Below are 120,608 nucleotides of genomic sequence, written 5' to 3' on the forward strand. Positions count from 1 at the left end.
AAAATGAATCGAACCTCAGCCTTTTCCAAGGGCAACTCGGAAGCGCAAGTGCATCGACCACTAAGCAATTGAAAAATGAAGAGTGGCATAGTATCATGCTATATGTGTTGACCAACCTTGTCGAGGTGCAACCGTTCATTGGGTAAGTTCTGAACGAACTTGTTTCATTTCACCGTATGTCCTTGTTTCTTCGTCCAACCCCCATGTTTCTTGTTAGTACAAGGATTTTCTTCATCAATCCTAGCATGGATCAAGGCAACCTACCCCGCAAGAAAATGATACCCTTCTTTCATGGGGTGCGGGACCAGGGAGCCCTGATTTCATTTGTTGGTTCAAACAGAAAGCCCAAACTGATGCGTCTATAAGTGACGAGCTAAGACAGGTTGCAAACGGCTGTGCCGTTAGGGTCAAGTCATTTACCGGTTATGACGTGAATGGATACATTTTCACACAGCAAGCTACGAGCAGAGTCGGTCCAATCAAAAAACCACAAACAATAGAATTGTTACGTCCGGCACTGATGGACTCGACTATTATGGAAGAATTGAAGAAATCTACAAACTATCATTCTATGGTTCCAAACCTCTTACTCCTATCATATTCAAATGCCACTGGTTTCATCCTGGAGTAACGAGATGGACCCCTAAGCTTGGGCTAGTCGAGATTCGACAGGATTCCGTCTATCCAGGAAAAGATGTCAACATTGTGGCTCAACAGGCTGTCCAGGTTTATTATATGTCATACGCGTGCAAAGATGCCGAGCATCTTAAGGGTTGGTCTATTGTGCACAAGGTATCGCCACACGGTAAATTACCTATCCCAAACGATGAAGATTACAACTTCAACTCAAACACATATGATGGAGAGTTCTATCAAGAAGAGGGACTACAAGGAAGGTTTGACATAGACTTAACCAAAGAGATAGGAATGGAAGTAGACAATGAAAGGGATGATGGCGAGGACGCTGGAGATGAGGTGCAAAATCTGAAGGACATACAAATGCTTGAGCGATTACGTTTAGGCAATGACAATGAAGACAACATTCCTCCTTCGGATAGTGTTGATGAGTTGGACAATGTTGATAGTGATGACGAGACCTATGATCCAGCTAATCTCAATCATGAAGATTATTTCTAATATATGTAATACTATGTTTTTTGTAATTATGTTTTGTTCATTTTTGCAAATATTTCTAATACATGTATTACTATGTTTTTTGTAATTATGTTTTGTTCATTTTTTCACCTATTTCTAATTACATCTTGTTTTTCTTTTTTGTTGCAGGTGATTGAACAAAGATGGCGGGCGACCGTCATAGGTCCGTGAACTCGATATACCAAAGACCACGCCGGCTGTAGGAGGAGGCAGAGGGGGTGATGGAGGGATCGGATAGGAGGAGGAGGAGGACTGCCAGACGCAGGAGGGGGCTGTCTCCTCCCACGCCGCTTGAGGAGGAGCCGGAGGATGAGGTGGCGCCCATGGATGAGTCGGACGATGAGCTGGTTCGGTAGATGGACGAGGAGGAGGGGCCGCACGAGGATGACAAGTTGGAGGCGGCAGGCACGGGTTCCGCTTCCTCCGACTCCTCTTCGAGTGTCTACTTGCAAGGCCCCGCAAGCCTTCCATATGTTCCGCTTCCTCACCAACGCCTAGTGATTTGCCTCGAAGGGCAAAAGTAAGTAACTTTATATGTTATCACCACTACTTCATATGATATGATAAAAAAACTAATAATTTTTCTTAATCACTTGTACAGGAACTGGGTGGTTGTGTCGGGTGGTAACACACGGCTAGTCAACGGCATCCTGGGTCTTCTGTGCAGGCAACACTTCCTCGGCATTGTCACGTATGCATCGAAGATGGAGCCAGCCTACTCGTTTGACCACTACACCGTCGCCACCGATGTGGAGTACCCCAACAAGGCGGCGTGGGTGAAGGCAGAGCTTTGGGTAAGTCTCCCTCGCACAACATTGCTCAATGCGTCGCATTCATTAGACTTTTCTTGAAATAATGAATGGATACATCGCTTTTGTATGCAGACTTATTACAGACTAGTAATTTGCGCGCGCCCATGCACGCGTGATAACATCTTTGCGATTTTGTTTGAGAAATGAAATAATGCTAAGATAACAAATTATTTTATCTGGCAACCCAAACAGTATATAAAAAGATCACCACAAAAATATAGCACGGAACGCAATCACAAACCAAGGAAAAATGACCAAAAAATAGAAGCCAGTCGCTGAATCGTAGGAAGATTCATTGTTTTCCCACCATACATAATGTCAGCCGCAAGTGTATTTCTTACAAGACCATCTGAACCGCAGTGTCCATAGTTTTCCCCAGCCGCAAGTCTATTAAACGGGATAATCTAGCCAACACTGCAGTATTGGGGGGAAATCATATAAGCAGAGGTGAACACGGGAGCAGTTAAATAAGACATCAATGCAGTCATTAGCCCATTATGCACAAACATAGGAGCAGCTAAATAACACTGAAAAATGTTGTAGGAAAGATTTCATCTTATCACTTTAAGGCCACAGGTTAATTTTGGTTGCATGATGCACCAGACATCTCTCGGACCCATTTTCATTTGTATTATTTGAATGGAAGCTAAAAATAAATGTTTTGTACAAAGCAGAAGGTGCAACAGGCAACCAGACATACTGGCCAATCTAATGCTACTCTCCGAGAAATACTGAACAGAATAGTTGCTAAAGTAAAAAAGCATGGAATGCAATAGAGGATAATTTGAGAACAACGATCACCTCGTGGAGACTGTCCTCCATCAACTTCAAGGTCCATAACACCTCCTTCTCTAGGATCTGCAACCACCAAAAGCGAACTTTTTAGCCTTCATGTATACAGCTAAAGGACTATAAAAATTTGTCAACAAATTCGAAACAGAACTGCATTTGTAGCATGTGTTGAAGGACATCCGTACAAACTTTAAAATTACTAACCAAGGCTTAACAGATACCTGGATTCCTCGGTTGAACTACTTTACAACTGTAGCTCCATTTTGAAACAACGAAAGAACTTAGCAAACTTATATTAAGAAAAATTGGTTTCGAGCACGCAGCAACAATTTAAATGTAACTGAAAACAGTGGAACAAACTATACTGACATTTCATCAAACAGTTCAACGAATCTAAACTGTTTGATGACAAATTGTCTAGGAAATAGCATATGCTACCTTTGGGTCAGGAACACATTCTTGCTAAGGCAAGATAGCTTATAGGGGAGAGGCACAGGTGGCACCTTGAGCTGCAAATGGTGGTCGACTGCAAGTCACCACTTTCGATGCCGGGTCGCATAGGCACTGGAGTGATTGGTATTGGTATTACATAGTTCCTCCATGCATAAAGATTAGAAATCAATAAAAGATTTTTTTTATCTATCAAAGGAGAGCAATCAATTAATCTTACAGCCTTTCTGTGTTATATAAAGCGAAGCTTGGAACAAACAAACTGAAAATTGCCTACATCTGTACAACTCGGATTTCGTGTGAGGAACGCAACAGTCAATGTAACATTTGATGGGACAAAACTGGTGGCAAGGCAAACCACAGTTTCCATCCATTTGAACAATCCAAGAGAAAAGAAATCGCAATGTATCTTTATTTTAGTAAGGAAAACATATGTTATATGACATAGAATAACTGGCAGGTAGGCAACATTTCTAAAATAATGTCTAGATATGCTTCTGCAAGAGAATTAAAGTTTGAATTTGAATTCACCTTTTCACAGCAAGAAACTAAAGCTAATCCTTGTTCAGCAAGAAAATAAAGTTCATCCTACAGATTCACACTTCTAAACCAACAAAAGGGAATAAAGTTCCTCCCTTTAGCTCATTAGGCTGCAAAATTGAAACAAAAAGAAAGAGGTGATATTAGCAGTCACCTAATCTCTTCAAATTTAGAGGAACAGTGTTAGCTGGAAGTCTCATCGCCTGTTTTTTCTGTATTGCTTCATTGCTGTCATTCACCTATGGTTATAAATATTATTTAGAAATGGAAAGTAATTTCATAAATTGACAAACCAGCAAGCCAACTCCTACAGAGCGACCAACAAAAAGCTAGTAAGAAATCCACTATGGTCATGCACATAGGCTTTTCTTCCATAGGTGCCCAGTCAATGCAAAAAAAAATGGATGCAACAAGCATGAGATTAGGCTGGTGAGAAATCAAGCGTGGTCCAAATTAATAATTGCTCCCAAAAGCATCATTAGCATAAACCATACCAGTCCATGAAGCTTGGCACACAGCCTGTAGCCAAATTGCAGGCGAAGCCTTTCTGCCTATGCATCAGGGCAAAGAAGCTTTAGCCGTATACATGAAAAAAGGAAAATCAAAATACCTTGATATGGCAACAGCACTGCTACGCAGGCAGCGTCCATCAATTCGTCTGCCTAGCTTATTCCTTGCCATGGCCGACAAGCGTGCCTCCACAGCTAGCTACTCACCAACTGGGGCCAGATCGCGTACAACCCCACAGCTCGAATCTTGGATTAGCAAACCTCATAGCCTGGGTGTGCCCACCGCTGCACGGGGGGCGCCCTAGCCCTAGTCGACCATGGAAGACCGCCGGAGGCCGACCGCCGCCTCGGTGCTCCGCCGGGCCAGGGGGTGCCTCGTCGGGTCTTGGCTGCACAATACAGATCTGGCATCCTCCTTACCCCCAACAGCTACAGACGCCCCACAGAGAAGCATGCCACTAGTGAGCTGCAGCAGATAGGCGGGAAACGAATGGAAAAGTAAGGATGGAGAGAGGCCGAGCGGCTCACCTGGCGCAGCCAGTAGAACGGCAAGGAAGACGGAACGGAGGGGCCGCTCGAGCCGAGGCTGTCCGCGCTGGTGCGCCACCACGCTAGGGTCCCAACAAGGCAACATCGCCCTCACGCTGGAGGCCTCCCACATTGGAGAATAGATCCGCTCGGGCCAGTGCGGCACCACGCCGGAGGCCTCCCGCGTTGGTCGCCACCCGCTACAGGGCACCGATGCGCTAGGGTTCTCTCGCTGGAACTATCTGGGCCGGGGCACCGCCATGCTAGGGAGGCCACGGTGCCGGAGCCGTGCGAGTGTGCCGCTGCACCGCAAGCCATGGCGCCAGAGCCGCCGACGCCGCGCCAGCTCCACACAGGGCCCGGAGGCCACGATGCCGGAGCCACCGCGCCTGGGCCCTTCTATGCCACCACGCTGGTTGCATGGAAGCCGCACACGTGGAGGCCACTGCGCTGGGGCCACCAGCGCCACCGCTCGAGCCCTGGCTCGAGAGTCGGGCCTCCCCAGCCCTAGCCGCCACTAAGAGAGGAGCGAGAGGGAGGAGAAGTGGATTTGGAATGTGGAGCTAGGGTTTCAGCCGGTATATATTTGGCATGGGAAGAGCAGCAGCACCGTTGGATTGAGGATCTGACGCTCAAGAAAATTTTGAACGACGTGGCCACCTTGAGGCCGTGCCGTGGCCACAACAAATTTACTCTTTAAATGCAAGGAGGGATTTGAGGCCAGGGCGGAGCAGGTGACTACCAAAGCCTGTAAAAAACTTGTCTCCAACATGCATCACAAGGTGCGCATCTAGGCCATCGTAACCTACTACGGGTTGAAGCTTCGAGGGAGGAAAACCAAGAAAGACGCAAGAGAGATGCAGCTAACTCAGGAGTAGTACCTTGAGATAAATGAAGAACATCAATATTGATTTGTTTTGAGATTAAGTTGGTTTAATTTGATCTTCTTATATGTCCAATACTTGATGACGTGTAGATGATTCCCTAGTGGTGCCAAGCGTATCCCGAGTGCTGGGCGATGATGGTGGACAGGTGGTTCATGGAGGAGTACCTCAAGATGCATAGGGATGCCCGGGACCATCGTTTGCAGATGCAAGGTCCAGCACACCATCAAGGCAGCCGTAGCCTCACCGGATACAAACAAGCATGGGTACACGAATTCATTTATCTATTGTGACGCTCAGTTCTGCCTGATTTCTAATCATAGTGTTGTCTTTCTCCCAATCGACATCACATAGTGGCCAGGCTTGCTCAAACTTCTAGGCATGGTGTATGGCCCACAAGGGCAAGGCGACGTTCGATGTCTCCTTCAACCTGGAGGACCCGCTCGAGGCATACACGAACCCGAGCGTCCACTCCCGCATCAGTGAGTACATTGAGGTGGCGAGGTCGCTCCATGGGTCAGACCATGATCCGAGCACACAGGACTTCGATGGAGAGACCGTCATGAGGGCGGGGCAAGGCAAGAAGCATGGGCGGTTCTGGCTTGGCGACGGCGTCATCGACATGGCCTCTACTCCCTCTCTCTCTCTTAGATCTGAGCACGGAGCACGAGTGAGAGCCCGGCCATTCGCATACGGCCAACCGCTGCACAACACCGGGTCGACGCACTCAAGGTTATTCCTATTTTACTCGTCATATATTGATCTTTACACACCTTAATTAGCTTTGCATTACTGAAACATTGGAGTGAAATATTGCAGGCCCGGCTAGAACAAGAAATGAGGCAACGTCAGGAGCTGGAGGCCGGGCAGCAGAGGATGGCGGCCCAGCTAGAGGCTGAGCGAGCCAAGCGGCAGGCCCAGGCGTAGAGGTTGACGGACATTACGGAGTTCCTACAAGGACTTGGGCAACGTGTGGGCTTCTCTCTGCCACCTAGGCTGTTGGTTCCACCTCCGCCTCCGCGTCCTGCAGCTATAGCTACTCCTGTGAGTATGAAAGTTTTTTACTTTCTCTTGTGCTTTGCTTGTATGGCATCTACCTTCCTAGATTAGCTATCCAAATAATCTTGTCTCACATGCAATCTTTTCTCATTTGTGGAGTCTCCATCTGATGATGGTTCGAATAATCCACCTCATGCACCTCCGAATGATGGAGCTGGGCCTTCACCACAGTCGCCTTGGCCGAGATGAGTGCATGTTGTATTTTTTCATTTGTTGTTCACTTTGTGATATACTTATGATGCACTTGTGGACTTTGATGGACTTGTGTATTTATTTGGATGGACTTGAGCACTTATTATTAACAATGTGATGGATGTGATATGTGCGGATGGATGAGATATATATGTGATGGATGAGATATATATGTGATGAATGAGATATATATGTGATGGATGAGATATATATGTGATATATGTTTGTATGAATTTATTTGTCATGATGGAATGTAAAAAAATGAAAAATTACAGTTTTGGGTCACTTTGCCGAGTGTTGCACTTGGTAAAGGACCCCTTTGCCGAGTGCAATAGTCACCGCACTCGGCAAAGCTAGAAAAATTGGTGTCTAGACAACCATTTTTTCAGCTTTGCCGAGTGATGTGACCATGGCACTCGGCAAAGAAATTTAAAAAAAAATTCAAACTTTGCTGAGTGCCGTACAGAGGGCACTCGGCAAAGAATTTTTTTTAAAAAAAATTCAAACTTTGCCGAGTGCCGGACAGAGGACACTCGGCAAAGAAATTTTAAAAAAAATTCAAACTTTACCGAGTGTCGGACAGAGGGCACTCGGCAAAGAATTTTTTTTAAAAAAAATTCAAACTTTGCCGAGTGCCGGACAGAGGACACTCGGCAAAGAAATTTTAAAAAAAAATCCAAACTTTGTCGAGTGCCGGATAGAGGGCACTCGGCAAATAAATTAAAAAAATAAAAAATCTTTGCCGAGTGCCTGAAGGTTGGCACTCGGCAAAGAAATTAAAAAAAATAAAAAATCTTTGCCGAGTGCCTGCCGGGTTGGCACTCGGCAAAGAATTTTTTTTAAAAAAAATCTTTGCCGAGTGCCTGTCGGGTTGGCACTCGGCAAAGTGACCATCAATGGGACCGGCGCCGTGACGGTTGCTTTTCTTTGCCGAGTGCCCGATAAAAGACACTCGGCAAAGAGGGCTTTACTGATCATTTTTTTGCTGTGTGTTCTTTGCCGAGTGCAATCTGGCATTTGCCGAGTGCCTCAGGCACTCGGCAAAGAACCTGAATCCAGTAGTGGTGAACACTCAAATGAAAAAGAAAACTAAGTGTATTAACTGAAGTGTAGCGACTCATGGCTACTCCCCAAATTCAAGTCATTTGAGGATTCAAAATTTGTCTCATAAGACTGTCTCCAATAACGTTACCCAGACGCAAAATGAGTCCTACATAGTGTTTTTGCGTATCAGGAAACGCGGTCCAACGGAGCACGCAAAGAGATGACCCATTTTGCATACCGCCCGAAACGAGAGGCAAATAAGCGTCTTCCAGGGGGAAGACGCAAATCTCTGACGCCCGGTGGATCCCGGCAAGGCGCGGCCGGCTCGGCGAGGCGAGCCCGCGGCGGGGAGCCGCTAGCGCTTCCAGACGGGTCCACGGCGGGGCGCAGCCGGCGGGGCAAGGCAGGGAGCGGGGCAAGGCGGGTCCGCGGCGGGGAGCCGCCGGCGCGACCGCGCCGAGGAGACGTCGACGCTCCGAGCAGGTGGCCGCGCGGCCCAGATTCGGGTGGCGCGCTTGAGCTCCATGTTGAGGAGGCTAGGGCGCGCGTAGAGGGAGGAGGATGGGGCGCGACGGTGCCGGCCGGGGGGAGCGGCGCGGAGGCAGAGGAGGCGCGGAAGTGGAGGGACGGGGAGGAGCGGCGCCTCACCTGGGGGAGAGAAGAAGAGAAGAGAGGGATCGAGCGGAGAGAAAGGAGAGCGGAGAGAAAGGAGAGGGAGCAGGAGAGGATTATTATTTTTTTTGCATCAAATGTTGGAGAACATATGTAATTGGTGCGGGACCGTGCGTGAGTTAAATCTGAAAAAGGGTATCTAATTTGGGTATGCACGGTTGCAGATAGCCTAATAGTGGACGTTATAGCCCAGCATATGTGTCTAATCCGAACACGTCGTACTGTCAAACGTCAATTCGCTAGGCCTGAAGATGCATAAAAAATGCAAAAGAATCTACCTATGTCGTCCACGAGTGCAGAGAGTTGACAGTACGACGTGGTGAAAGTTTGTTTTGCATTTTTTACCTATGTCGTCCACGAGTTAAAAAATGCATAACAATGTTTCCTGGCCGGAGCGCAGCTCCCAACTTCCATCTGCAGTACGTTTGCCGTCAGGTGCAGTGATTCCTTTATAGGGGTATTTGAGTATTTTTGCTTTCACATTGGTCTTCTGGACGGGCTCTTAGGGCGCGTTTAGTTGGTGAAAATTTTTGGTTTTGACTAGTGTAGTATTTTCGTTTGTATTTAGTAATTAATGTTTAATTATGGACTAATTAGGTTTGAAAGTTTCGTCTCGCGATTTCTTATCTAACTGTGTAATTAGTTTTGTTTTTTTGTCTATATTTAGTACTCCATGTATGTGCCGCAAGATTCGATATGATATTTTAAGATGAAAATTTTTAGAAACTAAACAAGGCCTTAATCTAGAGACGAAGGGAGTACATAGTGAAGGTGCGCACTACCAATTTGGTAGCAGTACTAAGTTATTTGTTAGGGTGTGCTCGAAAGGTGTTGAGAAATTAAAACTAAATTGTACTATGAATTTGTGAAAAACTTAGAATGTTGACGTGGTAAGCTATTTGCATCCATCCGATTCGATCGACCTGACGGTACTTCCCCCTTTCATAGTTAAGGTTGCACAGTCTCCCGGGTGGACGGAGCTAAAACCTGGTGTGAAGCAAAGTGGGGCCGGCGAGGAAAAGGCGTGGGCGCCATAGAGGCCCACAGCAGAAAGAAGAGGGAGAGCGCAAAGCGTGAGGTGAAACGGAAACGGGCACGCGGCCCGAAGGTTCGCTGTCGCGCTCGCGCACAGGTGCACTAGTGCTGATCGCAGTGTGCAGTGCAGCGCCAGCTTCATGCCCGTTCGCCAGGTCTCACGGCAGGGCCTACCTAACCGTGACGTGAGCTATTCATCCTGTTCGTTGATGCTGAAATTTAATTTATGCTGATATTTATGTTATAATATTATTAATGAAAAATACGATTTTATAACTAAAAAGTAATTCTGAATACGATCAAACGGTCCAGCTGGAAAATGGTGTGGCGTCTATCTATCTCTGCTTTCCTTTATTATTATTTATTTGTCACCGTTGATTTATTACTGTAGCAAACTTGATGATCCGAATTTGTTTAGATATTTCAAGAATATATATGATTACCAAAGTATGTTTAGCCACAAATCATGCTGGTATGATTTTTTTTAAGTACCTAAGAATTATTAGCACGATAAGAATTGCTATAGCCTATAGTAAAAACCCTGGTGCCATGTAAACCAAAACAGAGAGAAGAACCTGCTTCAGTATTTTGCAACGAGCTCATAAAGATTTATGTGTGTAATAACGTATTATCTGATCATACAAAGTGACATTTCCGAACATTTTATTGATTGATTGTCATTGGATTTCAGTTCCAAATCACAATACATACAAATGCACTCGCCTCCCCTTTGAATGTGTGTGTACACTCTACGTCTGGTCAGCTCTAGCAGGGTTTGTACTCGAGCACACAAATCCTCCCTCCGACACTTATTCCTAGGGGCTCTAGGCCAAGCCCCCCCAAAGGACAATTTCCGTCATTTCTTCCCCACACACTCAGCCTTCTCCCTGCTTGCGCTGCCGCTTCCCCCACGCGCGACTCCCCCTGCCCGTGCGCGACTTCCCAACAGTGACCGCGACTACCCTAGGGCGCACGCACGAAGCAAGAGGGTCTGGGGCGGGGCTTCACTGACGCGGCTTGTGCTGCCCACACTTTTAGGGCAGGGCTTCACCCACACGGCTCATACCGCCCACGCACAATGGGTTCCCAGCGGCACACCTCGCTACGGCCGCAATTCACACGCCCCTCCTCAGAATTCAAGTCTGGCCTGTGTAGGTTATGCACATGAAGGATAAACCGGAGGAAATAGAATAGTGAGGAGGTTGTGCACATGAAGGATAAATTGGAGGAAAAAGAATTTAGTGAGGAGGTTGTGCACACGAAGGATAAAATTGGATGAAATAGAATGGTGAGGAGGTTGTGCACATAAAAGATAAATTGGAGGAAATAGCATAGAAGAAAAAAGCGTAAAGAGAGGAATTAAACTCAAAACATGTAAGTTAAGAAACTCATCCTTTTCCACTACCACCATGTAGTTGGTTTGTGTCAACTATGAAATTTTGACTCTATTAATCATACTATACCGGTTCGATCGGGTGGACTAAGCAGAGGGCTTTTTTTGTGTCTTAATCGAGGGCTTGGCTGGTCCGCTCCTAACGACTACGTGCACCCATTGGCCTTCTCTCTCACGGTCTTTGTACCCGATCTCCGAAAAAACTGACGCCTTACTTATCTCCGAAAAAACCAAAACGTAAACTTCTTGTGATGTAATTTTACATTGAAAGGAATAACATTTTAACTGAGCCTTCGTGTTTGTTCAGTGTTACTACCTTGCATTTGCACATATATACGAACTATGTATGATCGGATCCATCACGCAAGTTCACTAATAACACATGCATGCATATGGTAGGTGAAGCCCGAGGCCGCAGTGAAGATGATCAACGAGTGGGTGAAGAAGGGCACGGACAACCTCATCGACTCCATCGTCTCCACCAGCGACATCAACGCCGACGCCGACCTCGTGCTCGCCAACGTCGTCTACTTCAAGGGAGATTGGATGGAGCCGTTTTCTGCCCCTGAGCATGTACCGGGGCAGGCCCGGGCTAGAGCATCGGCGCAAGTTCCACCTGTAAGCGGGAGAAAGAACAATGAGGACGACTCAATTGTATTGATCAGAGGTTTACGCCTTTATACAAGTACATCACGGTCAGATAACTAACGAAGCTAGCTACATTCAAGGAGAGCCTTAGGACGTGTGAACGTGCACTGAACGTGCACGGAAACTTCTCGCTAACACCCCCGGAAGTGTGAGCGTCGTTGCTGGCGACGCACAAACTGTCTCTAAACTCCTTGAAGCTTGTCGTCGGTAGTCCTTTGGTCATGACGTTGGTGAGCTGCTGTGTCGTGGGTACTTGAAGAACTTGGCATTGTCCAACAGCGACTTTCTCTCGTACAAAGTGCACATCGAGCTCAATGTGTTTTGTGCGTTTGTGGTGCACTGGATTAGAGCTCATGTAGCAAGCAGAGACATTGTCGCAGAAGACAATCGTGGCCTTGGACAATGGGCAGTCAAGCTTGCTCAGGAGCTGCCGGAGCCAGGTGCACTCAGCCACAGCATTGGCAACGCCGCGGTATTCAACTTCTACGCTTGAATGGGAGACCGTGGTCTGTCGTTTCGATGACCATGAGAGGAGGGAGTCCCCCATGAACACACAGAAGCCTAAAGTTGAGCGCCGGGTGTCCGGGCATCCAGCCTAGTCTGCATCAGAATAGGCGACGAGGTCTGAGTTGTTGGAGCGCCGGAGATGAAGGCCGAGCGCTGAGGTGCTGCGGACGTAGCGGAGAATTTGCTTGACGAGGCCTTGATGCACCGTTGTGGGTGCGTGCATGTGAAGACATGCTTGCTGGACGGCGTACTGCAAGTCGGGGCGAGTCATCGTCAGGTATTGAAGAGCGCTGACGAGGCTCCAGTAGTCCGAGGCGTCCGAGGTGGACAGAGGAGAGCCAGCATCACTTGATAGCTTTCCCACGATGTCGACGGGTGTGTCGTAGGGGCGACAGTCGGTCATGCCGGCGCGTTCCAACAAGTCGAGGGCGTACTGCTGCTGTTGGAGGAGCAATTTGTCATCGTTGCGCTGAACTTGAATGCCAAGGAAGTAGTGGACTGGTCCCATGTCTTTGAGTGTGAACTCGGCGTTGATGGTGTTGACGACCCAACGCAGGAGGTCGCTGGAGGAGGCTGTCAGCACGATGTCGTCCACATAGAGTAGTAGGTACACGGACTCCTTGCCCCGCCGCAGAACAAAGAGGGAGCTGTCGGAGCGGGTGGGATGAAATCCCATCGAGCCAAGGAAACTCGCCAGGCGCAGGTACCATGCCCTGGGTGCCTGCTTCAAGCCGTAGAGGCTCTTGGAGAGGCAGCACACCAGGTTCGGGTTGTCGGTGAAGCCTGCAGGTTGTCGAGCGTAGACCTGTTCGTTGAGCACACCGTGAAGGAAGGCGTTGTTGACGTCGAGTTGGTGGATTGGCCAGTGGCGCTAAGCGGCGAGAGTGAGCACCGTGTGCACTATTGCTGGTTTGACGACCGGGCAGTATGTCTCGCCGCAGTCGACACCCGCTTGCTGTGTGAAGCCACGGACGACCCAACGAGCCTTGCACCGATCGAAGCTCCCATATTCCTTGAATTTGTGATGGAAGATCCACTTGCCGCTGACTACGTGGGCGTCGTGGGGACGAGGAACAAGCTCCCACGTGTCATTGGCGATCAAGGCATCGAATTCTGACTGCATCGCCTTGCTCCAGCTGGGATATTTGAGGGCCTGATTCACCGTGCGCGGGATGGGCGAGATGGCCGCCGTGGTTGCTATCCTGGCATAGCGGGGGTTGGGCTTGAACGTCCTCGCCCATGCCCTGGTCACCATGGGGTGGGGTGCTAGGGTGGCGATCGGGGCTGGTGATAAAGTAGAAGCCACGGTCGATGACGGGGTCCTGTGCACCGGGGTTGTCGATGATGAGGATGGACCTAGCGATGGTGATCGTGGCGAGGCAGGCGGAGAGCCGGTGCCACCTTGGTCTCGCGGCGTGGGGGCGCTCGGCAATCGCAGGGGTGATGGTGGAGGCGGCGCCGGTGGTGCCTCATCGGTTGCGCTGAGATCCGGACGCCATGGATCATAGGCGCAGGTTGTTGGAGAGGTGGTCGATGGCCCCGATCAAAAGGGGAAGATAGCTTCGTCGAAGTAGATGTGTCACGATGTGATCACTTTCCACGTCATCAAGTTGTAGCACCGGTAGACATGATGATCCTACGAGTATCCAATAAACACACAAGGCGTAGACCGTGGTGAAAGTTTGTTAGAGCTGGTGGATTCGGTGTTTGAGTAACATAGGCAACCAAATACCCGTAGGGACATGTAGTCTGGATCAGTGTGGTAGAGTAGGGAAAAGGCGTAGATAGCGATGGGGGTTTGCAGGGTTTGCGATTCAGAAGGTATGTCGAGGTGTGCAGAGCTTCGACCTAGAAAATCGGTGGAAGAGCGGCATGAAGAAGCAGTGCACGTACGCCCTCGTTCAAGGTGCGCAAGGCACGTTCGGCTTTGCCGTTCTGTTGAGAAGTGTAGGGGCACGAGAGCCTGAGCAGGATGCCATGCTCAGAGTAAAACTGTCGAAGGACAGAGTTATCAAACTCGCGTCCATTTTCTGTTTGGAAGGCGCGTACTGGACTGGCGAACTGCGTGCGAGCATAAGCATGAAAATACATGATATGTTTGGCGACATCAGATTTGTGACGCAGTGGGAAGGTCCAGACAAAGTGCGTAAAATCATCTAAGAGCACAAGATAGTACTGAAATCTGGTAAAGCTTGAGACAGGTGATGTCCAAACGTCACAATGAATCAATTCAAATGGAACAGTAGTTTTGTGTTGAGATGAATGAAATGGGAGACAGACATGTTTGCCTATATGGCAATCATGGCAAGTATGTGATGGCTCCTTATTACAATTGAATTCAAAAGACGGAAGAAGAAGACAGAAGGATTCATTCCTGGGGTGTCCAAGCCGCTGGTGCCACAGGTCTACAGAGATGGTGGTGAGGTAGTGGGTGGATGCAGTGGCCGTCGGTTGCAGTGGATAGAGATCGCCCTTGCTATCACTGCAGAGAATCACCTCCCGGGTGTGCCGATCCTTAATAGAGAAACCACAATCGTCAAATTCAACTGTGATAGGATTGTCACATGTAAGAGCGTGAACTGAAACAAGGTTTTTGATTAACGAGGGAGAGACAAGAACATTGTTTAGGGAGAGAGGATTGGAGGTGGTGGGTATAGAGGAAGAACCAGTGTGTGTAATGGGGAGAGAGGTGCCATTGCCGACAATGATTCTGGTGGAGGAAGAGTTTGGAGATAGAGAAGAGATGTTACCAGAGCCTCAGGACATGTGCGAAGAGGCGCCGGTGTCAAGGAACCAGTCGCCAGTGGACTGAGGCTGGTGCAGTGAGATGTTGAGTGTGGCGAGCAGCTGTGGATCCAGCTGGGAGGAAGCACCGGCGACGTGAGCCTAGGGTGCCGGGGTTGAGGGTCGGGCGCCGAGAACGCCGGCCGTCGTAGCGCATGGTGGCACCTGGAATGGCCACGCCTGAACCATGCCCGTCCACGGGTTCATCGTCGGCTAGAAGCCAGGGGGTGGCGCCTGGTTCGATGGCGCACCTTTCTTCTTCTTTTTGTTGGTGGAGGAGGAAGGCGTGGAAGGGCGACCGCCATTGTAGGGTGCTGAGGGAGTGGACGTCATGGCCGGTAGTTTGCCGGTAGCGCCCTGAGATGTGGGCGCGCCGGGTACGGTGTGGGCGACAAAGGCAGCTGCGGCCTGAAGATGTGCAGCCGATGGCGCCGCGGATGGAGCAGCAGACGAGGATGATCCGGTGTTCGTGGCCTTGGCGACCATTGCCGCCATAGCCTACATCTTTTCGGACTCGGCAATGCGGTGTTCTTTGAGCTGCAGCATGGATCATGTCTTGAGGCAGGCGGCGGCGAAGGGTGATGTGTGGAATCGCATGATGGAGACGAGGGTTGAGGCCACGGACGATGTTGTAGATGAGGTCTTTGTCGTTCACTGGAGCACCGAGGCTGGCGAGGCGGTCTACCATGACCTTCATGCGGGAGCAATAGTCGAGGACGGTGAGGTCGCCTTGGTAGAAGTTGCGGAACTCAGCGTCGAGATAGATGGCGCGGGTGTCCTTGTTGTCGTGGAAGAGGTTGTGGAGCCGCGCCAGATGGAGTAGGCGGTGTCGGTGTCCTCCGAGACCATGGAGAGGAGCTCGGGGGAGATACGATTGTAGAACCAAGAAACGATGGCGCAGTCGTTCTGCACCCAATCATTGTCGCCCTTAGCCGCAGTGTCGTCGACGTGATCACGGAGCCCGTACTAACCAAAGATGGCGGAGGAGCGAGCCCAGGCGACGTAGTTCGCGTCATTGAAATCGAGGACGATCGGCACACGGTTCCGGATGTTGATGCCATGGACGACCGACGGGGCAGCGGGCTTGGTCTGGACGTGGAGCGTGTGTGGGAGCAGCGACTCGGCGTCGGAGTTGTCGTCGGAGCCCGACGAGGAAGTGGAAAAAGAGCTCATGGCGGCGGCGAGAGGAAAGCAGAGAGTTAGGCAGCGAAAATTGTGAATCGTGGAACGGTTGATACCATGTAAGCGGGAGAAAGAACAATGAGGACGACTCAATTGTATTGATCAGAGGCTTACGCCTTTATACAAATACATCACGGTCAGATAACTGACGAAGCTAGCTACATTTAAGGAGAGCCTTAGGACGTGTGAACGTGCACTGAACGTGCATGGAAACTTCTCGCTAACACCACCTTCTCGACAGAGGACACGTCGAGGCGGAGTTCATGGGCGGCTTGAGGTGGCTGGACGTCGCCTGCATGGATAGGTTCAAGGTCGTAAAGCTCCCTTACAAGCCCGGCGCCACGTACTGAGAAGGCAGGGGCAGCCCGCTCGTGGTGGCCAGCTCAAGCGCCGCCGAGGGCAGGTAGCCGCAGAGTCCAAGGCCACGCCCCCGACGGAGGCCAATGAGAGCACGCAATACTCCATGTCCTTCCTCCCGGACACGCGCGACGGCCTCTCGACCATGGTGGACATGGTCACCTCGTCGCTAGCATACCTGTACGGCATATCGGCCGAGATGAAGGAGAGGCCTGTCAGCATCATGCTGCCCGGGGCTTGTTTGGTTGCAGCCCTGAATCATTTGCCTGAAGAAACATGCTGCATGTATGTTGCCTGCAAATCCATTCGATTTTGCCTGGCCAGGCAACCGCATGGGTGACTGTTTGGTTGAAGCTACTGTCTGAAAAAGAGAGAGTTGTGGGCCTTGGAGAGCTTTCACGGTGATTAAAGTCTAGGCCACTGCAAGCAGCAGCCAGGCAGTCGATTTTGGTTGCCTAGGGAAGAAGCATCTGCCTGGTCCAAGCTGCTGCCCAGGGCTTCAACCGAATACCTTCCGGGTAGATTACAGGCAACATATTTTCTAGGCAAAAGTGACTCAGGGCTGCATCCAAACAAACCCCAAGTTCGCGATCACCTTCCGCTGGGTGACCTCAAGGGCAACCTCAGTCGGCTGGGCCTCTCGCTGCCGTTCTCGCCGGTGGCTGCCGACCTGCGTGGCATATGCAAGGGGGTGATGGAGACGAAGTAGTCGCCGGTGCTGCACGGCGGCCGACGTTCCTGTCCAAGGTTGCGCACACGGCGGTGGTCAAGGTGGGAACCTCAACCGCCGCAGTCTGTGCGGCCCTGCGTGGCGGCGGCGGGCCACCGCCTGACCTCGTTAAGTTCAACGCCGACCATCCCTTCACCTTCTTCATCATGGAGGAGCGGTCTGGGGTGATCGTGTTCGCGGGGCATGTCGATAAACTCAGTCCAACCGACACTACTTTTCTGCAACGACACACACCGGACCTATTCGTATCGTTGAAATTTGGTTTATGCTAATGCATGTTGATTTGTTGTTTAAATAAAACACTATTCGTTTGAATTGTATATACTTAGTCACTCGTCTGGGCTTGAAATTGGTGAGAGCCCGAGCGGCCTCTCATATATGCATGCCATCTGTCCGGGAGCTCAACACACATCGGAATTAACGCCGCTCTCGTGCTGTGGAGGCGAGACGATGCCGTGTTCTCGACAGTCACCTTACGTGTCTGGCGCCAGCCTTCCGAGATTGGAGTCCTGCGAGTCCGAATCACTGCATGTGGAGGTCACGAGTCACGACGCGATAGCTCGGACTCGCTAGCGGCTGCCCGGCACCCAGACCTGTGGAGGCCGGCAAGAAGCTAGCGGAGACGCTATTGCAAAGCAAATTGGCACATATAACGATCTCGCCACGCAAACTGGCACATATATCACTTTGAATAATTTCCAACAAATTTCGGTCAATCTGTTTGATGCTTGGAATTGAATTTATTTTAATAATCATAATTTTTATATATTAATTAAGATAATATAGTTGTAAATGGATTATATTTGTATATTATTGTTGGCTCCATCAGAGATACTTACGTGTTGTTTTTTCTACCATAGGGGAGTGAGTTGAAGATAGTGTTATAAGTTGCAAAGTAGAAACACAGGATAATAATCTATAGAATCAATTTCTATCTCCCACCCTATGAATTTGAGATAGACTTATATGTGAATTTTGAAAAGTGGTGGAATATAAAAAAATTCCAAACTAAATAACCTAATTTATTAAGTAGATTTCAATTCCTCCGGTTAAAAGATGCAAACAGCCTCTAAAATGTTTTTAGCGTTAGGATCCGACTTTTGACGTAGAGTCCACACACAGATCTTACCGCGCTAATTATTTGAACCAAGTAGGTTTGAGCATTTCTTGAGATAGACGGAAAAAATCCCAAGGTTTTTATTAGGGTACAAAATCGTGCCGGCAAACATCCTACAGGCCGTGTTGGACCGAGCGGACCCAGGCTTGGCAGACCTCACTATGTTTTAGTGTGAAAATAATTTACTAATAATTGAATAAATCAGGTGAAGTTCAGACCGATATTTACTTTTAGAACTGAAGGACGCTAATTTTTGGCTTGTATTTCACTGTCCGGTCCCCTGTGTCACTGGCAGTCGCAGGCCGAGTCAACTGTCGATGCGGGACAGTTATAACCTTAGAACACATATTCAAGACTCTAAACATCTTCAAACTAAAAACTTTTCAACTACAAAGTTGTAGATTCTATTGAGAGTCTGTAACTTTTGTATAGACCATGTCAACATCCGAGATCGTTTGATAATTTTAAATTTTAAATTTCAAAATCTATGCACTTACAACAATATTTTGGGACCCTAAACGGTTTCAATTCAAAAACCTTTAAACTATAAATTTATAAATCTCATCAAGAGCTATAATTTTGATATAAAACTTATCTTCATTCAAGTTCATCTGAAAAAATTATGAATGATTTTTTGTTGCAGTCATTAACCAAGGCGGACATCTTAAGACACTTGATTCCATAAATCGATTTACGGAGGCAGACACTTAGAACGATCGCCTCCAAAATGATCAATTAACCACTACTATAGATTGACTTATCACTATCACCACTTTCACTACCGTAGCAATAGAAACGACTATGTTTTACTTTCACCACCGGTTGGACCAATAGTGAGGCCTGCTGAGGACGGAAACCGGCAGTTAACTTCTACCACCGACTGGTTAACAATAGATGTGGCAGTAGTATTTTCTCAGTCGTATAAAAAGCCGAGCCAACTAGGATACATGTTATGCCCGCCGGCCCTACACGACTGTTTGGTCTTTCAACGGTAAAGTCAGCGTGAGTTATTTCCCAACTACCCACAACACAGTTGCATCACCATTACTTGCACTTCTCCATCTTCAAGGTTGGCCTATTTAACCAGGGTCTGGATGCACCTCTTGGGCTCAATCCACACACTCTTGAATGCACACTCTCATGAGCTGTTGTATCTTTCATCATCGCGAAGAAGTGCTTTGTCTTCATCCTAGCCGTGAGAGGTGCAAGATGGAGATAAAGCACCTCATAGAGATGCTAGTGTTTGGAGAAGTCCTTCAAGATTAGATGCTTTAGATTCCATAATCTTGTTGCCTTTTAGGATTGAGATGCAGATTTGCATCCCTCGATCCTCAAATGTTGCAAGATTTTAGAATATAAAGCACCTCACTGAGATGCTGGTGCAAGTTTGTGAGGTGCTCCTTCTCCATCCTTTGCGAGGTGCTGCTGTTGAATAGGAGCTTGACCTTGATGATTGCATATCTTCTTGCAGATCTTGTTAACAGAAGATGTGCAATCATTTGGTTCTCTCCTATTCAAGGGCTCTATACTCGATTGAGGGTGCTTCAAGTTTGTGAGGTACTCGTTCTTCAAGATTGGGTGCTTTATATTCCATCTTGTACCTCTCACGGTCAAGAAGCAGATCACATTCCTTGACTGTGAGGGTTGCAAGATGGAAGGTAGAGAACCTCACTGAGCGTGAAGTTTTGCGATGTGCTGCATCATTCTTTAGATTCCATAATCTTTATACCTCAGAGGATCTGTTGCTTTGTATGTGCAAACCGCCATATGATATGGATTTGTTATCACGTAGACCTCAATGGAAAATATGTGAAGAAGTACTATCAAAGTATTTAATTTGGGTCGATGCTTGATAGCCGAGTCTCATCGGCTAAAAATAGCTGACACCTAGAGTTTCGCCTTTAGAACAAAAAATAACAATAAAAGACATAGGATCAAAAGTGTCATTCAAACAGTAGATTATTTACTTATAACTTATAAGACCCTAGATATGATCTATGGTCCTAAGAAAATATTATTTACAACATCTTGTGCATGGATGGTCACTGTGATAGCCTCGGCAGCATCAGTGAAGTCTCTAATCAGGTCCTCTTGATCTTCTAGCCGATTAGTGTCCGAAAAACCAGGTTCTAGGTGATGGAGCTCGTGCCCTAAACTCAGTTGTGCTGTAGCAAGAGCGGCACCGGCACCATAGCGGATGCCATGAGTTGCCACTTCTCTGGCATGAACTAGGATATCCTGTAGGTGATCTTCAAGAGAAACACCCCTGATGTTGATTGCTGCAGCTGCGCCAAGCGCTGCACGCTGGAGGGTCTCATGGCGATTCTCTAGATCGATCTCCTAGTGATGAGCCTCATCGATCTCGCGATGAGAAGCAACCAATTGGTCCTCAAGATCTAATGAAAATGAAGGGTTACCGGATAAAGTCGTGAATATAAAAGCAAAGACTCTTCGAAGATATTTTACCTTCTGCCCTAGCATGAGCTTCATTACCCCTCATTTGAGAAACATTGATATCTTCTTTAGATGCAAAGAGGGCTGTTTTAACGACATCAAGACATTGCTCGAGCCGACCTACCTCAAGCGTGGCTTTAGAATATAGGTTTTCGGCCTCCCTCCTTTCACGAATAAGATTCTAGATATCCTGACCCAACTCGGAGGATGAAGATGAAGATAAAGATGAAGATACCATAGACCTAGCAAGATGTACAATCCATTGTTGTCCAACCTCTGTCGGTGTTGGCGATGTACCACAGCATGAGAGGTAGCCCTGCATATTCAAAGGATTAATGCAAGGCAGCCATAGAGATAAGAAATCATTCCCTCTCACCCTTGGCGACGAAGAGGGACACTAAGGCATGGAGGTGGATCCGCAGCTTGTGGAGTTTCCTCCCTTGTACACTTGTCATGAGCCATTGTTCTGAAGAAGACTGGAAGAAGAAAATGAAGAAGAAAAAATATGTGTCACAGCACTACAAATGAACACAAGCAATAGTCCTTCTACTCTGTCTTGCCTCCAAATTTTTATAGCCCTAGGGGACAATGGGTTCATAAAAAATTTGGGGGCATGTGTTCACATCAAAATTTATTCCAAAATTTAGGGACATGTGTTCACACCGAAATCTAGAAAGATGCACAGGAAGCCCAAAACTCAAGGAAGCGTGCGTGAGTGTTGAATGTCGTCCCAACTCCCAACACCATCCCCACCACTTGTTACACCAGGAACCGTCATATACATCGTCTTCCCTAATGCGTGCTCCATAGATCATGCATCTTAACTGCACTAAGTCGAGGTGCATCTTCAAGGTTGGCGTATTTAAGCGTGTGAGTGTTGAATGTCCCAACTTCGATTCCAATACCGTTCCCACCATTTATTACGCCGGTAACTGTAACAACCCAAAAATCCACACACCAAAAATCACAACTACAAATTTTTTTGTGTTAGCCTTATGTGATGTTGAGTGACACATGTAGAAGCCCAACCCTAGTTTTGGATTGGATGTGACCCAACTAGGTTAAAATCAAAAGCATAGTTTGGTTTTATGCCACATGTGTAATTAAACTCCTAAATAAATAAATCATGTATGCATCCTTAATCCCACCTGTGATTTGGATTCTCTTGCCTTATGTGATGTATAACTAACTTACTTAATAGTTATGACAAACCCTAACCAAATTGGCCACAAATAAAAGAGAAAGGAAGGAAAAGAGGGAGGCAGTAGCTCAGCCCAGCCTGCCTTGACCGGCCCAGCCAGCCGAGCCTCGCCTACCCTTTCATGCGCGTAGCCCACAAAGCCAGCCCAGCATCGCCGCCCGCACTCGCACAACCGCTGACAAGCCGAGCCCACTCGTCGGCCGTCACGCGCAGCACGCAGCCACATCGTGCCAAGTGCCTAACGACCCGACCCCACTTGTCAGCACAGTAGCGTCTTCTTCCCCTCGCCCACGCATTCTCCCCGCATGATCGGGGGCCAACCAGCATGGCAGGCGTGGGCCCGAGGTCACACAAATCGCATGACCTTGTTCCCCCTTGCGCCGTGCTTACGCTATCGCACGCGGGCCGTCGGATGAGCCGCACGCATCACCACCGCCCGATCGCCATCCGCCATTGGAGCCCTTGGAGCTCGGCTATAAAAGCCAACGTCCATGAGCCCTAACCCTCAGCCCGTTCGACCGCCGCCGCTGGTGGCATAGCACCACACAGCATCAAGCCAAGAGAGAGGGAGGAGGGAGAAGCAAGGAGGAGAAGGAAGCCGCTGCGGGGAGGACCTCGCCGGAGCTAGGAGCGTCGCCCCGATCAGCTACAACGACATAGCTGCTCGGCACGGCACTGCATCGCCTCATCACGGCCTCGCCTCGCCACCGCACCGCCATCCTACTGCCACGAACCCTACGGTGAGCCATCTTGTTGAGACCACCTCCCTAGCCAAATGGAACATGCACCGCCATGATCAAAACCTTGCTGAAGCTTCAAGCTCCGGCCTAGCCCAACTGGTTAGCTAGGGAGACTGCCATGGCCACGCTTGATGAGACCCAGGTTGCGCCGTGCGTGCTTCCATCAGCCAAAAGGAGGACCCCAGCCATGATGTTGTACATCAGAGCAGGAGCGCACATGCACGGACACACTCACCATGGCCGAGAGCACAACCATGGTGAAACCACCACATCTTCTATGTCGTGGTAAAGGCAACGTTGACACCTGATTGGTTCTGCCATGACGAGAGACACACCACGCTCACCTTAGCCGAAGAAGAAGCCCACCGGAGCCCTACGTTGCCGCACTGCACCTCGTCGGAGCGCCACCACTTCTGTTTTGCCCCCACCACCGTGGCTGGAGCCACTGGGAGCACCAGGAGCTCCTTCAACATGCCCACCATGGCCGTAGAAGCACCGTGGATCTCACAAGCTCCTCCAACTGGGCTCTCGCTACCACTGCTATAACAACCCAAAAATCCACACACCAAAAATACCAACTACAAATTTTTTCTCAAAACCTCCATGTGATGATGAGTGTCATGTAAAGTAACCCAACCAGGAGTTGCATTAGAAGTAACCCAACCTAAGTCAATACATAAGCATAGCATGTCATATGTTGATTATGATTATTAATTTCTATTAAATAGATGTTGCATACATGATTAACTTAAATTGTGATTTGGATTCTCATTGCTTTATGTTATGACTAACAATTCTATAAAGTTTATTACTAAACAAAATTCCCTAAACTCCAATGAACAAGTTACCTCAGTTTTAAATTCAAAATCTAAACCAAATTTGAATTTAAACAATGGAAAGGAAATGAAAAACAAAAAAGAAAAGATGAAAGGGAGAAGAAGGCCTCGCAGCCTAGCCGCTCGGCCCAGCCAGCCCCAGCGCGCGCGCGGCCCAGCTTGCGGCCCAGCAATGCCCGCGTGTCTCCCTGCCTCCGCTTGCAGCCGCTGCCGCTGGACCCCGCGTGTCAGCCGCACGACGCCCACGCCCGCGCGTCTCCCTGCCTTTGCTCGCTGCCGCTGCCGCTGGACCCCGCAAGTCAGCCCTACTATTCCTCTTCTCCATGCCGCGCACGACCACCGTGTGACAGAGCCCCGATAGCAATGGCAGGGCGGGCCACGGGGTCACGCCCGAGCCATGGCCTTGCCCCCCCTTGGCGCAGCGCCCACGCCAGCACCATGCCAACCACCCACGCCCCACAAGCCGCACGATGCGCTCGGCGCGATCCTTAGCCGTCCGCCGTGGAGCTCGAAGCTCCGGCTATAAGAGCCCCAGCCCTAGAGCCCTAGCGATCGTCCATCGCCCGCCGCCATTTGGTGGCCATACGCTGCGCACCGAAACCAAGAGAGAGGAGGGAGAAGGGGAAGGAAGGAGAGGAAGAAAGCACCGAAGCCGTCGCGGAGGAGGAGGTCATCGAAGCCAAAGACGGCGCCGGCGCTTCGTCACTGACGTGGCTCAGCACGGCACTACACGGCCACACAGGAGCTGCACGGCCTCGCATCGACACGGCATCGCCATCCAGTCTTCCACGCCACCCACGGTGAGCTTTCTCCCCTCTTCCGGTCTCTCTTTGCCGCCGGACCTCACCATCGGCCATGGCGCTCCACGCCTGGAGCGCGTAGGCCAGTGCCTTGCCTCACCCACTTGGAACACATGCACCCACGCGCACACCGAGACCACTGTGACACCCCACCGGAGCCCGTAGCGCACCAGCGTGCGCATCGCCGTTGACACCGTGTTGCCATGGCCGCTGGAGCCCAAAACGGCCACCTAGGAGTCCGAAGCCCCGCTTGAGCCCTGGACGCCTTCGTCGTGCACCCATGGGACAACCGTAGAAGCCCCATCTGCCCAGCACTAGCCACCGGAGAGCCGGCGTGCGTGACCTCGCCACCGGCGAGCCCTGCCGAGCCGTCGCTTGCCATGGCCAGCACCTTAGGGAGCTCTGGTCGCCACCTTGACCCCGCAGACGTAGTCGCCGTGGCCTGGGGAAACTTTTCCCCACACCAATTAGACACCAGCCTCGCCATAGAGGCTCATCAGTGAAGATCGCCATCGGCAGGAACACCGCCGTGGGAAAAATAGGGGAACACCCCCCCTCGTCGGCCACCTGTAAATGCACCCGGAGTACCTGGACCACGCCTGGGAGGCGACGGGTGGACTTGGTCCACCATAGACCAATCTGTGGTCCATGGACCAGCACCACTTAGTCCACCAAAGACTGTAGCCATGGACCACGGCCCAGTAAGAGCCCAAGGCCGTGACGTGGCCACGTCACAGCGTGCCACGTGTTCGGCCTGGCCCGACCTAGACCGGCCCAACCCGAAGCCCAACCGGCCCAGTTCGGACCCAGCCCGTATTAACCGTTGACTGGTCAACACTGACCGTTGACCTAGCCCCACCTGTCAGTGACACAGACACCCTGGACCCACATGTCAGATGCTGACGTCCTGATGACGTCACGTGGGACCCACATGTAAGAAGCCAGCACAGCCGAGGTGACGTCATGCTGACGTCATGCTGACATCAGCTGCTGATGTCAGCAGACCAGGCCCACATGTCAGTGACCGTGACGGTTGACCGCTGACCATTGACTTGTCGTTGACTGACGTTGACCTTGACCGGACCCACCTGTCAGTGACCCAAAAGCTTTTGGCCCCACCTGTCGGTGTGGACGACGTTGATGACGTCATGCTGATATCATGCTGACGTCAGCTGGGACCCACCCATCAGCTCAGAACCGTGATGCTGATGTCATGCTGACGTCAGCAAGCCACGTGGACCAACCACAGCATGACACGTGTCAGCCCAGGATTAATTCAGCCTTTATCCAATTTTAGAAATGATTTAAACTTCGGAAATTCATAACTAATTCATACGACCTCGGAAAAATATGAAACTAGGACCAAAATTCATCTAAAATCAAGCTCTAAGCAATGAACCCATGTTTGAGTGCATTTGGCTCTTTTGAATTTCCCTTGCTTCTTTGTGCTATTTCTATAGACGTCGCTAACGCGACTATAATGCGAACAATGTAGACTCGGAGGAGAACTTGACGGACGAGGACCGTGAGTACCATGAGGAGAACGAGGATGACTACACTGAAGGTGCCACATCCCACCCAATCTCATAGCACCTACTATGCATGGCTAATATAGAACTGCTATCGCTTTACTTTACTGCTACAATTATATTATGCTAGGACTTGCATGGTAGTATGCTTGCTTGAAAGCCTTTACCTCGACGCAACCTTACCCCTGCATACCCTGCTATTAGGCTAGACACACACTTACTGCTATATATTTCATTACTTATACTTCTACTACGCTTCTACTACATGCGTGGTTTAAACTGGTGTTACCTGGACTATGGGGAGAGTGCTACGTGTGTGACTTGGGTGTGTGGAGGGTGAGGGTTGTGTCGACCAAGTTGGAGTATACGACGAGCCTGGGGCAAGTCTTGCTATGGGATGCTACCTGGGCACCCCTGGAAATGGATACCTATGGTGGGTAAATGGTATATGAGGAGGACCTGGGTGTGAACCTATGACGGGTGGAGCCCAGGATGGAGGTGCTGTGGTGGCACGATGAATGGAAACCCTGATGGAGACATTCTGGCTTGGTCATCCCTAAGGACTTACTAGTACTCAGATTCACCGAGAAGCCTTACATACCACTCGCCCTATATGGTGCGGGACGGCTGGACTACTTGGTAGGATATTGCCACTACTGCTAGGTTGATAGCAGACAGTGTAAGGAGGTACGGGGTGCGGAGGATTTCCCCCACACCCTTCCGAGACTTCATGGAGACCTTGTGGATCTGGCTCATGACTCACAGTTTTAGCCACCCCAGATTTGACTTGGGGTGAACCAGGGCTGAATGGTAGAGTGGCATTATCCTAGGCTAGCAAGCAGCTGGAATCAGCCTAGTTGACGACGGTCAGCGAGGAAGGCGGATCTTGTGGTTATGTAAAACCTCTGCAGAGTGTATGGTTGATCGATCGATACATGTGCCGACTTGTCGGTTATGGACCTTTCCTGGGTTTCGCTTAAACTAGATAGTGAGATGAGTCCTTCTCTTCTTCCCCTGTAAGAGAGTGTTGGTCGTAGCCAGGGGCTACGGGCCTTGAGACAGTGCCGAGAGGGAGTTGGCCTGTCGACTGAGTGATGGTAGGGTATGGTGATGGTATGGAGATGGTGGTATGTCGATCCCAGGATCGAAACCTGGCTCGAAAAAGGGAATGGAGTGGAATGTGTGTGGGAATGGTGTTAAAAACTTGACAAACTATTACTATTTACTTGATATGCTATTGCATAGGAAACCCCAGCTTTATAGGTTCCTTTGACTATGTCCCACTTGCATCCAATTTCCACAAAGCAATGCTCATAGGGATGGGAGTGGCCAGTACAAATTGTACTGATAAATTTTGGCACACAGGTTCTGCTGAGGAGTATAGCTCCGAGGAGTTTGACGGATGAGGGGTTTGTGCCTATGCTCGAGTTTGGCGATCTTATCTTCAAGCTATTCTGAATGAATGCTACTTTTGATTCCGCCAATGCGGCGATGTAATAAATTATGTAATTCCGCACTATTTGTACTATGATATTATCATTGTATGGATGTGATATTCGACTAGAATTTGGGTAATATGATCTACAACGATCTTATTACACTTCGACGCTGTGGATTTCCCTTCACGGAAATTAGGGTCGTTTCAGTTGGTATCAGAGCCATACTCGACCTTAGGACGAAACCCTTAGAAATGAACGATAGAATAGGACGTAAACAGCCCTTCTTTCGGTTATATACCGACCCTGCATTTACTTTTATGCAAGGCTTATCTATTATTGACCTGCTAACACTTGTCCCCTTGAAACATGCAGATGGCAATGAACGTCGACTGGCCGCCACTAGGACCGCTACCTCTGGACCACGCCAAGCTTACCTTTGACCTACGTGAGCTCAGGGGTTTTGCACAGACCCTCTGTCGAGTTCTCATCATGTTAGGTGTCCCTGACGAGCTTGTCAAGGTCACCTGCACCGGGAAGCCAGCTAAGGAAGGAGGAATCGAAGGACCGATTGTCACCTCAGTGGAGTTCCCAGCTAGCACTACCTTACCTTCTGTCCCAGCTTTCACTGAGTTGACTATAGAGGACACAGTCGAGGAGGGACTGCGAGCTATCTCACACAAGGCACTTCGTAGAGTGATGAGGGACCACTATGAGCACCTGAAGACGATGGAGTTCCGTCTACTTCCCTAGGCCCTCGACCTCAGCCTTACCCCTAGTGAGCAGAGTTTCGCAGCAGGCAGAGTTATCCTTGCCAAGGAGGATAGATGCCTTCATGTCTTAGCTATTCACCTACTGAAGCAGGATAGGTATGTGACCCAGTTGGAGCAGAGGAGACGTCAGGACTAGGCCCTCTAGTGGGAGTACCAGGAGTGAGCTAGTCTACTGGAGATAGTTGCCAAGCTGTAGGACGAGCTCAACCGTCGTGAGGAGGACCACAGAGCTAAGGTCGCTGACTTACAGGACAAAGTAGTCAACCTAGGCAACAGGAACTACTACCTCGACAGCAAGGTTTTGGAGTTGTAGAGTGAGTTGGACGATAAGAAGGCTGAGTTCAACCGTAAAGGAGACAGAGAGAGATCCAAGGGGATTGATATGCTGAAGATCCAATCTCAGAACAAGACCCTGACTCAGGAGCTAGAGGAGTTTAGGAAGAAGGCCATTCGCAACCAGGGTCACCTGATCGAGGCACTCAGGCAGACCGAGTACCTATAGGACAAGTGTGAGAGGACCTGGTAGGCTTGGCAGAAGTCTGACAGGAAGCGCCTCAAGGAGATGAAGGGTATGTGGGATCAGCTACCCAAGGAGGTTCGCAGCAAGACGAAGCCTAGGATAGAGGAGTTTGAGTTAGCCCTGACTTGCCTCAACCTAGACGCCTGCCCTACCCTACCGAGAGCCAAGCCTACTAAGGAGCTCGCTGAGGCCTTGAAGTACGTGTCCCGACTTCACAAGTCTGATGAGGAGATCGAGATCGAGAACAGTCGTATCCCAGCTGCGGTGTATGAGTTAGAGTAGATGACCCTGCGTGGTCATGAGTCATGTCAGTAGCTTCCGTAAGTTGTACCCCATGATGTACCCCTTATGAGATGTATTATGAGACACTATGAGTAGAACGATTCTCGCACGTCTTCAAGTGTAGCTACTGGAGATGATGCTATGTAATAAAACCCATGTAATGAATGTTGGATCTTATTGCTTCTTTGTAATGAGTGTTGGATAGTGTAAATGTTTTTCTTTAAATTGTCAAAATCATGTAATCATATTGAACTATAAGCACTTATGGCACAAGCACTAAACTCTCTATGATCTATGTTGCAGATGCCGAACCGCCGTTCTAATCGCCTAATGAATCGAGGACGTGCGCCCACCCCTGAACCAGTTGAACCCAATGGGGGACGTGGTGGCAACATCCGTGGTCATGGCCATGGCCGTGGACATGGAGGGATACCTTTCCACCTGGAGAATACTCCGTCGCCTGAGGAGAACATTCCTTTACCACCACCACCGAACCTGGCAGAAGTGATGGCACAACAGACCTAGCTTCTTGCAGCTCTTGTTGAAGGAGCAAACCATTGCCAGGGGGGTCAGCAGAATGACTTCCAAAGGAAGCTAGAGGGATTTCTGAAGCTAAGGCCACCTACCTATGATGGCACCAACCCTAACCCGCTTGTACCCGATGACTGGCTCAAGGAAATGGAGAAGAAGCTTGACCTCGCTACTTTCACCGATGATGAGTGTGTTGGAGCTGCCACACACCAACTCACGGGTGCAGCACGCGCCTGGTGGGATAGTTTCAGTGACTCCCATGAGGACACTGCCCACATCTCATGGGATGAGTTCGCTGAAGCATTCACTGAGTATCACATTCCCAAGGGTATCATGGAGGCCAAAGCCGAGGAGTTCCACAACATCAAGATGGGAAAAGATAGGGTGACTGAGTACACTACTCATTTCACCAACCTTCTACGCTATGCACCTTCTTATGTTGTGAACTCTGAGAAGGAGAAGCTGTACTATTACCGCAAGGGACTTAACCCACACATCAAGCTAAAGTTTGGCGGTATTGAGAGCAACACATTGCATGCTCTGGTGGATCGCTGCATCCAGATTGAGAAGGACCGTGCTGAAGCTAGAGAAGAGTACAGGGATAGGAAATGTAAGCCTAAGGAGTCTCTCTGTGGTCGTGATCGCAAGAGGTTCCGTAGAGATGCACCATCCAGGGAACGCTCTCGCCATAATAGGGATGACAACCCAGGATCGAGTAGGGGAAGTGGAGGCTACACCACCAAATACTCCTGCCCTGCTTAGGACTATTACACCCAGGACCATTATGCTCAGGACCGCAACAGTCAGGACCGTTTCAACCATCCCCGCACAGCGAATGAACGCCCAGCACAGAACCGCTCCGCAACAAGCAATGGAAACTGGAAGGCACCCACGCCAACCCCTACAAGCGGTACGCCTTTCACCTGCTTTGCTTGTAGCCAACCAGGTCACAAAGCCACTGAGTGCCCTCAAAACTCAGCTGCACAGAAGTCTTAGTTTAAGGGATCAGCTACTCGTGGACGTCTCAACCATCTGGACACCGAGGAAGCACAAGCTGCCCCTAACATTGTGTACGGTATGTTTTTAGTTAATGGCAATACTGCATCAGTTCTATTTGACTCTAGAGCAACTTGTTCTTACATATCATCCAAGTTTGCACGAGATCATGACCTATCTGTAACCCCACGTGAAGATCCTATCATCACCAGCTCACCTTTAGGAGACCTAAAGTGCACCCACATCTGTAAGGGAGTGAGTCTTACCATTGAGGGTCTTATCTTTAGAGCCGACCTAACCCTGCTACCTTCCACTAACCTAGATGTCATCTTAGGTATGGATTGGTTAACCATTCACCGAGGTATCATATCATGTTCACCTAGATATGTCCAAGCGACCCACCCATCAGGCCAAGTCGTTAGATGTGAACCTCAGTCTGGAAAGTCCACCTCTATCCTATGTGCCCTTAAAGCAAGTTTAGAATCATGAAAAGAGAAGAAGATAGTTCATGATGTGCCAGTAGTCAGAGATTATCCCGATGTATTCCCTGAAGAATTACCGGGTATGCCACTAGACCGTGATGTCGAGTTCATCATTGATCTGTTACCGGGAATGGGACCCATTGCCAAGAGACCCTATCGCATGTCAGTTGATGAACTGACTGAGCTCAAGGAACAGCTTGATGAGCTCATCTCGAAGGGATATATCAGGCCCAGTGCTTCACCCTAGGGATCTCCGGTTCTATTTGTTAAGAAGAAGGATGGCTCGATGAGAATGTGCATTGATTACCAGAACTTGAACGCAGTCACCATCAAGAACAAGTACCCCTGCCAAGAATTGATGATCTGCTTGATCACCTTCGAGGTGCAAAGTATTTCTCCAAGATTGATCTTAGATCAGGCTATCATCAGATGAAGATTCGAGAAAGTGACATCTCGAAGACAGCGTTTGTGACTAGGTATGGTCAGTTTGAGTTCACCGTGGTGTCCTTTGGACTCACGAATGCTCCCGCATACTTCATGAACATGATGAATAAGGTTTTTATGGATGAACTGGATAAGTTCGTGGTGGTATTCATTGATGACATCCTTGTCTATTCATCCACCGTTGAAGAACACGAACATCATTTGAGAATGGTGCTTGAGAAACTAACCCAACATCAGCTATACGCAAAGTTCAGCAAATGTGAGTTTTGGCTATAGGAAGTTGCCTTCTTAGGCTATGTACTATCAGCTGAAGGTGTCACAGTTGACCCAGCCAAGATTGAAGTCGTGAAAGAATGGGATCAACCCCGTAGTGTGACAGAAATCCAAAGTTTCTTGGGATTGGCTGGATATTATCGCCGATTCATTGAAAACTTCTCCAAGATAGCCCATCCGATGACCAATCTACTAAAGAAGACCAAGGAGTTTGAATGGACACTCGAGTGCGAACAAAGCTTCCAGGAATTGAAACAGAAGCTTACTATAACTCCTATGCTATCATTACCTGATATCAGCAAAGATTTCATGGTCTATTGTAATGCATCCCGTCAAGGACTTGGTTGTGTACTGATGCAAGATGGAAGAATGATAGCTTATGCTTCTCGATAGTTGAAAGAACACGAGAACCGTTACCCAACCCATGATCTGGAGTTAGCAGCAGTTGTGCATGCCTTGAAGATCTGGAGACACTACTTGATAGGCAACAAGTATGACATCTACACCGATCACAAGAGCTTGAAGTACTTTTTCACTCAAGAAGATTTGAATATGAGGCAACGCCGATGGCTTGAGTTGATCAAGGACTATGACCTAGAAATTCACTATCATCCGGGAAAAGCTAATGTAGTCGCAGATGCTCTTAGTCGCAAGAGTTACTGTCACACCTTGATCACTAAATTAGTACCACCTGAGCTCAAGGGAGAGATTGATGATTTCCAACTAGAGATACTACTGCATGGCTTGCTGAATGAGCTCCGCATACAGTATGATCTCACAGATCGCATCCGTCAAGCTCAGAAAAGTTGTGAAGAGATTGAGTATCTCCATGGTCTAATGAAACTAGGCTACAAGACCAACCACCAAGAAGATGAACAAGGAACCATCTGGTTCAAGAATAGAATCTATGTTCCATCTGACCTAGTACTACGAGGGGAAATTCTGTCGGAAGCTCACAATTCCAAATACTGTATTCACCCTGGAGGGTCAAAGATGTACCAAGACCTGAAGAAACACTTCTGGTGGAAAGGCATAAAGACAGACATTGCAGGACATGTGGTACGTTGTGACACCTACAATAGAGTCAAGGTTGAACATCAAAGGCCTGCAGGATTGCTAAAGCCTCTTGACATTCCCGAGTGGAAATGGGAGAACATATCCATGGATTTCATAGTTGGATTGCCCCATTCACAGAAAGGCAATGATTCCATCTGGGTGATTGTTGATCGCTTGACCAAGATTGCTCACTTTGTACCAGTAAAGACCAAGACCAACGCCGAGAAATTAGCGGATCTATATGTTGAGCATATTCTTAGACTGCATGGAGCTCCCTCTAGTATTGTATCTAATCGTGGTCCTCAATTTGTGTCCCGATTCTAGGAAGCTCTGCACAAGTCTATTGGAACCAAACATGATTTCAATACCGCTTACCACCCATAGACAGATGGACAGACAGAATGAGTAAATCAGATCTTAGAAGACATGCTTCGCGCTAGTGCACTGAATTACGGCTCTGATTGGGAGAAATGCCTACCCTATGCAGAGTTCTCTTACAACAACAGCTACCAAGCCAGTATCAAGATGTCGCCATTTGAAGCTCTGTATGGCAGACCTTGTAAGACACCCTTGATGTGGTCCCAACCGGGAGAAAGATCATTCTTTGACTCCGCTAAGATTCAAGATGCAGAAGAAGGAGTTGCTCAGGTAAGAGAGAATTTGAGAATTGCTCAAAGTCAATACAAGAGCTATGCTGACAAAAGAAGAAGAGAACTGGAGTTCAATGTAGGGGACTTCATCTATCTCAAGGTATCCCCGCTACGTGGAACGGTCAGATTCCATGTGAAAGGCAAGCTTGCCCCTAGATTAGTTGGCACATACAAGATTTGTAAGAGAATTGGAAAGCTCGCCTACAAACTAGAGTTACCTGAGGAATTGATGGGTGTACATCCCATATTTCATGTATCCCAGCTATGCAAATGTTTAAGAGTACCCGATGAAGCAGTCCCAACTGGTGCACTTGACATTCAAGATACGCTTGAGTATAAAGAACATCCTATCAGAATTCTAGGCAGAGATACCAAAGAGACCCATAGCAAGACTATTCCTATGTGCAAGGTTCAATGGAGTAATCATACTAAGAGAGAAGCAACATGGGAAAAAGAGTCTGACCTCCAGCTACGATATCCCTACCTCTTCGAAGAGTACATTACGTTTTAATCTCGGGGATGAGATTCTGTTAAGGGGGTAGGACTGTAACAACCCAAAAATCTACACACCAAAAATACCAACTACAAAATTTTTCTCAAAACCTCCATGTGATGATGAGTGTCATGTAAAGTAACCCAACTAGGAGTTGCATTAGAAGTAACCCAACCTAAGTCAATACATAAGCATAGCATGTCATATGTTGATTATGATTATTAATTTCTATTAAATAGATGTTGCATACATGATTAACTTAAATTGTGATTTGGATTCTCATTGCTTTATGTTATGACTAACAATTCTATAAAGTTTATTACTAAACAAAATTCCCTAAACTCCAATGAACAAGTTACCTTAGTTTTAAATTCGAAATCTAAACCAAATTTGAATTTAAACAATGGAAAGGAAATGAAAAACAAAAAAGAAAAGATGAAAGGGAGAAGAAGGCCTTGTAGCCCAGCCGCTCGGCCCAGCCAGCCCCAGCGCGCGCGTGGCCCAGCTTGCGGCCCAGCAACACCCACGCGTCTCCCTGCCTCTGCTTGCAGCTGCTGCCGCTGGACCCCGCATGTCAGCCGCACGACGCCCACGCCCGCGCGTCTCCCCGCCTTTGCTCACTGCCGCTGCCGCTGGACCCCGCAAGTCAGCCCTACTATTCCTCTTCTCCATGCCACGCACGACCACCGCACGATAGAGCCTCGACAGCAATGGCAGGGCGGGCCAGGTGGTCACGCCCGAGTCATGGCCTTGCCCCCCCCCTTGGCGCAGCACCCACGCCAGTGCCATGCCAACCACCCACGCCTCGTAAGCTGCACGATGCGCTCGGCATGATCCTTAGCCGTCCGACGTGGAGCTCGAAGCTCCGGCTATAAGAGCCCCAGCCCCAGAGCCCTAGTGATCGTCCATCACTCGCCGCCATTTGGTGGCCATACGCTGCGCACCGGAACCAAGAGAGAGGAGGGAGAAGGGGAAGGAAGGAGAGGAAGAAAGCACCGAAGCCGCCGTGGAGGAGGAGGTCGTCGGAGCCAAAGACAGCGCCGGTGCTTCATCACTGACACGGCTTGGCATGGCACTGCACGGCCACACCGGAGCTGCACGGCCTCGCATCGACACGACATCGCCATCTAGTCTTCCATGCCACCCACGGTGAGCTTTCTCCCCTCTTCTAGTCTCTCTCTGCCGCTGGACCTCACCGTCGGCCATGGCGCTCCACGCCTGGAGCGCGTAGGCCAGTGCCTTGCCTCAGTCACTTGGAACACATGCACCCACGCGCACACCGAGACCACCGTGACACCCCACCGGAGCCCGTAGCGCACCAGCGTGCGCATCGCCGTCGACACCGCGTCGCCATGGCCGCTGGAGCCCCAAACGGCAACCTAGGAGTCCGAAGCCCCGCTTGAGCCCTGGACGCCTTCGTCGTGCACCCACGGGACAACCGTAGAAGCCCCATTTGCCCAACACTAGCCACCGGAGAGCCGACGTGCGCGACCTCGCCACCGGCGAGCCCTGCCGAGCCGCCGCTCGCCATGGCCAGCACCTTGGGGAGCTCTGGTCGCCACCTTGACCCTGCAGACGCAGTCGCCGTGGCCCAGGGAAACTTTTCCCCACACCAATCAGACACTAGCCTCGCCACAGAGGCTCATTAGTGAAGATCGCCATCGGTAGGAACACCACCGCGGGAAAAACAGGGGAACACCCCCCCTCGCCGGCCACCTGCGCGTGCACCCGGAGTACCTAGACCACGCCTGGGAGGCGACGGGTGGACTCGGTCCACCACAGACCAATCTGTGGTCCATGGACCAGCACCACTTAGTCCACCATGGACCACAGCCATGGACCACGGCCCAGTAAGAGCCCACGGCCATGATGTGGCTGCGTCACAGCGTGCCAAGTGTTCGGCCTGGCTCGGCCTAGACCGGCCTAACCTGAAGCCCAACCGGGCCAGTTCGGACCTGGCCCGTATTGATCGTTGATTGGTCAATGCTGACCGTTGACCTGGCCCCACCTATCAGTGACACAGACACCCTAGACCCACACATCAGATGCTGATGTCATGATGACGTCACGTGGGACCCACATGTCAGAAGCCACCATAGCCGAGGTGACGTCATGCTGACGTCACGCTGACATCAGCTGCTAACGTCAGCAGACCAGGCCCACATGTCAGTGACCGTGACGGTTGACCGCTAACCGTTGATCGTTGACTCATTGTTGACTGACGTTGACCTTGACCGGACCCACCTGTCAGTGACCCAAAAGCTTTTGGCCCCACCTATCGGTGTGGACGACGTTGATGACGTCATGCTGACATCATGCTGATGTCAGCTGGGACCCACCCGTCAGTTCAGAACCGTGATGCTGATGTCATGCTGACGTCAGCAAGCCACGTGGACCAACCACAGCATGACACGTGTCAGCCTAGGATTAATTCAGCCTTTATCCAATTTTAGAAATGATTTAAACTTCGGAAATTCATAACTAATTCATACGACCTCGAAAAAATACGAAACTAGGACCAAAATTCATCTAAAATCAAGCTCTAAGCAATGAACCTATGTTTGAGTGCATTTGGCTCTTTTGAATTTCCCTTGCTTCTTTGTGCTATTTCTATAGACGTCGCTAACGCGACTATAATGCGAACAATGCAGACTCGGAGGAGAACTTGACGGACGAGGACCGTGAGTACCGTGAGGAGAACGGGGACGACTACACTGAAGGTGCCACATGCCACCCAATCTCGTAGCACCTACTATGCATGGCTAATATAGAACTGCTATCGCTTTACTTTACTGCTACAATTATATTATGCTAGGACTTGCATGGTAATATGCTTGCTTGAAAGCCTTTACCTTGACGCAACCTTACCCCTGCATACCCTGCTATTAGGCTAGACACACGCTTACTGCTATATATTTCATTACTTATACTTCTACTACGCTTCTACTACCTACGTGGTGGAAACTGGTGTTACCTGGACTATGGGGAGAGTGCTGCGTGTGTGACTTGGGTGTGTGGAGGGTGAGGATTATGTCGACCAAGTTGGAGTATATGACAAGCCTGGGGCAAGTCTTGCTATGGGATGCTACCTGGGCACCCCTAGAAATGGATACCTGTGGTGGGTAAATGGTATATAAGGACCTGGGTGTGAACCTATGACGGGTGGAGCCCGGGATGGAGGTGCTGTGGTGGCACGATGAATGGAAACCCTAATGGAGACATTCTGGCTTGGTCATCCCTAAGGACTTACTAGTACTCAGATTCACTGGGAAGCCTTACGTACCACTCGCCCTATATGGGGCGGGACGGTTGGACTACTTGGTAGGATATTGCCACTACTGCTAGGTTGATAGCGGACAGTGTAAGGAGGTACGGGGCGCAGAGGATTTCCCCCACACCCTTCCGAGACTTCATGGAGACCTTGTGGACCGGCTCATGACTCAAACTTTCAGCCACCCCAGATTTGACTTGGGGTGAACCAGGACTGAATGGTAGAGTGGCATTATCCTAGGCTAGCAAGCAGCCGGAATCAGCCTAGTTGACGACGGTCAGCGAGGAAGGCGGATCTTGTGGTTATATAAAACCTCTGCAGAGTGTATGGTTGATCGATTGATACATGTGCCGACTTGTCGACTATGGACCTTTCCTGGGTTTCGCTTAAACTAGATAGTGAGATGAGTCCTTCTCTTCTTCCCCCGTGAGAGAGTGTCGGTCGTAGCCAGGGGCTACGGGCCTTGAGACAGTGCCAAGAGGGAGTTGGCCTGTCGACTGAGCGATGGTAGGGTATGGTGATGGTATGGAGATGGTGGTATGTCGATCCTAGGATCGAAACCTGGCTCGGAAAAGGGAATGGAGTGGAATGTGTGTGGGAATGGTGTTAAAAACTTAACAAACTATTACTATTTACTTGATATGCTATTGCATAGGAAACCCCAGCTTTATAGGTTCCTTTGACTATGTCCCACTTGCATCCAATTTCCACAAAGCAATGCTCATAGGGATGGGAGTGGCCAGTATAAATCGTACTGATAAATTTTGGCACATAGGTTCTGCTGAGGAGTATAGCTCCGAGGAGTTTGACGGATGAGGGGTTCGTGCCAACGCTCGAGTTTGGCGATCTTATCTTCAAGCTGTTCTGAATGAATGCTACTTTTGATTCCACCAATGCGGTGATGTAATAAATTATGTAATTCCACACTATTTGTACTCTGATATTATTGTTGTATGGATGTGATATTTGACTGGAATTTGGGTAATATGATCTACAACGATCTTATTACACTTCGACGCTGTGGATTTCCATTCGCGGAAATTGGGGTCGTTTCAACTGTAGCCCTGTCCATGCACGCCGACGAACCCACGCCGTAGTTCACCATGGCCAGAGCCCTAGGAAGCCCTAGTTGTTGCCCTGACCCCACCGTCACAGTCGCCATGACATGGGGAAGCTATCGCCTACCCTAATCGGATGCTAGTACCGCCCGAGAGGCTCGCCGGTGACCTCACCACCGGCGGGAGCCCCGTCGGGGAAGAACTGGGGATTTTCCCCACGTCGACCTCTCCGACCACGTCCCGAGCAGCTCTGCTGAGCAGCTCTGACCACGACCTCATCGACCACAACCATGCCGACCACGTCCCGAGTAGCTCCGCCGAGCAGCTCCGACCACGACCTCGCCGACCACGACCACGCCGACCACGTCCCGAGGAGCTCCACCGAGCTCCGACCACGACCACGTCATGCATGTGAACCGAACCCAGGGAAGGAGTAAGTGGACCAAGTCCATCATGGACCGGCTCTGCGGTCTATGGACCAACGTAGGTGGGTTCACCATGAACCGCGCCTCACCTGCGCCCGTGGATCATGGCCCGTTAGTGACCCAGTAAGACGATGTGGTCGCACCAGCACGCGCCACGTGGTGGGCCAAAGCCCAGCCCATAACCAGGCCCAACCAGTCCAATTTGGGCCCGGCCTATATTGGCCATTGACCGGTCAACGTTGACCGTTGACCGTGGCCACATATCAGTAACACCGCCTTGCGGGACCCACCTGTCAGTACCAGAACCGAGATGATGACGACATGCTGATGCCATACTGATGTCAGCATGCCACGTGGACCAACAGGAGCGTGACATGTGTCAGCACGATATTAATTCAGCCTTTTCCCATTTTCAGAAATGATTAAAACCTCAGAAATTCATAACTAATTCATACGAGCTCAGAAAAATACAAGACTAGGACCAAAATTCATCTAAAATCGAGCTCTACGCAATGAACCCATGTTTGAGTGCATTTGGCTCTTTTGAATTTTCATTGCTTGTGCTATTCTATAGACGTCGCTAACGCGACTATAATGCGATCGTTTGTAGACTTAGAGGAGAACCAGACGGACGAGGACTGAGAGTACCGTGAGGAGTACGGAGACGACTGCACTGAAGGTGCCACATCCCACCCAATCTCGTAGCACCTATTACGCATGGCTAATATAGAACTGCTATTGCTTTACTTTACTATTATAATCATAATATGATAGGACTTGCATGGTAGTATGCTTACTTGATGACCTTTACCTTGACGCAACCTTACCCCTACATACCTTGCTATTAGGCTAGACACACACTTACTACTATATTTCATTGCTTATACTTCTACTATGCTTATACTACATTAATGCGTGGTGGAAACTGGTGTTATCTGGACTATGGGGAGAGTGCTGCGTGTGTGACTTGGGTGTGTGGAGGGTGATGGTTGTGTCAACCAAGTTGGAGTATACGACGAGCCTGGGGCAAGTCTTGCCATGGGGTGCTACCTGGGCACCCCTAGATTGGATACCTGTGGTGGGTAAATGGTATATGAGGTGGCCTTGGGTGTGAACCTGTGATGGGAGGAGCCTGGGGTGGAGGTGCTGTGGTGGCACGGTAATTGGAAACCCTGATGAAGACATTCTGGCTTGGTCATCCCAAAGGACTTACTAGTACTCAGATTCACCGGGAAGCCTTACGTACCACTCACCCTATATGGTGCGGGACGGCCAGACTACTTGGTAGGATGTTGCCACTACTGCTAGGTTGATAGCGGACAATGTAAGGAGGTATGGGGCGCGGAGGATTTCCCCCACACCCTTCCGAGACTTCATGGAGACCTTGTGGACCCGGCTCATGACTCATAGTTTCAGCCACCCCAGACTAGACTTGGGGTGAACCAGGGCTGAATGGTAGAGTGGCACTATCCTAGGCTAGCAAGCGGCCGGAATCAGCCTAGTTGACGACGGTCAGCAAAGAAGGTAGATCTTGTGGTTATGTGAAACCTTTGCAGAGTGTATGGTTGATCGATCGATACATGTGCCGACTTGTCGGCTATGGACCTTTCCTGGGTTTTGCTTAAAGTAGATAGAGAGAAGAGTCCTTCTCTTCTTTTCTCGTGAGAGAGTGTCGGTCGTAGCCAGGGGCTACAGGCCATGAGACAGTGCCGAGAGGGAGTTGGCCTATCGACTGAGCGATGGTTTGATGGTGGTATGGTGATGGTGTGGAGATGGTGGTATATCGATCCTAGGATCGAAACCTGGCTCTGGAAAGGGAATGGGGTGGAATGTGTGTGGGAATGGTGTTAAAACTTGACCAACTATTATTATATACTTGATATGCTAAAACATAGGAAACCCTAGCCTTATAGGTTCCTTTTGAATATATCCAACTTGCATCCAATTTCCACAAAGCAATGCTCATAGGGTGGGAGTGGCCAGTACAAATCATACTGATAAATTTTGGCACATATGTTCTACTAAGGAGTATAGCTCCGAGGAGTTTGGCGGTTGAGGGGTTCGTGTCTACGCTCGAGTTTGGCGATCTTATCTTCAAGCTATTCTGAATGAATGCTACTTTTGATTCCGCCAATGCGGCGATGTAATAAATTATGTAATTCTGCACTATTTGTACTCTAATATTATCGTTGTATGGATGTGGTATTCGACTGGAAATTTGGGTAATATGATCTACAACGGTCTTATTACACTTTGACTCTGTGGATTTGCCTTCGTAGAAATCAGGTCGCTTCAGTAACCATCGTATACCTTGTCTTCCTTGATACGTGCTCCCTAAATCATGCATCTTAACTACACTAAGTCTAGGTGCATCTTCAAGGCTGACCTGTTTAAGCTGGGTCTAGGTGCACTGAGTCTCTCGCCCCTTTCCTCCCTCCAAATCCCTTAGCATTATACTAAGAGAGCGGCAACTCCTTTCATCCACCATGGTTCATGGCGTACTTTGGTGGCTCCACCGTTGCTGGGAGAAGGCTTTCAAGATCAGGTTCTACAACGGCCTGCTGGTGGCCGTTCATCTTGGGTGTTAGAGGAAGTTTTGTGAAGAGATGAGGAAGAACAATACCATCTTTGGTGTCCTGGGTCACCGATGATATGGTAGCTAGGCTCGTTGATGGTCGGTGTGTGGAAGATTTCTAGGTCAGAATATCTATAGAAAATTCTAGAGGGCGGAGGAGGGTGCCTTGCTGTTGCTGGAAAACCTTTTGAGCCCACAGATCTTGACCTAGGATCTCTCGACGCCATGGCATGCATTCCTCCCTAACGTTGATGAAGACGGCGCGAGCAAGGCTCCTCATGGGGCTCCTCATCCTCTCGGATGATACAGGGTGTTCCGCGAGGTGGTTCTTCCCCAGGCTTCTTCCAGGCGTCGTCCCTACTCGTGGCGAAGATTCGGAGGCGCGGTGATGGTTAGTTACACTTTTGTCCGGCTTCTACGTTTCATGAGATGTCCATCGCTCAGTGCAGGGATAAACCTAAGGTCATCGCTAAAATTTGGCTTATGCCGATGCTTATGCTGATTTGTTGTGAGAGAAAAATATTATTCATTCGCTGAAAAAGTACTACTGAAGTAGTGCTGAAGAATAGGGCCAAGGTTTTTGTCATCATTACTATAGTTGCTGATAGATCCTTATTATTTTGTACACCTGGTGAATGAAAAATGTAACCGAGTTAATCGAAAAAGAATGTCTTTTGTTGATTTTGAACACTGTTACCTCACTAGTGATGCTCGTGGGGTGTTGCTTTGTATGTGCAAACCGCCATATGGTACGGCTTTGTAATCACGTCCATTGTTATTGTAGAGATTGATACCTTTATTATGCAACATCAGCTGATGAACTTTGTCATATTAGCGTCCATTGTTATTGTAAAAAGTACGATGTGTGTTCAGTAAGCTACTAAGGCCTAGCTGAATTAGTATTAACATTGTACCATTATGTCATCATCGGATATAAGCGTCACCGCCGCTATTCATCGTTAGGTGCTAACATCTCCTTTCCAACGTTCAATTTCCGTTTGACACGCCCATCATTAGGTGCTATGTACCATCTTCTTTAAGGACCCAATCACCACTGCCGTTAGCCTTCATCGTCGATATCATCAAAATTTGCAAGCCAGTGCGAGACTCCCAAGCGTTTTTAGAATTTTTGGCGTGTTTGTAGTTACCTTACAAAGACCACTACCCACCCAGCCGCCACCCTGTCCGTCTCCTCTTCAAGTGCTGTTATTCCTCACCTACTATCAGCGTGAAAGCCGCCACTCACCGCCGACAAGCTAGTGCTCCGCGTCGGTACGTCTCACTAGCACGCTCACACAGATCCACCGGTGACTAGGCTGGTACTCATCACCACTGTGGCCACTCGAGGTCACTGTCGTAAGATCCAAAGGCAAGGGTAATGCTTTCTCGCACTTTCCTTATCCATGTTTCTTGCCTTTTTATTCCCCTCCTATCTCATCTGAGTATGAATCAAGCTTCCATCTGATCATTAAGGAGCTCACGGGCACATCCCCATAGGTACTCCTACTCTGATTCAGGCGACAATGCTACCGCTTCCATCGCCAGCCCCGCTCCACCACATCCTAGTCAAGATGGAGGAGGAGGCCACCAACAAGAGGAACGAAGTAGACATCCTCATAGATGATGTCTTGGTCCTTATCCTCCACCATCTTACCGCCCGCACCTTGTGCAACTACAAGTGTATGTTTGTCCTAGTACCGCCTCATCTCCAAATCCAAGCACCGTAAGGAGTTGTCCCAGTTTGTCACCGGATTCATGTATGGCAACTAGAAAGGCAAACGTCGATTCGCCAGCTTCATCTATGAATACCCCTCCTTTTCCTTCTTGTCCTTCCCCATTCAGGATTTAGTCATCTCATATTGCTATAGAGGCCTCTTCCTCTGCTAGTGCATTGGGCTTCGCTATGTTGTCTGCAATCCAGTGACTAGCAAATCAGTGGTACTGCTGCATAGCAACCTTTGTTATGGTTCAGCTTACTTGGGGTTCGATCCCACAATCTCCTCGCACTTCCATGTGATAGAATTATGGGTAAGGTCACCTGTGGTGTTAGTTGTCAGCATCTACTCATCCAAAACTGGAGCATGGATGTGTAAAGAATCTGAATGGAGAGAGAATATTCTAGTATACAAAATTTTTAGGAACTGTGTTTCTTAATGGTTTTATGCACATGCTGGAGGTGTCCCACATAGTTGCTATTGATATAGAGGGAAAGACATGGAGGAAAATTCTTAGGCCACCAAGTCCTACAATGTCCATCCATAGAGATCAAGGTTAGTTATGTCTATGTATTGCTGATATTTTCAATATGTCTGACCTTTCAATCTAGATCCTTGAAGACTATGGTACTAGTAAATGGATATTGAATCATACGCTGAACACGCTGCAACTATTTGGACTGAATAATATTGGACTTAGTTCCGAGGCTGCCAATGCAGACTACAAAGTGATTGTAGTTCACCTAAAATAGAATTTGATTTTCCTTATTGGGGAGGGTAGAACACTGATGGCATATGGCATGAGCCGTAGAAAAGTTCATGTCCTCCCTGCCTGGGTCGTTCGCTATTCTAAAAGTACCTGGAGTATTTATTTGAACAGACCTCACTATCCGTCTTATGTTTCCTTGTTCATGGAGTCATTAGCAGAGCAGTAAAGGTGCATATGCTGTATTTTGTTGTTAGGACATGTCTTTGTTTAGGTAGGAAGTTATTTTGAGTCCATATATAGTCCAGTTTTGGTTTGGTAACTAAACCAATGGTATGTTGAATATTATTAATTCCGCTGCTTTGCATTGTGCAGGTTTTGAAGTCTCAGTGCTTTTGAATGATTTTCCTGCAATGGCTATGGTAGGAGGAAGAGGGGTTCTATGCTGTAATGGCTGCCAAGCTAATCAAGGAGTGCCAATCTGAAGGAGCAAAGCACATCTACCTTATGTAAGTATGTAGTAATGGGAACGGGGATCCCGATCTTCCATCAGGTATAGGTAACTATGTAGTGAGCAGAATATTTATTATGCTATTTATGTACCGCTTGTGTTAATTCATCAGTTGACACAGTTGTTATATTAGTGTCGAGCATTGTTATTATAACAAGTACTATTTATTGTGGACATGATGAATGATGTGTAATGATTATATCTGTATGGTGTGTGTTCAGTAAGTTATTAAGGCCGAGCTAAATTAGTAAATATATTATGAAAACCGGATGCAATTCTGTCACCGTCGGATGCAAGGGTCGTTGGTTGTTTTGTCATCACCGCCGTACCACTTGCCTTTGGTGAAGCAGATGGCCATCTTCACCACTATTCGTCTGATGTGGTAGGGGTCAATAGTGCATCACCGCCGAATCGTTTAGTAACCCGACACTGACTAAAGGATCATCATGGGCAGATCGTACTGCAACGCGACGGTGACCATGCCCTATGACCAGACGATTCATACGCTGAAGTGACGGTGATGTTCGCCTCGACACAGGCGGGTCACGCTCCAATGCGACGGAATAAGGATCTAATCACGTATGGATCATAAGCCATGCGGTGGTGTTAGTGTATACCCACACACGCGGGTTGTGTTCCAATGTGAACGGAAGTAAGGACCTTATCACGGATGGATGATAAGCCAATACGGCGGTGTAGTGTACACCCCGGTCTTCAGATACCGACGGTGATGGCTATAAGTATCAGCTGCTGACAGCTTATAGCCGAGGCTGAAAATTGGATTGCGATGTGGGTTACGACGCGGCTATGAAAGGTGTGAGTGTAGTAGTGAACGAAGGCGGACATCTTAAACTGCCAGCACCGGTTAATGGATTAACAGGAGGCGGTTGCCTTATGTTGATCGCCTCCGCTAATCTAGCATTAACTGAGGCGGACGCCTAATGCTGCTCGCCTCCGTTAAGCATTAATTGAGGTGGGCGCTTGGCCTAGTGGCCCCGCCACCGATTAACGGAGGCAGCCACCCAGTCCGCCCGCCTTGGATAATAAAATGACACCGCCTTGTAAAATCTTTTTTTTTTCTAGTAGTGAGCGCTGACCCCACCACGCGCCTGACCACGGCCGCAGCCGGAGCTAGCAAAGAAGACGGCGACGGCTAGGGTTTCGGTGAGCCGCACCACCACTTCTTCCCCAAATTCGGTGGGCTTAAAAGGGGCCGGCCGGGGGGAGGAAGGCCGGTCAGGTGGTGGAGATGGCCGGTTGGAGATTTAGGAGAGCTGGCAGCGGCAGTGGCGGTTGGGCCAGGTCGGGGCGGGGGCGCCATGGCTGAAGTTCATTGGAAGTCGCCATGGCCGCATGCGGGAGGGGGAGGGAAAGAAGGAGGTCATGGCGGCGGTGGGTGTCAGGGCGGTTGTAGATGCAGGGGTGAGGTCCAGGGTGGCGTCGCCAGATCTGGAGCCGACCGGGCTGAGGAGGTGGCGGGGAAGGCGGTGCCAGAGGCTGAGAAGACGCGGGGGAGGAGACGCTGGACATAAGGAAGACGCGTGGGAGGAAGACGATGTGGGCGGATTTTTCCTTTTTTTTAAGCGGACGATGCAGGTGTGCGGGCGGAGCTGCGCGATGCGCACGCTGATGCTAGTAGTGTCCATACTTTGTAAACAAATCCTTTGGGTCTTGAACCCAGCAGTTCTAGTTGTTGGTGCAGTGGATTGAATTGGAATGGGTTGATTTTTTTGGAATAGGTTGTGGTAACTTATATAAAAAACTAATTTTCTATATGGATTAGATTAGGTAAGAGATGAGTTATAACCCATTAAAAACAGGGCTAATTGACAGGACCATCATCATGGCCGAGAGGCTAGAACAAAAACACTTGTGCACCCTCACGTGCGCCTTCCTCGGATGCGGGGTTCGGACTCGAATTCAAGTCCGAGTCGGCGCATCACGCACGTGCAAACCGCAACCCAGTGCAATCACAGGTCTCGACCATATCGGACTCGAACCCAAGACGGAGGCCGGCATTTATAAGTCTGGAGGACTCGACACGTTACGTACCGAGAGCAAGAGGAGGTCGATCTCGACTCACCGCAGACCGCAGGCCGCCGGAACAAACCCGATCATCTCTCGCCGCGCCGACCTCCCAGCCTCCAAACGATCATCTCCAATCCATCCTCATGGCGTTGAAGGTGATCGTACATCGCAAGCGACCGGCACCCAGCCGTGGGAAGGCCGGCAAGAAGCAGAGACGACGACGCTACTACAAGATGCCGTCGGAGGAGTACTACTACGAGTTCAGGTTCGACGACGACATCGGCGACGACATGGTGGAGGTGAACTACCAGTTCGACTTCGACAGCATCAACCGCTACGAGATGCTAGAGGAGTTCGGGCCGTCCGACCCCGCCGTCGCCGAGGCGCGGGACCGTCACACGGGCGAGACGGTGGCCGTCAAGCGGGTGCGTCCTAGCGAGGGCGACGACGGCGCGGCGAGCCTCTGCGCGGCCGTGCGCGAGGCCAGCTGCCTCGACGCCTGCCTCGGCCACCCCTCCATCCTGCAGCTGAAGGGCATGGCCTCGGACGACAAGACCGGAGACCTGTTCATCGTCACGGAGCAGCTCGTCGACGGCGGCGCCGGCACGCTCCGTAGCCTGCTCACGCGGCCGTTCTCCGAGGACGAGACGCGGGCGCTCATGAGGCAGCTACTGGGCGCCGCGGAGGCGATGCACGGCGCCGGGGTCACCCACCGCGACATCAACCCGGACAACATCCTCGTCGGCGCCGGCGGCGCGCTCAAGATCTGTGGGTTCCGGTGCGCGATCATGCCCACGGAGAGGTTCCTCGGGGAGCCGCACCCGCCCATGGGCACCATGCGGTACTGCTCGCCGCACCAGCTGAACGGCCTCCGCTGCTACTGCCCGGCGGAGGACATCTGGGCGCTCGGGTGCGTCATGGCCGAGCTCCTCGCCGGCGAGCCCCTGTTCACGGCAGGACACCCAGGAGGACTTGCTCGATGAGACGGTCGACCTGAGAGACGACCTTGTCGGCTTTGGAGCGGAGGCGGAGGCATTCGACGGCGTGCTGGAGGAGGTCTCGCTCGCCGGGCGTGAGCTGCTTGCAGGGCTGCTGGCCTTCGACTCCTCGGAGAGACCCGCCGCGGCCGACGCTCTCAAACACCGCTGGTTCGCCGAGAACGACGTCGTCAAAGCGAAGTCTCGAGTTGTGCATGCCTATAAACAACGATAGCTAGCATCGGCACAAACTGATGGTGACCGTTTTATCTCTTACGACTAAAAAGAACAAAACATGAATATTTTTTTTGGTGCGACATTTGTTCTAATTCATCCGTATACCCATGCCTGCAATCCCGCACCCGTCGCTCCCTCGGTCTGCCTTCCCTGCGATCACCGCGAGTCCACGCCGCACGAAAGGAAACCGCTCCTATGATTCCTCCGGCCTCCCCATCGTCGCCCACCCGCAGCTGGCCACGCCGCCGCCGCACCCGCCCGCAGCTCGCCGTGACGCAGCCCACGCCCGCCCGAAGCTGGCCGTGACGCCGGCCGCGCCCACCCTCCTTGCGAGTCCAAAGCTCCCCACGATGGCACGGCCCCGCGGCCGGATCCAGATCGGAGGTACTCCCCACTTTCCCCGCCTCTTCTTCGCGTCACAAGCGACCCCGGACACCTCGCCGTATTGGATCTCCGGCTTCGTCGGTGCCGGTGCCGGAGCCGGAGATGATGTCGTCATCGTCGGATGCGGCCGTGGCGCTGGAGCTGCAGGAGTCCGAGTGGGAGGAGCTGCGGCGTGAGGCGCGCAAGCTGGAGGGCGACCTCGGCGTGAAGCTCTCCTCCTACGCGCGCCTCGCCCGTGACGAGCTGGACGCCCTGGGCGTCGGGTTCCGCCACCTGGTCACGCGCACCGGCGTCGTCGCCACGCTTGGCACCGGCCGCCCGCCCATTGTCGCGCTCCAGGCTGACATGGACGCGCTGCCCATCCAGTGCCTACGTGGTGCGTGTGCCGGCATGTACGTGTTGTTCGTGCTACTCATCATTAAACTAATCTTTTTGATTTCTCTCTTAGTCGGATTCAAATCCGTTTCCAAAATTTGAGGCGTGCTAACAAAAGATTATTACTACATAGTACCAGAAATTATTCCAAGCGTGGCAAATTATTAATTTCCTGACGATTCATCTGCGGAGGTGCTTGTTTAATTTTGCCGATTTGTTTTCTTGTCCGTGATAGCATTTTTACTTCAAACATGGTGGCCGTATCTTTTAATCTGTGTGCTTATAAGCCAAGAATGGAAAGCCACCGCCCATTGCAGTAGTTGTTTGCATTGTTTCTTGTGTAGGATGAGCAGGGAGATTAGGTTTAGTGTATCTATCTCTGGGAACTGCCATGGAGTTGAGTTTTTGACAAATTTATTAATCTGCGAGATGTGGAATTGCATGCCCTTTTAATTCTTCCCATTCTGTTCATTTCCAGGAGCCCAATTGAGCCTACAGTGCACTTGTATTGTCTTTTCGGCACATCTGTGACATGAGCATGGCCTACTGCACATTATCTTTTCGGCACAAAAAAAAAAGAAAAACATGACGCATTATGGTGAACGTGAGATGTGATCTCTATTTACTGTTTTGGAGGCCAAGATATCATACCATGCACTTGCATTTTCCATGTCTTATTCTGTGGTGAGTATCGTGGTTACTGTAATTTTAACCAGGGATCTATTTCTCATCTTATTTCAGCGAGCAGTACTCTGGTGAGTTATCAAAGCCATCGGCATACTGTGCTCATGCTCTTCATGCAAAGGCCAAAAAGTGAGTTTTCTCCTCTTCTCCAAAATCACCACCTATTTATCCGAGCTTTGAGGATTGAACCAATGGAACATGAGTTGCAGGTTGTTTCACCTTACTACTTTGAGGTACATGCTGGGAGTACCAAAAAGCACCCATCCGACTACTTTTTGCTGGAAAATGGAAATAGTCTGCATGATGTATTGAGGGCATGGACAAATGCTACATTAGACATGTTGCGGTCTGCAATACGGAAGGCACAAAATGCTACATTAGACATGTTGCGGTCTGCAATACGGCAGGCAAAAGGCCCAGCACCTCAGAAGAGAACATTCAGATGCAAAGCCTGCAAAAGTTTGTTATTCCTCCCCTCATCCATACCTTGCTCAGCTCGCTTAATTGCTTTATCTTGCACACTCTGCAGTGGGAAATTTGCTTTGTTTTGTGATTCGTGTCTTGAGTCCATGGGGGCTAAGAATAGGGCAGGTAACCTTTGTAACAGATATGTCCATTCCATTTTTATCAATTTGAAATATTTTTGGTTGTTTGATTTGTATTACCAGATATCGCCGTAGTGTTAGCATGGGCGATATACTATACATTTTCCAGTTTTCCTGACCATGTGGCCGCATAGAGTATTCGGTTTTTTAAATTTATTGTTTGGTATGTTCTTGCAGAAACTGACTTTATTTGTACAGTTCCATAAATCCATTCACATGTCAGATGATAGTAGAACAATTTTGTAGCACCATTTTCATGTCTATCATCACTGCACTTTTCAACTAAGCACCTAGACTTGACACAACTTTGATGACAAGTATTTGTAGGATGAAATCCATATATATATATATATATATATATATATATATATATATATATATATATATATATATATATATATATATATGCTGTCTATAGAGCTTGAGGCTTGGAGAGCTTGAATTGAATCTAGAGTTCAATTTGATGCAGTTGTCAGTGGAGGATTTTGAGAATAAAATTCAAGTAAACTCTGCTGCTCCTGACTGCTGCCATTGGCATTTCCCCCTTCTGCTTCCCAGTTGTGATGGCTTCTAATTTCTCTCTTTTTTCTGTTGGATTGAAGAGGGATGCAATAAAGCAAACATATGAAAGGTCGGTCAAAGCTGCTCAAGATTACGGGATCATGAAAGAGAGCCCAGAGTTTGTTTTATTGTGCTTTGAAAAAAATGATGCTTTCACCTGGTTTCAGTCGAGAAGCTGATCCCTCTATCTCTCCATGCAGGTCTTTGGTCCGAACATTTGTGCTTTCCTTAATATACGCATGCCTCTGCCGGCCCACCCTGTTCGACGGCGGCACGATGATATTTTGTTTTTAGAAATTTCCAACAACCAGAATGCTTTAGATGATAATTTGGAAAAATAAGAAGTTGGTTCAGTTAAACCTGTTTGTCTTTCGATGTTTGATGCCTTCAATAATGTTTGTTCTAGGGAGTATCTTTTTGTCTGCGATGGTCTAACTAAAACCAGTTATTTGAGTAGGAATTTTGGATCGAGAAGAACATGGGAGGTTTACATATTCTCTACCTGGGTTGACCGGATAATGCATTCCATATTTAGCTATCAGTTTTCCTTATAACATGTTTTGTACATAGGCCAGAGGCTCATCTTTAGCAGATAACACTGGTAACTGTCTAATATAAAGACGACAATTTCATTTGGCACTAATGCTTCATATCAGTATATGGGGATGAAAGGAGATTTTGGATGGAAGTGTCTGTGGACTATTGTCCTTACAATACTAGGGTAATAGGTTCAATTGTTTGTTGTTATATCTTGCATGAGTATTTTTTTGGAATTATTGCTCAAGATATGGAAGTGTCAGTTTTCTGCTTGTTCTATACACCCTTGCAGTTATTAACTTGCACCGGTAGGATTGTGCCTCTTCCCCTATAACTCAGAACAAGACGAGAAAGTGCTGACATCATTTCTTCTTCTTGCTCGACACATTCAGGTACTGGAGGTTGTGCAACAGGTCATTGGAGTTCAGGAACACCTTGTTTGGCTGTGGCTGAAACCGTGTGAGAGATCTCCTTACACCTTCAATCTGCTTCAGGGCAAGGAAGCCAGGGTTGTTTGCTATGGGCTTCACCAATCAGCTTGGCACTCTTAGGCTCTCCCTGTTCATAACAATCTTTCTAGGACACTAGATGATTCCCCATGGTCTTGCAATCACACAATTAGCAATGTACTCAGTTCTAAGTCCCCTAGGTTCATTATGATTTAGCATTTTTGCAGCGCTTTGGTTGCTGCTGCCTGTTGGTCCTTATATTCTAAGCCTCCTAGCAAGGAAACTAAAGCCTAGAACAACATCTTGGGCGGGGAACACATGATCTATTTTTTCCTTGGAAAGTGTTTTGAGATACTGTACGCTTTCATAATCAAAGATGGATGCATATCTGAGTTAAAAGATGTATGCATATCTGGCGGCTAAAAGCTGGACTTTTGGCCAAACCAACAAGGAATCTGTACTGGAATCCTCGTTAGTACCTGTTTACAGATGTTTGAATTGCTTTGATTCTAGTTTGGTTTGGCTGTGTGATTTATTTTATTAGAGCTTTATCTCTCGACCATATATGAGATGGATACTTCCTTTTATCCCCTTCAAATGTACAGTTCCACTAAAAGAATGCATTGGTACTCTATTTCTTTAGTAATAGTCAGCTAATGTTTGATTTTCAGTAAAAATTGACATAATCTGCTCATGTTTGATTCCTTGCGGGTTGTTATTATTTTTAATTCCTTAATCACCCGTGCCCCTTCATCTCTTGTGTCTTCGTTTGGTTGTTTTCATAAGCATATTGAAATGCTGCTGTGGCGTTAGCACGAGCACTATACGCTTTGTTACCGATGCATATATTTTCTTTTGAATGTTTGATTTGTACTATCGAAGGTCGCCATTGCATTAGCACGGGTATTTAATTTCACAGTATTATTATTTTATCGTGCGATCCATGTATTTTTAGTACAAAAATTTAGTTGTCCCGTAGCAACGCACGGGACACACTACCTAGTATAGCTATCATAACCATGTTAATTAGGATAGACGACAGTTATGATAGATGATTCAGTGTACCTTGTCCCCACTTGATGTTTGTAGGCTAGCTTCCGGCATTGTTCCTTGCTGTTTGTTCAGGTTGCTATATCAATTGTACCACTATCAAGTGGTTTGTGTTCTGAAGATGTTGCGGTCTTCTAGCAAATAATCTTATTGTCATTTTCATGTTCACAATGTCTTTACAGTGTTCTGCTATTTTACTCATGTGGTGAAATAAATAGTGAACACAATTAAGCCAGATTCAGTTTGCGATCCTTTTGTTGTCATCTGGAGCTAGAGCCGCCACCATACACTTGGGATGTCACTGCTCCATCCTCAGTTCCCTTCTCGTTCACATTAACCACCGCTATGTGTGCAAGCTTCCTTAGGAACAGTCTCTGCCGTGACTTACCGTCATCTTCATCCTCATCACACATGCCTCGCAGGTCGGCGGCCTCCGAAGCGTCAGACCCATCTGGCAGAATGTCGATCTCCTTGAGGTTCCCCCAGATGAATGTTATCTTGAACTTGGGCAGCTTCAGGTTCACAGCCCGCAATGCTGTACATGAACGCTGGCGACGCAGTGACCACGTCCACCATGGTCGCCATGCATGCCGTCACACGTGTATGGGAGGAAGACGAACATGGAGTACTGAGTCGATTCGGAGCCACCATCCCACTTGGCCTCATAGGGGATCTTCAGCTCCTGAAGCCGTCCATGTAGGAGAAGGAGGAGTACATCGACATGAATTCCGCCTTGGTGTGGCGGCCATTGAGGAGGTGGAACATGCCCGCAGACGTTTCATGGGGTTCAAACGGATCCATCCAATTGCCGTTGAAGTAGACGGCGTTAGCAAGCACGAGGTCGGTGTCGGCGGCGATGTCGCTGCTGGAGATGATGGACTCGACGAGGTTGCACATGGCCTTCTTCACCCACTCGTTGATCATCTTCACTGCTTCCTTCCCCTGGCTTCATGAATCAATAGAAACTTGGCAGTCTTTCATCAAATTGAAGTACTGGATATTGTAAACATTTTGAGTTTGGAGATCATAGCAGGCGACACGTGTAAACTTGCACTAAAAGGCTACTCACATTGCTGGCAAAGCTCACAGTTGGAGCCTCGTGTTAGATTGATCTCCATCAGTTGGCCCAACGGCCAATTAGGCCCTTGATTCACGCCCTGATCGGGGGGCGCCCATCCGTTCTCCTGACTGATGGGCCCCCGTCGAGCAATGCTATAAAGAGAAAGGTGGGGGCCGGAGCACAAGGTACGAGGTTCACCGCAGCCGTCAGCGCCCCACCGACGTCCTAACCCTAGACCGATCGAGAGGGTGTGCTGTGAGCGACAGGAAGCGCCAATCGCCTTCGCCGCTGCCACTGGACCGCGCCTCCATGTCGCTGCTACCTCATCGACGGCGCCATGGCCGTGACTGCCTCTCGACGAGGTACTTAACAAGGTATTGTCTAAGTCAAGTTTTACCGATTGATCTACACCTAGATAATACTATAAATCCTATCAATGGTATCAGAGCTTTGGTTCTAACGTGTAGATCTAGATCGGGGTAGAAAAGTAAAAAGAAAATAGGAGGGGATTCGTTTTCCAAATTGGATCGAAACCCTAACCCTAACCCTAGAAGAATAGAAAGGAAAGGGAAGGGGGTTTTCCTACCTGGCAACCGCCCACACCGTCACCACCGCTAGTCGTCGCCTCGACGCCACGTGGAAAGTTACCTCGAGCCACCACGGGCGTGAGGACTCGCCGCCGTGCGGTCTCCGCCTCGGGCTCAAACCAAGGGCACCGCCCGATGGCCGCTCGACGGTGGCACGTTCAACCTCCGGCGAGCACGCGTGCCGGCGAGGGGCCCCATGGCAGCGCCGCCATCCCACCACCATTGTGCGGGATGAAGACCCCGAGCACCGCCGTAGTGCGGGAAGATCACCCTAGCCACTGGCTCGCTAGCGCTCCACTGAGCCGCGCACAAGCACTCAGGGCGTCAGTCGCTAGACCGCTCGACGGCGGCGCGCTCACCCTACGGTGGGCGCGTGCACCAGCGAGGGGACCGGCGATGGCACCGCCATCTTCTCTCCGACCGCCATGGTTCTGGTTGAGAAAGGAGTGAGAGCTGGCCTGCCGCCGCGTAGAGTGAGAAAGGAGAGAGAGCCAGCTTCCGCGGCGAAGAGAGAGAAAGGTGAGGGAAGAAATGAACTTAGGGTTTGGGATACAGGTGCGACGGGGGGGTGTTTGTTCTATCGAGATCGCCGCCCGGTCGTTGGATCGGGATGGACGGCTCAGATCGTACGGGCCACTTTTGGGCTAGGCGGGTGATCAGTTTCCTGACCCAGGCCCAGGTTGCGGCCTAGGCGTGGGGGAGCGCGGCACAAGCCACGACCGCTGCAGCAGAGCATGTCTGCGTACTGGGCCACGCGCGAGCGCCTAATGGGCCGGGCTGTATGCACAGTAAAGTTTATGAATTGTTTTACTATTTTCAGAAGTAAATTTTTGATGATTTTCTGTCTAGTTTAAATCTCTATTAAGATTTGAACCAACGGGATAATTTTTTCAGAGATTAGATGAGTACAATAAAATACTTCTGAAAAGTAAATAAATTATTTTTTCAGTTTTTTGCTGTAAAGTTTAATGTTTATTATCGTCTAATTAAATTCGAACCAACGGGAGAATTTAATTGGAAGAGCAGTTATATTTATTTAGTAAATTATGATTATGTTTATCCTCTAATTAAATTGGAATCAACGGGAAAAATGTAAATTAAAGGAGTAGTCTGATTTGTTTATGTTAAATTATGGTATTGTTATTTTCTAACCAACGTTGATGATAACAATATTATAATGAGTTTAAGGTTGAAGTTTAAATCTCTGATAAATTTTACACCAACATGGTTAATTTTTCAGAGAGTAGATAAAGACCAAGAAATGCTCCTGAACCAATAGAATGTATTTTATTATCGTGTTTCGCTGCAATGATGTTGATTATCTTCTAACTAAATTCGAACCAATGGGAGAATTTAATTTTAAAGAGTAGTTATATGTCTTTCAAGTTAATTTATGAGTTTTATGCATTAATTCTATTTTCTGTCCAACAGTGATGTAGAATTGATACAGAAGCATCTTGTAAGTTTTATTTTTTAACCAACGAGATCACTCAATTGCATGCCAACGTGTTGCAATGCTGGGGTATGTGAATGAAAAGGCTTGAGTCAAGCCAGTCCAGGATAATTTTTTTGTTAGTTTACTAATTTTCTGATTAAATTAGGAACCAATAGGAAGATTTAATTGGAAAATAAAGTATAAATGAATATTTTAGTCATCATGACTAAATTTTTTGTTACGGTAATTTGTATATAGATTTATCCCGCATGGGGAGAAGTTTAGCATAGTACTTATGCTAGTCAATCCTGCATGGCGGGAGAAGTTTTGTGATGACTCATATGTTTTTGTATCCCGTATAGCGAGAGAAGTTTGGGTAGCTCTTATGCTATCCTAGTATTGACTATGGCACAATAGAAATGCACCATCATGGTCAATACTAATCAAAGGACAAGAAAAAGATGCAAGCGTGACTTGCAAAAGTAAAGTTAATAAAAGACCTTATTGAGTTCTTGAAGTGGAATAAGGAAAGTGTACTCCTATACGGATCAAGAAATAACTTTATTTGTATGGCATAATCATGTGAATGAAGTAAGTCATAAGTGTCTCTTTGTTTATAGTTTTCTAAATAGTTCTCAAAATTATGGCCGTATAGTTCATGCCATATTTTGAGGGGGAGAATTGTGAGATGAATTAAGAGTAAGAATTAAGATCAATTAAGAAACTACTCTTCATTAAGAGTGAGATAAAGATGTTGATGAATGTGTACTCTTCATTAAGAATGAGATACAGATTTTGTAAGAAACTAAGTGAGATGTTGATGAATGTGTACTCTTCATTAAGAGTGAGATACAAATTTTGTAAGAAACTGAGTGAGATAAAGATTTTGATGAATGTGACCGTCGGTCATAACAATGATACCCCTAAGTAGAGAAACAACTAAATTCCTAGATTTTTTAAAGTTCCGAGAGGAGGATATTGTAGTCACCATCAAAGATATTAAAGTGGTGCTTAAAGCGTCACATAAGGTTTTAACAGATTGAACCCAAATAAGAAATTAGGAAGATACACTATCTTTATAAAAGATGGGACTATCTGGGGGAGCACGGTATGTAGAGACCTATGACTTGAAGAGAAGCGGGACTATGTGCCCACTTCAGTGATTCAAAACAACAAATTTCTCGATACCTGTTGATGTTGTATGACTTATACAACACCTGTTGTTGGCTCTTTGAAGAAGATGAATAATGTAAACAATGATCTTATGATACAGGAGCATGTAGAATCAATTGCCTCTTGGCAATAAATAGCAACAACAGTCCCACATGAAAGTGCCAGTAGATGAGGCCCTAGAAGGTCAAAAAATTAGTAAACCAGTTTTCTGATGACTATGAAGTCTATGTTAGTGAAGAAATTTAAATGGAGGGTGATCCCACCTTATTTGAAGAAGCCATGAGAAGTGTTTACTCATTTGAATGGCAAGAAGCTATGGAAGTTGAAATGAATTCGATGAATACCAATAATGTTTGGGACTTAGATGAAATTCCTAATGGAGCCAAAACAATAGGCTGTGAAAGGGCCTACAAGACAAAATGTGACTCCAAAGGGAATATAGAAAGATATAAAGCATGACTTATAGTAAAAGGCTTTACACAAAGAGAATGAATATATTACGAAGAGAGTTTTCTCTCGAGTCTCATACAAGGATTATTTTAGAATCATAATGGTGTTATTGGCACATTATGATTTAGAGTTACATTAGATGGATATAAAGACGACATTCCTCAATGGGGATTTGTATGAAAACGTTTACATGGCACAACCCAAAGGTTTTATCGTAGAACAAAAAGAACGTAAGGGATGCCGCCTGTACAAATCTATTTATGGATTAAAACAAGTCTCTAGATAGTAGTATTTGAAGTTGATGAAACAATAAGAAAGTTTGGGTTTAAAGAAAATAAGATGGACAATAGCGTTTAGGTGAAGTTCTAGAATGGAAAATTCTTTTTCCACAACACATGAAAACGTGGTAGCCTCACCTACCGTTAACAGTGAGGTTCGACCGGATCGATGCAGCTATGATGATGATGATAGTCTACAACCAAAAAATCCATAGAACCGACGATACTTCAACAGGTTCATGAAAGCGTGCCATATCTTTGAAAGCACATGTGAATTGGCTAAAATAGCCGATTCAGGTAGAAAAGGGATTACAACATGTGAACAATTAACTGTTTAATATAGACAGATCTATAAACTCATCAAATCTAACCTATTATCCTTAACAATAGGGTTCAACCGGATCGATGACAGCCATGATAAAGATAACAGATCAAACCTTTAAAATAAATAGATCTATTTACATTTAACAGAATCATAAAGACATACTATAAGCGTTAAAGTACTGGCAATGGGCTATCTAGCCGATGCAGGCATAACAAACAGCCTAGGTCACTCCTGGTCGAAAGCAAATCTACCAACTAGCATACTCCAATTTAGAGTGCTAACAGTGGGGATCGACCGGATCAGTTACAGCCATAATAGCGAGCTATAGACTAGATTCAACTAGCTAGTAAACCTTCTCAAGATCAGACATGCCTTAGCCGCGTACTATGCACGATCAAGATCAAAGTAGAACGACCGATAAAACATAATCCATCGTTTAAAGTAAGAACCATCGCAATGTGACAAAATAAACGATGGACTGAAATGATGTGAGGCTGATCTAAATCGATCTTGATCAGGCAGATTGATATTGCTAAAACTAATGACAACAAGAACATCAGCAAGATCGGTAACTTAATGAATATACCCAAAGGATGCCACCCTTAGGTAGAGCCGATAACTTGACCTTAATCTAATTCGAGCAGTGGAGGTCAAACTTAACCGATGCAGTCGTACTTGAACTAGATAAGGATTGATAACTAACTTATACTAGAGCTCGTAAGAGGTCGACCTTGATCCCTTGATGATTCAATTTTATAAGCCTTGAGTTCCTGCGTTCTTGTTTCCCAAATTTTGGTGTAAACATATGCCTCCCAATTTTGGGATAAAAGTAATTTTATTCCAAAATTACCATGTCTATACCCCCGATGGATCCAGTAGTCACAGGTAGAGAACCTTGATCTGGGGCCTACCAATGTCCTTGCCTACTTATGAGCCTACACTTTAAAGCTTCACGAGAGCACTATTGCTTCATGGGCCCTTAGATTCAATCTTCCAGACCGACTATAAATGCTTATCTGACCCTAGAGAAAGCAACCCAATGACTCAGTTATGTTTCCCTTCTGCTTACCTCCTCAAGTGCCCTTGGCTCTGCTAGACCCTCCATGGTCTAATTCCTTACTATGAGGGTCTTGAGTGGTTAGAAGAATTCTTGTGCATAGGGCGATTGTGTCGCTCATTTCAATGCCTTGTCGAGCAAGAGAATCAACTACTGTGGTTAGAAGAATTCTTGTGATGTCCCTTGAGTTTTCTCACCATCAGTGTAGAGTTGTTCTAGTGTTTGCAAGGGTTCAAATGTGTGGACACCTTCCCCTTGTTCACTCTATCAAGTGCTCATGCCGAGAAATCGGTTGGATATATGGGCATCTTTTTAGCAGGCGGCCCTTTCTCTCCTCTGATGCTACTTCTATCAGCAGGGCCGATATGACTCAGTTCGTGATAACCTTTGGCCTTGTGGGGATCTAGACTCCCTTCAATCCAAGGAAGTCTTAATGGGTCGATTGTCGGTCAATGTAAACCCTTTGTATCAATCCCACGGTATCTATAATTATGGGAAGCAATAAGTCTGAATCCGTTGTGCTTCCGTGGACCATTCCCTGAATTTCTAGGAGTGTTGATCCATTTCCATAACTGACTTCAATTCCATACCCCTGACAAAGTCTATCTTCTCATCTCTCGGGCTATATATACGGGCCATGGTTGTGGATCAAAAAATAACCTGCTTCATCCCAAACCTTCTATGCTTTCAGTGCATTTTGCTTTCTAATAGGCTCAAAGACATGGAGAACGGCAAGAGGCCTGCCGAAGAGGCCCTTGACGAGTCTATGCCACCATACTAGCATCTTCGTCATCAGGAGAATGCAATCCATGATCTTGGGCGAATGGACTTCCATCTGAATGCGCTTGTAGGACGCTCTCATCATCTTGGAACATGGGGCCAACTCCACTCAAGCAAGGCTGGCATGAGGCCGAGGCTAGAATTATGGGTGAGATATCTACCACAATTCTCTATTTCTTTTAGTGCTATCTTCAAGATCTTGATTATCCCTTCCTTGAATCTTTCTAGACCTATCGGCCCAGTTGGAAAGCCTTCGATCAGCTGTAGAGTATGTGGTAGGATTCATCAACGCTAGGGGTGTTGTGCCGGTGGTTTGCCTATACAACATCTCAAACCATGTCAGAGAAGTTGCCCTTCATGGTGTTCAGTCATGGTGCTGCCATGGCATTGGCTGTTGCACAAGCTTGCTCTGGCCACGAGCTTCAACTTCTTCCCCATGGTTTCCTAGCCCCTGAACACCCTGAGGACTATGAGCGCCTGGTCAAGGACTTCTTCAACACCGCCAACTCCACGCTTCCTAGGCCGAAGACATAGTGAACAAAGTGTTCCCCGACCCTTAGTTTGTAATAGGAGAAGATAGCAAACAATTTCTTTGTTTTAAGTGACTCCTTTTTTGCCCTATACCCATGTTCCATGTACTAATTTGTAAGCAGTTATCTGGCCTTGTTGCGTGTCTCCTCTAGGCTCAGTAGAATAGCTATTTTGGATTAGCCAATTTCAACTTGTGATTCGATCTAACTCGATTAAATATAAAAACAGCTCTTATGGTAAACTTTTCAAATTCCTCCTCGGTCATCAATCGCCGCATTTTCCCTAAGTACTGGCAGAATGGCACTCCCTCTTCCATTAATTGGGCTTGCCTTTGCATATTCCAAGATATCGACCATCCCGTCTTTGTGGCTATAAACACCAGCTAAGGGCTCTGGCTTCAAGCATATCTACACTTACAACTGTCTCTATTCTCTGTACTTCTCCGCCTTCACAAACTCTATAGCAGTTTCCCTTCTTCTTCCACGATCTAGTCTAGCATCCATGGCAAGAGAAGATCACCGCGGCAAGCGTGCATTGGAAGATCTCCCGAAGGAGGTCCTGGTTAGCCAGCGGCTCTGCCACATGAGGTAAGACTGAACGCTCCCGTCCATAACAAGAATCATCTACTAATGCATCTACAGGCTCATCCTCAATGATAGCCTCTGGTCGATTCCTCCTAGGACCGGTGAGGCTTCTACCACCGCATCTGCTGCTACCACGCCGGACTCATCGTTGGACTCCTCCGACTCCTACAACGACGATGATGCCCAGCGTTTAGGAGTGGAGGGCTGCCAAGGACCATTACTCCAAGGCGACTTGGGAGAACAGTCAGCTTGAGAACCACCTCGAGGCTTCTCCAGCCGCCCTCCTTGTTGCCGAGGAAGAAGCCAACGCTGCTCGGGCGTAGTTGGCTGAATCTGACGCCATGGTGGTAGGTAAGGGGAACTCCAAGAAAACCTTCATTTCAATCTACACGGTCTTTGTCTTGATAGCTTCTTTCTTTCTATGACTTCCAGCCTTGATGATGCAGTTGGAGAACCTCCAACTAGCGGCGAACGCGGCTACAAGTGGCCGTCAATGCCCAGGGGCCCTCTTCTCATCAGCCTGCCTACAGGACGTCCTGGTGCGCATTCAGGAGATCGCCCTCCACGGCGTTCACCTGTGGCGCGACGATGGCTCTAGCAGTGGCGTGGGTCCAGATCGGGCATGACCTCCTGCACCATGGAGCCAAGCTTTTCGATGGTCGATGACCCTAGCACGCATGAGGACCTGATCGAGGACTTCAAAGATGCCGCAGCGGCCATCGTGGACATCACTTCAGCTTAGGACGTTGTAAATAGGGTGTTCAATTAGCTTGTACCTAGTACAAACTGATCAATGAATGAAATCCCTATTTGTCTATGATCGCGTCTCAGTGAACTTCCTGCAATATCTTTGTATACATCATGATTGTCTCTGTGTTTATTTTTGCTCTATAGGCGATACATATCGTATCGGCTTTTACCCCTTTGGGTTTGTTTTTTGAACTAGAGGCGATACCCTTCTGGTACCGGCTATTAGAGCCGATGACTAAACAAATCGGCTATCAAGTATTTGTCCAAACGCAAGGATAATATTTCTTTAGATACTTTCCATTTATCGCCATGTCAAATTCCTCTTCTCTTCCTAGCATTTTCAAAATATAAGCATTGCCAGGCGCACAACGTTTAATCCTGATAAGGTCCCTCCCAACTAGGTGACCATTTGCCGAACGTGCTATCTATTGACCCGATCGGCAATTTCACTTTCTAGACCAAGTCTCCTTTAGAAATTTGTTTGCTCTTGACCTTCTTATTGTAATACTTCACAATCCTTAGCTTATTGGCTTCGATATTCTCAAGAGCACGCAGTCGATGGCAACTTAAGTCTTCTAAATCATCTACCATAAGATTCTTGTAAACTTCGGCTGACAAATCATTTTGCAACGGCCATGGTTTGATTATTGGATTCATAGCCGATGCGAATAATTTCTGAATATTACCAAAACATTAACAATCCTAGCACCCCTTATAATATTCAAAACAATCTTCTAGTATTGTTGGCCAGAAATATCCGGTCATATGAATAATCCATTTTATCTTATAAGCCGATTGATGAGCTCCACGTATCCCTTCATGTACCTCACCCATCAACACTTTAGCTTTTTCTTGATTTAAGCATTTAAGCAACACCCCATCGACTGTCTTGTAATATAGCTAATCATCTAGCAATACATACTTGGTCGATTTATACCTTAGTTTCCTGGTAACCTTCTGTGATGGATTCTTAAGGTAATCAGTTATTTCAACTCTCCAATCATTAGTCAAGGTTTCACTACTTAGGATCTCTTGAAACACTCGATAATCTGACTGCACTTTGAGCTAACCGATTAGCCTCTTGATTCTGTGCTATTGGAATATGCTGAAGAGAAATATGAGGAAACTCCTTGAGTAACCTCTAGCATTCATCATAGTATCCCCTCAGAATATCATCTTTACATTCATATAGGTCGACCAACTGATTAATAATTAACTGTGAATCTCCAAATACTTCAATTGCCTCGGCCTTTACTTCATGAAGAAGTTTAAGCCCCTTAAGAATAGCTTCATATTCTGCTTGATTGTTGGTAGTAATTGGTTTAGTCAGAAAAGCAAACTCAAAACTTGCCCCCCAAGGTGAAATAATAACAATACCAATGCCACCACCTTGCTTGCATGATGATCCATCAAAGAATAATGTCCAAGGTATCGGCTCTACATAGCCAATACTTGGCCTATGATGCTGGGTGATAAAATCGGCTATTACTTGCCCCTTGACTGCTTTAGCTGATTCTTACCTCAAGTCAAATTCCGACAATGCATGAATCCACTTCCCCATTCTCCCATTTAACATCGGCAATGATAGCATGTGTGATCACATCAGCCTTAGAGACAACTATACACTCAGCCGATAACATGTAATGTCGCAACTTGGTGCAAGAGAAATATAAGCACAAGCATAACTTTTCAATAGGAGAATATCTTGTTTCTGGATCCAAAAGCCTTCTACTTAGATAGAAAATAACTCGTTCTTTTCCTTCAAACTCTTGTATTAAGGCCAATCCAATTGTCTGGTTATCGGTCGACACATACAACTTAAAAGGCTTACCTTGCTAAGGAGGGACCAACACAGGTGGACATTTAATATATTCCTTTATCTTCTCAAACGCCTTTTGTTGTACATCACCCCATTTAAATTCTTGATCATTTTTTAACTTCAACAAAGGAAAAAAATGACATAACCTTTTCTGACAAATTTGAAAATAAACCTCCTGATAAAATTAATCTTACTAAGCAAAGATTGTAACTCTATTTTAGTAGTCAGGAGCACTGCCTCATCAATTGCTTTCATACTTTTGTGACCAATTTTGATTCCTCTCTCGTGGACCATAAAACCAAAAAATTGTCCAGCTGATACTCCAAAGGCACATTTATTGGGATGCATTACCCCTAAAATCCTTAAGCATCATGTCAGTCTCAATTAAATCTTCTGGTCCCTTGCCAAGCTTGCAAAAAGTAGTATAAGGCATAAGATTAACAGAAGCACCTCCATCCATCCACATTTTGCTCATCGGCTTCCCATCAATGAAACCGTTTTACATATAAAGCTTTTAAGTGCCGATGCTTGACTGACTTATCGAATATAGCTTGCTGTATAACTGTCAACTTGGCAACTATCTCCTCATACTCCAATTCATCAAAATCTGAATGGACTTCTTGGTCTACTGGAGCTCTAAATTCTGACGGCAACAGAAAAGCCTATTTGAATATTAGCCGATGATTGACCCCTATCGGCTGTTTGCTTAGCACGCCACACTTGAGGTCTACCAGATGCCTAAGCATGTTCTAGCTCTTTGTTTCTTAGGTGTTGTATCCCTTCTTTTCTAGCTTCTTATCAAACCTCCTGGACACCATTGCCCTTCCTGCCAAACATATTCTTCCTCATCACCCTCTTCTTCATAATCAGCCCAATTTTGATCAACAACTCGCTTCCCGAGCCGACCGTGAACACTTCTATTTTTTAAGCGCCGATCTATATTATTATGATGATACTCATTTTGAGCACGGATAGACTGGCTGGTTGGCTTGAGATTGCCTAAACTCCTAATATTGTTCACTACACTCTGGGCAATTATTTCTGGTAGGCAATTTTAAACCTTCATTCCAACAATGTCTGAAAAAGGACAATTCTAATGTGATTTAGTTTATTTTCTTTCATACCTCTCCGTCTTCTTGTTGATGTTGGTATTCTTTCTCTTCTAACCAACGCTGATAATCCTTTTCCTTCTTCCATTACCATTTATTCAACAAAATTCGAGATGTGACATGCGGTCTTATCGCCCCTGTTCCTTGATGTCTCTCCCTGCTCATATCAGGCTCTTCTATTGGTCACGACGCCTTTTAATCTCTTATATTCATTAGCTGATATTTGCATCTTTGGATCAATGGTTCTGGTTTCTTTTGTCCTGGTTGATGTTAGGACTTTAGTCTTTCCTTTGAGCAACTTAACATCGACCATATTCTGATCTCTTGGGAAAAGATTATCATCAACTTTCATCATCCGAGGAGTATCAAATTTAAGCTTCCCTTGCTGAATAGCCCTCTGTATATGTTGCCGGAAAATTCTGCACTCGTTAGTGGAATGAGAAGTAGCGTTATGAAACTTGCAGAACTTCTTATTCTTCAACTGATCAGGAGGTAACATAATATGATTGGTGGGCAATTTGATCTATCATCTCTCAAGCAAGAAATCAAAGAGCTTGTCTAATTTTATGATGTCGAAATCATAGCTCTCCTCAACTCCTTTTCCCTAAGGATTTGGCACCACTACTGTCTTCTTACCCCAATTCTATTCAGTCGCAACAATCTCTTCTTCATTGTCCTCATCGCCATCATCAACTGAATATGGATTATAAGCTTCAGCAATCGCGGCATTCTTCTAGAATCGGATATCTTTGCGCATATTCTAGAATTGGCCATTGAGTGCTGCCACCCGTTGAGCCAACTGACCTAAATTATCAAACTTTTGCCCAAACAACTTCTCTCCACGTTGGCAACATTCCTTGAACGGCCAAAGCAGTTAGCTGATCATCAGTCAGATTCAATGAAAAGCACAAATTCCTGGTTTCTCAGAACCTCTGAAGAAACTCGGCACCTGATTCATTTATTCTTTTCCTTATGGTCGTCAAATCTATGATTTTCTTTTCTCCTATCCTAGTATAGAAATATATATGAAACTTCTTCTCTAGGCCAGTCCAATTGGCAATGAAATTAACTGGTAATGATGAAAACCAGGTGAAAGCTGGTCTTGACAGGGACATGGAGAAGAAACAAACTCAACTGAGCTTCTTCAATGGATGCTTTGCCCAACTGTGTAAGATACCAACTGACATGTTCTATTGTGCTCGTGCTATCTTGACCAGTGAACTTAGCAAATTCTGGGAGTCCTGTAATTTATAGGAAGAGCAACAAAATCATACCATTCTGGATACGGATGTTTGTACAAAAAGGTCTGCCCTTTTGGGTTTAAACCAAATTGATTCTTCATCATTTCGGTTACTTTGAGCAACAACTCATCAGCATTTGAATCTGGATTTCTCTGTAACTGCTGACCCATCTACTGGATTAAAATTTCGGGTACCTTGATACCCTTGGATTTGGAATCATATGAAGGGTATTGTAATCAGTTTCATAATGATATCCTTGTGGAATTTTTATCTATTGGGTCCTTTGCTGATTTACTGCTTGAAGTCTCTAGTTGTAAATGTTAGGATCTGTATCCTCTACGAATCCTTTGAACTGATAGCGCTATTTTTTGAGCCGACGATGGTATTTGGCCTGATGTGCCAAAATTAACCATTTGATTCTGAACTTGCCTCGTAGGCTGTTGCACATACTGCACTGATGATTTAGGATTATTTTGTATTTGATTAGTAGTGGTACCTTGAACTTGCTCAGATGAGCTCTAAACTGCCTGGACATCATTATTACCAGTTAGTGTTGCTTCTTGATGGCTAGTACCGGACTTGATTAGTCCCTTGAGTTGATGGATCTAGAATGTTGTAATAAGCCGGTTCAACCTGATCAATTGGACATCCATAAAATACCTCTTTCATGGTATTGTGGAATGTATTCAAGAAAGTTGTATTATGGTTCAACATGGCATCATGAACTGATTTGTTTACAGCATCTATGAAGAAACGCTATCATCAGCTTCGTCTATATCTGACTGTACATGCATCAAAACTCTTGGTAGTGGATATTTCTAAATAACTTTATTGTCACGTGTCTTGGTGTAGGACAACAAACACTTGTTCTGAAATCCATCTATAGCTTTACTGATAATATCTTTATCCTCATCAGGTAGGTCTTCATAAGGCACCATAAGAATGTCCCTGTTGTTGTGAGTTGCCATGACAATTGTGGAGTCCCACCGGGTGTGCTAGAACACGTGTCGGCGTGAAAACATGGTACCCGCGCCTGGGTGGACACGTAGCAAGCCAGAACGATCTAGAGATCTATATGGCTTCAACGTAGAACCAGTCGATCATGTGAATTCCTAAGGGTGTGCCAGTCAATTTGACCTACAATTGATAAGAAGAGAAAGTTTATCAGTAATTTAGGGTGAACACATGCTGGTTTTGCCCAGATAGTTCCAAGTGTGCCGCTTCGGGAAGCAACCAGACGGGAAAATCGACTAATATAGTCAATACGAGAAGAAATCGACTAGTTAAGGACTGTAATGCTCATCGGGTCATGATTGATTTTATAGTAACGAATACAATGCACCCAGTTTTAATGATCCTTTCCCTTAAGCTATTAACATGTATGCGTCAAAGATACATCACTGGCTAAATCAGATTTGATCAATACATGGTGTAGAGCCAATGAATCCGGTGAAAAGGGATATACCATGCAAACAATCGACTGTTTGATATAGATAGATCTACGAACCGTCTAGATCTAATCTATTACTGTCAATAGTGAGGTTCGATCGGATCGATGCAGCTATGATGATGATGATAGTCTAGAACCAGAAAATCCATAGAATCGATGATACTTCAACAGGTGCATGAAAGCGTGCCATATCTGTGAAAGCACAGGCGAATCGGCTAAAATAGCTCGATTCAGATAGAAAAGGGATTACAACATGTAAATAATCGACTGTTTAATATAGATAGATCTATAAACTCATCAAATCTAACCTGTTATCCTTAACAGTGGGGTTTGACCAGATCGATGGCAGCCATGATAAAGATAACAGATCAAACCTTAAATATAAACAGATCTATTCACATTTAACAGAATCATCAAGACACACTATAAGCGTTAAAGTACTGGCAATTGGCTATCTAGCCAATGCAGGCATAGCAAATAGCCAAGGTCACGCCTGGTCGAAAGCAAATCTACCAACTAGCATACTCCAATTTAGAGTGCTAACAGTGAGGATCGACCGGATCGTTACAGCCACAATAGCGAGCTATAGACTAGATTCAACTAGCTAGTAAACCTTCTCAAGATCAGACATGCCTTAGCCGCATACTATGCACAATCAAGATCGAAGTAGAACTAGCTAATAAAACATAATCCATCGTTTGAAGTAAGAACCATCGTAATATGACAAAATAAACGATGGACTAAAAGGATGTGAGGCCGATCTAGATCAATCTCGATCGGGCAGGTTGATATTGCTGAAACAAATGACAACAAGAACATCAGCAAGATCGGTAATTTAATGAATCTACCCGAAGGATGCCACCCTTAGGTAAAGCCGATAACTTGATCTTAATCTAATTCGAGCAGTGGAGGTCAAACTTAACTGATGCAGCCATACTTGAACTAGATAAGGATCTATAACTAACTTATACTAGAGCTCGTAAGAGGTCGTCCGGACCTGATGCAGCCTTACAAACAAGAGTATAAGCCATGACGGTACTTACAGACAAGCCGGAGGTCAACCGGATCGATGCTGCCCTGCTTGTTGAAGAACTCGCCGAGATCTACAGTACTCCTACTCATAAGGGTTGGCGTGAAGCCATAAAAAGTAATTGGTATTAATTGATTGGATGTCTTTTACAATAGCTGGGGTCCAATATTTATACCCAGAACCTAAACATGAATCCTACTCAAGTACGACTCATTACAATCTTTGGTATAAGAGAAAACATTCCTAACTTAAGATAACTTGGACCCTAATCTTTCCCTTTTTGTAGAGTCCGACATGTTTCCCCCCTCGACGCCATTCCGTACATAGTCTGTTGATATTGTCTGTTGACTGTCATCTATAAAATAGCTGATTCCGACACTGCATCAAAATCAGCTAACCTCGATTCACACCTGATCGATCCCTTGATGATACAATTTTATAATCCTTGAGTTCCCGCGTTCTTCTTTCCCAAATTTTGGTGTAAACACCTACTCACTAGTAGTAATGTTAATCTGCCATTAGAGAAGAAGTCTTTGTCCTCAAGTTTCAATGTGAATGATCTTGGTGAAGCCTCATTGGTTCCAGGAATTGAAATTCACCGAGATAGATGAAAATGGGTATTAGGACTATCGCAAAGGCGTACTTAGAAAGATTCTATAGAATTAAAGTATGCATGCGAGTAAACCTACGCCTGCTCCTATAGTCAAGGGTAATAGATTTAGGAACTTTCAGTGTTCCAGAAACCGATATGAGATTGATCAAATGAACATGGTTCCATATGCTTCAGCTGTTGGAAGCTTAATGAATGTACAAGTAAGAACTTACTCTGACGTAGCTTACTTATCCGAGATATTTTGGCAGAAGTCTAGTCCAGATATAGATCACTAGAATAGAGTTAAGAATATCTTGCAATTTTTGCAAAGTATCATAGGCCTCATGCTGAGTAAGTAAGAACAAGTACTCGTAAATAGTTGTGGGTACAAATATTTAGTTTTGGCGAGATGTGTAGTGAAATCCACAGTAGTTGCTAACACTCACAGTTGGAGTATTATTGTGGAAAAGCTCCAATGAAACAATTATGGTGTCATCAATGATGCATACCATAGTATAGCTTGTCATGAGGCCTCAGGAACAGGCAAAAGTGGTTAAGGGAATATATACTCGGATTTAACAATGGTAGTCAACAGCAATAATCCATTTAAAGTAGTTAACTCCTAAGACAATAGATCAAGTGTGCTACCAAACATATTGACATTAAGTTATATGTTGTAAAGGAGAAAATCCAGAATCATTTTGAAAGCATTGTGCATATAAGTACCAAGCAAGTACTTGTGGATCCGCTTACCAAAGGCTAACCACCCAGTGCGTTCAGAGAACATACAGTCGACATGGGTTTATGGGAAAGCCTATGATTTCTGGATACTAAGGGCCTAGTTCAAAATCTGTTTTAAAACAAAGAGGTGCATTATAACTGTTTAATCTAATGGCAACTGACCGTGACGATGAGGCACGCTCTATGCACCGATCTGCGATGAAATGGAAAAAGATAAAGTAAGTTAAGTTTAAGTCATAAGGTGAGATCAAGGGGGACAATGTTAAATTGATCTCCACCAGTTGGCCCAACGGCCAATTGGGCCCTTGATCCACGCTCTGATCGGGGGCGCGTAGCCGTTCTCCTGGCTAATGGACCCCCGTCGCGCAGCACTATAAAGAGAAAGGTGGAGGCCGGGGCGCAAGGTACGAGGTTCACCGCAGCCGCCAGTGCTCCACCGACATCCTAACCCTAGACCGATCGAGAGGGTGTGCTGTGAGCGACGGGAAGCGTCATTGCCTTCGCCGTCGCCACTAGACCACGCCTCCACGTCGTTGCTACTTCGTTGGTGGCGCCATGGCTGCGACGGCCTCTCGATGAGGTACTTAACAAGGTATTGTCTAAGTCAAGTTTTACCCTATTGATATACGCCTAGATGATACTATAAATCCTATCACCTCAGACTCGTAGCACTTAGCGGCGATGTCACAGAACGCGTCGCTGAGGCGCCCATCCAGCCGCCGCCGCCGATTCGAAGAGCACGCGCGGCCCGCCGGAGCCCGAGCACGAGCGGTCGGCCAGGACGCTGTCCGCGACGCGACGCCCAAGGTCGGCGAGAGATGCCTTGGAAGGCGCGCCGAGGAAGGTGAGGAGCTGGGCCAGCGTGGCTCCGCGCGCACCTGTGGCCGCCAGGGCCAGCCTTTCAGTACTGATCAAACTGAAAGGCTGGTGGAGCCGGACGAGCAGCCGGGGTGCTCGGCTGGACTCACCGGCGAGAGAGATAGGTGGAGGAGGAGCGTACCTGCACCTGCATAGGGCAATGGCAAGTTGGAAACTGGACGAACTCATCAGCACTCGCTGCGGCAAGCGGAGGTCGCTATTCTAGGCAGGGAAGCACGTGGTGGGTGGGTTTTTCCTTTTATTCCTGTCGATTGAGTTGTGGTGCATTCATCTAGTGGCATTCATCTGGACAGTTTATGGCTTCAATCAAATTCTACACTCTATAGCTTAGTACCCCTTCATTCCACAATGTAAGTGTTTGAGATATATAGCAGCTACTCCAATTCCGGAGTACAAGTCATTAGCAAATACTCAATCCGTTCCAAAGCTATAAGTCGTTTTGGCTTTTCTATCTGATTTATAACTTTTACTACGCACTTATATATACACTATGTCTATCCTACATAGTGAAAGCAATGTATCTAGAAAAAAGCAAAACGTCATATAATTTGGAACGGAAGGAGCATGATCGTACATTGGAGCGGAAAAAAACACTAAACGTTTATGAAAAATGACGACGGAATGTATATCGTATCTCTTTATGTTTGGGAAATCTTAAGATTAGAAGTTACTGCAACCGTCATGCTGGCGGCCTATTTAACACAGCTTAACATGCATATTAGGGTTTTTTTCACTTAAACAGTCCCACCGGATGGTGCATGATGCATCGATCAATTGAAATCAAGCAATGGATGATCCGACAGTGGGTAGTAACTTTTTATAGTGGAGAAAGGGTTGGCGAACGATCTGTCGGTCAAAAACACCAAGGTGGTGGGTCAGGTGCAGTACAGTAAGGCTGGACACTATGCCACTGTATGTAAACACAAGCACCGGACAAAGTATGGGATGAATAGCGTCAGCAAAAAGGCAATCCGATGGTAAGGTCTTCCCAACGTTGCTTTTTATTAGTACTCCTAAGGGTCATGTATGATGAGATAAAAAGAGTAGAGGTTCTACGTTTGTCGTAGTGGCTTGCAAAAGCTATATATGTTTAGAGAGAAAGAGGGATGCTCCTATGTAAAAAAGAAGATGAAGGAAATAAAGATGAGACATACTAAAAGAAAAAAGTTTCTGTATAAACCAGAAGTAGTGATAGTTTATATTATGTGAATAATAATATTAATATTTTCTAGTCTATATAGATCACTTTATTTGTACTACAACCGTTAAAAATGTTAGCCTGCAAGCATGGGGCTGTCCCGATGAATCAGATTTTCAGCAGCCTTTTGCATCTACTATTTGAGGTGAATGGGTTATGTAAACATGTTTCTACCAGCATACTTGTTTGATGTCATTTTCGTCCGTTCATATGTTTTCCTTTAAATTTTCTTGCGATGTCATTTTTTTTAAATAAATTAGACAGAAGAGCGGCCGATTATATTAAAAAAGTAGAAGTACCCAGACTAGGTACGATGTCATTTTGTTCATGCGGTTTGGAGCTATAGACGGGTTGATTTAATCATTAACCTCGTAGTATTTCTTTTATGCTTGGGAGTTAGCTTCGGTGGTTTGGGAAGGATATAAATTTTTTAGTTCTGCTAGGAGCGGCAACTATTTATTAGTCGCTTATGAAGAAATGGTTTGGTTTTTGAAATGAAACACTCCCATTCTCCTTTGTAGGTTATACATTCGATTATCCATTCACTTCGTACATAGGCTTTCCTCCAAAAACATAACTCATAGGATTTAATTGGACTACGCCACTATGGATTTTTAGGGGCTGCTCCAAGGCATTTGTAGCAACGGTTTGGCCAGTGTCGACAGAATATCATTGACAGTCCTCCGAAGGGGTATCCCATGAAGGTAGATTGATCGGCAGAGGAGCGCGTAATCAAGAACAAGAAGGCAACAGAGACACGAGTTATACAGGTTCAGGCCGTCGGTACAACGTAATACCTTACTCATGTGGTCTGTTGGTTTGTATTAGCTATCGTATGATATGCCGTGATTTTAGAGGGGGTCTCTGCCCGCCTTATATAGTCCGGGAGGCAGGGTTACAAGTCGGTTAGATCTGAGAGATAACCGAAAAGTAATAACTGATTACAGGAATCTTGGGATCATACATATCCTAACAGATCTCGTAGTATCTTCAGGATATCTTCAGGATATCTTACGGAAGGCGCCGAGCAGAGTCGTGCCTCGCAAGGCTTCTTCTTGTGGGCTGGGCCACCCCTATGGGCGCAACCCATGTGGTCTGCCATGGGTATCCGGGGTCGTACACCCCACAGCTAGTCCCCGAGCGCCTTGTACCCGTTGTGCAACGCCGTCTTGAGCTTGTCCGAGCAGGTGCGAATAACGCCGAGCAGTCAAGCTCATGGTTCCACCACCATGCTGAACCGCCGAGCTGCGTGAACCGTCACCTAGCAGTGTGAACCGTTGCCGAGCAGCATAACTTGTCGTCGAGCAGCGTGACCTGTCGCCGAGCACCGTGAACCATTGTCGACCAGAGTGACCCAAGTACGGCTTTCCATAAGGGTGTAAGGAGCTCAAGTTTAGAAATGAAAATTTCTCAGTAGTGGACCAAGTGTGCCCATTTAGAGTCCGAATAAAGTTGTAGGAATCAATCCTCCTCTGTAGGCACGTAATCTTCTAGAAAAAATCCCACACATTCGCCGCTAGGTGAAGTGTGCCCACTTAGTCCCCGAGCCTGACAACAGATGATGTAATCATGTGGTGCCAGGGTCAGAAACTTGAAAATAGTAGAAAACCAGCTGAGCAGGCAGCCAGTCCCCGGGCATGGCCTAAAAAGAAAACAAAGCACATTCACCGCTAGGTGAAGTGTGCCCACTTAGTCTCCGAGCCTGACAGTAGGTGACGTAGTCACGTGGTGCCAGGGTCAGAAACAAAATATCAATCACATCCCAACAGAGCAGACCACCAGTCCCCAAGCTGCAGGCAGAGTTATCGAAGAAATCGAATCTTGGAGAAAAAACTAGAGTAACGGCTGTACAGTGTCAGTTACTTAGCCTTAATAAATGGCAGAGTAGTCAGCGATATTTCGGCGAGGAGCAACTGACGGTAGAAACAAACGAGTGACGTGGGCTGAGGTTGCGCAAAAAACCTAGTAACGGCCCATTAAGCCACATCAGAGAATTCAGAGTGGCACAGATCGCGAGAACGGTTTCCCAAAAACCCTTGAGTCGTAAAAGTGGGGAAAGTGCTTTATAACAGTACCGCCGCCCCCCATTCTACCACCCTTGCCACTTCGCCATTTCATCTTCCACCTCAGCCACCACACCTCCAGATTCACAGCCACACACGTTGCCGACGCCAAACCGCATCTAGATCTGAGTGATGGCGCCGAAGAGGAGAGCCATGAACCCGAAGAAAACCAGCCCAAAGAAGGCAGGAAGCGGAGCCAGTCGCGACGAAGAGTGGACGCCATCGCGCACTGGAGAAGCGGAGCTCAAAAGAATGGTGACGGCAGGCATGCTTCCTGACTGCGTCACCGTCGGATGGCGGCCAGCCAGTGGTGAGCCCTTTCCAATGCCTAATACCGATAAAGTTGTAGTCTTTGAAGATTATTTCTGGCATGGATTGAGGTTCCCTGATCATCCTTTCCTGCGAGATCTGTTGGTATTTTGGTCGATTAGCCTGTGCAATCTCCACCCCAACACTATATTGCACATCTCGATCTTTATTCAATTATGTGAGGTGTTTCTTGGGATTCTACCGCACTTCAACCTCTTTAGACACTTGTTTTGGTTAAAGAAGAAAGGCGGCGGCGGCTCCAAGGTGGTCGGCGGCGTATATCTGTAGCTCCAGGATGGAATGGCCAGCGATTATATCAGCGTACCACTGAACACTTCCCTGAAAGGGTGGAATTCCAAGTGGTTCTATATGAAATAGAACCACCCGACCGTCCGCTGCGACGTCCACCATATCCAGGAGAGCCAAAGAAGCTGGTCAGAGAGACCAAGAAGTATCGACATGGAGCAAGTGAAGGAGCTCCTTGACTTGATTCAAGGTGTGGAGTTGAGAGGTGAACTTGTGGCAGCGAGCTTCATAGTACTGTCGTGTCCAGCCTTGCAAGGAGAGGGCCTACCCTACTTTTGACTACAAGGGCGACGACGACAGAACCCGAGAGAGACTTGAATGGCTGGCAAGGAAAGAAGTAATAAGCCACGTCATAGAACTATTCACCTCCAGCGCCTCATTTAGCTGGCCAAAAGAAACAAAGGCCTTCAACTGTACGAACCCGCCACCTCAGGTAATCATCTTAACCTGCATTGTTCAAATGTCGATCGTCGAGCGAGGAACTGACTTACTTATGCCAAGATCCATTCGTAGGACAGGGCAGTATATTTTTCTGACGTGCTGAGAGCTGAATGGCCGCCGGCGGTGGACGTCTGACCAACAGAACACCCTGAAGAAAGTTCCGTCGGTATCTCAATAGAATCCAGATATTCGGATGTTGATCACACGGCAGGTCCCCCCCCCATTATCGGAGAAATCTCAGGGGAAACAGGCAGCGACAGACGAGCCAGCCTAGAAGAAGAGGAAAACGGCGACTGTCGCTCCCCGCAAACTGGGTGGTATATCACTGGGTGGCGACCAGACCACTCGTCCGTGGAGGGCCACGGTGATCAAATGGTCTGATGACGACGAAGATACAGTTCCCCCTCCCCCAAGCGTGCAAACAACTTCACGCAGCACACACGTGGAGGAGCAACCAAGGCGAAGCGATGAAGTCCCCGAGCAACAGGCAACAAAAATCCCCGCAGAGCAAGCGACGGGAGTCCCCGAGCAATAAGCAGAGGTAAACCTGGTGTTACGAGTGGAGGAAACACCGGAACAATAGGCGGAGCAAGAGGCCGACTGTAGAGGAGGATAGACCTCCACCCGAGAGCATGGGGGTCGACCCCACAGCCGCACCTAGGGGCTCGAATAGGCCTCACCGATTCAAAAAGGTGCACCAGCAGACCAAACGGTAAGTATCCTCGCGTTGGTGTTGTTTTGCTATTTTATCTTAGCTTTTTCGGTGATTGACCAAATGATCTGATGTAGTGCAAGGCACACAGAGGATCCAAAACCGTCTGCCCTAGACTGACGAGCAGCCTTGGGCTAATCCTGAGGCAGAGGTGACACCGGTAGGCCCCATGTCAGGGTCCCTCAGTGCTCGGTAGCCGACAGGAAAAGTCAACTGACCGCTGCGGGTGGAGCTGGAGACGGTGAGGGGTCAGCATCAGCAGAGGCTAGCTCGGTGACAATGCCCGAAGCAATGGCAGGGTGGCGCTGGACCCTTGAGAGATGAAGCTAGAGTTGCCATCGAGGCAATAGAGTCTGGGTCGGTGAGACCAGGGGTGCTCAAGGTGCTAACGGTACCCCCTGAGGTGTTGTAGGTCATGCTCAGGACCCACTGTCTGGCCACAGAGCCCCCTGGCGGTGACTCCCACTGCTGCGGAAGAGGAGGACGAGGTGGAGGAGATCGTTCATGATGAGCCTCGAACCTAATCCGCCCGAATCCTCCACAAGCACGGCGACGAAGTGGTAGTTATCGAGGAAGAGGACACCCCTAGAGAAATTAGGAGGCTAAAATCCACCCTCGGTGGAGTAATAAAACAAATCGAGGTTAATACTGAATCCTGGGTATTCTTCGTTGACATTGGTGGTGTCCTTTCATCATTGTCATTGTGCATTTCCAGGGGATAACTCGGACTACCGAGCACCATCACTAGTTGATTAAGAGGATGGAGCCCCTCGCTGAGGAGAACAAAAAACTCAAGGAGGCGGTGAACCTTTCGGAGAAAAACATCCAAAGGGCCCAGCGCGAGCGAGACCTTGCTGAGTCCAACGTGCAGGACCTAGAATACTAGAGGGGGGGGTCCTGTCTGAGCACCTGGCGACTGTGAAAGAACAACTTCGTAGCAAGTCCAAGCAGCTAGCCACTGCCTCTACACAACTTAAAGATGCTTCCGAGCAGTTGGAAAAGCTGCAGAAAATCTCCGAGCAAAATAAAGGTACGTATGATCCGCAAAAATGCCTCACATAGTTGGATATGATTACTTTTGGTGATGAATGATGTACTTGTAGAACAAGACGCAGAGCTCGGCCAACTGCGCTAGGCCCTCGAGCAACTCCGAGAAAAAAGCGAATGAGACAGGGCGAGCGAACAAACTGACCGAGGAGCTGAATGGTGAGTACCCCCTGGTCGGGTTTTCTACTGAAGTAATTGTCTTACCTGATGGAACTTCAAAATGCATGCAGACTACCATCAGAGGGTCAAGGCACAGTTCGATGTGCTAGAGCAAGACTGCCTGGACCCAAAGGAACAAATTTGACGCCGTAGTTGCCGGAATCAACCCAGTGCTCGACTGCGTCGAACCGGAAACTGCTCCTCAGCCCGATGGTAGGCCGCCTGCGCCTGGACATCATCCTCGAAAGATGCAAGACAGTGTGGGAAAGCTTCAAGAGCTTCAACCGATGATGCCGTTGTTACCAGCCGCTACCCACGCCCTTGCTGTTGTTTGGTCCCACTATCCACCCACTGACCTTGAGGCGATAGGGGGCAGGTACGTCGAGGGGCTGAGCGAAGCGGAGACCCAGCGACTGGAGGATGAGGTGGAAGACACGGTGAAAAAGTTGGCTGGCGATATAGACCTGTTTGGAGAGACTGATGGCAGTGGCGAAGCATAATGATCTCCTTGGTGGATATCATCTATAATTTTTGGACAGTATAGTTGGAATGCGCGAAAGCATTGGAAAATACTTATACAGATGATAACTGTTATAAAGTGCATGTGTATGCAGTCAGATTGTATTTCGGCGAAAAAATCTTCGTAATTACAACCATAAGGTCTTTATACAGAGTATAAGTAGAATCCGAGCAGTTAGTTCGCTACTTGACCCCCATGGCCTTAGCTAGCCCATAGTCTATGACGTCGAGCGCGGAGCCTGTGCATGTGTAGGAAGAATAGGCATGACCAAGGAACCATAGCCGACCACCCAAAACGTAGAGCGTGGAGCCTGTAGCACATGTAGGGAGAGATCAGAGACTGGGTCTTCTCCATAGAGAGAAAAAAGCGGAACGTGTGCTGCTCGGCGGTTATCAAAATAACTTGGAGATATAGATCATATAAGCGGAGTCCGAGCAACTAGTTCTGTGTTCAACTCTTGGCCTTGGCTAACCCATAGTCCATAACGTCGAGTGCAGAGCCCGTAGACATGTAGGAAAAACAGGTGTGACCAAGGGACCGCAGCCGACCACCCATAATGTAGAGCGCGGAGCCCGTAGGACATGTAGGGAGAAATCAGAGACTGGGTCATCTCCGAAAGGAACAGAAAAGAAAGGATGTTGCTCTTCGATCAAAGAATGTTTTTGCGATGTGGGGAAAACATGCCCGGTGATTTGGAGAAATCGAGTTCGGCATTTTGGAGAAATCGTGTTTGGCGATTTGGAGAAATCATGTTTGGTGATTTGAAGAAATCATGATCGGCGATTTGGAGAAATCGTTTGGCGATTTGGAGAAATTGTGTTTGGTGATTTGGAGAAATCGTGATCGGCGATTTGGAAATATCGTTTGGCGATTTGGAGAAATCGTTTGGCGATTTGGAGAAATCGTGTTCGGCGATTTGGAGAAATCATTTGGCGATTTGGAGAAATCGTGGATTTGGAGAAATCGTGTTCGGTGATTTGGAGAAATCTTTTGGCGATTTGGAGAAATCGTTTGGCGATTTGGAGAAATCATGTTCGGTGATTTAGAGAAATCGTGTTCGGCGATTTGGAGAAATCGTGTTCGGCGATTTGGAGAAATCGTTTGGCGTTTTCATATTGGAGATCATTATGGAGTATTGTGATGCTCGGCGACCGTACGTGGAGATTAAAACAAAAGGGAAAAAGGAATATAACCAAATTATGGATATCAAAACTTTATTCATCACAAATAGGAGAGTACATATCTGGAACATTTCAAGGGTAGAAACGTATAAGGTGCTCGATGTGCCACGAATTGGGAACATCAATTCCATCCAAGTCACATAGGCGATAAGAGCCTGGTCGGCTGACCTCTTTGACGATGTAAGGCCCTTCCCAAGGGGAGGAGAGCTTGTGCAACCCCTCGATCTTTTGTTTTTTGCAGAGAACGAGATCGCCAACAACAAATGAACGACCTTTAACGTTCCGGTTATAGTACCTCAACAACCCTTCCAGATATCTAGCTATATAGACGCAGGTGATTAGGCATTCTTTCTCGGCCCTATCGACATCCTCAGACCGAACAGCCTTGGCCTGCTCTTCATCATAGTTTTCCACTCTAGGTGCTCGAAAAGTAACGTCCGCTGGTAATATGGCTTCTGATCCATAGACCAAAAAGTATAGAGTCACACCGGTACTACGACTAGCTTGAGTATGTAGTCCCCAGACTACAGCTGGAAGCTCCTTGAGCCATCTGCCTAGGGTGCTTTTCTTCTTTCTAATACAGTCACTTTTTAGGGCATCAAGGATCATACCGTTTGCTCGTTCGACCTGACCGTTGGCTCGTGGATGAGCAATGGAGACATATTTGACGGAGGTGCAACGGTCTTCGTAGAAGTCCCAGAATTGATGGCCAGTAAACGTCCAACCGAGATCGGTGATGATACTGTTTGGTAGACCAAATCTGTGGATGATATCTTCAAAGAGCTCAACTGCCTTCTTTGTAGTGGCCGAGACGAGCGGTTTGTATTCAATTCACTTGGAGAACTTATCAATGGTGACATATACATACCGAAAACCCCCTAGTGCTGGCTTGAATGGCCCGATCATGTCTAGTCCCCAGCATGCAAAGGGCCAGGAGGCTGGGATGATCTACAGCTCTTACGCCGGCACGTGTATTTGCTTAGCGAAGAATTGGCATCATTCACAACGTTGGACGAGATCTTCTACATCAGTGATGGCTGTGGGCCAATAAAAACCAGCTTGAAATGCCTTGCCGACCAGGTTTCTCGAGGCCGCGTGGTTGCCGCAGGAACTAGAGTGAATTTCGAGAAGTAGCTTGACCCCTTCACCTTAGGCGATGCATTTCTGCAGTATCCCTTCCTTGGCACTTTTCATCATCAAGTTGTCGTCTGCCAGCACGTAATGCTTGCTTTGGCGAATTAAACACTCAGTTTTGGTCTTGTTGGAGGGTACTTCGGCACTGGTGAGGTACTTGACAAACTGCTCCCTCCAATCGGCGACTGGCGAAGGTACAACAAGTACCAACTGCTCGGCAGGGGGAACCTCTACAACTTCCTTTTCTTCTTTAATGGATGGTGCCAAGAGATCTTGAACGAAGACCCCTGACGGAACCGTGGCATGAGAAGAACCTATTTTTGAAAGCTGGTCGGCAATCTAATTTTGATCTTGTACTACGTGGTGGTATTCGATATCGTAGAACTTCCCTTCAATCCTCCTTATTTCGGCGCAGTATGCATCCATTTTCTCACTGGAACAGGACCAGTCTTTGTTGAGCTGGTTGATAACCAGCATAGAATCCCCATACACCATGAGGCGCTTGACGTCGAGCTCAACTGCTATTCGGAGACCGTGGAGACATGCTTCATATTCCGTGGCATTATTGGAGGCCAAAAAGTGTATCCGGAGGACATAGCGGAGCTTATCTTTGGGCGGCGTAATGAACAAAATGCCTGCACCAGCGCCATTGATGTTAAGGGCGCCATCAAAGTACATCAACCAATGCTCGGGGCAAGTGGCGGCAATGGGTTCTTGGATCTCGGTCCACTCAACGATGAAATCAACGAGCGCCTGTGACTTAATGGTAGGTCTGCTTCTGAACTCGATGGAGTAAGTTCCAAGCTCAATAGCCCACTTTATGATATGGCCATTGGCCTCTTTGTTGCAGAGAATGTCTCCTAGAGGGAACTCGGTGACCACGGCCATCTTGTAGTATTCAAAGTAGTGTCAAAGCTTGCGTGACTTAATCAGAATTGCATATAACAGCTTTTGTACTTGAGGATAACAAGTTTTTGGCTCATTAAGTACTTCGCTGATAAAGTAGACCAGACATTGCACCTTGTAAGCGTGTCTAGCTTCCTCGCGTTCAACGACGATAGCAGTGCTGACGACGTGAGAAGTAGCGGCGATGTAGATCAGAAGAGTTTCATCTGGTCGTGGCATAGTATGATCGGAGGCCTTGTTAACAACAACTTGAGCTGCTCAAAAGCTATGTCCACCTCTTCCGACTAGAGAAAATGCTCGGAAGCCTTGAGGAGTTTGAAGAAAGGGAGCCCTCTCTCGCCGAGGCGCGATATGAAGCGGCTTAAAGCCGCCATGCAGCCTATAAGCTTCTATATGTCCTTGACACATGTTGGCCGTTTCATATTGGTGATGGTGGAGACCTTGCCAGGATTAGGCTCGATGCCTCGAGCACTGACAATGTAGCCCAGCAGTATACTAGATGGAACTCCAAAGATGCACTTTGAAGGGTTCAGCTTCTATCGGTACTTGTTCAAGTTGGCGAAGGTTTCTTCGAGGTTGGCGATAAGCTTGTCGGCTGTCTTGGTCTTGACGACCACATCATTGATGTAGGCTTCAATGTTGTGGCCGATCTATTGGTCGAGGCACATCTGGATGGCCCTTTGATAGGTGGCCCTGGCATTCTTGAGTCCGAAGGACATAGTTTTGTAGCAGTATGCACCGAAAGGTGTAATGAACGGTGTTTTTATCTAGTCTTCTTCCTTAAGAGAGATCTGATGATAGCCGGAGTAGCAGTTGAGGAAGGAGAGTAGTTCGTAGCCGGCGGTAGAGTCTACAACCTCATCTATCCGAGGCAAGCCAAAGGGGTCCTTAGGGTAATGTTTGTTAAGATCAGTATAATCAATGCACATTCTCCATTCTTTATTCTTTTTTTGAACGAGAACAGGATTTGCTAACCAATCTGGATGATACACTTCTTTTATAAACCCGACAGCTAAGAGCCATTTTATTTCTACCCTAATAGCATCCTTCTTGTCTAGCGCAAATCGGTGGACTTTCTGCTTGATCGGTTTGGCGGTCAGCGAGACATTCAAGGAGTGCTCGATCTTCTCCCATGGTACCCCCAGCATGTCTGAAGGTTTCCAAGCAAACACGTCGGTGTTGGCACGTAGGAAGGAGACGAGCGTGCTTTCCTATTTGGGGTCAAGGTGAGCCCCAATCTTCACGGTCTTGGAGACGTCATCGAGGCCGAGGCCGACCTCCTTGATTTCCTTGGACTTGGTGGAGGCACAAGGAAGCTCTAGCTCTAGAATCTCCATGTCATCGACGGGCGCTGTCTTGGCTTCGGTGACCACGCTAGCCATCTGGATGGAGAGGCCGGTGGCTTCGGTGAGAGCGAGACTCTCTGTCTCGCATGCGTAGGCAACGGAGAGGTTGGCCCGCAGAGCCAGGACTCCTACAGGCGAAGGCATCTTCAACACCAGATACACATAGTGTGGTACGGCCATGAATTTGGCCAGAGCTGGCCGGCCAAGTATGGCGTGGTAGGCGGTGTCGAAGTCGGCGACATAGAAGTTGATATGCTCGACGTGGTAATTGCTTGCCATGCCAAACTATACTAGTAGGGTGACCTCTCCAAGTGGTCTAGATGCCCTTCCAGGTACCACACCCCAAAAGGAGGAGTTCGAGGGTGTGAGATATGATATTGCGAGGCCCAACTCCCTTAGGGCCCCGACGAAGAGTAGGTTCAAAGCACTGCCACCGTCGACAAGGACTTTTTTGAAGAGCATCTTCTGGACGGTTGCATCAAGGATGAGGGGAAAATGCCCTGTATAGGGTATGTCTACCCACTGGTCGGCCCTGCTGAAGGTGATGGGGACCTTGGACCATGGGCGATAGCTGGGGTCGACGGTAGTTTCTTCTGAAGCGACGACGAGCACTCGTCGGGCGGCGAGCTTCCGTTCCCTTCTACTCTTAGTGGAGGAGAGGCCCCCAAAGATGGTGGCAACCACCTTATCGTGGTCCTAAAAGGCGTTGTTGTTGTTCCCCGGTGGTCGGCGACCTCCGCTGTTGGTGTCGGCGTCTAGCTTTTTGTCTTGGAACTCCTTGGCTAAACCGAGGCAGTCCTTCATCTTGTGTTTGGCATTCTTGTGGAGGGGGCACAGGCCTTTGAGGATCTTCTTGTACTGCTCGTCATAGTTGCGCTTGGCGCGTGGCTCATTTACGTTACCGACAAAGTGGTCTGGCCACCGACGACAATTCTGACTTGGCTTGGATCCTTCCGACCGATCATGGCCGATGTCATAGTGGAAACTTCGTTCGTCATAGCGGCGGTCATTGTGGCGCTGGTTGTCAGGGCGGTCATCGTAGTGGTTAGGCGGGCGATTGGTGCCCGCGTCTTCATTGAAACGTACTTCAGCTTCCTCCTGCGTCGGCGTACTAGTTGGTCGTCGTGATCATCTCGCTGATGCCTGTAGGTGGCTTACGGTTGAACTTGGAACAGAGCTCATGGTGATGAAGTCCTCGGACGAAGGCGGTGATGACCTCGGCTTCTGTGATGTTGGGGATAGAATTCCACATCTCGAAAAAAACATCTGATGTAACTGAGGAGGAGCTCGGACAGCTTTTGGTTGATGCGGTTGAGATCATGCTTAGTGCCCGGCCAGTGTACATGTAGCCATGTAGTTATTAGTGAAGACTTTCTTTAGCTCTTCCCAAGATCCGATGGAATCCGGGGCAAGGCTTGTAAACTAGCTCACGGCGGCTAGCATGAGCATGATAGGGAGATAATTTGCCATGACATTGGTGTCTCCTCCAGCGGCAGTGGACAGCAGTGGCGTAAGCCAACAGCCACTGAGTTGGGTTCATCCTTCCCTCGTAGGGCTCGACCCCGATGATTTTAAAACTACTGGGGCCACTGGAGTGTTCGTAGGGCCCTGGTGAAAGCTGGAGGACCTTTCGAGTTATCGGCGCCGTTGTCTGCAGCGTTGTCGGTGGCGATCGGCTCCAAAGCTAATTCTGGATCACCGTACTCTTGCTCATACTCCTAGCGGTAGCGTACTTCATCTTCATGGTGGCCGAAGCGACGCTGCTTGATACGCTATCGTGCATCCCAAAGGTTACTGAGGTGCACTCGAGCGTCCTGTTCAACCTCCTGGTCGTGCTGGCGATGATGCTCGGCTCAGTGGCCCCCAGCTCCCCCTTGGGGAGGTAGTGACTGGTCAGCCAAATGGCTTTGACTAGGGCGGCAATTGGATCTAGGCCCAGCTAATCGGTGAATGGCGCTGGTGGAGCATGAAGGTCTTTGATCCTCTCGGATCTCATTAACTTGACAGTGTGCCGCTTTAAGCATAGCGGCGACCTTGGCGAGCTCAGGCGTCTATGGGAGGCGGGCGAGTTCGTTGGCGGCCACCGCCAGATTGGCGCTTGGAGTCTTGAAGACGTTGTGACCGTCAACGCGGAGAAAATCTTCGTCAAGGTTGTGATGGAGTGGCCTTCCTTATGAGTCGAATTGGTTGTCGTGAGCAGCCTCGGCCATCACAAGGGCGCACTCATTTTCACGGCGCTGTGCGCGATTGACGTTCCTGTTTTCACGAGCGGTGCGTTCCTCATCGGTTTCACCGTTCTAGGGGGGCTGTCAATGCTGACGTTGAAGATCGCGCCACCCCATAAAGGCGGGAGAGGGGGTTGCTCGGTGAAGGTTTCGGCGAGGGTCTCGGTGGAGCCCTAGGACTCGGAGTCTGTATTTTCCTCCAAGATGGTTCGGAGGGATGCTCTGGGGCCTTGGCTCACATGCAACATGTTGACTATTGGCGGGAGCTGATCGGCAATCTGGTCGACAAGATGATGGGTATCCCCCACCTGGTCGACAAATTTGCCCCTCAGGGCATGTTGGTACGTAATGGCGGCGTTGTCGAGCCCATAAGGCAAGGCCGTAACCTCCGGAGCCTACCGAGCGGCTTCTGATAGATGCGTATGGTAGGGTGGTCGGCGCTGAACCATAGTGTCCAAAGTCAATCCGACAATAGAGAGGCAATCAGTAATCTTCAGACTGACCCAATCAATGGATTCAATCAGGTCGTCGTTGTTGATCTGCCTCCTCTGGTAGCGAGGAAGCGGGCGGCGAGTTGTCGATGAAGGCAACTTCAGAAGTGGTTCCAAGATCGGATCTACAGCCGCAGGAGCAGGGGTGGTCGGCGCAGAATGGATCTGCACTGGCTCGATGAGCTCTCCGACTCCATCAGCGTTGATGATCCACGAGATGGATCCAACCGTGAAGATCTGGCCGGGCTATGGGAGGGACGAAGAGCCTGCGGAAAAAGTCATCTTGTTCGGCAAGGAAACATCACGCACACCCCTACCTGGCGCGTCAACTGTCGACAGAATATCATCGGCAGTCCTCCGAGGGGTATCCCACGAAGGTAGATTGATCGGCAAAGGAGCGCGTGATCAAGAATAAGAAGGCAACAGAGACACACGAGTTATACAGGTTCAGGCCGTCGGTACGATGTAATACCTTACTCCTATGGTCTGTTGGTTTGTATTAGCTATCATATGATATGCCATGATTTTAGAGAGGGTCCCTGCCCGCCTTATATAGTCCGGGAGGCAGGGTTACAAGTCGGTTAGATCTGAGAGATAACCGAAAAGTAATAACTGATTACAGGAATCTTGGGATCATACATATCCTAACAGATCTCGTAGTATCTTTAGGATATCTTCCCGATGTCTTGCGGAAGGCGTCGAGCAGAGTCATGCCTCGTAAGGCTTCTTCTTGTGGGCTGGGCCACCCCTAGGGGCGCAGCCCATGTGGTCTGCCGTGGGTATCCGGGGTCGTACACCCCACAGCCAGCCGTCCCTACCAAACCGTTGGTACAAATGGTAGATTTGTAGCCGCTCCTATAAATCCGATTTGTAGGGATGGTTGGCCAGCCGTCCCTACAAATCCAATTTATAGAGGCATTTTTCAAAAATCACGATTACGGACAAAAAAAATAGCAAAAAATATTAATTTTTTTAATTCAGGGTGGTCCCTACCGGTCAGTCACCCACAGTCTGCCAAGTCGCGACATTTTTTGTATGAAAATCCCGCACTTCATGGACGGTGGGACTCAAACCCGCAACCTCCCTCTCTAGCGTACCCTCCTCTGCCACAGTAACTCACACTCACTTATATTTATATTGGATTTTGCTTCACCACATATTATCCTAAATCGAGTTTCAATTAATTATTTGAGGCCCTAAATGAATTCAAATGAAAAAGTTATCAACTACAAAGTTTCATAACTTTTCAAGATTTACAACTTTCACTTTGGTAGTTTCTCCATCTGAGGTGGTTTACAAAATTTGTATTTCAAATTTAAGAAATTCAAACATAGTTTTTCTTGACAAGATGAATTCAAATCAAAAAGTTGTCAACTACAAAGTTTTATAACTTTTTGAGATCTACAACTTTTATTTTTGTTGTTTGTCCATCCGAGGTCATTTAAAAATTTCAAATTTCAAATTTTTAGAAATTTAAACATAGTTTTCCTTGACAAGATGATTTCGGATCAAAAAGTTGTCAACTACAAAGTTGTATAACTTTTCGGTATCTACAACTTTTATTTTGGTTATTTCTCAATCCAAAGTCGTTTGAAAGATCTAAATTTCAATTTTGAGAAAATCAAACGTAGTTTTCCTTGATAAAATGAATTCAAAAAAAAAGTTGACAACTACAAAGTTCTATAACCTTTCGAGATCTACAACTTTTATTTTGATTATTTATTCATCAAACATAGTGGTAGTAACATTGTTCACAAATTTTACATATCCCTGTTATAGTTTATGAAACTATAAGAGATATGTAAATTTTGTGAACAATGTTACTACCACTTTGTCGGGTGAAAAAATAACCAAAATAAAAGTTGCAGATCTTGATGAGTTCTACAACTTTTATGTTCATGACTTTTTCAGCTGAAATCATTTGATATTTCAAAATATCGTTTGAAGTTGCCATTTTTTGAAATTCAAAATTAAAATAGTTAAAACACAGTCGCATGAAAAAAGATGGACAAAATAATAGCTGTAAGAAGACAATAATTTAATAGATCATGATTTTAGAAAATTTTATGAAAAAATCATCAAATTTAAAGTTTATGTGAGGGATAAAGACTAGTTATAAGTTTTAGCCAGAGATTAAAAAGAGAAATCAGAGTTCTTCAACAATTTTAAAATTGAATTTCAAACACCACTTTAAAGCAGTAAATAATTTCAAATGAAAAAAGTTGTAAATAGCAAAGATTCATGACTTCTTAAGATCTACAACTTTTACTTTGGTCATTTCTCCATCCAAGGTCATTTGAAAAAATTCAAATTTTAGTGCTTAATTTTTACTATTCGGCGTCTATTTGTAGGGGCGGCTCAATATTGAGCAGCGCCTACAAATCGGGTCATTTGTTGGCGCGACTGATAACACCAGAAGCCCTTATAAATGGATTTGTAGGGGCGGCTCATTTGGCCATAATTTGTACCCCTACAAAAAACAGGTGGCGTTGCTACAAATCATTTTTTAGTAGTGTTGTAGTGGCATCACAACAAATTGGCGTAAGCGGCAATAATATTTTTCTCTAGGCACATGCAGCGGTGGATATGTGGTAGAACCGCCCGAGATAACATGCTTTTGGAGGCGCTTGTCTTCATTAGACACTAAGCACACCGAAAGAGAGCTCCATCGAACAATTCCGTCGAGCACACCCCAAGGGAGAACTCGAAACAATCCACGTTTTTACATCTAGAATCCAATAATGAGTACAAGATTACAATACTTAGTCCATTTCATACAATAAGAGTTCTTAGAAATACATTATTATAATACCAAGTTCAGAGTGCAGAATTTAAACAGCGGAATTAAAATAAACATCTAACAATAAGATACAAGGATTTGTCTGTGCCCAGCAGAAGAATCCTCCACACAACAACCACTCCTCAAGCTGCACCTGCAATAGGGGTAAATAAACCCTGAGTACACAATGTACTTGCAAGACTTACCCAACTAGTGGAAATGATTTCCTAACTCCAAAGTATATGATAAGCTTTATGGTTTGTTGGGTTTCCTTTTTGCGAAAAGCATTACTAGTAGTGAATCCTTATGTATGTGTTTTATTAGCAGTCATGATTAGTTCATTAGCTAAACATTCTATGTAAGCACCTATTCTACTTTCAAGCAAGAGTTGAGCAATCTGATCCATTCATCCCCTTTCATCTTCTAGTCCTTACTATGGTGCTAGACCATAGCCAAGTCGTACCGTATCACACAACGATTCATGAACTAATATATCCCAGCTGTGCACCACGAAACACATGCCTTGCTTGTACCCTAGACACAAACAAGACCAACCCACTACTGTCCTATCAAGGGGTCTAGGTCCTCGTCCAAACTTGGACTCCAAGCCCCCACTCCTGAGTCCCGGACTCAGTGTGGTGCTGAGACCTCCACCATCCCTGCCTCTAATCAGTCAGTCCGAAAAGAGTCAGAACCCACGACAAGAGAGCAACGAGCCTTCCCGCTCTCATAAGCAAGTATGTGCTCAGGATAATAAGTATGTGACCTGACTACCATCCACAGAAATGGACAGTCCTTAACCGGCACCGACAGGAAAAATAGTGTAACCAAGCTATGCCCCGTTGGCCATGGGATACAACCTATTACACCCACCAATACCCGTACCATATCCCTTGCTTGGTCTCCATTTCCTTTTACCATTTTATCATGAGAGTAATAATAATCACCTTTTGTGAGTAACGACAGGTTACTCACGCTACCGATAGCCTAAGCATAGCAGCCACTTGACCTATGCTAGTAGGACTCATAGGTAGGTTTATCTATGCATGTAGTTTCAATATAAATCATGTAACGTAAATGCACATCACATATATATATATATATCCAGTGATTATTTAAAATAAGGGTTATGCACCGGGGCTTGCCTTAGGAAGGTGGATTGTCAGCTATGTCAGTCGTTAGTGGCTGTGGGGCTTCCTCCTGTATGAGGACCTCATCCTTGTACTCCTCGATCACCTCCTCATACTCCTACTCTCCAGTGGTCATGAACTCCACCAACTCATTCTCTACATGCATGCAATGATGATGCAACACTTAGTATTTTAGCAACAACAACTCTTAAAATAAGAATACACATGCTAAGCTACTAAGCAAGCTCTAATGACTAAGATACTAAGCTAACTATCATCTTTACCAAGCAAAGTGTTGGGTTCAACTAACAGACACCTTAGCTTTACAAAGGAAGGATATATCTTTATTTCTACTAATGATTTAATGTATATTTGAAAGAAAGAGCATTAACTACCCTTATGTTTAGTTTATTCTAAAACTACAAAAACTACAATGAGCACATAATAATACCACGATGCTGCTATAAATTTCTTAGGGTTAAAGCTATCACCAATCTACCACAAAAATTCCTATAATAATTAACTTAATAATATTGAGCACTCTCAAATAATTTAATAGCTCCTAGTATCAACATGTACATATATGAACTAAATACACTAACAGATAGAGCACAATTTTAGGAATCTAACAAAATTTGTTTCACAATTTTTGGATACCTACATGATTTTATATGATTTACCAAAGATCAGCTCAAAATTAAATTAGAAAACTATTTCTAATTCCTTATGAAAAAAAAATGAATTATCCCGCGTGGCCCACACGCGTGGCCCACGCGACACCGGCCCACGCACGCGAGGTGGGCCACTGCGAGGAAGCCCACGCGCGCCAGCGCTTTTGCAGAAATGCCCCCACGCTATCCTCTATTAACACGACGACTATGCGTACTATTTTTAAAGACAACGTTTATGCAAGAAAACCCTCATATTAACCCGTCTTCGCATCGGAGAGTTCCTCGATGCCCCAGCACTCGCCAGCGTGGCATTAACCAGCACTGGGTCGCTATGCCGGCCAACTAGGGATCCCCTCGACCCACCTAGAGGACCAATGCTCACCTACAGGACAACACGCAACAATGGGCAGCGACTCGGAGACCGGAGACAAAGTAGAGCGACCTCCCCACGTCGGCAGACAACCTGCGATGGCGATGACAACTTTCGATGAGCCATGGCGCTAAAGGAGTAGTAGAGGTAGCAGGTGAGCATCAGTGACTCACCAAGGACCTAGGCCGAGGCGATGGTTTGACCAGAGATGCCCCGAGCAAGGCGGGCCACGTACGTGTGGTGAGCTCGGCGATGAGCCACGGCAGACATGACTATGTCAGCAGCATTGGGATAGTAGTAGGGGTATGGCTCAGGTGCGCGAGGTAAGTCTAGAGGTGCAACCAATTTGGCCCGAGGTGGTCAGATGAGAGCTGCCCTCAGTGATGGGTGGACTTGGCCTTATCGGCACGGTGGTGGGGGAAAGCTCCAAAATTGAAGCTCGACTGAGCACCATTCAAGGTAGGGTAGGGACGGGTAGCTAGGCAGCTGTGTGATGGAGCCAGCAACGCGATGAATCAACTTGAGGTGATCTCTCTCTGATGAATTTAATGGTGTGGATCGATGGTGGCAGCAGAGGGAGAAAGAGAAAGAGAGAGATAGGGCGCGGTAGGTGGGCTCGGCTTGTCCTCACCTTGGCGAGACACGAGCGGTGTGATTAGGACACCCACGTGTAGGCGCTACGAACAAGGTATGCGTGCGTTCGACTAGCGGGGCCCACATGGCCGCAGCGCCATAAATGACAAGGCGATGGTGGCTCCACCATGTGGGCGCGGCAGTGGCGGCCTTGAACTGGGCCAGCAGCGACACAGGAGGTATAGCGGACAGGCGCAGACGCGACAACAATGCGACGGCAGCGGCAGCGTCGTGACGCGAAGCTAGTCGGTAGTGCAGCAATGCGATGGCAGCGTAGTGCGGCCATGGCGGCACCAATGGCGGCAGCATGGGGCAGGGCAACATGGCGGCATAGGATGACCACGCGGGATGTGGCCTTGTGCGCGGCATGGAGTGGCCGCGAGGTGATCGCGTGCACGACGCCAACCATCCCGAGATTATGACATGCATGAATTTTAAAGCGCCTATAAAAACTAAACGGTTGCTTTTGGACCTAAACCATCTTCACCATACTCAAGATGGCATATGAGACTACCAAATCAAGCTATAACACTACACCACCCCGTTAACTCAATCTCTCAAAATAATTTGCTAAACATAGCAATGTCTAGCTATTGACAGACTTGGAAATTTTCTAAGTTTTTGAGCTGAGCTTGATTCCAATTTGTGATTTCTAAGCTAGTGGAAATATTAGCTAGTAATATCATTTTTCGACAGCAATTATTTCACTGTTATCTACAAAGTTTGTACTTCAAACTTTATTTAAGTATCATACACATGTTCTATAGTATTTTTGCTTAATAAAAATTGGTTTTAAACCCTACTTGATGTACCTGAACTATTGAATCAACTTTTGTTTAACATTTTATTAGTCATTTTTAGTTACAAGAAATTCATATACACATCCTATCACATGCATTAACACTTAAACATGATGCTCATGATATGTTTTAGTAAATGATTTAGGGTGTAACACCGAGGGTGTTACAACTCTTGCCCCTTAAACAAAATCTTGTCCTGAGATTTCATGTGAGTGCCTAGTGTAGGAAAAAGGGTAAGAGTGAGCTTTTAACTTAACTATTACCTTGGCACACCGGGGAGAAGATGGGGATAATATTCTAGAATATAACTCTCTAGCTCCCAAGTTGCTTTGTCCTCTGAATGGTTTTGCCACTAGACTTTATAAAATTTCATCACTTTGTTTCTAGTAACTCTCTCTTTTTCATCCAAGATTTTGACATGATGCTCAATATAAGAAAGATCAGGTTGGAGAGGGAGTCCTTCAATTTCCACCACTTCCTTAGGAACTCATAAACACATCTTTAATTGGGAAACATGAAAGACATTATGTACTGCTGACAAAATATCCAGAAGTTGGAGATGATAAGCAACCGCACCACATCGCTCCAAAATCTTATAAGGTCTGACATAACGAGGAGCTAACTTTCCACGAACTCTGAACCGATGCACACCTCTCATCAGGGATACCTTCAAGTACACATGGTTAACAACTTCAAACTACAAGGGCCTTCTTCGCTTGTCCGTATAAGTTTTCTAACGATTCTAAGCTGCCTTCAAATGACTCTGAATAACACTAACTTGCTCTTGAGTTTCTTTGATAAAATCAGGTCCAAAATAACCATGATCACCCACTTCAACCCAGTTAAGAGGTGTTCTATATTTCTTGACATACAAGGCCTCAAAAGGTTCCATACGAATGCTTTCTTGATAGCTATTGTTATAAGAAAACTCAGCTAGAGTCGAGCATTCGTCCCAATTTTCTAAAAAAGAGATGACACAAGCCCTCAACATATCCTCAAGTACCTAATTGACTCTTTCTGTCTGACCATCAGTTTGCGGATGATAAGCTTGAACTTCTGAGGAGATGAGTACCAAGACATTTCTAGAATTGCTCCTAGAACCGAGAGACAAAGACTTGACCCTCTATCAGAAACAATAGTAAGAGGAACTCCATGTAGAGTCACAACCTGATCAGAATACAACTTGGCATACTTCTTGGCTGAATACCTTGTATCTACCGGAGGAAACGAGTGGACTTGGTAAGGCGATCTACAATGATCCAAATAGAGTCATACCCCTTTATCGTGCGGGGCACACCCACAACAAAGTCCATGAAAATATCCTCCCATTTCCAAACAGGAATAGGTAACGGTTGTAGAAATCTAGGTGTACGCATATGATCTGCCTTAACCCATCCACAAATGTCACATTCTGAGATGTATTTGGTAATATCCTGTTTCATATTTGGCCACCAATACAAGTGACGCAAATCATGATACATCTTGTTATTTCTCGGATGAATGGATAATTTGGAGTTGTGGGCCTCATCCAAAATTTTTCTCCTAAGCTCACCACTTGAGGAAACCACCAATCGGTTCTTGAACTTCACCATACCTTGATCATCAACACTGAAATGAGGACCACGCCCTTTGGCAATTAACTTCTTGATATGTGGAATTTCTGAAGCATCTTCCCTTTGCTCTATAATAATTTGCTCAAGTAGATCCAAGACTAGAGCAATATGAGCTAGCATCTCAGCATGGTTGAGAGACAAAGACTCTTCTTCAACTAGATGCGACTTCTGACTTAAGGCATCAGCTACTGCAATAGCTTTTCTAGGATGGTAATGAAACTCTAAATTATAATCCTTGATTAGCTCCAGCCATCTCTATTGCCTTATGTTCAGCTCGGACTGAGTGAAAATATATTTGAGGCTCTTGTGATCCGTATAAATATGCACTTTATTTCCCAATAAATAATGCCTCCAAATTTTTAGAACGTGCACCACAGCAGCCAGCTCTAAATCATGGGTGGGATAATTCACCTCATACTTTTTCAGCTGGCGTGAAGCATAAGCTATCACACGTCCATCCTGCATAAGCACGCATCCCAATCCAGTCATTGAGGCATCACAATACACATCAAATGGACCTATCAATATCTGGTTGGGCGAGAACAGAAGCCATGCCTAAGAAAATGCTTCAGAGCTTGGAAAGCTTCTTCACAAGCCAGGCTCCATACAAACTTGACATCTTTCTGGAGCAACTTGGTCATTGGTTGGGCTATTTTGGAGAAGTCTGGAATGAAGCGCTGATAATAACCAGTAAGACCAAGGAACTAATGGATCTGATGCACTGACTTTGGAGACTTCCAATTTAACACATCTTGCACCTTGCTTGGGTCCACAGAGATACCCTCAGGTGCCAGAACATGTCCCAAAAATTGCACTCGATTTAACCAAAATTCACACTTGCTGAATTTGGCATACAACTTATGTTCCCTTAATCGAGTCAGTACTATCCGAAGATGTTGTGCATTCTCTTCTTTGTTCTTGGAGTATATCAAAATGTCATCAATGAACACCCCTACAAACTTATTCAAATATGGCATGAAGACTGAATTCATGAGATACATGAAGAATGCAGGAGCATTGGTGAGACCAAAGGACATGACTAGGTATTTATACAACCCATATCTAGTAAAGAAAGTTGTCTTTGTTATATCTTGTGGTCTGGTCTTAATTTGATGATAACCCGAATGAAGATCAATCTTTGAAAACACTTTTGCACCAGCCAACTGATCGAATAAAGTATCAATACGAGGTAAATGATACTTGTTCTTAATGATTACCGCATTGAGAGGGCTGATAATCCATATACATCCGAAGAGTGTCGTCCTTCTTCTTCACAAAAATAGCTGGACAATCCCATGGTGAAGAGCTAGGATGGATAAAGCCCTTCTCCAATAATTCCTCTAACCGCTTCTTCATTTCTGCTAGTTCTTTAGGAGCTATGCGGTAGGGACGCCGTGAAATAGGTGCAGTGCTAGGTTCTAACTTAATAGTAAACTCCATGTCCCTATTCGGTGGCAACCCAGATAGATCTTTAGGAAAGATATCCGGAAACACACAGACCACAGGAATAGAAGCAAGATCAAGAGAAGCTTCAACATAAGCAACAACTGGTAAGGCTAGATCTGAGGGCATAAGGAGAGACATCCTATTCTCAGAAAAAGGAAGCAGTAACTCAACAACTCTCTGTTTAAGGTTCAAGACTACCCCATAAACTCGCAACCAGTTTATGCCTAGAATTGCATCTATGCCTTGCCTAGACAGCACCATGAACTGGAGGCGGTAAGTGTGAGTGACTAGCACTAATCTGACTGTGTCCGTCCGAGTATTAACGCACAATTGCGTACCTGGAGTACTGATTCTATAGGCAATAGGAATAGCCATAAGAGATATGTTGTGCCTCTGTGCAAACCCCATGCTCATGAATGAATATGATGCACCAGAATCAAACAACACGTATGCTGGGTGGGAATCAATGGTAAACATACCAGCCATCACAGGTTCATTCTACAAAATGTCCTCAGCCTTAGTGAAGTTGACTTGTCCAGAGCGGCTTACGAGCACCTTCTTCTTGATAATCGTCCTCTTGACCAGACGGGAGTTGGCTGAAGGCTAGGAAGACTGTGCAGGCTGGTTCTATGGACACTCCCGAGCATAGTGGCCCTACTTGCCATACTTAAAACAAGCACCAGACTTGTTCCCCTGTCCTTGACGAGACGGAACCTGCTGTCCCTAAGGCTGCTGTTGCACCTGCTGAGTAGGTGCATGATACTGGGTGGGAGGTGCCTGGTAAGCCATGCTGAGACTGACGGGATGGCTGTCCACCTGGAGAGTGATAGGACATCCTCCTAACAACCTGCACCTTCTGAGCCTGTGGGTGACTAGAAGATCCAGTGATCACCCGCTTGCGCTTCCACTCCGCCTGAGAATCACGCTGAAAGTCCCTCCATAGCAATGGCTGCATTTATCAAAGCACCAAAAGTCTTATTTCCCCCAGTGTACAGCTCCTTTTGCAAGATGCAAGAGAGGCCGCGGTAGAAACGGTCCCTCTTCTTCTCATCAATGTCTATATGGGTCCCAGCATACTATGTAAGATGGTTGAACTTGTTCACATAATCCATCACAGTCATACTCTCTTGCTTCATATCCAGGAACTTAGTCAATTCCTTGTTCAGCAAACCAGGGGAAATATAGTACTCATGGAAAGCTGTGGTAAACTCCTGCCAAGTCACACGGTGGTCCGCCGGCTGCATGGCAATGAAAGTATCCCACCACGCACTGGCAGACCCTAGAAGCTGCTGTGCGACAAAGCGCACCTTCTGCTCTTTAGTCACAGTGAGCAGTTGAAACTTCTGCTCCAGAATACGAAGCCAATGCTCCGCATCCAGAGGCTCAGCAGTTGGCGTGAACGTGGGCGGGTGTGTCTTCAGGAAGTCCTGGTAGGAACAGGGCCCCGTGGGAGCGCGGGCACCACCCCCGTTCCCGCCGTTGCCACCGGGTCCTCCACTGGGCGAAGCCACCAATAGCCTAGGCAAGCATCTCCAAGGCATGAGCTGACTCGCGCCGAGCAGCCATCATCTCCGCATGGGTCATCGGAGGTGGTGGTGGCGGAGGAGAAGCCAGAAGTGGGGCATCTTGGCTGTCCCATTGGTAAGATAAGATCATATTTTCTATTTTTGAGCTAATTAAGATGCCAAGTTAGTTAACCATACTTAAGTAGAACAAAGGGTAGAAATACCCACTTAATTTTTTTTGTCTGTTCTAGCCACGAACTGGTCATAGAAATCCTTCTTATTTGTACCGTCGATCTGTGGCTAGAACCTAATAGTGGTACCGATGGATTTATTACACCATCCGTTCATAATCGTTTGTCCACTATAGATACGCGGTCTGTTGTTACAAACCGACGGTGAAATGAAGCATTTTCCGAAGACAAAGATGAATATCGATGGTGGCATGCTTTTATGAATTGTGACAATATTTAGGTGACAAACTAGTTTCATTTTTCATATCCATCTGTACTGCTCGTTAACACAATACTCCATAATAAACTCAAGCGATCCAGCATGCAAGCATGGCGTGCATGCCGATGAATCGTGCACTCCATAATAAAACTGTACAAGCAGAGGTCCGTCGTTGCTTTTGGACCGATGTCGATGCTAGCTTCAACGAATCGTGTAACTTGATTTATGCCAAGCTAGTAACTTGATCCAAGATACTGCTGCGGCTGCAATGCAATGCCATGGTAAAACACAGATTACAGTACCATGATTATTATCCAATCACACAGCATAAAACCATAGACCGAAGGAAAAGAAGAAAAAAAACAGCCAGAAATCTAGATGACCACACACAAGATGATAATTCACAAAAAAACATACAAGCCCTGCAGATTGCACTGCTACACACCAAACATTACCCATGCACCACGCGCTAGCTTTCGGCCTCAAACTTTTCCAAGAACGGGCGCGAAGAAGTAGATGTCGTCGAGCCGGTCGTTGGTCGGCGAGTTGCCGCCATACACCAGCATCCCTGGCCGGCCGTCCTTCTCCCCCGCCGCGAACGCGCACCACCCGCGAGGCCCCGGGTGGTGCTGCTCGGCCTCCGCCTTGTCGTCGTCCACCAGCCGCGTCCACGCGCCGGTCTCCGTGTCGAGCGCGAACGCCTCGGCCGAGAACTTGCCGGCGCCGAGGTGGCCGAGGTCACTGGGATCCACCTCGCCACCGAACAGCACCACATGCCTCCCGATCCCCGCGGCGCAGAACACGCTCCGGGGACTGGGACGGTCGCCCGTGGTCTCCACCACAGCCCACGCCCGGGTGGCCGGGTCGTAGCAGTGCACGTCGTCCAGCTCCTCCTCCCCCGAGAACCCGTACACCACCCACACCTTCCCACCGGAGGCAACGGCCAGCCCAGGCCCGCCGCGCGGGCGGCACGCCTCCCCCGGCGACGGCAGCTCCTCCCACCGCCCCGCCGCCACGTCGTACGCCCACAGGTCGTTCAGGCGCCCGGCGTCGCCGCACCCGCCGAACACGTACACCCGCCCGGCGTCCGCGTCGGCAACCATGGAGTGGTAGCTCCGGTGCGGCGGCCCGCCGTCGGCGCCAGGAGGAGAGGAGCGTCCACGCCCGCGTCGCCGTGTCGAAGGCGTAGAGCTCGTTCAGCTCCTTGTGCTCCAGGTCCCGCCCGCCGAACGTGTACACCGTGCCGCCCACGGCCGCCATGGTCACCCCCACGCGCGGCGGGGGCACGTCGCCCGTGGCGTCGAGGGCGGACCAGGTCTGGGTGTCGAGGTCGAACGCGTACATGATGCTGTCCACCGGCACGCGCGGGGTGAACTCGCCGCCGAATGAGTAGGCCGCGTGCCCGACCAGCGTGATGGCGTGGGAGCTTCTTGCTCCCGGACCGGCACCCTTCTGCTCCATCTGCGTGGATTTTACAAGCATTGCAATTGCACGCATAAGTGAGAACATGAACATCCATAGTCAATCTCGCCTGATCATTTAATTTCACAAAGAAGTAAAGCTCAAGCATGCCACCCCAAACGAAAATGGAGGCTTAAATTTTGCAGAAATGGAAACAAAATTTCTAAAAAGTGTGGCATGCTTGTGATTTGGTTCAGATCATGTGACTAAACAATTGGCTGTAGCTAGCCATCTCAAATCTGCAGGTAGATCTGGTAACAGTGACCCTACGACTGCAAGGTTTTGGCCTAATATTAGCTGAAATCTGCAGGTCCAAATAATAGGAATTTGCTGGCTCTCAAACTTTTGGTCTAAAATCATCTGAAACTCTGAAAACTGCTGGTGCAGCAGAAGTTGCAACGCTCATGGCAACTGGGGAGTTGGGGGTGGGGATACAGCTGCAAAAGAAGCTGTTGAACTGGAGCACAACTTCAGCATCACCGGCTTCCATGTCAACAGGCCTTTGACATCAGGAAGACGAAGATCCATTGAAGACAGAGTTGAAATTCCCTCGTCAACGCCACCCCACCATTGTAGATTATTAGATCAGAGAGGATTCCCCCACAATCCGAATGGGTGGATTCCAGCTAAACAAGACCGAAAGCGTTGCTATCACCGACTGATCCCAATTCCCAACTCACTTGCAAACTTCATGCAAGGAGACCTTGCAAAACTCAAGAAACAAACAAATCTTTCCTCGAATCAAAGTCAACCCTAAATCCGATTCAAACATCAGAAACGTCTCCAAGAAAGCTGCACTTGCTAGTGAGAATCCGACGGAACAATAAGATCATAAATAATATCGGGGTAGTAAGAGGAAGGCTAGGGAAGCAGACCTTCGCCCAGGTTCCTGCCATTGACGCTCCCACAAAGCTCTGCCCTCTGCTTCCTCTGCTCTCCCGTGCTGTGGTCTGAGACTGGGAGGTCCCTTCCCTTGGAGTCGCTTTTGAGGTGCGGTGCGGTGCAGTGCAGAGCAGAGGATGGTGGCATCCTCGTCACATGCTGACATGCAGGAGCAGAGCAGCATGAATCTGACCAAGTGACCAATGCCCCCGGGTACAATTTTCAATTCAGCCACGAATCTGACCATTTGTTTTTGGGTTCAAAACTTCTCAGAGGATGTCTGTCTCTTTGCTTATGTATTGTATAATAATAATAATTGTCGATTTTGACGTAGACATCAGGTAGTTTGTGGGGCAGGTGTCCACCGGAGGTGACGTGCGTTGCTGCACGGACAAGTGCCCAATGACTTGTACTATAAAGTATGGGTCGTGGGTCTGAATCCAGCCAGACAGCCAGTGTAAAACAAAGAGTACTACGGTTTTATCTCCAATTCCAAGAGTGCCATTGTTTCAATTTTAACGATGTAGGTTAGCGTCTGGCCTTTGGCCTCTGGGAGTGGACAAGGCCTACAACTCCCCTTCACCTATATTATTACATCTCAGCTCAGCAGCAGAGCTCCCGTTGGCCTGTGGGAACGGAAAAGGCCTGCTAAGTGCTCACTCACTGCAGGCAGCCGCTCTGGTCAGTGGGAGTTGGTGGCAAGCGCCACACTTTCACCAGTCACCACCCAACTGGGTATGCTAAAATAACACCCCCGCCTGCTAAGATCTTTTGTTTGCTTTGTATGATGTATGAAAGCTGGACGTGAGTTAAAATAGGGCACACAAAGGAGGTTTAAGAATTCCATTGACATAAAGAAAAGTCATACTTTGTTGTTGTTGTTGGAATTGAAAGAAATTAACTCTATATTATATCACTTGTGCACACAGCACTCAACCAAATGAAATGTCATCATCATATCACCTTTGGGTGACATGGACAAATAAGAAAAGAAAATTTGAGCCAATGAGTTTCTTCTCTTAGGTAGGCTTCCGATATTTTCACTCACATAAAAACAATGCCATGTATTTGCCTACAACAGTGCCACCGTATATATAAACCAGATTACGGATGTGTGCGTCGTTATATGAAGTGCTGAGATTGAAATGGTGTGTAATTAGTGCTATGGTCAGTACTCAAAACGTTGGTATTTAGAGTACCTGTATGTTTGAGGAGCTCAAAATATGAAATCATGGAGCTAGCCCCCTGTCCCTATTCTCTATGGAACTAGAAGAGTTGATGGGTCAAAGTAGTTGCAAAAGTCTCTAAGATAGTAAAACCCTATCTCCATTTGTAATCTCCGACGACCTTATGAAAATATCATGAGACGACTTTATACCATATCTATGGCCTTTTAGCCTTTCCCAGGTCCCTGCATAACCCATAAGAACTTTTTCACTTAACTCTACGAGGGTATATGAACTACGGATTTAGGACCTAGTTGGATCCGATAGATCCTAATAGTTAGTTAGCTAATAGCTCATATCTAATATTATCTGCTATTATCCAGTTTGGTCCAACTAGTAAGATACGATTGTTGCTTGGGTAATAGCTAACAATTACCTAGACTACTAGCTAGACCTGTTTGGATCTAAAGAGCCACTCATGCTGAGCATGATTTTAGAAAAAAATTTGAAATATCTTTTCATATAGGCTGAGATAAAATATTTTTGAGGTTAGACCAGTTGTGATTTTTAATTTCATAAAATTTCCAAAAAAAAAACTATTTGTTACTTGTTTTACTTCCTTAAAATATCAACAAAGTCCAATTTATCCTTCAAATGGAATGTAGTGTCACGTCGGAAAAGATCGTGGTCCAACTTTATACAACTTTCATTAAGGCCTTGTTTAAATTCATGGTGTAAAGTTTGGGGTGTCACATCAGGTGCTACATGGGGGTGTCGTATGGAATGTTCGGATACTAATAAAAAAATAAATTACAGAATCCGTCAGTAATCCGCGAGATGAATTTATTAAGCCTAATTAATCCATCATTAGCACATGTGTTACTGTAGCGCCACGTTGTCAAATCATGCACTAATTAGGCTTAAAAAATTCGTCTCGCAAATTAGTTGGAAACTGTGCAATTAGTTATTTTTTAGCCTATATTTAATATTCCATACATATGTCCAAATATTCGATGACACAGAGAGTAAACTTTAGGGGGAAGAACTAGACAAGGCCTAAAATTACAAATTACAAAGAGGGAAAAGTCAGGTTTTATGAATGCGTGGAGAAAATGAAAATCGAAGAATCACGAAAGCGGAGGAGAAAAGCCTTTTTCCGTTATTACTCCGTACTTCACAACTCAGGCCCAATCGGCAGATACAATTGGGCCGAGGCTACCGGAGCCCAGACGTGTCCTCACCAACGGCTCTTTCTCTCTCCCTTCCCCTTCTGCAGATTCCAACGGTCAAATCATCCCCGTCTCTCTCTAGAAAAAATCTGCGGAATCAATCACAATCCCACGCGCAGGCGCAGCGCAGAGAGGCGAGTGAGGGCATGGCCAGGAGAGGAGCGGCGGCGAGGGGCACCTGGAGGCCAAGGAGGAAACCCTCGCCCGCGCAACCGGACGCCGACCGCGACGGCGACGGCGATGCCACAGAAGGCGGCCGCCCGCCGCCAAACGTAATAGGAGCTGCCGCCGCCGGCGGCGTGTTCTTCTGCTGCTACCTGCTCCGGTCCCTCTGCCCGCGCAGCAAGGGTCGCACCTACATCGGCTTCACGGTGAACCCGCGCCGCCGGATCCGGCAGCACAACGGCGAGATCGTCAGCGGCGCGTGGCGGACCCGGCGCGGCCGGCCCTGGGAAATGGTGCTCTGCATCTACGGCTTCCCCTCCAACATCGCCGCCCTCCAGGTACGCTGCTCCTCGACCTAGCCCGGTCTCTGCCTCTGCCTTCTCGAACGGAAATCTTGCTATGTTCTATTGCTGATCTGAAGAGCTCTGTTTCGTGGCGTGCGCTCTGCAGTTCGAGTGGGCGTGGCAGCACCCGACGGAGTCCCTCGCCGTGCGCAAGGCCGCCGCCGAATTCAAGTCGCTCAGCGGCATCGGCAACAAGGTCAAGCTCGCGTACACCATGCTCAACCTCCCCTCATGGGAAAAGTAAGCAAAAGCCCCGTCCTTTATCTCTGATATCCGTTCCTATCTCTCCATTTCTTGGCTATTCATGGTATACTGACATGGAATGTGATGCTGTGTCGTCAGCCTGAACTTGACGGTGAACTTCTTCTCCTCGAAGAACACCAAGTTCAGCGCCGGCTGCCCGTCGCTGCCGAGCCAGATGAAGACTGCCGTCTGCGCGATGGAGGATCTGCAGTGCCAGGCTGACAGCCCGTCGTCTGAGGAGGATGGCAATGACATCCGTGAGGAGCCCCAAGATAATGACGAAGAACCGTCTGATTCGCCTCTCCGAGATGGATACTCCTATTCTGACCATTGTTTCCAGCAACCGTCCTCTGATGATCAAGTGCAGCCAATGGACGAGCAAACAAGAGCTGCTGGTTCTGATGTCGAGGATGACCTAGTTGACGAGTTCGCTCCTCCAATGGAAAGGAGCGAAATCCTTGACACAAGGAGAGAACTGAATGGACCAAGAACATCGCCTCTGTGTTCCTTGAGCCCGTGCAGCGACGATGACGGATTGGAAGAAGGGACAGGACTGATGTCTCCGTTATTGATGCCCAATGCTAGTTCAGATGATGGTGATGGCCGCCATATCCTTGATGGAAACCATGTGGTAGACTTGGTTACCCCGACTCCAGTAGGCCAGCCCCGGAGAAGAGACTGCATTTCCAGCATTTGCCCAAAGATCATTGATCTGACGTCCTCGCCTATTGTCATTCAGTTGTAGCGCCTTGCTGCATTGCAGTATACTAAGTGTATCTTGTAAATTGTAATAGTGACACTTTTAACTGTCATACCATGAATAAGTTAAAGAGTATGAGACAGATAAGCACAGGATCATGAACATTCTTGTGCAAAGAGTATTTCTATTCAGCAAGGCATATGAATGGAAGTATCTATCATAACTCTCAATTAAGATGAGACTGCATTGCTGGTTCTTTTTTTTTTTAGGGAAGCATTGCTGTTTTCTTGAAAGAAAGCTACCATGGATACATTTTTTTAGTGTTCTAAGTAGAGATTGTACCGAATTATGACTTTTTCTGTGACATGATGTTTTTTCCTTTACAGTTCATTTTGTTTCAGGTGACCAACCTACACAGATACATCAAGCAAGAAGGTCCAGTCTAGTTTCCAACCATAGTACTTATCATACATCAACATTTTCAGATTTAATGCATTTTTCTATTTGATACGCCTTCTTGTATAGTGCTGCAATTGCAGAACCATACCAATTTTTTTTGCAAGTATAACTGAGCTTCAAACAATGTGGGGTTTGTTCAACCGTTTTACACGGTTGTTCATCGATGCAGTCGATACAAGAGAAACTGTACCAAACTTTTTTACACGAGAGGTCGGGTTCTCTTTTTTTTTTCAAAATTAAAATTCTATTGCATCACAAACAGGTACATATATGGGGTGAAGACTGCCCAATCCAAATGTTCCAGTACTTGATTGATATTACATATCGGCGTATTGAGCTAATACATAGTAAGAGTGACGACGAGTTTGGAATCTTAGCATGTCTTGCCACGTTTACAAGTGTATCAGTTGTCTTGTTTGATGCTCTGCCAATCTTGATAACACACAAACTTCTCGCTTGAATGATTGCTTGGAATTCAGAGAGTAGTCCAACGAACCAGCACAAAACGCATCGGCCAGCGCCTGATTATCTATCAGTAAAAAGAGTTCATCATGCAAGTCAAGAGCCACAATCAGTTTGGCACCAAGAAGGAGGGCATGAGCAAAAAATTTGTGCTGAGCATGAGCGGATTATTTTGGGAAGAGAGGAGTACAAAGTGGTACACTGGAGGCCACCGCCCTTGGACTCCAGATACGCCTCCAAAAGCTCCAGATTTCTCTCACACGACACCAAGGGGCAGCTGCCACCCTTGGATTCCGGCCGCCAGCGTCATTGTGCCCCGCGAAATGGATCCCGCCGGCGCCTCTCTGGCTTATCCCGCCCATCCGTTCCCCTTCCCCACCTTCCAGATGCCGCACGACGCCGCCGCCCAGATGCCGGTGCCAACGCGCCAGGGGAGTTCCCATGCCGGCGCTGGCGGGGGGAACCATCTATGCTGCTGATTGATGTGTGGACCACAAATTTGTGTCCAATCAAACTGGGATTCCACCGTCGGACATTCTTCGTGCACCTTCAGATCTTCAGGTAAGAAAAAATATCGCCTTGGTTTTCATGGTTAAACTCGCGTACGAGTTAGTAGTAGAAAAACATCCTATTTTTGAAACGGAAAGTGAATCATGGATGTTGTAAAATGCTCGTTTGCTTAGTCATCTGCAAATGTTAGTGGTTGGATGGTCATCCATTCCCATGCAGCTTTAGACCATTGCCCTAGTGTTTCTTATTTAACATCCAATGCCTAGCGAGTGCTCGTTGGACTGACATCACTACCAATGATACCGTGGACCGTTCCTACTCTCTTCCTGTTGTACCACAGTTTAATTATACAACAGCCAATGCCTAAATGCCTAATGCCTTCCCATTGGACAGATATAACTACACTTGTGCTTTAGTTATATATATCTGAACATGCAAAAGAACAAGGGAGCAATAGACCATTCCCATCAAAAGCTCTCTGATCCAACTCCATGGCGAAGGTGTTCCACTGTGGAGTTTAATGGGTGAAGCTGAAAAACATATAACATATGTCTTTTATGTAAGGGAAGCCCCGAAAAAAATCAAAGTTTCTGGGGGCAATATAAGTAAGGAATCATGGTCACTGACCCACATCAATCTGCTCTAAATCCTATACCAAGACATCACATGAAGTCCAATTATGCTTGTCTTCTCTAAAAATATTGCTAACCTACGTAGAGGTATGGGCTGATGAACGGTACCAACATGATTGGCTTTTAGGTGCCTACCTTGAAATCATATCTGCGTTAAAGCTAGAGATATAATAAGCTCTGAGGTGCCCTCACCAAAAAAAGTTGCCGCAGCACAAACTAAAGGTGGTGCTACTTTGAGCTAGTCGCTTTGGTTAGAGAGAGTGTGCTCTGTTATTGCTATTCGCTTCCGTCTTCTCTCCAAGGCAAAGGGCAGCAGGGGAAGCAGCCTCAGCCGCTGCACTCTCCTGCCCTCCTTGGGGAAAAGGAAACTTGGCTTATTTCTCAACTGCGAGCTGGTGAGATATCCACCAGAGAGATGGCTCCACTGGGTGGTGTCGAGAATATTCAGTAGAAGGGACACAAAGTCCTGCACGATTACCTCACAGGGTAGATTTTCCTTGCATCTGAGCTCTTTATTTGTTTTCTGGAAGCATTTTTCCTCCAAAACTACAGGGGTATATTTGGCTTCACGTTGAATTGATCTAGTTTTGGTTTGATATATATGCTGGATTTCAATGCTTGATCTCCTCTATTTTTTATCACGATTAGTTATGATAAGGATGATTAATCACGATTAATCGCGATTAGTCGTCCGATCTGAAAACACTGGCAGGACGGCACCCACTAAGCCAATTTAATTTCTTAATCAAAGACAGCTCACACTTGTAGTAGTAGTTTAAGCAATTAGCTGGTGACAAGATCGGCCTTACCTCGTGTGCGCTACGACGGTATATAGTCTTGGTGTCAGATTGAGTTGGGTTCCCGATGGTGGGTTGACGGTCACCGGCAGCTGTGTATACTTGTTAAGAGGTTGGTTGCTGGAGCCAGAGTCCACGCTGCTCACGGTATTCTCTGCTGGGATCGATTAGCAGGTGAGATGTGAGAACTTGATATATATAGCTCTTGCTCCTTATGGCCAGTTGGTTCGATATAGATTTCGATGGGTAATTTGGTAAACTAATTAGGCGAGAAATTTGTCTAAACTTCTCTCACCTCAAGCTTGATTTTGAGTGGAGTTCTACTTTCTGTATTAAGATGTTTCATGAAATTGCTAGGTTAATTTGATAATTTGATGCCTTGTGTTACACAAGGGCTTATTAATTGCACCTTTCTGCCTGTGCAGACCACCACAGCCCAACACCTCCAAATTGCAAAATGCTCTTAGACACAACCAACTGTTGTCCCCTAACAAAGAAGATAGTCTTTTTTTTAGAAGATCTGTTGTCGGCATGTATTTAAGTAGAGAAAGAGTCTACAAAACGTGCGAGCAGCATGAGGATTTACAAGGCTTCCAGTAGTTTACTGGATTGCTTGACACCCCTCAAGAAAGAAGTCTAATTTACAGTAATAATAAAGACATCAGTTCAACTTCGAAAGAAAGAATAAAAATCATCTCAACATTGTTTAAAAAAAAAGATTATCTAAACATTTGATTCTGATTTATGTCGATGTGTGCAGGGGTGATTATTCCAGAGGCCTGTCTCCTGCATAGCACCGACCAGTTCTTTGCTTCGTCCTGTATGCCTGCAATTGTTTGTTGCGCTGTTCTCTCCCTCCGACTGCTCCCAGACTGTGAGCATAACTAGTTCTCTTGTGCCTTGGCCGAAGGTGGTTGTTGATCAGCAATACGAGTAAACCATTTTTAGATCTTGCTGGTTATTACTTATTCCACGCTGAGGGGTATAGACTTCTTCTACCATAATAAAGAAGATAGTCGTCCAAGATGGACATCGCCATGGTGGCGATGAACACCCTCCTCCCCAAGCTTGCGAAGCTGGTGGTTGGTGAGTACAAGCTGCAGAAGAGTGTCAAGGGAGAGATCAAGGAACTCGAGGATGAGCTGATAAGTATGACCACAGCCCTCCACAAGGTGGCTGAAGTGCCGCCGGACCAGCTTGATGAGCAGGTCAAGATCTGGGCCAGCGATGTGAGGGAGCTTTCATATGACATAGAAGATGAAGTTGACACATTCATGTTGCACGACAAGGAGCATGAACATACCAGCCCATTCAGACTCGAGGGGCTCATTGGTAAGGCCGCCGATCTATACAAGAAGGCAAAGACTAACCATAAGATCTACAATGTTATCAAAGACATCAAGGACCAGGTCAAGAAGGTTGCTGAGCGTCGTGATAGGTACAAGATTGATAACATCGCTGCAAGGCGTTGGCATTGGCCAGCCAAAGAAGGAGCTAGCTAAACGACTCTTGGAACAGATCCACTCGTCAACATGGAGGCAGCAATCATATATAGTTTCTATTGTTGGATTTGGAGGATTGGGGAAGACAACTCTTGCCAATTCATTGCTTCAAGATCTTAAAGCAAAATTTGATTGCCATATTTTTGTCTCAGTCACCCTTAATCCTGACATAAGGAAAATTTTCAAGAACATCCTTCTCCAACTTGATGAGAAGAAGTATAGCCACTTAGATGAAGGATGAGAAGTGAACCAGCTAATTGACAAAATTATAGAATTTCTCCAGAATAGAAGGTACAATTTTGGTTATACCTGCTCTTCATCATTGTTAGCAAATATGTTTTTTTATGAGAGAACGATGATAAAGTATGCAGTAACTGGTCCATTCAAGTTTGTATTACTCCCTCTGTCCTGGAATATAAGGTATTGAAGCATTCAAAACATATCCCAAATTAAGGTATTCTAGGTAAATTAAATCTCCCAATACACCAATCACATATGTACCTACAATAAGTATCCACACCAGACTCAAAACATGGTGAGCACAAGATCTTTCTATGTTAAATGAGGGTTACATGCGTCATTTGGTTTAGCCAATAGTTTGTCCTAGAATTCCTATGATACCTTATATTCTGGGACAAAGGGAGTACTTTCTTAGCCTATGGTTGTAAGCTTAGATTCTATACTAGAAGTTTAGATTCTATAACTCGTCACACATACAGCTAGGTGTCAAAAGTGTTAGAACCAGCATACTCCACTTTGTATTTTTGGTAAACTAATGATTATTTCATGGCTGCCCCCAATGCTTGGGACTAAAAGGCTTTGTCGTTGTTGTACTGCTTATTTTGCGAAACTTTTTAATAACCACACACTTGCTGACACTACCTAAATCCAATAAAATTACCTTACTGATAAACGTAGTAGGACTCAAACCGTGGTCTTTGACGGAGAAATGACCATCAGTGGAATTATTTTCGAAGTATACTTGCTTGCCTGATCATCAATTGAATTTAATAGTCAAATTTGATTCAGTAAAATGTGAGAGTAAAACAAATATTTTTTTTATCTTAAGGTGCTTTTCATTACTCATCAGACCCAGCTAAACTGCTGCTCACCAAATCCTCAATTTCTTGAGGTACACCTTCCCAAGTGGTATTAGTTCCACTAGAGTAGTTAGACCCAATAGCAGCTAGAGAATGCGCTACTTTGTTACAATCGCGCTTACACACACTTATCTTACAAGATATATGCTCAAACCTCATCAAGTGCTTCAGCTCTGTGATCACTTCTCCCATCACCGACAGACAGTACTCATCCCCCTCCAGTGCTGTCTTCATCAGAGTCACGTCTGTTTCAATGCAGATTCGTGAAATTCCCATGTTGGTCGCCTCTTGCAATCCTGCAAGTAATTCGGCATGGAATGCGTCAAGTAAAAAACCATCCCAACCAGTACCCGTCTTCATCACCCGGCCTTGGTCATCTCTGATGGCAAAGCCCCAGCCCCCTTCTTTCCGAGAGCTATCAAACACGCCATCCGAGTTGATTTTTAGCTTGCCCTCTTGTGTCCTGCTCCATTTCCTTCTCTGTCGACTGTCCAACAAGAGCTTCTTCTCTTCTATTTCTGAAATTGGTCAGCCTGAAATTCTGTGATATATGCAATCTCGATTGCTGATAGCCTCCTCCCTTCCCCTCACTGCTTATTTCTTTCTCCCCACCAGAGCCACAGTAGCATCACCACGTGCTGTTAGCTGCTCCTTCTCTCCAGTGCCAAAACTATCTCTATCATCTCCCTAGCTGTCCCACCCTTGGACAACCTGCACCTTAGCTCCTCCAAGTTCCGCTCTCTCCACACTTGTTTTACTTCTTCACATTTCGGCATCAGGTGACCACCATCCTCGTCCAGCCTATGACAGCACATGCAGCACTTTGTATCCAGTTCCATCCCTCTTCGTTGTAGCACCTTTCTAACAGCCAATGTGTTATGGCTCAGTCTCCATAGGAAATGCTTAATCTTCGGTGGACAGGCTATGTTCCACAGTTCTCCAATAATCAGTTTCTCCACTACTTCCTTCTGCTCTGTTTATTGAGTTTCTTCGTTGCCGCCTTGGTTCTACTACTATTTGTACATTATATGCTGATCCCACCGCGAGAACATACCTTTGCTATCAAAGTGCCACCCGATAATATCCTCCATCTCCACGTGAACTGGCATCAATTGGATATCTTGCACATCCTCATCCTAGAATATTTGGTTAAGGAGGGGGGCATCCCATTGTTCAGTGGCTGGGTCAATCAGCTTTGGCGTAATCGCTTTCCTTGTCACCTCTCTTGGTAACCATGGATCAGCCCAAATGTTTGCTAAAAGGTGAAAGAATAGTATTTTTTATTTGTGTTAAAAAAAAGCCCAAATGTTTATTCTCTGCCCATACCTACCCTCCCAATCACACCATTTTTCAGCACCTCCACCCCCTGAAGTATGCTCCTCCAAGTGTATGAGCATCCTTCCTTTGCTTTTGCTTCCAGTAGACCTGTGTCTGGGAAATATTTAGCTTTCAGAACTCTGGCACATAGTGATTCAGGGTTCTGCAGCAGCCTCCACCCATGTTTTGCCAACATAGCCATGCTGAAGGAGTATAGATCTCTGAACCCCAGACCTCCTTCAGCTTTTGGTCCGACTAGTTTCTCCCATCCAATGCAGTGCATGCTATTCTCCTTATCTTGATTGTTCCACCAGAATCTTGCAATCATTGAGCTGATTTGGTTACACATCTCCTTTGTAATATCAAAGCAGCCCATCGTGAACACTGGGATTGCTTGGGTGTCTGCCTTTATTAAAATCTCCTTCGCCGCTCTAGATAGCAACCTTTCCTTCCAACCCTGTATTCTCTGCCATATCCTTTCCTTCAGGTATGCAAACACATGTGTCCTTGCTCTCCCCACAAACACACAGGGAATCCCAGATACTTGTCATTCATTATTTCTGTTGTAATGTTCAAAGCCTCCACAATATTTTCTTACGAGAGGAGGGATAGTTGGTTTATAGTCTAGACTAGCTATGTTAACGACACTTGCATGATTGATAAAAAGGGCAGACCCAGTGCCGGAGGCTCCCACATGAGTGGGGTCTAGGGAAGGGAAAAATCGAGGCAAGCCTTCCCCCCGCAAAATCTGCGGAGAGGCTGCTTCGAACCCACGACCTGGTGACTCAGTCACCTACTCACCTTGCTACTAGTTTGATCACACCATTTACAATATCCAACGTGCTAGATTTCTTATTTCTATATATTTTTCAGCTAGACATCCGCATATATAATTGCATCTTGGCTCACTAACACACCTGTGCATACTGTGTCTATTTACAACTAGGTGTTTGTGTGTGGTTGATGATTTATGGAAAGAATCGGCCTGGGATGCCATCAAACTTTCTTTCCCAGGTGGTCATCCTGAAAGCAAGATATTCATAAGCACTCGCAATAAGACTGTTGCAGAACATGTTGGCGGTGGTGTTTATGAACTGAAACCACTTTCTGATTTTGGTTCAAGAAAGTTGTTCAACAAGAGAATATTTGACACTGATGATGGGTGTCCTCCGAGTTTGGGAGAAGTTGCTGGAAAAATCTTAAAAAAATGTGGTGGTGTACCATTAGCCATTATTACTACCGCAAGTTTACTAGCTAGTAAACCGATGTGTTCAGTGGAATGGGAGAAGGTGAATGAGTCTATTGGTTCTGGACTTGGAGATAGTCTAGATGTGGACAAGATGAGGAAGATATTAAGTCTCAGTTACAATGATCTGCCTTTTCACTTGAAGACTTGCTTGTTGTCTCTGAGCAAATATCCTGAGGATCAGGTGATGAGAAAGGATGTTTTGATATGGAGCTGGGTAGCAGAGGGTTTCATTACAGAGGAGATGCAACAACCTGCAGGGACAAGCTTGGAGGAGATAGGAGAGAACTACTTCAGCGAGCTCATCAATCGAAGCCTGATCCAGGCAGTAGAACAACCTCTCATTTTTAAGCGAGATGGCCTGGTGCATTCTTGCCAAGTGCATGACATGGTGCATGAGCTAATAAATCAGTTGTCAGCAGAAGAAGCTTTTGTTACAACATTGTTGTTAGATGGTCAACAAGTAGGCACAAGTACACCTGCGATGCAACAGCAGAAGATCCGCTGGCTGTCTCTCCGTAACAGCAACAAATCCTATGGCTCGCCAGACGAAGCAATGGAGAACCTGTGTAAAGTGAGGTCACTTGATATCTTTGGCAAGGTCGAGTCGATACCGCCCCTGTCGAGCTTTCCTGTCCTGCGTGTGTTGCAGGTCGATGACTGCTCTGGTCTAGATAACAATCATGTCAATGATCTTGGCAAGTTGCGTCTCCTGAGATTTCTGCGACTACATGGTTTGAATGTCACAAAGCTACCCGAGAGTATTGGCGAGCTGGAGTCTCTCGAGACATTAGACATAAGAGGTTCCATGATAAGTTTGCCACTGTCTTTCGGTAAACTAGGTAAAATGGTTCGGCTAATGGCTAGTACGGTTATACTGCCAGATGGTCTGACTCTGGAGAACATGGAATCTCTACAAGAGCTAGTAGGCATTCTTGTTACCTCGCATGCAGTGACTGAGATTGGTAAGCTGAGACAGCTAAAGGTCCTTGGATTATCCATCTTCCTCGATAATTTTGACACCAAGAATGAATTGATCCTCAAGTGCCTACAAATGTGCCCTAGTATACAAGTATTGTTCCTTGAAGCCTCCACTGGAGAATATCCCCTGGATTTCATGGAACAGGTGCCTTGTGGTCTCCAGAGATTCGTGAGCAATGGCTTATTTATGATGACATTCCCAAGGTGGATTAATCCGTCGCTCTCTCGTCTCACTGCCGTAACCATCGGACTCCACCATGTGGATGTCCAGCCTGAGCACCTTGACAATCTTGCTGGGCTTCCATCTCTCCGCTTTCTCGGACTATACGCTCTTCATTGTTCACAAAATCAGGAAATGCTCATTTGTCCCAGTGGGGCATCTGCGTTCCCGTGTCTAACAGAACTTCAGTTTGAGTGTGCCCTAATGTTCCTTAAGTTTCAACACGGGGCTATGCGAAAACTTCAAAGACTTCAACTTTCATTCGATGCTATGTGGACTAATCGACATTTTGCCACAAACTTTGATTACGGCTTGGAGAACGTCCCTTCTCTCCGTCATGTCGCTGTTCAGTTAATCCTGGTATGCTTCCATGCGGAGCACGCCATTATGAAGGCACTTAGCGGTCATCTCAACCATCCATCGCTCCAAATTTCAACAGCAAGGGAATATAATAATTAAGAGGTACTTATTCCATCGTGGTACGGTTTAAACTCTAAAGCTTAGTTCATGAGTTCGAACCACATTTTATTGTATTATTGTCCGAATTGCTTTTTTTTCTTGTGAGAAATGTTTGCAACCTTATCATGTATGAACATAAATGATCCTATTTCCCATGTTTGTTAGCTCTCAACCAGCTTTTCATTTTCCACCGCATGTGCTGTTTTTTTTTTTATATACTGCGAGTTACGACAAAACAACCATGCATGGGAGCTAAGAAAATTTGTGGCCATGCAAGCCAAGTGCACATATGTTTTTTCTTTGGTGTTATGGCTTTTCTGTCACAATGAGTTCTCTCTACTAAACCCAACTACTTCATATTAGTCTTAATCACTTAATCCCTAGGATCTTTGTAAGATCAAGGGTGCCGACTAGCAGGGTGAATAGGTGGTTTCAACTAAAATCATAAACACTAAGCAAATTTAATTTAATTAATACAAAAAGTGATGCCTAAAATAGAACTCTTGCTAAGCTAGGTGTAGGTTTCACACTACTACAAAAATGATTTTTACAGGCTTCTTCTATTTTTTTTCAAGGACGGTTTACTTAACAAACGGTCTTTAACTAGCTCTGAGAGCATTGTAGCTTACAAACCGTCTCAGAAAATGTCTATTTAGGGCTTGTTCTCTTAAATCCCTAAAAATATATTTTTTTAGGGGTCGGCTTAAGAGAACTAACCCTGAAAATAGGTGATTTCTAGGGAGTTAACCGCCCCTAAAATTGATTTTCAATGGTGGGTTAACTAAGTCAACCACCCTTAAAAAATAGTTGAAGCATAAATAAATTTATAACTTTTTAAATAAAGTCGGATGAAGACAAATTTATATAAAAGTTGTAGCTCGACAAGATCTAAAACAACTATCCTGTAGTTGGCTACAAAATAACTTATTCTGTAGCCACTTTGAGTTACGATAATTACTATGTTAATTTACGAGATTATAGTAATTCCTTACTAAGTGGTTTACTATAATGTTATGGTAAATATCCCCATGTGTTATAGTAACTCAACTATCGTAAATATGTATTGACATTATCGTAAATTAGTATATAAAATTATCGTAAATGGAGGTGGCTACAGAATAACTTATTTTATACCTGGCTACTGAATATACTCTCCCTATATATATATATATATATATATATATATATATATATATATATATATATATATATATAGTTCTTAGATTTTGAATTTCAAATTTACAATTTTTTTAAATGACCTTAGATAGAGTTATTCCGTATATCGAAGTTGTAGTGCTCGACGAGATCTAAAATTTTATAGTTGGAGATTTTTTTTCATTTAAGATCGTTTACAAATAAAAATATTGATTGCAAGATTTGTACTTGTATAGTACAAAAGGATATCTTCATATATGTAGTCACATGTGACTGTGTGGTGTTTTGTAAAAAGGTGGTACGCGCGAGGCAAGAGGTTATAGGTTTAAATTCCCGCGGATGCACTTGTGCAAACACAAACCGAAAATTGAAACATATGATTGGTCGTTAATTCTATAGGCCCCCGGTCACATTAAGAGAACTGTCCCTGAAAATTGATTGGTTGTTAATTGGAAATAGTCTTGATGTGGACATAGTTGCTCTAGTAGCTCCTAAGAGCAACTCCAATAGCCTAGTTATCTTACTCGATTTCCCTAAAATTAGAAAGAAAAAAAAACTAGGCTCCAAGAGACTAGCCATTTGCATCTCTAAAATACCAAGTACTCCATTCGGCAAAGTAGGCGAGCGCTTCGCTCGGTATCTGGGGCGGCTTGGTGTTTTCCGCGCATGCTCGTTCCCACTCCGCAGGAGCACGACGGGTGCCTAGCTCCTCAGGCGAGTCCCGTGGTGATTCTACTTCCTGCGAAGGTGGTCTGTGATGAGGTGCTCGATGGCTGTCTCGACCGTAGTGGCGTAGAGACGTTGGAGGCAGATGGCGTCGCAAGCATGGAGCTGTCGCCGTCGCGAACACGAACGTCACGCTCGACCCGCACAAGCACAGTACGGCGCTGGCAAGGAATTGGTAGCATCCATTGCTAGCTAGCTGCAAGTGAGCCATTATAGATGTTGCGTGCTACAATTTTTGTACGGCAACAGGAGATCCGTGAAGGCAACTTGGAGCATCTTCGTGTGACTCCGTGGCAGTGAACCATGACGCTTCGACGAGAAGCAAGGCATGCCATGAAGGTGTTCGGCTATATGCTCCAAAGTGATGCCGTTATACTCCGTGGCAGTGATCCCCCTCTCTTCTATCCTTTTTAATTTGGTAGCTGATATGTTGGTTATCCTCATCGAAAGGGCTAAGGAGAATGGAAGTTTTGAGAGTCATCCCTCATCCGGTAGACAATGGACTATATCCCATTCTCCAGTATGTCTATGACACTATCCTCTTTTGTAACATGATTTTAACCAGGTCAAACAACTTAAAATAGTGTTAAGTACATTTGAACAATTATATGGGTTAAAGATCAATTTTCAGAAAAAGGTGAGCTTTTCTGGTAAAGCTAATGATACTGTCGCGGAGTGTGCATGGCTTTTTGGTTGCTCCACAGGGAGCACTCCTTTTAAATACCTAGGCATCCCTATGCATCGTAGGAAATTATCCAATATCCTATGCATCACAGGAAATTATCCAATAGTGACTAGATAATGATTCGAGAGATATTTTTGTTTGTTTTTTTTAATAATGATTCGAGAGATAATAATTATCCAATATCCTATGCATCACAGGAAAAATCTTAAAATAGTGCATGGCTTTTTGTGTGTCAAACTTTGACACTACATTTTTATAAATTTGATTAGTTTGACTAGAGGTAGAATTACATTTTTTTTCTTTCTTGATGGAGGTCGTAGCGAACATATCTGTAATGTCCATGCAACATTTCATCCGTTCTATCCAGTAATCTTCACTGTATTAGTACGCCAATATCGCTTTGTGCTGCTGACAAACGTTTTTGCCATGTTATGAACATATATAGACGATATACCATTTTTTTAATAAAAATACTAATAATTCTAATATAACTAGTTAGCCCTCATACGACTTGTTTTCCTCTCTGTGCCAGACCAATTTTGATACTGTATATAAGTAAATTGACCGCTATCAAGTCTTGAAGCATTGTGTTAAGGATATATAGAAACCACGAGCATGGAGTCGGCCCTAAAGGCCTAGTAATCCTACACGTTCTGATCTTCTTCATGTGCCACATTAGCTTTGTCCTAAATCAAATATTACTATTTTTGACCTTCCATTTCAACAAATCCTTATAGTTTCACAACATATAGATTATATATTATGAAAGTATTTTTTATAGTTAACTCAATCTAAAAACATAAACCTCATGTCATGAACCTATATAATTTTTTTTGAAATCGATGGTCAAAGATACAAATCTTTAACTTAGGATAAAGATAATACAACACAGAAAAAAATAGGAGGAGTATATACTGTCGCTCCTTGGCCAGACCAACACTGCCATACAAGGAACACAACGAGGGCCTCTTTTTAGTACCACACTGGGGGTTTTAATTCACCTTGGTGGCTGGTTGGTTGGTGCTACAACAAAGGAACCTACCGCTACATTACTGGAGTGTTCGTTTTGATACTGTGAGTCACATGTGTGCATGCATGTTATTAGGAAAAAAATAATTATCTTTTGATGAACTGAATCAAAACAAGAAGACAACAATCATGGCAACTAAAGAAAACAAGTGGTCAAGCCAACTGCAAATTTTTTCTTTGTGTTACCCTAGTTTTGTCACTATTATCTGGGATTAAGTCTACAAGACCATTGGGACTATCTACGAAATGGTGGGGTGAGACAATTTTGACAGCCTGTCATTTTCTAAATAGGGTGCCCACAAAGAACAAAGAAATTACGCCATTCGAGAAATGAGAGAAGAAGAGATTAAATCTTTTTTAGCTAGAACATGGGGTTGTTTGGTAAAGGTGAATGTGTCAATAAATAAAAAGCAAAAGCTTGACAAAAAACTATTGCTTGTGTCTTTCTCGGTTATGCTATTCACAGCGTGGGTTATAGATTTTTAATAATAAACTCTGATGTTCCTGATATGGTTGTTGGTATAATTATGGAATCTATAGATGCGACATTTTTTTAGAGTGAATTTCCCATGAAAAATACATCTAGCGCTTCTAGTCATGAATCTATTTTTCCGCCTGAGACACATGAATCGGTAATACACGCTGATGTTGAAACCCGTGAAGAAATTCCTAAGGAGGATAATAATATAGTCACTCGAAAGAGTAAGAGACGGAGGACTGCAAAGTCTTTTGGTGAAGACTATTATATATCTTGTGGATGACACTCCCACAACCATAGCTAAGGCATATTCATCCCTTGACGCTGACTTGTGAAAGGAAGCTATTCAAAGTGAGATGGACTCTATTATGTCTAATGGAACTTGGGAAGTGGTTGATCGTCCTTACGGATGGAAACCTGTGGGGTGTAAATGGATCTTCAAAAAGAAGCTGAGGCCTGATGGTACTATTGAGAAGTATAAGACAAGGCTAGTGACTAAAGGTTATACTGAAAAGGAAGGCGAGGACTATTTTGATACATACTCACCAGTTGCCCGTTTGACGACCATACACGTGTTGCTTTCCTTGGTTGCCTCACATGGTCTTCTCGTTCATCAGATCGACGTTAAGATAACTTTCTCGAATGAAGAGCTTGAGGAACAGATCTACATGGATCAGCTTGATGGATTTGTAGCAAAAGGTCAAGAGGGTAAGGTTTGTAAATTATTAAAATCTTTGTATGGCCTAAAGCAAGCTCCTAAGCAGTGGCATGAGAAGTTTGACAAAACTTTGACATCAGTCGGCTTTGCTGTGAATGAAGCTGATAAATGTGTCTATTATCGGTATGGTGGGGGAGAAGGTGTAATTTTGTGCTTGTATGTGGATGATATTTTAATCTTTGGAAATAGTATTAATATGATCAAGGAAGTGAAATATTTTTTGTCTAGTAATTTTAAGATGAAAGACTTGGGTGAGACTAATGTTATTCTTAACATAAAGCTACTGAGAGAAGAAAATAGTGGGGTAATACTTGTGCAATCCCACTATGTGAAAAAGGTGCTAAATCGCTTTGGATATAGTGATTGCACTCCTTCTCTAACTCCCTATGACCCAAGTGTGCTATTAAGGAAAAATCGCAGAATAGCACGGGATCAATTGAGATATTCTCAAATTGTTGGTTCACTCATGTTTTTGGCTAGTGCAATAAGGCCTGATATCTCGTTTGTTGTGAGCAAACTTAGCAGGTTTGTTTCAAATCCGGGAGATAAACACTGTCATGCTCTTGAGAGGGTGTTATGCTATCTAAAAGGAACCATGAGCTATGGCATTCACTATATCGAGTACCCGAGGGTACTAGAAGGTTATTGTGATGCAAATTGGATATCTGATGCTGATAAGATTTACGCCACAAATGGATATGTGTTCTCACTTGGAGGTGGTACTATTTCATAGAAGTCTTGCAAGCAGACTGTCTTAACGAGGTCAACAATCGAAACAGAACTCACAGCATTAGACACCTCCGGCGTTGAGGCCGAGTGGCTTCGTGAACTCCTAATGGATTTACCGGTAGTTGAAAAACGGATACCAGCTATTTCTATGAACTATGACAACCAAACGGTTATAATTAAGGTTAACAGTTCTAGGGACAACATGAAGTCTACAAGGCATGTGAAAAGGCAGTTAAAATCTGTCAGAAAATTGAGAAACTCTAGAGTAATTGCATTGGTCTATGTCCATACATCAAAGAATCTAGCAGATCAGTTCACAAATGGTCTGTCATGCAATGTGATAGAAGGTGCATCGAGGGAGTTGGGCTTGAGACCCACTTGAAGTCATTCCATAGCGGTAACCTGTCCTATGTGATAGGAGATCCCATGAAGTAGGATGGTGAAACAAGCTAGTGGTTGACTGAGGAAGAGACCCATTATGTTAAGGTCTGATTCGTTTGAGATGCACTGTTTCTCCTATGTTGTATGGCAGGATGGTTAATTCCTTAATGTGATCCGAGTGGCTTATTTAAGCAGGGATGTTGTCCTACAGAACATCCTAGAAGAAACACACCTATATGAGTTCGATTGCTAGTCACAATCTATGAGATGTGGGTAATCTCTAGATACTCATGAAAGGCCTTGAAGTGTGACTTATATGCTTCAAATAGAGGGGATGCTTATTGCAGCCTAGTACCGGATAAGAACTTTAGTGAAACTCACCTCACACAAAACTGTCAATTCAAGGCATAGTCCATTGTTCAGTTGTGACTGAGTGTAACTACTGCTCTAGATGGATGTTTAACTTAACAGTCTCCATCGAAACTCTTGTATTTCAAAGAAATGTGGTTTTGAGACTATTTTACTACGAACCCTAGAGTTTATTGGGGATTGTTGGATATATTATGGGCTTGGCCCATATAATATTTAATAAACCAAATAAACTCAATGGCTCGTAATAATACGTGATATATGGTTTAATAACATACTGGATTTTGACTAGATGTTGACTCGGTTTATATGGTTGGATATTGTCCATCTATATTGAGAAGCTGAGAAAAGAACGTAGGTGTGCCACACACACGCGCGTGCCGCCACCGCCGCCAGCGGGGCGGGGCCATGGGCATGGGCGTGGCGAGGCAGGCGAGCGAGCGGACGGACGAGACGGGAGTGGTTTTGCCACTCAATCCATATAATTACGGGAGTTACTCTCTTTTATGCTGGTGGCAGCTTTATGACAGAAGTTTCGCCTGTTACTGTCATCTAGGTCCACACGTCTCCTCGGTCCTCTGATCTCCTCCTACGCCCCATCGCCTCCCTAACCGCGAGCATATAATCTTGTCTCCTCCGTCAATCATCTTCTTCGCTTTCTGGACAACCACATATTCAGCTGCTCTCTGGTTCTCCTTGTCCCGGTTCCTATGCGCACTGGAGCTGGGAGAGTAGGCCTCCGGAACACCTGCCGTCTTCGAGTTCGCCTGCTCGGGTGAAGGACGACCATCATGTTTTTGGGGAGTGTCGCTAGCGGCATGACTACTTGCTGTCCTCTACTTCCTAGAGGATCGTTGGTGATCGGCACGACTTCTCATCTACACTGCATCGAGCGGGACGACTACATCGATAGGCACTATGTCTTCGAGTGCATCTGGCTCTGCCTCTGGGTATGTCTCTGAAACGAACCTCTTAAGGTCTTGTCTGTCAATCCTTAGTTTGAGTATCATCTACATGCTCGTCACGTTTAAGACACACAAGCACATATATGATGTCACCAACATGTTTATATGGCTTTATGTCTTTTTCTAGATTAAATTGCTACTAAAATTGTCTAATATTTTTTTTGACACGGGGAACCTCCCCATTTCCATTGAAAGCAACGGAAATACATTATTAGAGTTTATAGACCAAGATAGGAACAGAAGGATAACATGATAACACCAGCCAAACACGACTCAGGTCGCCTACCATTCTAATGAACTGAAACAGACCACACCTAAAAGAACTGAAAAGACCAACTACGGCTTGCAAAAGAACAATCCACAACTTCGATTTCCCAGAACTTCCTCTGGATCACCCCGAAGGCATCAAAACACGAAGATGGTAGACTTTTCAGGCACCACCATTTTTACCTCCTTCCTGATCGTCCTTCAACAGAAGTGGAGTCTCGTTCCTCGATTTCTTGGTCAGAAGCTTCCATGCAATCGCCAACATCGTATTTGCGCCATCCACCAGAGCCTCTCTATCAGCCTCCAGGAACAAACCTGCCCAATAACACATGAGGGAGCTAGCCATACAAATGATTGTAATCGGATTGGAAACTTTTTTTGCCTTTGAAACAGATATTATTTCGAACTTTCCAAATACTCCAACATATAGCTGCAATTCCCAGGGTATGAAACTTTTTACCGGCCGGTAGCCATCATTCACACCAGGCCCAGCATTGCTGCAAGGATCTGGGGATATTGTTAGCCCCAATAGAATGAGCAACTACAGCCCACACAGTTCTGGCCATACTGCATTGAAAGAAGAGATGAGCCACACTTTCATTTTCATTGCAGAAAAGACACAAAGGGTTTCCTTTCCATTTTCTTTTAATCAAATTATCTTTAGTGAGAATCGCATTATTCATGACCAACCAGAGAAAAATCTTGATCTTGGTTGGCTGGAATTTTTCCTTTCCAGATTTGTTTGTGATAGGGACCAGCATCGTTGCTAGTTAAGGCATTATACACAGAACTGACAGAAAAGCTTCCTTTCCCCCCAAGTTTCCATTTGACTGAGTCCTTAGCGCCCAGACGCCCGGCCATCTTCAGCGTGCGTCCGGACGCACCTAGCGCCCAACCATCTTCAGCGCTCCAAATAATGTTTTGAGTCGATCCCACCAATCCGACCAAAGCTTCACTCGCCAGTCGCGGCATCCCATGCTCACGCCGTCCGTCCCCCAACCATCCCGCCCCGCGTAGCCCATCCCCTCACCGCGCCCCTCCACAGCAGTCACCGCGCCTAGATGTCTCATCTCCTCTCCAACGTGGAGTTCCCCGCGAGGCGTCGTCCCCCGCCGATTGTTGAGGGTCGTGAGGCAGATCTATGGTTAGAGGGACGCAAGGAGGGCTCAAGCTTCGTCTACGGCGGATTGGAGTCTCATGTTGCAATTGCTAGGGGCAAGGAGGTGGTGGAGACGAACCCTTCTTCAAAACAGCATGTAAGATGTACATCTATGACCTCATGTCACAATTTGCTTGAGTTGTGTTGTTTCAGACTACAAATTTTTGAGCATTGGCGATTTGGAACCATACTTTTGCAGTAGATGCTCTCTTTTACTACTGAAACATGTGTTACAATACTACCGAAACACTTACCAGATTCCACTGCAACAAGAATTCTAGGTGCCTGTGTATACCATGACTAGCTGCTCTGTTTTACTACTGAAACGTGTGTTACAATACTATTGAAACACTTACCAGAGTCCACTGCAACAAGAATTCTGGGTCCCTGTGTACACCATAACTAGATGCTCTATTTTACCACTACTGAAACATGTGTTATATTACTCCTGAAACACTAAACCAGAATGAACTGCAACAAGAATTCTGGGTGCCTGTGTGTTCTATGATACCCCTATTTTGTAGTTTCCTCACATCTATAACAAAATGTGAACTAAACCAAATTTGCAACACTCTAAAACATGCAGGAGGGCATGATTGATGGGAGAAATACCGTCACTGGACATCATCAAATTGCTGGAACTTCAAGCGCTAACATGCCTATTGCTGCAACTTCAAGCGCTAACATGGTTGCCTATGTTTCAGAAGTATGTTTCTGGGCACACTCTAACTG

General features: G+C 46.5%; 4 protein-coding genes and 2 pseudogenes across 20 annotated transcripts; 4 read left to right on the forward strand and 2 right to left on the reverse strand.

Moving 5' to 3' along the window:
• The first annotated feature begins 46,318 nt into the window (after nt 1-46,318).
• LOC136548246 (putative cyclin-dependent kinase F-2) lies at nt 46,319-47,158 on the forward strand. Its single transcript, XM_066539847.1, has one exon. The coding sequence runs from the start codon at nt 46,319-46,321 to the stop codon at nt 47,156-47,158; it is 840 nt and encodes a 279-aa protein (XP_066395944.1).
• A 357-nt stretch (nt 47,159-47,515) lies between these two features.
• LOC136551160 (IAA-amino acid hydrolase ILR1-like 6) lies at nt 47,516-51,553 on the forward strand. Of its 17 annotated transcripts, none has more exons than XR_010782465.1 (6): nt 47,518-48,165; nt 48,890-48,961; nt 49,042-49,194; nt 49,240-49,291; nt 49,907-49,939; nt 50,040-51,553. XR_010782465.1 is itself a non-coding variant. In XM_066542743.1 (3 exons), the coding sequence occupies exons 1-3, from the start codon at nt 47,876-47,878 to the stop codon at nt 49,142-49,144; spliced, it is 465 nt and encodes a 154-aa protein (XP_066398840.1). In that variant the 5' UTR covers nt 47,519-47,875; the 3' UTR covers nt 49,145-49,775. The 17 variants fall into 17 exon arrangements, 1 of the variants encoding a protein (XP_066398840.1); XR_010782474.1 differs by having other exon boundaries at nt 47,519-48,165; nt 49,042-49,423; nt 50,040-50,116; nt 50,199-51,553; XR_010782469.1 differs by lacking the exon at nt 49,907-49,939 and adding an exon at nt 48,627-48,752 and having other exon boundaries at nt 47,516-48,165; nt 49,042-49,423.
• Nucleotides 51,554-79,314: 27,761 nt separating this feature from the next.
• Nucleotides 79,315-79,863, reverse strand: LOC136548247 (uncharacterized). The gene has a single exon (XM_066539848.1). The coding sequence runs from the start codon at nt 79,861-79,863 to the stop codon at nt 79,315-79,317; it is 549 nt and encodes a 182-aa protein (XP_066395945.1).
• Nucleotides 79,864-95,536: 15,673 nt separating this feature from the next.
• Nucleotides 95,537-97,833, reverse strand: LOC136551161 (thiohydroximate-O-sulfate sulfur/sulfate-lyase (nitrile-forming) NSP5-like; annotated as a pseudogene).
• A 2,318-nt stretch (nt 97,834-100,151) lies between these two features.
• Nucleotides 100,152-101,748, forward strand: LOC136551162 (uncharacterized). The gene is made up of 3 exons (XM_066542745.1): nt 100,152-100,581; nt 100,694-100,827; nt 100,930-101,748. The coding sequence occupies exons 1-3, from the start codon at nt 100,225-100,227 to the stop codon at nt 101,573-101,575; spliced, it is 1,137 nt and encodes a 378-aa protein (XP_066398842.1). The 5' UTR covers nt 100,152-100,224; the 3' UTR covers nt 101,576-101,748.
• A 2,172-nt stretch (nt 101,749-103,920) lies between these two features.
• Nucleotides 103,921-111,364, forward strand: LOC136551163 (disease resistance protein RGA5-like; annotated as a pseudogene).
• Nucleotides 111,365-120,608: the final 9,244 nt, after the last annotated feature.

This window comes from Miscanthus floridulus, chromosome 4, assembly GCF_019320115.1.
Source record: "Miscanthus floridulus cultivar M001 chromosome 4, ASM1932011v1, whole genome shotgun sequence".
Classification (NCBI taxonomy): Eukaryota; Viridiplantae; Streptophyta; class Magnoliopsida; order Poales; family Poaceae; genus Miscanthus; species Miscanthus floridulus.

Coding starts and splice junctions, on each gene's coding strand:
- LOC136548246 (XM_066539847.1), top strand. CDS start 46,319: ATGGCGTTGAAGGTGATCGTACATCGCAAGCGACCGGCACCCAGCCGT.
- LOC136551160 (XM_066542743.1), top strand. CDS start 47,876: ATGATGTCGTCATCGTCGGATGCGGCCGTGGCGCTGGAGCTGCAGGAG. Junction 48,166..48,889: donor CGTGGTGCGTGTGCCGGCAT/GTACGTGTTGTT, acceptor ATCTTATTTCAG/CGAGCAGTACTCTGGTGAGT. Junction 48,962..49,041: donor CTTCATGCAAAGGCCAAAAA/GTGAGTTTTCTC, acceptor CATGAGTTGCAG/GTTGTTTCACCTTACTACTT.
- LOC136548247 (XM_066539848.1), bottom strand. CDS start 79,863: ATGGCCGTGGTCACCGAGTTCCCTCTAGGAGACATTCTCTGCAACAAA.
- LOC136551162 (XM_066542745.1), top strand. CDS start 100,225: ATGGCCAGGAGAGGAGCGGCGGCGAGGGGCACCTGGAGGCCAAGGAGG. Junction 100,582..100,693: donor CCAACATCGCCGCCCTCCAG/GTACGCTGCTCC, acceptor TGCGCTCTGCAG/TTCGAGTGGGCGTGGCAGCA. Junction 100,828..100,929: donor AACCTCCCCTCATGGGAAAA/GTAAGCAAAAGC, acceptor CTGTGTCGTCAG/CCTGAACTTGACGGTGAACT.